We start from the raw sequence: 121,896 nt of genomic DNA, 5'->3' as shown, positions 1-121,896 counted from the left end.
GTGACTGAACAACAACTAAAACAGGTGGCAAAGTAAGAAATTAAGTTATTCCTCCTCCTTTTGGCAAACTGCTTTCTGTATGTAGATTGTTGCCTCAAAAATAAACAGTATTAAGAATGGTGGATAAGAGCAGCTGAGAAGTATTTTACCGGTAAGTATAAATATGGTTCAACCTTTCTGCAGGCCGAAGCCTTTTTTTTTTTAAGCTTCTTGGCAGAACCACAAGAAAGACATAAAGCCAGACCCTGGATTGATAAAAAGTTGTTTATTTTTATAAAATTTAGTATAAATCTTATTGAAATATAAATTCTTCTTGAGCAGTGTTAATAATTATTACATAGTAATCTGAATGCAAATGAGTACTTCATGTGTCTGACCATACCACATGTTAATTAGCCCTTCAGTACCTGTCATGGACAAACTCAGCATCTCAACTGCTGAGTCACCTTCATTTCACAGTTTTGTCTCAGCAAGTTGCCTTTGGAGTTATCAGCTACAACATCAAGAAAAAGCTGAAATGAGGGATTCTCCTTCCATTATCATTAGTTAGGTTTCTTGAAATTCAAGAAATCTAAATACATTCCCCTAAAAAGAGCAAGCTCTGCAATCCCTTCACTTCTGAGGCATATGGAGAAAAGAATTGATACCAGATTAAGTCTATTCATTCGTCTGGTATGGGACAGGTTGAACTATGCCAAAATTCAAGAGATGGCTTTTTTCTTCCTTTTTTTTTTTTTTTTTTAGGTGCCAAGCCACGCTTTTTTAACTGGGCTTTTGCTAAAATCAGCATTCCTTAACATCCTACTTTGACCACAATCTTATTGGAAAGAAGCTAACCAGCATTTCAGGGATGTGGGTCATAGAGAAAAAGGAGTTGGGGATGCTACTGTCAGATTATTCTCATGTCCAGCAAATCTCCTTAACCAAATGACAGTCATTTTAAAAGACCCATAGTTAACATGCCTTTAAAGCTGTTTTTTCCCAGAGCAATGATGACCTCATTCGGTTCCAACCACTCATGCCTGGACAATGATGTCCATTTTCAAGAACCACTTATTAGGCTAGGATTACCAGTGACCATCGAATGGGCTGACACTTCCTACTGACCTCCAGCCCTGACTTCAACAGCCCCAGACCCTTGCTCATCAGCTAAGCTACGTGGTCGCCACTACATGGTCTCAACAACACAACTGACTGAATAAATAAAAAACAAACAAATAAAACTTTCATTTTTTCTCATAAAAGCCCTGCATTAAAGACCTTCATTAATGAAAAGCCACCTAATGTCTCTATGAAATATGCAATGGGGTATTTCGTTTACTGACAGTAGGGTTCAAACAGAGGCAAAGAGTAAACAAGTGATTTGCCCCAAAGGATCTGGCAGGTAAGCAGACAAATCACTTCAAAGAACCTAAGAATTCTCACTTCCTAAGCCCTTTTACTACACTTGTGTTCTTGCTTTTCCTAGGTAAGATGAGAGACTATTGACTAAGAAATATTTTTTTCCTTCTAACATTGGCTTTTTCATAATATACTGTCCAGAGAGAGTGGCACCTTTTCCAGAGAAAAAGTAGTAACAAGATGAACAGGAAATGTATCTGAAATGGGAGGGAAAAAAAACCAGCCTCTTCACCCTGAGGCCAGGACATTTGGTCTTTGGTTCTGGTTTGCAGTATGTATAGCAGAGCTGAAACCTGAACTGGCATCTCAAGCCCAGTGGAATCTACATGGTAAATCCCTACGGAATTCAGTCACAGCCTCTCATGCCTAGGAGATTAATGCACAAAAGCCCTGAGAACTGGCATAGTTTTCCTGGTGGGGCAGAACCCGTACAACAGGACTCGGTAAATCTGCCCTCACCTCATTCATCTCTCATCCGAAGCTCTAGCTCTATGGCTTTTGTGCAGAAAAGAGTTAATAGAGCAGGTCTGGAAAGGGCTGTCTGCAAGGTTGGCCCTTGGTCAGCATCCGGGGACTTAGATTTCATCAGGAAGGTTCCCACATGAACTGATGAGACTGGCTCACTGACTCTGAACTGCACAAACAATGTGGTTCATGGCAAAAACCTCCTTTCCTTCTGGGAGTCAGGAAAAGGCTGACTTTTGCACACCATGGAAAGACTGCCTATGGCACCAGCCCCCAGTTGAAACCTCAGATACTGAGTCTCCAACAAGCTTTCTTCTAGACATTTCATACACACTTTAAACAGACCATTGGAACTAGCACATCCTGCATGATCCCACTGGGAGAGGGCTCTGGAAGCTTGGGGCTGGCTTCCCCTGTCCTCTGCTCCAGGTGCCTTTTCCTTTGGCTGATTTTTCATTGTATCCTTTTGCTGTAATAAATCAAAGCTCTAAGGACAACAAAGTGCTGTGTTCTGTGAGTCTTCCTAGTGAAGCGCCATGCCTAAAGGTACATACTTGGGGACCCCCAAGTACGGGGAGTCCTATATGGTATATACCAAGTATATGGCAGAGGGAGGCTCAGGAAGTAGCCCCCCATCACTGTCATGGCTTCACCCCCCATCCTGCTCTCAATTTCCTGATCCAAGTTACTTCCTGAAAGTCCCTCACTCTATAGTAAATGGGGTGCATTTCTTTAAGCTGCTACACAGAAACCAGGAATAACATTTGTTTATTCAAAGGAATCAGGAAGAAATTGCACTAATGTTTTTTGAGTTCCTTTCTAAGCTGTCTGGTCATCAAGCCTCCCAGGGACAGAAGAGCCAGGGTCACCACAACCTACAAGGAATGCAGCACACTCATCTCACAGCTCTGACTTACTCCAAACTACTGCTGGTAGTCTCACTTTCCACAGCTCTGCTGCTGCAGAAGTTAGCGTTTTAATACTGGAATATGTTCTGCTCCAAGACTGACTTTCAAACCAATCAATAAATTTAGCCCTTTTTTTGTGATCTAAGTTTGTAACAAGCATGATTCTGTAACAGCCATATATCCAACCTGGTTCGCGTGGCAGACTAAACCTAATCCATTGTCCAGAGCAAGCCTTGGCTAGTGTGTCTTGAGATGTCCATTAAGTCTGAGCTGCCACTCCTCACTCCACCTGCTTCTCCAGGTGTGGTACTTCTTGATGCTTTTCCTCCATGCAAAGCGCCAGATGCTAAACATGAAACACCAAGACACCACATACATCGCTACTCCCCCGACCTTCACAAACCACTTGGGCGTGGGTGAGACCATTTCACAGAAGAGGAGGCAAGCTCCTACGCCAATCCTCACTCCAGTGAACAGGGCCACAAAGAGGAAATCCACCACGTCTCCAGTGAAACTATGGTAATGGCCTGTTTCACGAAGAAACCAGCGCATCTGTAGCAGGGGGTTGGTAATCTCGCTTCCGAAGAGGACCGCATTGACCTCTGTGCCTGACTCTCCAAGCACCAGGGCCCCGACGATGCCCAAGATACTCAGTGTGTGGTGAGCCAGCATCAGAGGCCCCTCAGACCGGAAGTAGATGCACCAGCCCAAGTCGAAGATGAAGTAGCCCAAGGTGAGACACAGAACGTGCACTTGGAGAGGTGTATTGGGTGAGCCTGAAATAAACCAAGACAGAAGCAAATTGAGTGGCTAGGAATTGTGCTGGCTTACACAGGGATCCTGTGTTGCTCTTTCTCAAACCTTTTGGAATCACTGAAAACAAAAGCAATGGCAGGCACATGCTTTTTAGAGACAACCGAAAAAAAAAAAAGACTAAAATCTAAAACTTTGGTCTCTATCAAACCAATGTTACAGGCCCCAGGACATGCTGTTCTGATGCATCAGATCTCAGTGAGTGACTCGAACACCAGCAATGATCCAGCATCCTCTCTGTGTAGCAGCATAAAATCGAGTCATTTTGTTCTTTCAATTAAAATCCTACACAGTCTCTTTCTTTTTTTTTTAACCAGCTAAAAGTCTGCTTCCAGACTCAGTTATTCTATCCCACTAGCAAATGCAAACTATCATATATGGAATGGACAAAAAACAAGATCCTACTATATAGCAAAGGGACAATATTCAATATCCTATAATAAACCATAATGGAAATGTTACTCTGTCCCAAATGTCAGATTAATTTCTTAGCTTAATGGGTTAGATTATTGGACACTGGTGGCCCTAACTTGTTTTGAAAGTGGATTCTGGAGAGAACCCCCAAAGTTAGTATGTTCCCATATGCAAGAACATAGGGTGCAAGGACATAACATGTTTGAATCTATTAAGAACCTTCATGTAAAACATAAAGCTTAAGCATTGCTTCCTATCAGTTTGATAGTTTGGGGAGGAAATTCAGAAACTCAATATGGGAATATAAAGAAATTAGAAAAAGAATCTAAGGAATTTTTTTAAAAATCATATTCCAGGGAACTTACAGATTGAACTATGTCCCCACAAAATTCATATGTTGAAGGGCTGGACCCCAGAACCTCAAAATATGACTATATTTGGAGATAGGACCTTTGAAGAGGTAATTAAATTAAAATAGAGTCATTAGGGTGGTGTTCTTATAAAATGAGGACACTAGACACAAAAGACCATGTGAAGACAGCAAGAAGGCAGCTATCTACATGCAAAGGAGGGGGAAGCCTTAGAAGAAATCAAACGTACCAACTTGATCTTGGACTTCTAGCCTCCAGAATTGTGAGAAAATCAATCTTTGTCATTTAAGCTACCCAGTCTGTAATAAACCCCAGCAAACTAATTCAAGGGGATACAGGTTTTGTATTCTAAGGAACACTTAGGAACACATCTGGCAGCTTAAAAATTAATACAGCTACCCCTAATAATGAGGTGTTGGTTAAATAAAGGATAGCAAATGCATACAATACAATATTATATAACAACTGAAAGGGATAAGGAAGATCTATACACATAGACATGGAAAGATGATGTGCTTTGAATATACAATCAAGTAAAAGTTGCAGGTTACCAAAAAGTATGTATTATACAGTCCATTATTGTCTGTCTGGGGGTGGTGGTAGAAAATGTTAATATTGCTTTTATAATTTAGACATTTTGATCAATTAAATTGTAAAAAGCAATTAAAATTTTAAAAATAGAGTTATGAAAAGCAGAAAGAAAAGGTGATGCATACAATATCAGAATTAACAATGAAGATGAATGAAGACTCCCACACCACATTATAATAGTAATTATTCTTCAATATTCTTCAGTATTATCCAAATTCTGTGGAAAACTCCCATCCTTCTAAGACTACCTCCAAATCATAAATTCCTAAGGGAAAATTCTCTAACGTCTCCCACATACCTGGGTGGGTAAAAGGCCAAGGGCCATCAATGAAGCCAATATAAGCTGAAAGACCTATCGAGAGGATTCCGTGGGTGAACGTAACCAGCCGGCAGTTCCACTCATAGCTTCGGTGCTTATTCAGGCGACAGAAAGAACCGTAGAGCGAGAGCCAGCCCCCCAGGCTGCACAGTGCCCGCAGACACAGAGCTAAGGCCATCCTACGATGAAGAGACCAAAACCGGAAAAACAAAGAACGCACCCTAAGAAAACAGCATTGGGTCATAGTAAGTATATGTCTTCATTTCTACTGTAAGACAGTACAAAAATATTGCCTTCACAGAAATACTTTTTCCTTATCTATATTGCCAAGAATCTTCCACCGAAGTGTGGCTGTAATTCTGATTGCGTGTTTCTTAGACATAACTGGTCAAAACTGTAAACTGAAAAGCAGGAACTGCATTCTGAGTTAGCACACAGTCTAATATAACGTGTTGTAATGATGAATAAATGTCAATAACCTCCCAGTGACAACTGACCTTGGACTATGAGACACAAGTAATATAATACATGTATTAGATGTGTTCATATTTCAAAAATCCCACTAAGAAGCTCTCATGAAAAAACACCTCCACCACTTGTGGTCTCTGCTAGAAGTCATATGACACATGAGAGTTTAATGTGGTTTTAAACTGATACTAAACTCAACTGAAGTTTGGGTTTGAATTATGGGTTTACCAATCAAAATCAAAATGAGGTAAACCTGAAGATAGAACTAAACAAAGACCGAGATATTTTGGAAGGGGAAAAAAAAGAAGCTAGTTCTATTCTCAACTCAACTCAAAAACTGACCAAGAGGGAAGCAGGATTTTGAGGTACAAGTGGGGAGTTTTTGTTAATATATAAAAATATCTTTAAGGAAATTATTTAGTTAAAAATGAAACAAAGTTAGAAAGCTACACTTTGACATTTTTACTGGTGATAAATATACCAGGACAGAAATGAGAATAATGGAGTCAACAGAGTCAGACAGGACGAAAATCTGAAAATAACCAAGATGCCCTTATTAATATTCACTAGTCCCTCTACTGAAAGTACAAATAAAAAAGTTAAAAAAAAAAAAACATTTCAGATATCGGTCTCATCTCAGCAGGAATTTTCTGCATGGCTACACTCACTGCTTAACCCTATTCTGACAAGTGAAATAGTATCTGTGGACCAACACACATCAGTACACAAGCCACTCCCAAGAATGCTATCCCAAGAGGGCTTTATGAAGGTCAAGTGCAGTACAGCTTTCATCTGAAACCAGATTTTCACTCAAGAAAACAGCAGGTGTCAACCACTGACCTGAGTTCCAATTCTATTTCTGCCCCTAAATAGCTATCAGTGTGTGGACCAATTACTTTCACCTCTCGAGCTTCAGTTAAAGAGAAAGTAGAGGGGAAAATGACTGATAAAACTCTATAATCCAGCCCAGTTCTGACAAGGAGTTTTGAGAATTTCGTAAAACTTCCAGGCCAATTTTCTGAGCAAGAGCCAGAAGTACAAAGGACCCAGAGTGAAAAGAACCGTCCTCCCTCACTTCCTTTTAAAGGCCAGGTCACCAGCCAGAGTAATACGGATCAGCTCTTTTGGTTTTGCCGATTAGTATTTTTAGAGTCTTCTTCCCTGAATCCTAATTCCCTGGCAGAACAGAGGGAACAGTAGCCCATTTACAAACAAATAAAAGAATAGACATCCGGAAACGGCAGATTCAACGCTGTGACCTTGGGAATGTCACTCCATCTCCGCGTTTGGGCTTTTCACTCTTGGGGTAAAGGATGGCAGGGTATTTAGATGGCCGATGGCCGCTTCAGCTCAGGATCCCAAGGCTCCAGTCCTCGCTCCTCCCTGTCCAGGGCCAGATTCGGGAGGAGGAGCGCTGGGCGGGCCCACCTGGCTCTGGGCCTCGGAGCAGGCGTGGCTGGGGCCAGCGGCAACCTCGGCGCCTGGCCGGCACTGCGAGCGCATCTCCCCGGGATGTGCCTACCTACGCGGCGGCCACGCCCGGCTGCGGCGCACCTGAGCCAGCCGGACCGTTATGCAGGTATCCCATCGGCGCCCAAGGGCAGAAGGAGGCCCTCTCCCCTCACAGGCCAGGCCAGGCCATCTGCCGGCTTCCTTCTCCCACCCTCGCCCCGCTTCAGCGGGCCGGACAAGCCAGGCCACCCACGTCCGGAGCCCAAGCCGGCCGCCGGAGCCGGGCGGTTCGCGCCGCGCAGTTACCTGGTCCAGCGCCCCGGAAAGCCTCGGGCGCCTCGGCCCCAGAGCTCAGGACCGGGATCCCCGGGAGCAGGAAGCAGCGGAAAGAGGGAAGGGAGGACGAGGCTCTGATAGCGGCAGAGGAGGAGCCGGGGGTCTGGGGGCACCTGCTGGCTGGGAGGACGGAGCGCACAGCCAGAGCTGGACCCGGGACTGTGCAGAAAGCGGCCGGGAGGATCCCCTCTTCGTCACGCAGGCCTGGGGAGGCGAGGGGCGGGGGTGTGAGGGGTGATAATGACCTAATAGTGACGTGAGACCTGCAGACTGTTGTCCTTGCTTACTTGTTGGTTTGTTGTGTTTGTTAGAACACTCACCCATCCCCTGCCCCCACGATGTGACGGTTCATCCCATAACCAGTTGGAAAGCGCCTTCTAAGTGCTTACACCCCTACTAGGATCTGTGGGAGATTTCACTTTTGCGTTTAAGTTAAACAGGCACACAAATAACTGATTTCCAGAAAAGTGCTCAGGCCTGAAACTCAGAAGTTATCTATTCCTTCTCGGGTCAGCCTTCTCACCTTGGCAGTAGAGAATAAGGCTTTAAGAGTAAATCCGGCTTGGTTACTGACTGTGTATCTTTGAACAAGTTACTTAACTTTTCTGTGCCTCTGTTTTCTCATCCACAGAATGGGGGTAGTAATAATAATAGCTGTCTCCTTGGGTTATTGCAAGAATTTTACACACTTGACATGTGTCAAATGCTTACAGAATGCCTGGCACATGGAAGTTGTTATATAAATGTTAATTATTGTTGTTGTTACCTCACTTTGGGTTAATCCTCTCTCCTCTCTGAATCTGTTTTGATCCTAAGGAAAGTGAATTTGAAGAGATAGCTAAATGAAAGTGTGGCTATGCAAATGGGATAAACAGGACATCTAAGGGGCTTCCCTATTGGTCCAGTGGTTAAGACTACATGCTCTCAATGCAGGGGGCCTTGGTTCAATCCTTGGTCAGGGAACTAGATCCCACATGCCACAATTAAGGATCCCGACTGTTGCAACTAAGACCCAGTGCAGGCCAAATTCATTAATTTTTAAAAAGAGGGCATCTGGTTTGGTTGATCAAGACAGGCAGGCAATATTAGGATGCTGAGGGGCCCAGATATTCTTAAGAAGGGAAGACCTTGAGCAGAAATGTGAGCCTTTAGGCCATGTTTGGGGAATAGTAAATAGTTTGGGTCATTTGTTTTGCCAGCCCCTTAAGAATCAGGATCACAGTCTTTTCATCTTTGTTTCCCTGATACCCCTACCTGGTACAAAGGCAGGTGCAATAAATGCTTGCTGCTTGAATGAATGCGAAGTGAGCCTGCAAATGTATATTGGAAGCATACTGACGCTCCTAAATCTGAATGCCCCTCTAGATCACTTGGGAAGTGTTTTCAAAATACCCTTTGTTCAGGCTGCTTGAAGGTTGTGCTTTAATAGGCTTAGCATGAGGTTTAGGAATCTATATTTATTAAAACCTGCTCATAGATCATTCAGATGATTAGTCATATTTGGGAGGCACTGATGTTAGAGGACCTTTCATTACTGCTAGCGGTCAGAAGTTGTTTTGTGAAGTTTGCTCAGCGTTCAAATGTTCTTTTGATGAATTTGTAGGGGAGAAAGTGGTCTCCCCATCCTATTCCTCTGCTGTCTTGGCTCCTCCCCCCGAGGACCTTTCATTACTGATGCTAGCCTAGGATGCCAGGCTGAGGCATTATATTATGCAGATAACAGGAAACCTATGATGATTTTGGACAAGGGAATAATTTCATCATGTTCTCAAGTCCTTGCTACTCCAATCTGTATTACCTGAGAGTTTGTAAAAACACAAATTCTCAGACCCTAACCCTGGATCTACTGAATCAAATCTGTATCTTTAACAAAGTCCCCAGCAATCTGTATGCACATTGAGGCAGCAGATCTCAACCATGACAGTACAACAGACTCACTTGAGGAGTTTTTGAAAGTCCCATTTCCCTGGGCCACATCCCAGGCAAAGTAAATCAGAATCTGTGTGTGTTAATTTTTTTTTAAGTTTCCCGGATAATTCAATTGTGTAAGCAAAGTTGAGAATCACTGCTTTATAGATACTCAATGAAAATCAATATAAGATGAATTGGAGAAGACAACCTGTCACAAGTGGATTGGAATAGACCAGATAAGTAATAATAATAGGTTGAAGAAAGAAAACAAGGAGAGATCCATTTCACTAAATGAATAGATTGTATGCATATCTCAACTTTTCCCCACTTGTTTTTGTTACGGTTCTTCTAGTATCTGAATCTGGAATTATCTTTTTGCTGCCACCATTTCCCAGGAAAGAACAGAATATGAATTAAAGGCTTCAGGAGTCTAATGGCTGAGGGCCTAAGGGAAAGTGCTAGTTCTTCCAGTTGAGCCTATATTGGACCTTTATCCTGCGGTGGCTGGGATTCCAGGTTCAAACTCCATTACCTGGGATTAAATTTTATTAATTCATGTATCTTGGCCACAATCCTTGTTCCACCAAATCACAGGTTTGTCAACCGTGGCATTCCCCAGGAAAGTTCTAGCCTGTTCAGGGAATAGGAAGCTCTCCATCAATTTATTTTACTAACAATAACAATCATAATCATAATAATCACTATAATAACAGATAACACTTATTAATGTATCAAGCATTGTTCCAGGCACTTTACATATATGTACATATTAAGTCATTAATTCTCACAACAACTCTTGGAGATGGATATTGTTGTTATCCCCATTTTACAGGTGATAAACTGAGTCACAGAGCACTAAAGGAAATTGCCCAAAGTGACATGATTAGTAGGAGGCAGATTTGGGTAATGAACCCAGGAATATGGCATTGGAGGTCATACTCTTAACCACAAAGGTAGGCTGCCTCCACTCCCCTAGAGTCTCCTACAAGATGGTACAATGTATTCTTCATTCACAGCTCCTATTAGAAGTTGTTTAGAGGTTAAAAGAAAGAATTCAAGTTTTGAAAACCTGAATTGCCTATTGTGTCCTTGTCACAGTACTAGTCATGAGGATACAGAGAAAAAGACAGACAGCTACAAGGAGCTCCCCACAGTCTATCAGGAAAACAGAAGAGTCAGCAAACACAGACCATGAACGTAGCCAGGGGAAGCAGAGTGCACAGGGGGAGGGGCACTGAGCCGGCAATCTGGGGGCTCAGAACAGGACTCTTTTTTTTTTAGCTTATATATTATTATTATTTTTTAATTATAAAAGATTATAATTGTACAGTATTGAGAGGTATAGGACAAAATACAACTGTTGGAGGACAATTGCTCTTCAATATTGTGTTAGCCTCTGCCACACATCAACAGGACTCAGCTACATATATCCCCTCCCTCCTGAACCGTCTCCCATCTCTCTCCCCTCCCCACCACTCTAGGTTGTCACAGAACACTGGGTTGATTGAACTCCAGGACAGGATTCTTAGTTTGAGTTTGCAGCTAAACTCATCCTCACCAAAAGCTCTTAGTATTAGGAGCCCACAGCTGAGCCCATCAGTCTTGAGCTGACTAAAAGATCAAAGTTTGATAGTTCAAAAAGCAGCAGCAACAATTCTTTTTCCCTTTCTTTCCTCCTAGACAATGACTGGTTGTTGCCCTTTGATTCTCTTGTGCCTAATTAGATGCTGACGAAGCTAACCAGGCTTCAGTTAAACTTGACTGGAATGATGAGTTTTACAGGATCTTGCAGACATGAAAAGTGAACTGGTACCCCCTTTTAGGCTTGAGTCTGTTCAGCAACATTCCAAGGCAACAGTTAATGGAAGCTACTGGAGGCTGAGCAGGTAGACTACAATTCTGTTTATTTCTTTTATAAAAACCATGGTCAAATAGCCCAGAAATAGACCCCCATAAATATAGTCCACTGATTTTTGACAAAGATGCAAAGGCAATACAATAGGATAAAGATAGTGTCTTCAACAGATGGAGCTGGGACAACTGGACACCCACATGTGAAAAAATGAATCTCGACTCAGACCTTACACCATCACAAAACTTAACTCAAAATGATCACAGGCCTAAATGTAAAACACAAAGCTATAAAACTCCTGGAACAGAGGTCCCCAACCTCCAGGATCTAATGCCTGATGATCTGAGGTGGAGCTGATGTGATAATAATAATAGAAGTAAACTGCGAAATAAATATAATATGCTTAAATCATCCTGATAAACCATGATGGTAATCATACCATTCGCTCCCCCTTGGTCCGTGGAAAAATTGTCTTCCATGAAACTGGTTCCTGGTTCTAAAAAGGTTGGGAACCGCTTTTAGAAGATAGCATAGGAGGAACCCTAAATGATGCTGGGTATGCTGTTGCCTTTTTAGACACACGACCAGAGACAGACCATGAGAGAAATAATTCACAAGCTGGACTTCACTAAAATGAAAGATTTCTGTTCTGCAAAAGACAATATCAAGAGAATGAGAAGAGAAATCACAGACTTGGGGAAAATATTTGCAAAAGACACATCTGATAAAGGACTGTTATCCAAAATATACAAAGAACTGTTAAAACTCAACAGTAAAAAAACAGACAACTTGATTTAAAAATGGGCCAAAGATCTTAATAGACATCTCCCCAGAGAAGATACACAGATGAAAAGTTGTTCCACATCATATCATCAGGGATATGCAAATTAAAACAACAATCAGATACCACTGTATTCCTATTAAAATGACCAAAATCCCAAACACTGACAACAAAGGCTAGAAGGATGCAGAGCAACAAGAACTCTAATAACATTGCTGGTGAGGATGCAAAGTGGTATAGCCACTTGGGAAGACAGTTTGGTGGTTTCTTACAAAACTAAATGTACTCACAATCTGGCAGTCACACTCCTTGGTATTTGCCTAAATGAACTGAAAATTTATGACTACACAAAAACCCGTTCACAGATATTTATAGCAGCTTTATTCATAATTGCCAAAATTTGGAAGCAACCAAGATGTCCTTCGGTAGGTAAACAAATAAATAAACTGTGGTACATCCAGACATTAGGATATTATTCAGCATTAAAAAGAAATGAGCTAGCAAGCTCATGAAAAGACATCAAAGAAACTTAAACGCATATTACTAATTGAAATAAGCCTATCTGGAAAGGCTATATACTATGATTCCAACCATGTGACATTCTGGAAAAGGCAAAATTATTGCGACAGTAAAAAGACTGTAAGGGTGTGTCAGGGAGAGATGAATAGGTAGAGCACAGAGGGTTGTTAGGGTAGTGAAAAATACTCTGTATGATATTATAATGATGGATACGGATCATTATACTTTTTTCCAAACCTAGAGAAGGTACGACATCTAGAGAGAACTCCAAGGTAAGCTAACAAATGTTTAATGCTGGACTTTGGGTGATTGTGATGTGTCAGTGTAGATTCATTCTTGGTAAAAAAAAAAAAAAAAATACTTTCTCGTGAATGACATTGATAATGGGGAAAGCTATGAATATATGGGGGCAAGAGGTGTACAAGAAATCTCTGTAGCTTCCTCTTAATTTTGCTGTAAACCTAAAACTGCTCTGAAAAAATAAAATATTTGTTAAAGGGTCAAATGAGTGAACACCAGATTCATGGACAGTGCAGGTCATCAACTTTCAGCACTCACCTGAACAAGGTATCAAAGTAGCCAATACTGCTGTAGGAAAGTCTACTCTGGCACCCACAAGTATACAAAGAACAGTGCACACACACGTGTGTATGCACAGATGGGCCTATGAGGGCAGAGTAGTTTATACAATTAAATTATTGCTGCAGGCTCCTCTTGTCTCCTTGGTGCATACCTAGCTCCTTTCAACTAGATCTTTTCTTGACAAAGTAACCACTACCAATAGGCTTTCTCCCACTTCACTGCACGAAATATTACTTTTAATATAAGCCCCATCAAAAAAAGCCCCAGTTAATTTGTGGTTATTTGCATATAGATTTCCCCTTTGGATATTACTATTTGCAACAAATGTTTAATGCTAATTTTCATTTCTTCCCTTCAGTCATTACATTTTTGAAGGGTCTCCTTTTCTTACAGGTCAATGTTTGCCTCAAAAATGGTAACTATTTAAGTTTTTATTAACCCAAGAAAGACCACAAGCATAGCTTCCTTGCCTCTCAACTGCTTCATCGAAAGTCACAGTGCACTCAAAAGCCAAATACACTTGACTTTTGAATCATCCCTTGTCTCAAATATCTATCACTTTCATGACCTTTTGGATTTCTGAGATATGAGCTATAAACCCCAGACTTCACCTCATAAGTCTCCAAACAACTTGACCTTACACGTTTACCATTCTCCCACTTACAAAATGAGGAAGCCAATCTCTTAGCTACACTTTCCTCAAGGTTGTTCAGTCAAAAAGAGTAGAATCTCTGAACTATCCAGAGCCCTGTATTAATGTATGTCATCTTCAGCATCAGCTGGGGAAGTAATAAACTTAATCCACCAATTTGAAACACTTTATCCATCCTGTTTCATTATTTGCATTCACATTCCCCCACAACAAAAGACACAGAATAATCTAAACTTCTTACCAATTGGAGAAGGAAATGGCAACATCCTCCAGTATTCTTGCCTAGAGAATCCCGTGGACAGAGGAGCCTGGTGGGCTGCTGTCCATAGGGTCGCACAGAGTTGAACATGACTGAAGCGACTTAGCATGCATCGAGGAAGGAAATGGTAACCCACTCCAGTGTTCTTGCCTGGAGAATCCCAGGGACAGAGGACCCCGGTGGGCTGCCATCTACGGGGTCGCGGAGTCTGAAGCGACTTAGTAGTAGTAGCTTCTTACTAATAGTGGAATACTGTATATATCACTAAACAAATTTATTTAGGAACAGAGAGATTCCTTTGAATCTCAACATTTTCTTGGATACGCAGTCTTAAAAAAAAAAAAAAGCAACCATTTCTACAGTGGCTTCATGTTACAGGTCTACACACTGGCCCACAAAGAAAGAGACTGGAGAAAGAATGTTCCTGCAAAAATCAACAATGATTCCCAGCCCGCATGAGAACTCCTGTGGAAGCTAGCACAGTAGTTCACACTTTGGTATTTTTTTTTCTTTCTTTTTTGTTAAAGAAGATAATATATTACAGAGACATCTTCAAAATTCACACCTGAGTTAAACATTTTGCTGGAAAATTCCACATTAAGGAGAGATTAACATAATTCAAAAAAAGGAAAGGGCTATATACAGGTATGTTGCCAGCATAATTGTTGTGTGTTTGCTTTCGTGTTCCTCCTTCTGCAACAGGAGACAGGGGAGAGAAGGAGAGAAGAAGAAACACAGGGAAGGAGAGAAGAGACAAGTGTTCCTGAACTCTGGGGCAGACAAAGCAGACAGAAGAGCACCTGTGGGCAGAGAAATGTGCCCAGGGGACTGAGGAAAGAGGAGGGAATTTGGAGAACACGATTATGAATGGATTTGGTTCTAGAAAAGGGGGCGGGGCTAAAGAGAAAGTGGGGTGAAATGAAAACTTTGCTGAACAGAAAAAAAATCAATGCTTTGGTGGAGACATCAGATTCAAATCTTTTCACAGATTCTAGAATCAGTTCTCGGACTGTGGCTAAGTTCAGAGTCAAAACCCGTTCTCTCCCCTCTGGTAGTTTGGCACCAGGTGAATGGCTGTGCCCAGAATGAACTGGAGACGAGCTGGAGAATAATAAAAAGTCCTTTTTCAAAGGCCACTGCAGCAAGGAAACTGTCTGAAATATTTAGAGAAGGGTGCAGGCGAGGAAGGTAAAAATGACCAACTCCTAGGAGGGATGTGCGTTTCAAGAGCGCTAGGAATCAGCACACAGTTTAATCACAGTTTGGATCTCTGGAGGCCCTTGCTCCGAAGACAAGAGTTTGGGTTCATCCTCTTCCGCTCTCTCTCCTGAAAGTAATCTGTCCACACAGAGAAGGCATGACTCCCTTCCTTCTGGTGGGGAATACAGGGCCAGGTGTCAGAGGAGAAACTTTTTGGTCTCAGTGGAGGTAGGTGGGATGACTCCATCGATACCAAGATCTAGAAGGAAGGAAGGAAAGAGTCAGTCAGACAGCTTCTAACCATGAGGAAAGACGGGAATGAGCAGTGAGCACTAGCAGGAGCATATGGGGTTTTTTTTCTAGGGGTGCTGAAAATGTTCTAGAATCAGATATGGCAACAATTGCACCATCCTGTGAATATACTAAAAAGCACTGACTTGTACACTTTAAATTGGTAATTTTTATGGAATGTGAATTATATCTCAGGATAATTTTTTTTTAATGTCCATTAATATGTTTTCCTCTCTTCTTTTCGGTGGGGGTGGTTGAGGAGCTCCAAGCTTTGGGGGTATGCAACAGTTGGCCCTTAAGAGCTGGCTGCCTTGCCAAACAGTTTGGGTTTGGACAAATGGGTTCATTTCTTCAAATAAGCTCAGGTCTTTAATTGCCTGACTTGCAAATCTCTTGTTTTGTTCTGAACTGGGGAAGAAACCTCTTGAGGCATCCACTCTGGGAACACTTTTTAGAGGAGAATCTTTGAATCAAAGCTCTGGAGGCTGCTTTTGTCATTGCATCCCGAGTGGGAGCACAAGGTTAGGATGGAGCACCGCTCCCCTCTCCCAGGGCGTCAGCTACACAGGGAAGCTCAGGCTCGGGGCTGAACGCCCCCATTGCAGCTGGAACTGGCGTGAAGGGGAGTTCTCCAAAGCCCAGTGAAGGACCTGGCCCTTTCTGACAGGAGTGTTTGGAAATTTCCACCCTCCCAGTGAGGATGGAAATTTTAGCTTTGTTGACATCAGCTCTTTGCCAGGACCGGCTGAGGCTTCTCTTTTAAATCCCACTCCCAAGGGATAGAGTCCAGTCTGGCTCACCACCCCGCCCTCTCCCCGCCTCCCCCATGACAAGCCTTCTTCCCCAAGGTGTTGACCCCCAGACGCAGCTTCTCACGTGTCCCCTGGCCCTGGCAGAGGTGTCTTGGTGCGCTCTTTCCTCTGCCTTACCCTGAAGAGTTAAAACTGGAGGAGGAGTTCACGGCCACTTTGGAGTTATTTTGAGATGCAGTGGGGCTGCTGGCTTGGAGTCCTGAGCCGGGAGAAGATGGCCTGCTGTTGTTCCCAGGGGAACAGGATGACGTTACTGAGCACGTGGAGAGGCAGAAACAAGGGGGAATTAATGAGGCGGGGTCCAGGGACCTCGTGACCTTCAGGCACATATCCCCCAAGGGGTCTCACCCTCTCCCTAACTCCACCCCCCCACCCATCTGCCCACCTCCTATCGGTAGCATCAACGCCCTGCCCCAGAGGGGCCCTCATCGTACACACTTCTCCTTGGCCCAGGAGAGTGGCATGGCTGGTTCCACAAGTACAAGACTTGCCAAACACAGGAAGGATGGATGCCAAAACCATCCTATTCCAAGGGCACACCCCGAGCTGGGTATATCCAGCCTGGGACCCAGGGGCAGAATGAGAAAGAGAACCAGAAGCTTCAGGAAGGAAGAGAGGAGGAGAGAAGGAAGAATGCTCGGAGAGGAAAAGAAAAGCTGAGAGCACAGTTCAAGATGGCCAGCCTTTCTGGGGTTCCCATCTCCACATGGTACGTGGTCTTCCAGAAGGAGCATGGGAGGAGTCCCGGCCATCCACTAAAGAGCTCTGTGGCCTGTGGCAACTTGCTTCACTTCCCTGCAATCCCTTTGTGACCTCGGTAACACGGCAAATCTGGATAAAACTGAACTCCTGTATTTGGGTTTCCCAAACAGCATTCCGTGGATAAGGTGACATAGATTTCATCCTCCAAGCTAAGATGCTTTGAACGGTCGAAGGCAATAGTATTGATAATGACATCAACACAGGGGACCATCAGTTACTGGGACTGTCCTGGGAAAATCCAGACATATGGTCACCCTATCTAATTCTTTGAAATGCTTTGAAATACTTTTTGAAAAATAGAGTTCTATAGAAAATTGGTTTAGAAAACCTTGCCTTCTGTTCAGCTCATTTTTATGTTTAAGGCATTTGTATATAAAGTGGGCTGAGAAGTGCGGCAATTAAAACAAAAACACTTGTTCAAACTTTACCTACTCAGCATTCCCCAAACTTACTTGATCATGGAGGACTTTTCCTCCTAGAAAAAATGTTAACATCTTCTGAAACACATTTTGGGAATGCTGAGGATAAGATGATTGGATGGCATCACCGGCTCGATGGACATGAGTTTGAGCAAGCTTTGGGAGTTGGTGATGGACAGGGGAGCCTGGTGTGCTGCAGTCCATGGGGTCTCAAAGAGTCAGACATGACTGAGCGACTGAACTGAACTGACTTAGGTCAGTATCTTGCAGTTCTGTTATCCCATTATCTAAAAGAATGCTGCTGCTGCTGCTGCTACTAAGTTGCTTCAGTCTGTCCGACTCTGTGAGACCCCATAGACAGCAGCCCACCAAGGCTCCCCCGTCCCTGGGATTCTCCAGGCAAGAACACTGGAGTGGGTTGCCATTTCCTTCTCCAATGCATGAAAGTGAAAAGTGAAAGTGAAGTTGCTTAGTCGTGTCCGACTCTTACTGACCCCGTGGACTGCAGCCTACCAGGCTCCTCCATCCATGGGATTTTCCAGGCAAGAGTACTGGAGTGGGGTGCCATTGCCTTCTCCGTAAAAGAATGCTAGTAGACCTTATTTTTAGAGCTCACCTGTTCCAGGCATGGTGCTGTGGACTGGAGGGACAGAGAGGGGGCCCAGAGATCCAGAGGGAGACACCTGAAAGGTGAGAGAAGCTTGTAAATGTTCTCTTCCGCTTCCGTCTCAATCTTCTGGAGCTTTCCCCAGGGTGCTAGGCCCTAGACTCCACAGAGACTAGGGCTCTACTTCCTGGATGGTTTCCTAATCCCAAACCTATGCCCCATGCTCTGTGTCACAGGAAAGGCTCTGGACCACATACACCACCCAGGTCCAGTTCTGCCCTGCTCCTGCCACTCGCTTCGGACCCCAGGCCTGGCCCTCCCCACAATGCGACCCCTGGCAAGGCTACCTGGGCACTGCCAAACCAAAGAGGCCTTGCTCAGATGCTCTGGCGAGGAGAGGAGCTGCCTCCAGGATGCTGCTGTGGCGGACACTGCTGGATGGCTGCTTTATTTCCAGTCCCTTCTTCCTTTTTAAAAGACCCCTGTGGGGACATCCCTGGGGGTCCAGTGGTTAAGAATCCACCTTCCAATGCAGGGGATGCAGGTTTGATCCCTGGTTGGGGAACTGAGATCCCATATGCCACGGGGCAGCTAAGCTCACACGCTGCACCTATTGAGCCCTCACACTGCCTCAAAGATCCCACATGATCAGTGAAGATCCTGCATGCTGTAACTAAGACCTAATGCAACCCAATAAATAAACATTAAAAAACGAATAATGGAAATGCTTATTTTTTATTTTTAAGACCCCTACACTTGCTTGCGCAGGAGAGCTCAGCCCTAACCATCCTGTCACAGGCTTTGCATCTTGATTCATGAGTGGACCATCTACTCTCTGGATGTCCCTGGAAGAGATGAACTGTGTGAGGTCTCTGAAGCTTTGCATCTCGCCCTGGAGACCTCACAGCATCATCAACTCTGGGCTGGGAAGGGACCTAAGATACTGTAGCTTAACCTTCCCAAACAGTTCGAGAATCCCTACCCTCAGTATTACTATCCTAAATAGACATGGGGGCCCGACAGATCTGGGAGTGAGGCCTGGCTCCACCACTATCTGTGTAGCTGGGGCATGTTACTTAACCCCGCTGAAATTTGGTTTTCTCATGCGTAAAACAGCAGTAACACCTCCCTCATATTTTCTTTTAATTAAGGTTTAATGAGATAATGTCCATTAAGCTTCTAACTCAATGCCTGGCAAAGAGTACCCGGCTTGTTAAATGTTAGTTCCCTGCCTTCCTGCAGAAGTTGTCAACTCTTGTGTGTCCTGAGCTGCTGTTTACCTCTTCACTGGAGCTGAACTCAGCATACTTTTCCTCCCCCTTCATCTTCTCAAGCTGTCCTGGGACACTCGGATCAGCCTCCACCCAGGACCTTGCAGGGAGGTTCTGCTCAGGGAGCTGTGACTGGCCACCCCTGCCCTCCCCTCGTTTGGAACATCCCGTGCCGACAGGATGCAGCATGTACTCATTTCCTAATCAGTCAGCAATGGTTCTGCTGCTTTCATTGACCTGCCCTTTCACAAGGAGCCTCTTTAGTAGGCTGGGGGCCCACGAAGGGTGGAGACAGGTGTGGGGCAGCATGGTGAGAGATGCTATCAATAATCTCCCTCCCTTTTTTCCTCCGCCCCCCACTTGTTGACACACCCCAAGACATTTGTTGTTGTTTTTAAATAAATAAATATTTCGTCACTGCAACCAGCTTCTTCTCTTCTATCTGGAGACAGGCTGTACATGTGCAAGCAGAGATAAGGCTCTTCCTTTAAGTTTTTTACATAAATAGTAGAATTCTGCCCACACTGCTCTGAGTAATTTTGCCTTTTTTGCTTTCTTCTTCTTTTTTTTCTGCTTAACAGTATATCTTGGATATACTGTATTTCACAGTATTTCACACAAGAAGTAGAAGAAACTATGTCCCAGTCCCAAGGACAGTGTTCCAGTGAGACCTGAGGAGAAGACCGGATTAGAGCATTTTCTCTACCCTCTTCCTTCAGGACACCACAAGTACTGTTGTTGATCAGTTGCTCAGTCGAGTCCGACTCTTTGCGACCCCATGGACTGTAGCACACCAGGCTCCTCTGTCCTTCACTATCTCCCAGAGTTTGCTCAAATTCATGTCCATTGAGTCAGTAATGCCATCCAACCATCTCATCTTCAGCTACCTGCTTCTCCTCCTGCCTTCAACCTTTCCCAGCATCAGGGTCTTTTCCAATGAGTCTGCTCTTTGCATCAGGTGGTCAAATTATTGGAGCGTCAGCATCAGTCCTTCCAATGAATATTCAGGGTTGTTTTCCTTATTGGCCACAAGTATTAGTGTGACTATTTACTTAACATCTTTCTCCCTGACTAGGCCGGAGACTTCATAAGGGTAGTGTGATGCTTGTGTGGTCCCCTGCTGGATCTTCAGCGTCTGCTGCAGCATCCAGAACTTGGCGGGTGCTCAGTATCCAATGGACGATGAGAGCACATCATGCTCCTGTATGGCTCTTCCACGCTTCCCACTTCTTTTCTCCACATTGGTGTCCCCAGCTTGGATTGAACTGAGGTGATACCTACCTCCCACATATTCTAGACAAAGCCCCATCTTTAAAGATTCCGAATCTCTCATGGCATGGTTCGGTTTCCTTCACATGGCCTACAACACCCTGCAGGATCTAACCTGCCCGCCGCTCCAGCCTCCTCATTCACACACTGTCTCCCTCCCCACTGTGTTCCATTCCAACCTTCCGTGCTTCCTCTCTCTGCTCACCCCAGCCTCAGGGCCTTTGCACACACTGTTTCCTCTGCAGAGAATGTTCTTCCCAACACCCCCTCTGCCCTGCCATCCTGCTCCCCTTCCCCACCTCCAACTCAGACCTTTACCCAATTCGAGTCTACTCTTTCTTCTGCCATCAACTTGAACATCATTCCAAAGAGAAGCCCCCGATACCTGGACTAGGTTTGGTCCCTCAAATACCCACACGCCTTCTCTGGAGGCTTCATCACAAACTGCATTTTGTATAATGTCTGTTGTCCTTGCTAGACTCTAAGCAGAGATCACCAATAACGGTCCTGTGCACTGCCACATCTTAGTGCCAAATAGATGGTGTGTGCTCGATAAATATTTAAGAAATGAAGTGAACATCATATTGTCTCCAACTTCAAACTGTCAATGGCTCCTCATAGCTTCAAGGGTAATTTAGCATCCATGGCCCACCATGATCCAGCTCTCATCAACCTCTCTGTCTTAGGCCTAAACCCTTAGCTCCAGCCAGAACAAAAAGCTTGTGGTTCCCCAGATGCATCATGTTGTTTTAGAATTCGATGCCTCTCACAGACTACCCCTTCTACTGGCTATGCTGTTCTTTTTATGAACTCCCATCCTGTTCTCCAAGCAAATTAGGGAGTCAGCCCTCCTGCATCCCATCCTGATTTGGGGGTCTTTCATTGGTGTTCCCATGGCAATCCTTCAGGGCTCCTTACAGCTGCTTCACCCACTTCATTGCAATTTCTTGCCTTTTCTGGCTCCACCTTCTCATTTTCTCCCCTTGGTCCTCTTCCTTTGCCCAGCCCTCAAATGCTGGTGTTTCCCAGGGTTGGGATTTCGACTTTCTTTTTTGCTTCTTCTGTACAAATTACACAGGTAAGACCCTCCTGACCCAGAATTCCAACTACCACCTATGTGCTTATGACTCCCCAGCTCACTTCTCTATCCTGGCTTTTCCTTCTGAACTCCAGACCCATTATTCCAAGTGCCCAGGGACTTTCCTACCTGGGTGACCCATAGGCCTTACTGTATATCATAATGATGTAAAGAACTAAAATTGGGACTTCCCTGGAGATCCAGTGGCTAAGACTCTGTGCTCCCGATGCAAGGGGCCCAGGGCTTGATCTCTGGTTAGGGAACTAGATTCCACATGCTGCAACTAAGACTCAGCACAGCCAGATGAAAAAAACAAAAGGAACTGAAATCATTTTTTCCTACTCCTAAGCCAGCTTCCCCCCTATGTATAATTGTTCCATCATCAACACCAACTTCTACCCAGTCAGTCCAGCCTGAATGCAGAGAGGCATCCCAGAGTACTCTCTTCCCTTTATGGTTCTCCCTGTTCCCACCCAGTTTTCAAGTTATTAACCAAGACTTAATAAGTCTACCTTCTAATTATCTCCTGAAGCTCTCCCATCCCCCTCATTCTTAACCAGATGGCTTTGCTTCAGCCCTCATCATATCTTTACTGGATAACTGCAGTCGCATCTAAATCATCTCTGAAACCAAACCTGGTGCCTCTCAAGCACCCTCTATGACTGCAGTCAGAGTGATGGTTCTAAAAAGCGAATTTGATAATGCCAGTGCCCTGCTTCAAATCTGTCAACAATTCTCCAAGCCTTCACGTTCCTTAGCCCTGTCCACAATCCCTTCCATCTGGCCCCTGCTGATCTATGCAGTCTTATCTGTCAACAGTCCTCCACACGGAACCACCTGCTGCTCTGTGCACTCGCCCTCTTCACCCTGCTTCACACCACTGCACCTTGGTTCTCCTACTTTCTCCTCTGCGAACTCTACACCCTACACAATTACTTGCCTCTTCACTCCTTCATGTCTTTTTAGACTCAGCTCAGGTATTAATTATCTCCTTGGGGAAGCCGTCCCTAAACACCACCTCCCAAGGCTTGGTTAGCTGCTACTCCTAAATTCTCTGAGAGAAACCATCGTGTTGCTTGTCATTTGTTTATTTGTCTGCCTCCTCTGCTAGGCAGTGAGGTCCTCTGGGACAGGGGACAAATATTATTTATTTGTGTATTCCCAGCACTCGGTACAAAGAACAATACATAGTAGATGGTTGATCAATATTTGGTGAAAGAATAAACAATAGTATACCTTTATGAAATATGCCAGGACGAGGATGGATTTCAGCCACCCTTGAGTGCTAAAATCATGGGGACAACACCATTATCCCCACCTCCCTTCATCTTCAATCGTCATCAATCCCAGGGATGGAGAAGATATTTTCTACCCTCCAGGCCTTCCAGTCTACCTGAACTTCAAATTATTCCCAGCCCTGACTTCTCCCCTTGCATTCTAGAGTCCTAGATATAACCATCTACTTGACACTTTCTCTTGGATGCCTAGGATATTAAGTCTACCTTAATAAAACCAGCTTTAAATTCTCTGCCCCGCCACTTCAAACCTGTTTCTCTAGTCTTTATGATCTCAAAAAATGGCAACACCTTCCAATCTGTTGCTCAGGTCAGAAACATTGAGGTCATCTTGGCCTCATTTTTCATACTCCCTGCCTGAGCTAACAGCACATATTGTTGGCCTCATGGTGGAAATCCATTTAGATCCAACCGCATCTCCCCCCACCATGCCCTCCACCTGAGCCCAAGCTTCCCCCCCTCGAAGCCTGATTGCTGTAACTCTCCCAGGTGGTATCCTGCTTTCACACAGATTAACCTCCAAACGGCAGCCTGGGGCAGCTCTCTAGTGGTATCTTATTTCACTTAAGATGAAGGTCAGGGTCCTTTTGATGGCCTCTGAGACCTTTCCTTGGTGAATGGCTTCCTGTTACTTCCCTGTTACTCCTTTGACTTCATCTCCCACTCCTCACCTCCTTCCTTGCTCTGCCCTGGTGACATTGGCTTCCTTGTTGTTCCTCAAACATGCCAGGTCTTCTCATTTTCTGGTCCCGCTACCTGGAACAACTCTTTCCTCCAGATATTTATATTTCATTCCCTTTCAATACTTAGATCCCCGATAAAATCTCACTTTATCAGAGAGGCCTTCTCTCACCCCTCTACTGAAACATCAGCTCTTTACAATCACATTCTATCTCCTTATTCTTCTTTATTTTATATTATATATATTTGATATATAGTATCTCTTTGCTTATTTATTTACTCCATACTCCCCTACCCCCATCTTCCGTAGGATGGGGAAGATTCTTGGCCCTCCAGGCTTCATCCCCCCAAGTGCTTGGCAGGCAGTTTGGCTCCTGGCCACTCACCAGCCGGGAACTGTACATGGATGATTTGATGGGTGTGGCCACAGGGCAGTTGATTCGCTTCTCCTTTTGTCGTCGGTTGCAGAACCAGACCCTCACCACCTCCTTCTCCATGGACAACTGCTCTGCAATCATGGAGATCTCCTCAGAGCTGGGTTTGGGGTTCTACAGAAACCAAAGGGACAGGTCATCAGGAGGAGAAGGGAACAGGACCAAGAATCGAAGGTGGGGGAGAGATGTTCCAGGAAGCAGGATAGAACAATAGATGGAGCAAAAGCTTTAGAATCAGACCTGAGATGGAACAGTGGTTTTTAGCCCTCACTCTGTGGCCTCAGGAAACTTTCCGAACCTCTCTGAGCCTCAGTCTTACCATCTGTGAAAGGAGAGTAATAATGACTACCGTATAGGACTATTGTGGAGACTGAAGGAGAAAATGTGTGTCAACCGCAGGGCCTGACACAGGGTGGGGGCTCTTCTCTCATTTCTTCTCCAGGATAAGTTCTGAATGAAGAAGCTGATGAGCTTGGTGGGGCAGGCTGAGTCCCCAGAACCCATGTTCTGCTCTTTCCTCATAATCTGAGGAAAACTTCTCTCAGCTGGTTTCTTCCTGCCTACCTCAGAATAGGAAACAATAGAGTTAAAACACGTGGACCCATCAAGACTATAGAGGAGATAAACATGTCTGTGTGTGTGTGTGTGTGTGTGTGTGTGTGTGTGTTAGTCAATAAGTCGTGTCTGACTCTTTGCGGCTCCATGGACTGTAGCCTGCCAGGCTCTTCTAGCCATGGAATTTTCCAGGCAGGAGTACTGCAGAGGGTCACGATTTCCTTCTCCATGGGATCTTCCCAACCCAGGGACTGAACCTGCATCTCTAGGTCTCCTGCATTGGCAGGTGGCTTCTTTCCCACTGAGCCATCAGGAAAGCCCATACATTTGTATACACACTCAAATATATATATATCTCCATCACTCCTTTGTTTTGACCGCTTCCACCCCCAACTCAATCTTTGATCTTAGCCCCCTTTCTCTTCTTTCTACAGCCTCCCTTACTCTTGCTACTCTGAGAAACTTCAGCAAAAGGAAAAGCCAACTTTCATGATCCTGCCAGCAGGATGCAGCCATCAAGTCCTCAGTCACATGCATGGGGGAATCTGCTGGGGAGGCAGCAGACCTGGAGGCCTGTGGCCTGTAAGGCAGAACTAGGCCACGGAAACATCCTTGAGGGACCTGAGTGGTGTGGATGGAAACTCTGGAGGCCGGTCCCTAAGGGACCCTGATTAAAGGCTCTCTAGGCCCCACATGTTTATCCCTCTTCTCTTCCCCAGCTCACATGGGACACATAACTGGTATTATTAGCTTCCACATATTGACTCCAGAATACACTTTTGCTGCAAGTTCAAAACAATGTGTGTATGTAATATGATCACAAATATTTAAGTGTATGTGAAGTGAAAGTGTTAGTCGCTCAGTCATGTCCAATTCTTTACAACTCCCTGGACTATAGCCTGTCAGGCTCCTCTGTCCATGGAATTCTCCAGGCAACAATTCTGGAGTGGGTTGTCATCTCCTTTTCCAGGGGATCTTCCCGACCCAGGGATCGAACCCAGGTCTCCTGCATTGCAGGCAGATTCTTTACCATCTGAGCCACCAGGGAAGCAAGTGTGTGCAGAAGAAAGAAATAGAAGGACATACATAGACGACATTTGGTGGTGAATTTTTTTCCGACTTCCCTGCATTTTCCAAATTCTTTACAATGAGTATTTATTTTATGTATATTATTTGAAAAATACAAAGTAATACGAGGAAGGTAAAGAATATGTACACAAGGCTCTGCTTCCTTTATCTCAACTGGATACAGATACAATCCTCTCCACTAGGATTCTGGATCCCAGTCTAAATCTCTCCGCTGGAGGGATCATGGGTACCAAATAGAGGTCAGAGCCAGCAGGGTCAGTGGGGGAGGAAGTTTCTGGAACCCAGCCTGTCACTCAAACGCCTGGAGAAGGAGCAGGTCTCTGTTTTCTGACCCTTTCCCAGGGCAGGTGTTGGGGGGCTCAGGGGTGGTGCTGAAGGACCTGTGCGTGTGTGCTCACCCTCCTGTGCAAGTCAGCCCACTCGCCCCCACCACAAGGATCTGCTCACATCTTGAAATCTCTTCTCCAGAGTCAGACGGATGTTGGTCTCGATGCTGGTCCGCTTCTTCCTCTTCCTCCCGAACACCTCGCTGAGGGCAGGGTAAGAGTTGGGGGTGCTCATGGAGGGGTCCGATGGGGAGGACTCTGTGCAGAGCGGGAGAGGAGAGGAGGCTCAGAGAGGGGAAGGCAGCCGGTGCAGGCTCTGTCTCCCTGGACTTGAGGTCCCATGACCCTTCCCCAGCAGGTCTGCAGCGGACCCCCGCCCACCACCGCTGCAGGGGAGCAGGAACAGCCCGAGAATCCTGCTTCTCCTCACTGCTCCGGGCAAAGGTCCTCCACGCCTCCCACCGCGGTGCCTCCAGTGTTTGCGGTCATGGTTCAGGGACACCCAGACATCAGCGGCATGTGTGGGTGTGAGTGGGTGAGGGCAGGGCTCCAAGTGGCACTCACGGGTCTGTCTTTTACAAGGAGGCCTGGATGTGAATCCTGAGGGAAATGGGAACTGGGGTTTTGAGCTAAAAGCAATGGCCCTTGGCGGCCAGATGCTGGTGTGAGGCCACTTCCTTTGCAGCGTGAGTGCTGCAACTGAGGTGGCGTGAGGGGCCAACTGGGAGGGCCCTCAGAAGCATTCAGGTGCAGACAGGGAGTCACACCAGAAGAGATCTGCAAGGTCCTTTCCCAAAGATCCTAAGATTCTCTGGTCGTCTCTCTCAGTTCAGTGCTCCAGTAAAACCTGCCCGAGGGTCTGCCTGGTGGGGACGCTTCCTTACCCCCTCCCTTGTTTCCATGTGGAGGGACTTCCAAGAAGGTCACACCCTTGGCTGCCCATCTCCCACTCTCCTCTTTCTCCATAGTGACCACTGGGAAGTGAAGTGTTAGTCACTTATTCATGTCTGACTCCTTGTGACCCCATGGACTATATAGCCCACCAGCCTCCTCTGTCCATGGGATTCTCCAGGCAAGAATACTGGAGTGGGTTGCCATTCCCTTCTCCAGGGGATCTTCATGACCCAGGGATCAAACCCGGGTCTTCTGCACTGCAGGCAGAATCTTTACCATCTGAGCCCCCAGGGAAGCCCCATAGGAACCATTAAGCCACACTATCTACAGACTAGAGCCAGCCCCCCACTGGCTCTGCTCCTCCCTCTTCACTGAGATCAATGTTCTCACCCTGGGACAATTTTGTGCTACCCCCACCCTGCCCCGGGGACATTTGGCACTATCTCGTGACATTTTGGATGTTACAACAGGGGGTGGGCATCTAGTGTGTAGAGACCAAGGATGCTGCTAAATAGCCTATAATTCATGGGACAGCCTCCATGAAGAAGTATTATCTGTCCCAAGTTACTGCTAACGCATGGTTAAGAACCCTGTCCCACGCTGTTCCCTGACACCAAACTCTTCCATTCATTATTCTAAATGTTTTTCCCTTGGCTTATACCCTGGGCCTCCTGAAATTGCCTCCATGGCCACCACACCTGACTGAATCCTCCTGCAAACCCCACTCCTGCTGAAACGCTTTCCCAACCAGTCTAGCTCTCAGTAACTTGCTGCCCTCTGAAAACCTACTCAAGAATTAGCCAGATAAAGATCTTTGGTTGTGCCTGTAGCCTCCTCCTCCCAGCCATGAGACCCTGGAGAACCCCATTCCCTATCCCCCTGCTCTAGACCCAGTCCAGACAGTAGTCTGGGTGTGTTGGCTCTGCAGACCCCACCTTTGCCTCTGGTGAGCAGTCCTATGGTAAGCAGGTCTGGAGTAGGGAATAAAATAGGGCAAGTCTTTGTGGCCACAGACCTAAAGCCATGTCCTCCATGGCTTTTTCCATAATGAAGCTGACATCGTCATCTCTATTAGCCTGCCTCCAGTGTCTTATTTTTCTGTTGGTTCCAGACTCAGGAGGAGAGGAAAGGGCCCTGTGCGTAGACCACTGAAAGCCCCAGCATAGACCAGTCACCAGCCCCTTCCTGCAGACCTTCGAAGGCAGGGGTCCCCCACCTCTGGGATCTAATGCCTGATGATCTGAGGTGGAGCTGATATAATAATAATAGACATAAAGTGCACAATAAATGTAATGCACTTGAATCATCCCCAAACCACTCCCCAACCCTGGGGTGTGGAAAAATTGTCTTCCATGAAAACCAGTCCCAGGAGCCTAAAAGGCTAGGGACCACTGCTCTAAGGCACCATCCATCATCATGTCCCCAAGGCTTACCTGCATCGTTCAGCCACTTCTCCAGCAGCGGCTTGAGCTTGCACATGTTCTTGAAGCTCAGATTGAGGGCCTCAAATCGTGAGATAGTTGTCTGGCTGAAGTCGTTACCATACAGCTTTCCCATGGCCAGACCCACATCTCCCTGCATGTGGGGGTGGAGAGGGAGGAACTTGATTGACAGGTCCCTTTTCCCCTTTGTCAACATCCCCCACCATCCTAGCTCCCGGCCACACCTTTTGAGCTCCCACCCATCACCCTGGCTCCCTTCCAGGTTTCTTCCTCTAAGATGGAGACTTGGTTACTTCTCTCCTTACACTCTGAGGGGTCTGTGTCTTGCCCCTGGCCTGGCCGTCATTCCTCACCCCCTCCACCAGCAGGGTCCCCGGCTTCCCTACCAATGGCAACTGTGCCCCCATTGTTAGGGGACATAGGGGCACAATGGGTTTGCCCCAAACACCATGAGCTTGAGTTGCTCTTAAGACTACATTTAGGAAGTCCAGTCTCTACTCAGCCCAAGTTCTTCCACCTCCTCAGTCCCAAACCAAACCTGTGTGAAGCCCAGCTTAATGCGCCTCTGCTTGAAGGTCTTGGCAAACTTCTCCAGCTCCTCCAGGTCACTGGGCTCGTCAGCTCCTCCAGCGCTGGGGAGATGCTTGGGCACCGGGAGATGCTGAGATGCTTCCAGATGGGGTTCTAAAGAAGATCCTGGTAGCCCAGGGCGCCCAACTGCCTAAGAGGAGACACACACCAAGCTCACCCACAAATAGTCAACAGATGAAATGGCATTCTCTGAGCTTTTTGCACAAAAGGCCCACTTAGAGGCTAACGGGTTGGATTCCTATTATTTCAGTGTTGTGGAAGTGAAAATTGGAGTTTCTGTGAAGGGACTGGGCTTCCTGGGTGGCTCAGTGGTAAAGAATCCCAATGCAGGGGATGCAGGTTTGATCCCTGGGTCGGGAAGATCCCCTAGAGAAGGAAATGGCAACCCACGCCAGTATACTTGCCTGGGAAATCCCACGGACAGAGGAGCCTGGCGGACTATAGTCCATGAGGTCGCTCAGACATGACTTAGCGACTAAACAACAACAACATGAAGGGACCAGCAGGAGTAGCTGGGGCAGAAACAGCAGGAGTGTGGGACAGGGCGGTGGCCTTTCTGGGTTTTAGTCTATGACTCATGGTTTGACTCTGAGCAGGTAACTTCCTCCTTTCAGTTTTCCACCATAAAGGGAGCTAGCAGGGTTATCTACAAAGATCCCCAAACAAATCACAAAATGGGAAAAGGAAAAGGTTGTTTGCCTTGTCTCTTCTTTTCCACAAAGCAAAGTGACTGAGGTGTTCAACAGGCATTAACTGAAGATAACAAAGGGCATCTGAGACTCATTATGTTAATGGAATTTCCATAAAATTCCAAACTCTCGTGACTGCCATTTTATTTTCTAAACCATCATTTTCTTTCATGAGAATATTTTGCTTTCTGCTTTTTTTTTTTTAATCAAAGGTATTCCATTGCTATCCAAGTGCCCCTTGATCGCATTCATGGTTGTCAGGAGATATCCTTTCTTTAGTTTATTTTCATAGAACAGACTGTTATACCTGGAATCCAATTTATGCCTATTGGGGTCAGGAGTAAATCCAACTTGTCCATGAAAAGGGAATGGAACCCAGGCTTGGGGTCCTAAGGGGCTTGTGTCCAGGGCAGTGGCTGCTCCCCATGTGGATGACGTGGTCTAAGTCCACTCTTTTATTTCCTCCCCAGTTTACTCTTTTCCAAGACTGGGGTTAACTTTAGTCTTTTCTTCAGGCTTCCCATTCAGACAGGCAGCCTTGTGATGACCAGAGAAAAGTTAAGGACTCTTTTCCCCGAGGGAGGTTCTTTTAGAGCAGAATGATTTGAAACCACTAGGCTTTGAACCTCTTCAGTGGGGGACTGGGTGGCACAGACCAGACCCTCAGGACAAAGCCTATCTCCTGCATATCCAATCAGCTGCAGAATTGCTTTGAGTCAGCTTCCCCCATTACCCTGTCAGCCCCTCCTTTCTGCCCTTACTTGTTGCTGTTGTTCAGTTACTAAGTCATGTCTGACTCTTTGACCCCATGGACTGCAGCACATCAGGCTTCCCTGTCCTTCACTGTCTCTTGGAGTTTACTCAAACTCATATCCATTGAGTCAGTGATGCTGTCTAACCATCGCATCCTCTACCCTTCCTGCTGCCACTGTAAGCAGGTCTCTTTACTGATGCCCCAGAATGATCTTAACAATCTTCCAAACAGTCTTTCTGTTTCTGGTCTCACCCAGCTCTTGTGTTATAAGTCACGTGAGTTGATCTTCAGAACCCGGTAAGATTTATTCCAGATCTAAGTCTGTGGTGATGAGATTCCACTAGCAGTAAGGAAGAGGTCTGAGAGCTTAGGACACTGGTGTCCTTGTTTCTATTAGCCACTAGATGGCACCCTCGGCTCTTCCAGAAGTTCAGTAGACTCTAGCACTGTAAAGCCAGGGGCAATCCATGGGGATCTTAGCACAGAGTAAGGATTGGGATCTCTGCAGTCATTCCTAGCTCTTCTACACGTCAGATTCTGCAGAGCCATCTCATGCAGTGGTGCAGGGGTTAACTGCATGGGGCAGCTGAATGAGGGGAGGGGTGGCAGCTCTGATGTAACTCCAGCTGCTCTGGCCAAGCCACATTCCCTGGTGTGAGGCTGCCTCTGGCCAGAGCAAGCAGTGCCTTTTTTTCTCTCTGGCAAACAGGTGCTGTGTGGCGCCAGGGCAGCTCTGCAAAGGGCCCTCTTGCAGACCTCAGTCCTCCCAACCCAGGCACCTGTCCACTACAGAAGCCAATCTACAAAAGCAGTTATATATACATACGTACATACATACATATATATATATATATATATATATATATATATATATATATCCCTGCCACGTGGCACATGAAATCTCAGTTTCCTGACCAGGGATCGAACCTGTGCTCCCTGCAGTGGAAGCGCAGAGTTCCCTGGTGGTGGTTCCCTGGACCACCAGGGAAGTCCCTCAAAGAGTGGTTCTTAAGAGAGGCCCAGAGATGAGACACCCTGTCTTGCTGTTCTCCTGACATCAAGCCTGTGAATCTCTGGTCTCCTCCTTGGGACTTGAGAGCATCAGGAAGGTTGGCAGTCACCTTGGTGTCCCTGGAAAGTTAGCTGAGCCCTGCAGAGGACTGATGCAGGGGCCTGATCGGAGAGGGATGGAATGCCTGTGTTCAGAGCAGGCTAGCACAGGAGGTGGAATCTCTGGCTTCTAATTCTGGCTCCACGAGTGACACTGGGTCACTCATTTCCTCTGATTGTGACTTGAATTTCCCCCTCTGTGTCAATGGAGACAATCCCTTGCTATTTCCCCTCCCCAGCGGGAGAAACCAGGGAACTTAATTCCATCAAGAGCTGAGAGGTTCCTAGAGGGGACAGGAGGAGCATGCCTGTTTACCTGGGATGCCAGGCCAGGCCCCGGCTGCGGGAGGAGGAGGGAGCTCTGTTGCTGCGGAAAGGGGAGAAGATTCGGCTGCAGACCTGGGTGAAAGGGGAAGAACAAAGCAACAAATGCATAAAATTCAGGCCAGCTGAAAGACATGCTCTACCTGATAACCATCCCCACCCCCCGCTACTTAATCCCCCCAACTCCCCCGGAGCCCCGAGGAAAGGCCCCCACGGGCACTGTCAGGATTGCCACACACAGGTGGAGGCAAATCAGACATGGGGATAAACAGATGTAAACAGCAGTCCCCAAACCAGTCCTTCTGCTTGCCTGCCTGCCTGCCTGCCTGCCTGCCTAGAGTGGTACAAAGGCTGAGGAGGGTCAAAGAAACCAGCTCTGGGAAACCCAAAGTGGGAAGGAAATGAAGGGGGTGACCACTCAGAATTCAAGCTGGGGCTGAGGGCTTTCGTTTTGCCTGCAGAAGTAGCTGGGATGGCTAGAGAGGCCTAGCCACATCTGCAAAGATGCCAGGTCAAAGGAACGGAGCCATACAGCTCTAAAGGGCAGCAGGCAAGTGCCAGAGGCTCTTGGCAGGACCCAGACATTGTACACTTGGGAGGAAGAGCTAAGAGAGAGAAGGGAAGAGCCCAGGCCAAGCTTCTGGCAACTTCTCGCTGGTGGTGTGGACTCTACCTGCTTGTTCACACTGCCTGAGGTCTGCTTCCTCCTTCTTGCTCCAGGAAAACTGTCCATGGAGCGCTCTGCCTGGTTGGTGCTTGTGACAATGGCCTCCCTCTGAGAAGAGCCACAGCCAGGAACTGTCACTCCCATTATGGGAATGGAGCCATCCAATACCAAAGCACATGACGGGGCAGGTCACCCTACGCACTCAGCACAGAGCAGAACCTTGGGGTCTCTGATGTCCCTAAGCTGTTCTGGGTCACTGATGTGTAGCATCTACTGAGGCTGACCACTGTACTCTTCAGAATGAAGAAATGCTACATCAGCTTAGCGACAACAGAGGCCCCGAAGGCTTAAGTTTTCCTTATTACAATACATAGGCAAGAAAAATAAAATATCATAGGCAAATCTGCAGCCACATGGATGGACCTAGAGATGGCCATACTGAGTGAAGTAAGTCAGATAGAGAAGAAATATCCTGTGACATCCTTTATATATGGAATCTGAAGAGAAATGATTTACCCCAGACAAATGAACTTATTTACAAAGCAGAAAGAGACTCACTGGCTTAGAGAACAAACTTATGGTTGCCGGAGAAATAATGGGGGGACAGCTAGGGAGTTTGGGATAGACATGTACACACCACTGTATTTAAAATGGATAGCTAACAAGGACCTACTGTGTAGCACAGAGTACCCTGCTCAGGGTTTTGTGGCAGCCTGGATGGGAGGGGAGTTCAGGGGAGAATGGAAACATGTATATGTATGGCTGAGTCCCTTCACTGTTCACTGGAAACTATCATAACATTGTTAATTGGCTGTATCCCAACACAATATAAAACATTAAAAAATAATAATAAAGTTAAAAATACATAAGCAAGAAAGCTCCTATAAGTAACCCTGTACCGAGAGTCAGAGGTATGAGTACTAATAGTGATCTGACATTTACATTGCATTTTGAAACGTACAAAGCCCTCTCACACGCATTATTTCAAATAACTCTCAGTAACCTTTTGAGGCAGAGTTTTACTATGATTCCATTTTTAGGGAGAAGAAAAAGGAACCTCAGCTCAGGTAAGGTTCTCAAGGAGACCCAGCTAGTAAGTGACTTTTTTTAACCAATGAGTTTTTCTGATTCTAAATACTAAACTGTATTGCCCCTCTGTGTTACACACTAGCCTCATTGGTTTTATGCCTGAGCCAGTTTCACAATACCATTTTTCAAAAAGAAATAGAATTAACTGTTAACTTCCCTTTCCTATGCCAAGAGTAGGATGTATACTGGTTAGTGAATGCAGATACTCAAAGATTCACATATGTCCTCATTCATCATCATCATAACACTCTGAGATGACTTGGAAACTAAGGATACCTATCACTGGAGCAGGTGCTAAGGACAGAAGGCAAGATTGCATTTTTGTTGCATTCTGGATCTCCAAAGCCTCTCTTTGGGATTTGAACAACGGAGGGAAGCTTAGACTTCATCACTTTCAGCTCTAGTTGGTGGAGGTGGGAGAGGGCGGGGCAGTACCATGCAATGCCAAAAAAAATGGGCTTCTGACAGACTGTTACGGAACTTTCTAGTAGGTCATTGGTGACCTCATAAGACCGCCTACCATTCGAGGTTATTTTTAAAGATGTCAGAAAAATCCCTCCACAGAACTCTTGGCATATCAAGCTCAAGAAATGTTAGTTATTACTGTGAATATTCTAATCTGCTTGTTCTTGGTCAAAGGAGAAGTTCTCTGTGAGGAGCTTCCCTGTTGGAGGAAACCCGAGAATGCTCTGCATAGCCCGTGGGTGGCGCTGCCGCCCCACACATACGGAATTGCAGCTCCCCAAGGGCGGGCGTCTGTTTCCACATCCTGAGTCCTGGGGAGGTTTCCAAGGAACTGGGACTGCGTTTCCCAAAGAGTTCCTCATTCCTCGCTCTGCCCCAGCTCTGCCACCCTTCACCTTTGGTTTCAACTGGTCATGAAATTAAGGAAGATGGGAGAGGCAAAAGGAGAAATATTCTCAACCCGAAGGGCAATACTGGGTTCCTTCCTCAGGCCCTGAGCTGGATAAGCCGCTCTTGATACCAGAGGGTGAGCCGGTCACCCACCAACCCTAACGTGGCACTAGCGGTAAAGGACCCGCTTGCCAGTGCAGGAAACAGAAGAGACTCGGGTTCGACCCCTGGGTGGGGAAGATTCCCCTGGAGAAGGAAACTGCATCCCACTCCAGTATTCTTGCCTGGAGAATCCCATGGATTGTCCATAGGGTTGCCAAGAGTTGGACACGACTGAAGTGACTTAGCACACACACACGCACATGAGTTGGTCACCCACACCCCAAACTTGGTCCCCAGCAGGCAGGAGCAGCCCTTTACCACCCTTGTCTATATAGAAAACCCCCAGGGTTCTCACCTTGCTGCCCAGGCTGGGTCTGAGATAGCAGGAACTGGGAAACAGACTGTAGGTGTCCGGGAACCAGCACGAGCTGCTGGAGTGAGTGGAGGGAGGCCATGTCCTATGCGGGGAGACACAGACATCATAGAATTTACAAGCTGGGAGCACGGGCTCCATCCATCCGCTGCCTGTCTGTCCCAAGGGTATCCACCGGGAGCTTGCCCTATGCCTCCGTGTGTCCCTGTGTTTGGCACATAGCAGCTACCCTGTTAACGCTGCTGTTGATACACTGCCTGCCCTCAGTCAAGCCATGCCTTGCAGCCTGTTGTTACTTAACCTTGCCTTGTTATTTAACTTTCGTGTGTGTCAGAACTGTCTCCCAGCTGGACTGATAATGCCCCGAGGACACAGACTGTGGGTATTACCCATCTCTCAGAGGTTTACCCTAGAAATGACAAGCAATCCACTTTTTTTTTTTCTTAATCTCATGCCATTTGATTATACTAAAAGCCATTTTTATTTTGGCCGTTTCCAGGGTCTAAACCATTCCTGGAGGAAGAGGCCCGTTACGTGCTCTTAATAAAAATGCTTTGATGAAACAGAAAGTCCATTTCCCCTGGGGGTTCCTCCCATTAGACCCCGCAAAGAGAAACACCAGTCCCAATATACAGGGACCTGGGAGTCCTCTGTGATCTAGACCCACGGGAGTCTGTGATTCCCACAGGACTGAGCTTAGGTCTGTGCACAAAGAAAAGACTTGGTAAATTCTTGCTGAAAAGAAGTGAAAGAATAAATGCACATTCTATGCTTAAATATTTCCAGGGAAGAGGCAGCTCTTTCTTCCCTGGGGGAATCCATATCAAATCAGGGACTCACCCTGTGGACACCCAGCCTTCTCAGACATTTGTCATTACTGTTTCAGGAGCCTCTTTATTCCTTCTAGCTTGACAAACTCTTGAGGAAGGAGAATGGGCTTAGTTGGGACAGAGGTGCTCTGTAACCATAGCTGTCATCGTGGGGCTCCACTGAATATGGCTGGCAAACCCCAGCCTCACAGCTCCGAGCTCCATCAATTGGCAAGACAGGCTGCTTTTTCTCCCAGGGGGTGGAGACCTCCCTCTTTGTATAAGGAGCCAGGCTTCATCTTTCTGAGGAGTGTCTGGTAACCCTAACCTCACCTCAGACACCCAAGTTTCCCTGCAGGGGATTCTTTGGCCCGATCTGGACCCACTGAAAACCAGATCCAGGGGTGAAGCGTTTTGCAGGAGGCTCGCCTGAGACTCACTGGCCCACTGAGACTGTTAGGGCTCCCCGACTCAAGCTGGCATTTACCCCAGACATTTGATTTCCGGGCATCATGGCAGGTCCTTGACTCAAGTGACATGGTCGATGAGAGAGAGTCTGCTGCAGGGAATCGCTGAGGTCCTCAGTTTTAATCTGTAAGTGGAGGCAGGGAGAAGAAGCATCAGTTCAGGACCCCTCAGGCAGACGGAAGGGGAAACTTGGAGAAGACGGAGGCAGGAGATGTTCAACAAGCCCCGAGAGTCAAAGAACTTGCTCAGCGCCTATTGGGCTGCTTGATTTGCCTGCCTATGTGAGTCCTTTAGGTCAGGGCAGCTGGTAAGGCACAGAGGTTGAGAGGCTCTCGGGGGAAATGTCCTTGAGACGGGGGATCCACTTGGATTGATTGCTCCTGAACACCATGGCCTGTGCTGGTATGTACAGCAATATACGCTCTTCCTCACTAAAACTCAAAAAATGAAGAATTTTTGTAGTGACTTCAAACATTTCTTTTGGATTGTTAGATGATATTCTTTTTTCTTGGGGGTGGCATGTTAGAATTTCTTTTTGTAAATGATAGTGCTCCTCAATGGAATTTTTATTCCATTTTATTTATTTATTTATTTATTTACGGCTGAGCTGGGTCCCCACTGCTGTGCAGGTTTTGCTCTAGCTGTGGTGAGCAGGGGCTGCTCTCCAGATGCAGTGCATGAGCCTCTCTTGCTGTGGAGCATGGGCTTTAGAGTGCACAGGCTTCAGCAGTTGCAGTCTGAGGGCTCAGTAGTTGTGGCGGGCTTAGTTGCTTCGCAGCATGTGGGATCTTCCCAGATCAGGGATCAAACCCGTGTCTCCTGCATTGGCAGGTGGATTCTTTGCCACTGAGACACCAGGGAAGCCCCCTAAATGGTATTTTTAAAACTCCCCACTTAATAAAGTTTTTTTAAAAAAGTGAAAAAGGTAATTCTTTACCAATCTCTCTTATATTCTGTTTTTTATTTTCCTGGTCCACAAAATCACAAAGTCTGGAAACCAGCTTCCCTCCATCCCCCTGTGTTTTCTACACTAACCTGCCCTCTGTGAGCTGAGCTGCTTTGGCAGTTAGCTTCTTTAACCATGCGGCCTGGGTGACAGACTTTGCCTGTCTCCCTGCAGGTGGGGACATGCTCCCTCACAGTCACTGCTGAAGTTGCAGCCTGAGGGGCCTGTGGTGGTTTCCACACTCTCTCCAGCTTCTACCACCCTTTAGTGGCAGCACCAGCCACCCACCTGTGGGTTTTCCAGGTGTCCAAGGGCAGGGCAGGAAGTTCTACCTGTGCCCACCGCTCCTCCCACCCTGAGAACAACTACCCTCTTGCAGCCTTTCAAAAAGCCCATTGTGGGGGTGGAGGGTGGGCAGGGAGCATGCAAGGGACTTTGAATTCATATAATACAGCAGGGAGCTTGGGATACAGACAGAACCTTATAAAAGACATGGTGGGGCGGGGGTGGGTATGGCTCTGCTGGAACCTCTTGTCCCTAGGAATGTTGGCTTAAACCATTTTCTTGGGCTATGCTGGGAATATCACTGGCATCCTGGAATCTTTCATGTCTGCATTAGTTTAACACAAGTCAAAGGTACAGACTAACAGCTCTACCTGTGCTCAACTGCTGTGGGAAAATGGTGCTTTGGATCACTAAAGAAAGAACTCCCTTTGGCTGAAGAGTTAGGAAGATCTTGTTGAGTGACACAGACCGAGGAGGGAGCCCATGTCCTAAATATGGTACTTCGTACCTAGTGGGAACCCAGTGTGTGTTAACTGAATCAAAGACACAAACAGAGTCTCTCTCCCCATCCTCCACTGGGATACAGTGAGGAAAACATCGAACAGGGAGCTAGAACCTACTTCTAATCCCAACTCTGACCCTACTTTACAACATAACCTTGAGCAATCATTTCATCTCTGTGAGACTTGGTTTCCCCATTCTACATGATTTTTCTTTTGCTCCTCCAGGTTGCTGCAGTGCTCTTAGATAAAGCAGATCTAAGCAGCACCAGGAAGCCCTGCTTGTACCAAAAGTGATAAGAAGATGCTCCTTTTAGGGATGGTCTTTACACATCTTTCCTCTCTTTCCTCACCTAAGGAGACTATTCTGGAAACTTGGAAGCAAAGAGGAGGAAGTCAGAGTGTCAGAGAACAGCCTACTGGGGGCAGAGAGTTAGACATCCAGAAAACTCCATGGGCACTGCCCCCCCCAGGAGTGATCTCCAGAACATTCTCCATCCCCACCCCTAATGCCCTTCAGCTCTCCCCACCCACCATACTTGGCATCTCCATCTAAAAAGTTCTGGTGTCCTAGTTCTTCCCCCAGAAGTTAGAATTTTCACATCCTAGATTCCAGGGAAACATTCGTTAGCAGATTTTTGAAAGCTCAAAATAGATGATAAACTACTTATTTCAGATCACCACCAAGCTCAAGCTTTGCTCAGAAGGGAGATTTTACTTAAGCAAAGCCTCCCTTCCCCCACACAACTCTTTTGCACTCCCCTCGTTCTCCCAGGCATCCCTCATCCCCAGTGGGGATAGGTGAGACAGGATGGAGGAAGGGAGACTGAGGGAGAACATGGAAAATCGGAGCTCACAGCACGCTGGTGGAACCGCCGCAGGTAGCTTGGCAGGGCTCCAGCTCGGAGGCAAGTGGCAGGGTTCCTTTATAGACTCATTATGCGCAATGGGGAGATAAGAAGGTGCAGCTATGACAGAGCTTGAAAACATGCGCTTTGCCTCCAACCTGAGTGCTATCTGTTAGAATCAGTGCCAGGTCTTCCTGCAACACTTAATTTCAGAAACCAGTGCCATCATAAAAGAAAATGCACCCTTTCATCTGCTTTCTGGATCAATTGCCCTCCACACTCTTTCAGGGGTGCTGCCGACCTCCCACTCCTGAAAATGAGGTTCCTGATAGCAAAACATCCCCTGGGTGTTAGCCTGGGGGTGTTCTGACAACTTCGTGTGTTACTCATCTGAGTTTTTGCTTTATCGACACCTTATTCTTTCATTTTTCATCATTTACTACCCCTTGGGTATGAGTTGCTGATGGTGAACCCCAAAGAAGGCAATCCTGAAGAAACCAATTTGAAAGACAGCAAAGCAGAAGACTTTTCCTGTGACAAGTTCTAAAATCTCCACTTTGGTCAGTGAGTCTCAGAAAGAGCTGAACTGGACTAGGAGGAGGAGAAGACACGGCAGCAACTCTGTCTGCTTCCCACGCCTCTGCCGCCCCCCTGCACACTTCTCCGATTACTCTCGGAGAGTTCAGAGGCTAAGAAACTAAGAAATCAAGTCCCTTCCAAATCCAAAAATCCCTCTCATGGCTGTCAAATGGAAAACACTGGAGTCTTTCCAGGCAACTGGGTGTTGGCTGTGGATCGGGACGATGAGATAGAGAGACTTCTGTTGGATCCCATTGACTTATAATGTGAGAACCAGAGGCGAATTGGATGAAAACTCAATTTCCTGCATACTTGTGAAAACCCCACCAAACCCACAGCCTCCCTGAAACTGTGCAGATCATCTGCAGGGTCCCTTTGGAGCGTCTTTTCATGCCAGTAGATTAATTCTCCAGGCCCTGTTGTGATGGACTGATCCCTGGGGACATGAGCCACCACAGAGGGCTCTGCCCAGTCAAGGCCCGCTCATGGCCATCAATCACTCTGCCCATCTATTAGACACAGTTAGTTAGTTTAGGATCTTCTCCACCCATTGTGCTGAGTTACACTGAGTCTTGGGTAGTGACCAGAGAGGTAAAGAGGTATCATGGGTGATTATCTTTCCTAATCCGAGCGAACTCCCTGACATCACCTGCTTATAGAAAGCAATAAATAGTCTCGTTCTGGGAAGAGAGAGCCCTTTATGATGAACTGGAAACCCTTCAAACATTCCTTACTTAGCTTCACCTCCCAGTCAGGAAGTTTGAAGACAAGTGCTTATCTTCCTATCTCACGGAGACCAGGAGTGCTTCAGAGATGGGTGTACAGTTACACAACAGGACACTGGCTAAACCCTGACAAAGGAATGGTCCTCTGACCCTCCCCTGACACTCTTTCTACAAAACAGTACCACACACTTCCCAGGGATGGGAGAGAGAACAGACTATAGGTGATGGAAAAGGTGATGCTGTGGACACACATACACTTGAACCTCCTTATTAACCATCTGATGGGGCACGGGGGACTGGAGTACTTAGCCTTAGCCCCCTCCCCGTGACATGTCACATGGCCCTCTCCTGGGGGAAAAACAACCCGACACTAATGAATTTATCACTGGCAATGAAAACGATCAAAGCTGTAGTGCCAGTTGCATAACTCGTTTGTGGAAAGTGTTTCATAAACATTTCACAAGAAGGAGAATTTCAAAGCGTGAACATCTCCCAACCTGCCTTCAATTACAGGCAAGATTTTTTTTTTGGTTGTTATTTCTCCCTCCCCCCACCCACCCGCCCCTTCTATACTTCTCCAGAGCAGTGAGGAAGAGTTTCTGTTTTGTAACTGATCTATAAAACTTTTTGCTGATGAACAATCCTAAAAATACATTCCAAGTGGTGGAATGGGGCAGGCAGGTAACTCAGATGAACAAGGCTGAGAGTCCCCTAAGAGATGCTGGCTGTATTTTTGCCCAAGGGACTCCCCTTTCTCCATGGCTCATGACTGCTTCCCCTGAGTCCAAGGCTCCTGCCCCCTTGGGTCTCCGTGGGAAGTGCCTGGGGAGAAGAGGTGGACTGGATGAGGTCTAGTCAGGTCTATGACAGGACAGCCTACATGCACCTTCTTTAAAAAACAGTTTTGTGACTGTTTTCTTTTCAATTAGGTGTGCTGGGTCTTCATTGCAGTGTGAGGGTTTTCTCTGCTGTGGTGAGTGAGGGCTACTCTTTATTGCAGTGCATGGACTTCCCATTGTGGTAGCTTCTCTTGTAGAGTGGGCTTCCCAAGTACCTTAGTGGTAAAGAATCTGCCTCCAGTGCAGGAGATGTGGGTTCGATCCCTGGGTTGTGAAGATCCCTGGGAGAAGGAAATAGCAACCCACTCCAGTATTCTTGCTTAGGAAATCCCACGGACAGATGAGCCTGGTGGGCTACAGGCCATGGTGTTGCAAAAGAGTTGGATATGACTTAGCAACTAAAGAGGAGAAGGCAGTGGCACCCCACTCCAGTACTCTTGCCTGGAAAATCCCATGGTCAGAGGAGCCTGGTGGGCTGCAGTCCCTGGGGTCGCTAAGAGTCGGACAAGACTGAGCGACTTCACTTTCACTTTTCAGTTTTATGCATTGGAGAAGGAAATGGCAACCCACTCCAGTGTTCTTGCCTGGAGAATGCCAGGGATGGCAGAGCCTGGTGGGCTGCCGTCTATGGGGTCGCACAGAGTCGGACACGACTGAAGCGACTTAGCAGCAGCAGCAGCAGCAGCAACTAAACAGTAAGAAATCTTGTAGAGCACAGGCTCTAGATGTTCAGGCTTCAAGAGCTGCAGCACATTGGCTCGGTAGTTGTGACCCACTAGCTTAGTTGCTCCAAGGCATGTGGAATCTTCCCAGATCAGGGATGGAACCCCTGTCCCCTGCATTGGCAGGTGGATTCTTATCCACAGTACCACCAGAGAAGTTCCTAGATGCACCTTTGCCTATACGCTTTGGAATCTTCTCTGGGACAGCACTGAACTTCTAGACGAAAGAGTGATGAAGTGAGGAGACATGGAGTCCTTTAATAAACATACAATTTCTTAGGAGGGTGGGGCCACTTGGAGTTGTTCCTTCTTGAAAAGAAGCTTTCCATAGAGGCCTCCTTGTTTTTCCTGCTTGTACCTCTGGAAATGCAACATGCTTATCAGTCCTGTTATTTAATGCTTTGGCTTCAGTTCTTAGCACATAGCACTGCTAGTGCTGACACATGTCTGAAAAAACCCCATCATTTTAAGCCCATAAAAGTTTTCTTCTCCCTCTGGCATATAGGTCCGTGCATTCAAGTTTAAAACTCTAGGAAGGGGCTCTGCTCTCTGGGAGGTCACATTCTCATGGATTATTTTCAGTTCCTAGGACTTGAACCACTTTAACCACTGTACTGCTTTCTAGCCCTCTGGAGACACCAGCAGCATCTGCTTCCAGTGAAGAGCTGGATTAATGCTAGCTCTCTTTTTAGACCCTGATTTTTTTTTTTTTTTTTTTTTGCCTCTCCACTTGACTTGCAGGATCTTAGTTCCCTAACCAGGGACTACACCTGGGCGGCGGCAGTTAAAGTGCTGAGTCCTAATCACTGGACAGCCAGGGAATTCCTAACCCTGATCTCTTCTGAATCAGTCTTCTAGTTATTCTGGCCGCCTACCTGATTGGCAAGAGGCGTGGAGTGCCTCTCTGATTCTTTGACTGAGAAGGAGTGTCACAGAGAACTGTTGATTCACCCCCATAGATGGCTGTTTTGCCCCCCAAATGAGTAAAATGGCCGGAAGTAGGGGTGGGGAGGGCTGGGGCTAGAAAGGCTGAGCATGGAATCAAACTCTGAAAATCTTTTGCCAGTGGCTATTCTTGGGAACTATCTGATGTGTGAATGCTGGTTGTCATCACACTGGGTTCTTCTGCATACACTGGGCTGCCTATCATGGAAGGATCTTGTGATTCTTTTCAGAGCAGGAGTTGGGGGAAAAAAAGAACACATCCAGGAAACAAGCACAAGGCTCAGAATTAACCAGGAGACCTGACTTTGGGCTCCACGTCTGCCTCTAAAGACGTGCATGATCTTATATTTAGTTATTTCACTCATCTCTCTAGGCCTAGATTATGCATCCATGAAAGGAAGAAAATACACCAGATGGAATCTACTTAAGAAATTTGTCATGTATAAAAGAGAGAGTTGGAGTTGATTTGTGAGCACACAGGTATGTTTATTGAGTCACTAGACCCACTTTACAGATGAAAAGACTGAGGCTTAGAAAAGTTAAGAAACTTGCTAAAAGTTACTTACTGCTGGTAAATCTGGGATTTGAATCCACATATATCTGATTGCATAGTTTTACATAAACCTGACTACCATATGTGATAAAACTATAGACTCTTCAAGGTAGCTTTGTGCAGATTATTGTCAAGTGTATGGCAGATATTCAATAAGTATTGATTCCTCCCCTTTCCCATCAGAACTCAAAGGAAGTGCAGATACAACCTGGTTCAAATGGTTCAGTTTATAGCTCTGACTCTGAGAAATCACCTATCAGGGCAACCCAGCTAGAGATGCAGTCCAGCGAAGTCTGGAGACCAAGTCAGGGCCCCTAAGAACAGGTCTTCTAACTTTCCACCCAGTATTCAGTCCACTCTCCTACACAGTGGCATGACTCTGTCTTCTGTTTCTATCACTCTGGGGCTGTTGCCCATTCTGGCTCCTGAAGTAACACAGTAGTAACCCTGATCCCATTGCGCTAATAAGATTTAATCTCAATCCTGATTCAGAGTTCTCCATTACTACACAGGGTAAGGTTTAGATGCAGATAAAGCACACCATCTACCTGATGTATAATCTGATACACTTGGTTTGGGAACCAGCATTTTTGTATTTCCTTGACTTTCACACGGACAAATTAACTCCAGAGGGGTTGACATTTGCTCTTATCCTCCCTCATCATGAGGAAGAGAGATGGGGCAGGGAAAGAGAAGGCTCAGCCACACCACGATATTCTCACATTAGTGTACATTGTACTCTGGGGTCCAAAGGAGACTAACAAAAGGACGGACAGATGCCCAGCTCATCCTGGACACACAGGCACATATGCACACACACAGCACCAACTTGCAGTCACCAAGTGCTACGTAGACTAGTTCCAAGAGCATCAGTTCAGGAAACAGAAAAAGTAATATTTTAAAAATACTTTAGGGCTTCCCTGGTGGCTCAGTGGTAAAGAACCGCTTGCCAGTGCATGAGACACAGGAAGATCCCACAAGTCATGGACCAACTAAGTCTGTGTGCCACGATTACTGAGCCTGTGTTCTAGAGCCTGGGAACCACAGCTACGTGCCACAGCCAATGAGGCACATGTGCCTAGAGCAAGTGCTCCACAGCAAGAGAAGCCACTGCAATAAAAAACCCACACACTGCAACTAGAGGCTAGCTCCTGCTCACCACAATTAGAGAAAAGTCCATGTGGCAACAAAGACCCAGCACAGCCAAAAATAAATAAATAAAATTATAATAAAAATAAAAGTACTTTCAAATGTATCATTATTTATTCTTCATGGTAAGTCAATGAGGAAAATAATCTCATCAAACCATTTTTACAGATGTAGGAACCAAGGCTAAAGAAATGAATAGGCCCATCACAGAGCCAGGAAGAGCAGAGCCTGGCTCTCTATTTGGATCTTTGGCCCCCAGACCCTCCCTTCTTTTGCCCATACCACTCTGTAAGGCATCCCATTCTGTTTCCACCCAGAATTTCCCACCTAAAAATGAACTTGTTGACCTCTGCCTCCTCAGTGGGCCACGCTGTTTTCACATGTGGTACACAGTTGGTGTACAGGTTTCCACGAGTGGAGTCTGGGATTTTTACATGGATGTGGGGCTGGCATAGTGATCAAAAGTAAACTTTCAACAAGTCTGAATGGGATTCTCTTTGGCATCCCTTGGGGAACTGCCTGTGACCTGGAAGCCTGTCTCTGAAAGCCTGAGCGTTGGCTATAAATGCGAGTAAAAGGTTTTCCCTGGTAACGTTCATCTTTGAGAATAGTCTTCTAAGTAAGGCTGAGGTCCTTGTCTCTTGTATTCTTCTGGTGCCCTGGATAAAGTGATGTGCCTCTGTGGCCCTCTGATCCTGAGTTCGCTCCAGTAGCAGTGGAGCGTATGGTCTTCCAAGTGGCTTTAAACATAGCTTTTTCTGCTCCATAAAGCTCCCCTTTCCAGTTTAGTTCAATAAACATTTAGTATGCGCCTATTGTATACCAAGAGTAACTGTGACACAAAGGTGAACAGGGACCTCCCAGGTCAATTAGGAGATGGCAAGTAAAAGTGCAGTCACCTCCACAGCCTGGCTAGGAGGGGAGTTTGGGGGAGAAGGGACACATGTACGTGAATGGCTGAGACCTTTGCTGTCCACCTGAAGTATCACTGCATTGTTGATCAGTGCCACTCCAATATAAAATAAAAAGCTTAAAAAATAGATAAGTAATGAATTGAAATTAAAAAAAAAAAAAATCACCAAAAAAAACCCCAAAACATCACCTACAATGCAATACTGAAGGCAATGGGAAGGCGGTGCTGCGGTGGTCGCGTGGGAAGGTTGTGAGTTGCTTTGTCAGGGCAGAGGACAGATAACCAGAAAAAGAGGGGCGAGATAGGAAGGCTCCAGAGAAGAGAAGTGGGAGCCTCTGAGGAGCCTTGAAGAATGAACAGAGGTTCAGCAGAAGGGAAAGCAGGGCATGCCAGGAAGTGGGAGCAGCTTGTCCACAGTCACAGATGATGAAACGACTTCATGTTCAAGAGCAACGAGCAATTCAGTGCTGCCGCAGCGTGGAGTAGGAGAGGCCGGGGCAAGCAGCCAGGGCCTGATGACAGAGGACCTGTGGATCACGCGAAGAAGCTGAGGCTGGGCTCGGGGGCAGAGTGTAACTCGAGCAAAGGGCAGGGACATGCGAGATTTTCATGTAGTTCGGTTATGCTAACAGCTGTACAGGATTTGGATTTGAAGAGACAATACCTGTGAGCAGGGGAATTAATTAAAGAGCTGTTTATCACGACAGTCTAGGTAGAGAGCTGCTGAGGACATGCCTGAGGCCAAAACAGTAAGAACGGAGAGGCAGATATGGAATGGCAAGTTTTTAGGATCGAAAATATATTTCCGCCCCTAAAGGTTTATCCTCTGTAACAAAGGACTATTTCAGGAATTCTCTGTTGAATGCCTGCAGGACACAAAGAACTAACAGAAAAAATTTTGAAAGAACGGAGTCAATCCAATTGCTAAGAACAGATGCATGGAGGGTATTTGGGGTTCCAGAAGGTATTCACTAAGTCAAATATTTCTGCAATGTCCAAAGTTTCAAAGGTAACTATTCACTTTAAATTAGAAGAAAAAGATTTAAAAGATTAAAAAGAGAAAGAACTCCAAATTTCAGTGCTTGAATTTGGAAGATTTCAGTTCCTAAGGTATTCAAGTTAGTGATAGTTTCCTCTTTTACCTGGTGAAAGAAATGTCATGAGACATTTAGGGGCACGCTTTCTAAATAAACACACATATATGCAGATAGATACGTTTGTTGTGTGTGTGTGTGTTTTAAATCAATAACTGGGAATCTATCTCCTTCTCCTGCTACAACTTGAGTCATCGTCTACCAAGAGGCCACACCTGGATGTGGCCTACAGCCCTCACTTATACCTTTCCAAGAAGTTCTACAGTTTACAAAGCACTTTCAAACATATTAGTCTGGTTGATTTTCAGAATATTCCCATGAGATTGAAAAGGCAAGTGATGCTATTCCTATTTGACTGTTGAGGAAAACAGGTTCATGAAAGGTAAATGATGTATCCAAGGTATATGGCTGGCTAGCAGGAAGGCTCTGATTTGAACTCAGGTTATATGATTTAAAAGTCACACATCTTTCAAATTTCTAGGATTTTCTGAGGAATCTTCCCAAATAAGTGGATTTTCAGTCCCTGAAATCTATCTCTTACAAATCCAAAGACTTTATTTCAGTTTTGGATAGCTATTTGTTGGTTTCATTTTTTTTCACCTTCCAGTATTTTAATGGGGATTGCATTAACTATAGATTAATTTGAGGGAAATAGGCAACTTTAATATAGTAGACCTTCTAAATTATAAATTTAGCCTGTTATTTGAATATTCTAATTTCTCTCAGCAATGTTTTATAGTTTTCAATAGAAGTATTGCACCTCTAGGATTTGATTTTTCTGATACTGCTGTAAATGTGTTTACAGTTTCATTTTTAACTTGTTTGCTGTGGAATACAGACATACCCTTGCTTTTTACGTACTGATCAAATAATCATTAACTTTATTACTTGCACTTATTAATTCTAATAACTTCCTTGTAAGATCTTTTGAATTTTCTATTTACACAATTTGGTCAATAGTTTTCTGTGAATAAAGATAGTTTTACTTTTTTTCCAAACTTTACACTTTTTATTTTTATTTTCTACCTTTACCTTATTGCTCTGGCTTAGACTTCCAAGATAATTGGATAAAAGTAATGGTAGTGGATATTTTTGTCTTCTTCTTAATGTCACACTTCATCATTAAATATGTTAGAGGTTGGTATTTTTTTTTTAAAGATATCCTTTATCAGATTAAAAACATTTTTCTTTCAATTTCTAGTTACTGAGCTTTTAAAATTTTAAAACCATGAATGGGTGTTTAATTTTATCAAATGTCTTTTTCCTTCATTTTTTTGAGATGACCACATAATTTTTGGCTTCTGTTTGTGATTAATTATACAACTAACATTTTATTATAAAATCAACTTTGCCTTCCTGGAATAAATCCTACTATATGACTTTCTTCTCTTCCTCTTTCCTATCGGTTTCATTTTTGAACAGAGATCTTGTATCACATACATCTCTGCTTTCCCCTAGAGTACCTGACAAAGAGCTCACAAAAAAGAAAATTCTAAGCCAGTATCACTGATGAACATAGATGCAAAAACCTTCAATAAAATATTAACAAACTGAATCCAACAATACATTAAAAGAATCATACACTGTGACCAAGTGGGATTTATTCCAGGGCTGCAAGGATGGTTCAATATTCACAAATCAAAAAAAGTGATATATCACATTTAATTTATTAAAGAATAAAAAATCATATGATGATCTCAATACAAGCAGAAAAAGCTTTTGATGAAAGTCAGCATCTATGACAAAAACTCTCCACAAAGTGGGTAGAGAGGGAACATACCTCAACATAGTAAAAGCCATATATAACATATCCATAGCTAACATCATACTTAGTGGTGAAACACTGAAGGCATTTCCTCTAAGATTAGGAAAAAGATGAGGATGCCCACTTTTATTCAACACAGTCTTGGAAGTCCTAGCAACTAGAAAATGAAGAAATAAAAGATACCCAAACCAGAAAGGAAGAAGTACAACTGTCACTGTTTGCAGATGACATGATACTATACATAGAAAATCCTAAACACATCATCAAAAAACTTCTAGAGTTTATCAATGAATCTGGTGAAGTTGCAGGATACAAAATTAATATACAGAAATCTCTTGCATTTCTAAACACTAACAATGAACTATCAGCAAGAGATATTAAAACAATCCCATTTAAAATCACATCAAAAAGAATAAAATACCCAGGAGTAAATCCAATTAAGGAGGTAAAAGACACTACTCAAAACTGATGAAAGAAATTGAACATGACATAAACAGATGGAAGGGTACAACATGTTATGGATTAAAATAATTAATATTGTTAAAATGATCAAGGCAGTCTATAGATTCAATGCAATCCCTATCAAAATACCAATGGCATTATTCACAGAACTAGAAGAGGTAATTTTAAAATTTGTACAGAAGCACAAAAGGCCTTGAAGAGACAAAGTAATGTTGATAAAATAACGAGCTAAAGGTAGCATGATCCCCCTGACTTCAGACTATACTACAAAAATACAGTAATAAAAAAAAAACACAAAAAACAAAAAACAAAACATGGTAATGGCACAGAAACAGACACATAGATCAGTGGAATAGAATAGAGAACTCAGAAATAAACTCATGGATTTACTGTCAATCTACAACACTGGAGGCAAGAATATACAATGATGAAAAGGTGGTCTCTTCGATAAGAACTTCCCTGGTGGCTCAGATGGTAAAGAATCTGCCTGCAATGTGGGAGACCCAGGTTTGATCCCTGGGTTTGGCAGATCCCCTGGAGAAGGAAATGGCTACCCACTCCAGTATTCTTGCCTGGAGAATTCCATGGACAGAGGAGCCTGGCAGGCTACAATCCATGGGATCACAAAGAGTCAGACACAGTTGAATGACTTATACTTCCAATAAGTGGCACTGGAAAAGCTGGGCAGCTACATGTAAAAGAATGAAATTATAATATTTTTTTCACACCATATACAAAAATAAACTTAAAATGGGTCAAAGACCTAGATGTAAGACCAAAACCCATTAAACTCCTAGAAAAATACATAGGACAAACACTCTTTAACATACATTGTAGCAATATTTTTTTGGATCTGTCTCCTAAGTAAGGCAAAATAAAATTTTAAAAATTAAATAAACAAATGAGACCTATTTAAGCTTAAAGGAAACCATTAACAAACATAAAGACAACCTACTGAATGGGAGAAAATATTTGCAAATGATATTTGCAAATGACCAATAAGGGGTCAATATCCAAAATATATAAACAACTCATACAACTTAATGTAAAAAAATCATACAACTCGATTAAAATCTGGGAAGAAGAACTGAATAGACATTTTTCCAAAGAAAACACACAGATGGCCAACAGACACATGAAAAGTATGCTCGACATTGCTAATCATTAGAGAAATGCAAATCAAAACCGCAGTGAGATACCACTTCATGCCTGTCAGAATGGCTATCATCAAAAAAATCATAAATAACAAATGTCGGTGAAGATGTAGAGAAAAGAGAACCCTTGTGCACTGTTGCTGTAAATGTAAATTGGTGCAGCCATTGTGGAAAACAGTATGGAGATTCTTAAGAAAACTGAAAATAGTACTACTGTATGATTCTGCAATTCCAGCACTAGGTATATATCCGAAGAAGATGAAAATGCTAATTCAAAAAGATACATGCTCTCCAATGTTCATAGCAGCAATTATTTACAACTGGCAGTATATGGAAGCAACCTAACTGTCCATCAACAGATGAATGGATAAAGAAGAAGTGGAATATGTATACGAGTGGACTATTACTCAGCCATAAAAATAATGAAATTTTGCCATTTGCAACAACATGGATGGATCTGGAGGGTGTTATACTTATTGAAATAAGTCAGAAAGAGAAAGAAAAATACTGCATGTTACCACTTTATATTTAGAATCTAAAAAATATTGAGTTGGCAAAAAAGTTCGTTCCAGTTTTACCATAACGTTTTTTGGAAAAACCCAAACGAGGTTCTTGGCCAACCCAATTAAACAAATGAATGAATATAACAAAACAGAAACAGACTCACAGATAAAGAGAACAAACCAGTGGAGAGAGAGAAGGAGGGGAGGAACAAGACAGGGGTAGAGGACTAAGAAGTAAACTACTATGTATAAAATAAACAAGCTACAAGGATATATTGTACAGCGCCCAGACTATAGCCAGCATTATATAATAAATAATAAATGAAGTATAATATATAAACATTTTGAATCACTATGTTGTCTACCTGAAACTGATATAATATTATAAATAAACTATGCCTCAATTAAAAAAGAAAACCAACACATCTTTCAAAATTCCTAAGATTTCCTGAGAAAGCCTCCTCAAATAAGTGCATTTTCAATCACTAAAATCTATTCTTTGTAGCTCCAAGTCTTTCTTTTAGTTTTGAGTAGATATTGATTGATTTCATTTTTGAATAGAGATCTTGCTAAAAAGTATTATGCACATCCCTTCTTTGCCTTAAAGGGTACCTGAAAGGTAATTTAGTCAATGACGCAACCACAATTGTGAACACATTTTAAAAGCAATCATGCCCTCAGGGACACTGAAGTGTTTGGCCTCTGTTGGCTGTAGCACTAAAAGGCTCTGAATTGCCTTTTTTTTTGCCACTCTGTTTTTTTCCACTTTTTTTGCCTCCTTTCTCACAACAAGGTTTTTATCCTACTGTTGGTATCCTTGCTTCTAGCAGCAGCCCCCCCCCCCCCCATGCCAGTTTAACTTCGCAACTTTTATTTGCTAAGGGCTAGAAAAACCAGATCGTTAAGTTTGTTACAACTGCTTCTAAAATAAGAGTTTAAGGCTCTTCAGAAACCATCTGGCTCCAAGTCTCATTGGCTTCCTTCTTACTCTCAGTTGGATTCTAAATAGGTGAGGCTGCGGGCTCTCTGGATAACTGAGGCACTGCAATGGCTCTGAGTAGCTGTTTGACATGGGGTTTGCCTTTTGGTTTAAATTTTACTGAGTATATATCTATCCTGTTACCCTTATTAGCCTGGGACAGAACTCCAGGCAAAATGGTTGGCTGAACCCACACAATTGACAGTGTAAGCTAAATTCTCTCAGGCTGAGGAGCAGTTACCAAATTTATTGCCAAAAGGCAGTGAGCTTAAGCCAAGGGACTTTCTGACAGTATATCTGTTTCCCTACTTATAAAATGAAAATCATCTTTGAGTCCTGCCCAGGTCTCAAGGATTTAGGGATAAATGTCTATAAAACCTGGGCTTCCCAGATGGCGCAGTGGTGGAGAATCTGCCTGCCAATGCAGGAGATGCAGGAGACTCAGGTTCAATCCCTGGGTCATGAAGATCCCCTAGAGAAGGAAATGGCAACCCACTCCAGTATTCTTGCTTGGAGAATCTTGTGGACAGAGGAACCTGGTGGCCTACAGTCCATAGGGTTGCAAAGAGTCGGACACCACTACATGCCTGAGCATGCACACACATCTATAAAACCTATTCTAGGAAGGACTTCCCCTGCTTTCGTCACCAAATCAATATGAAAATGATGATTTTGCACATGTATTACCTGGGATACTTATCTTGCTTGCCTGTCACTAACTGCTTATTGAATAGATAGGGGCTGCTGCTCCTAAGTCGCTTCAGTCGTGTCCATCTCTGTGTGACCACATAGACGGCAGCCCACCAGGCTCCCCCGACCCTGGGATTCTCCAGGCAAGAATACCAGAGTGGGTTGCCATTTCCTCCTCCAATGCATGAAAGTGAAAAGTGAAAGTGAAGTCACTCAGTCGTGTCCGACTCGTAGCGACCCCATGGACTGCAACCCACCAGGCTCTTCTGTCCATGGGATTTTCCAGGCAAGAGTACTGGAGTGGGGTGCCATTGCCTTCTCTGAATAGATAGGTGACTGATGCATAAATACTTTCAATAATCCTAGAATTTAGGAAACTAGGTCTCAGAGAAGTCAAAGGATTTCTCAAAAGCCATACAGCTAGAAAGTGGCAGAGCTGGAATTTGAATCTAAGTCTAAGCAGATTTGGGCTTCTCAGGTGACTCAGTGGTAAAGAATCCACCTGCCAATGCAGGCAGTGCAGGAGATTCGAGTTCAATCCCTGGGTGGGGAAGATCCCCTGGAGGAAGAAATGGTAACCCACTTCAGTATTCTTGCCTGGATAACCCCATGAGGAGAGGAGCCTGGCGGGCTACAGTCCATGGAGTCCCAACGAGTCGGACATGACTAAGAGACCGACCACGCATGCACACGCTGACCAGACACAGAATCAGCTCCCTTCCAGGGTATCATGCTGGCTTAAAAAGTCACGCCAAACTAGGTGCATTTTCTTTCATACAGGGTTTTAGAAATGAGGATCAGATGAATGCTATAATTATTATATGTATACATATATACATGTCCCTGGAGATCAAGATGGGGTTCATAAGGGCTCAGAGAGTGTTAATTAACAAATCAATGTCATCCAAGGGGGATGTCTCCAATGGCATGCCATGGGACTCTGCTCATGATCCAGTCTTGCTAAGAATGTCATCAGTATACATTAGACTATGAAGAGATATGTACCCTGCATACTTAATACATCTCTGTATGAGGAACAGGGTTGGCTACTAGTACTGTGCACAACACATCATGCTTAAAAAAATAATCTTGAAATGATGCAAGGAAGGGAACAAAGTAATAAGATAAAACATAAGAGGAAATGTAAAAATCCTTTACTTAGAATATGAAAATTAACTGCACAAGTTGAGGCAGTAGTTTATAATTTTTTCAAGAAGACTTGAGAGGTGTTAACTGACACTTAAGACCATGTAAATTGAAAGTGTGATATAATTATCTTTTAAACAATCTGTAGACTACTGTATTGCACAGGGAACTCTACTCGATATGACATGACAACCTATATGAGAAAAGAATCTGAAAAAGATTGAGTATATGTATATGTATAACTGAATCACTTTGCTGTACATCTGAAACTAACACAACATTGCAAATCAACTACAGTCCAGTAAAATTTAAAGAAAAAAATAAAAAAAAATTTGTAGGATAGGCTGTACTATTCTAATGCAGTAGAGTGTGGAGTGAGGATCCTCTACTTAACCATGCAAGTTCCACCTGGACAGGCCTGCTACTGCCTTATCTGGGCTTGTAACGGCTGGAATCAAAGCACAACAAAGATACAGCACCTGCTTAATCAAATTTTGTTGAATGAGTAAGTGGATAAATGAATAAATCATCCAAGGTGCTCTGGCCTAGCCAGATGTCATCTGAGTATTAAGTGTTGTACACTTGTGGATACTATACCTAAGGACGGTGACTGGCAGACCAAAACCTATGCATCTAAACAAATTCACAAAGGAATACACACTGTATAATTTATACCTACCTACATATTTACATATACATGCATTTTTGAAACTCCACAAATATTTATAATTTCCATTTGTTCCCATATCCACATATGTGCAGCGGGAAGGTTCTTCTAGACACATACACACCATATTGATAAGAGAAATTCTCTCTGGAAAGAGGGCCGAAGCTGAACAAGGAACAAAAGTCTTTGTGTTTATCTGTATCATTAAATATTTTTACAAGAAAGCATTCATGTACTTTATGTGTGACTGCTTTAAGTAAGGCAACTAGAAACCTACATATGACTTTGCTGGAGGAATTCTGGATGTTTAAATGGAAAGGGGAAGATTGAGGGGTGAGTCGTTGTGTTGTGTCAGTCACGTCTCACTCTTTGCAACTCCTTGGACTATAGCCCACCAGGCTCCTCCATCCATGGGATTCTCCAGGCAAGAATACTGGAGTGGGTTGCCATTCCCTTCTCCAGGCTTTCTTCCTGACCTGGATCAAACCCAGGTCTCCCACACTGCGGGCAGATTCTTTACCATCTGAGCCATGAGGGAGGCCCTGGTGCAGGTGGCAGGATGAGGGGTGAGAGCTCTTCTCAAATACTGAAGGGCTGTCAACTGAAGTGGACGGATTCAGGGCCTGGAGCATGTGGAGTGACGACCACGGGTGACCATCGCAGAGAGTGGATGGGGTCTCAGGGGAAAGAACGTCCTAACATCACAACCTGCTGAACCCTGCAGGGAACTGCATTCTGGAAAGTGAGTCCCGAATTCCTGGGAGAGCTTTGGGCAGAGGGGTGGGGCCAGGGGCCTTCTGTCAGGGATGTTGGCAGAAGAACGTTGCTCCAGGAGGCAGCTTAAGCTGGTTTTGAGGCTTACACTGGTTTTGAGGCTCCTGACAAGTAAATCTTTATTTATTTATTTATTTTTTGGCAGAGTTCAGAGAGTGTTCTTTTATTTTGTCAAATAAGAACATTAAAGTAACCAGTATCACCTACTCAGGTCATCACTTCATTCCATGCAATTGATATTTTAATATCCCAAAATACAAAATCTCAGACTGTTAAAATTGAATATATTTAACTGTATAAAAATTTGCTGTTTTCTTCTTTTAAAATGTCATTGCAGGAACTTCCCTGGTGGTCCAGTGGCTAAGACTCTGCACTCCTAATGTGGAGGGCCTGGTTTCAACCCCTGGTCAGAGAACTAAATCCCACATGCTGCAACTAAGACCTGGAACAGCCAAATAAATAAGTAAATATTTTAAAAAAATGCTACTGCAGATGGTGAAAACTTAGTCGTAAAATGTTGTATTATGAATAAATAAGTGTATCCACAGTCAGGATAGGAGAAAGGAAGAAGAAAGCCTTGGTGGCAGACAGCAGAGATCTGTGGAACCCTTCTGGGAACAGGGGACAAGTGACCTAAGGGACCCTTTTGCCCTAAGGGTCTATGTGTCTCTGACTCACTCTGGAGTTAGAAACCCAACCCAAATTTGTCTCTACATCTGATGAAAAATACAGTCACAGTGCTGTCAGGGGTCACTGTCGTTGAGGTTACCCTCAACCACACTTTCTATTGAAATGGCCAGGAGAGGGCAGTCCTCAGTCCTGTCCTCCATTAAGGGGCATTTGTAAGGGGCCTCCTCTGTCTTGGGATATGTAGCTTGGGACTGAACTTTCAACCTCAAAGGGTTTAGAAAGCCAAGTTGGTCAGAGTCCTATATGCAGACCCCGGATGCCTAGAGGGTAGGCCCTGGCACCCAGCACCCACTGAGCAAACAGCTGAGATACCTCAGCCAACAGCTCCTGGGGCCCAGCCAGTAAAGCAGTGGAGTTGGGAAATATTTACCAGAGTGGACTGGATGGAGCCCACTGTATATGCTATGTGCAGACACCCAGCAAGCTCACCTCCCTGGGAAGAGGGGTGTGTTTCTGAGAATCGCTGGCTGAGAGAAAGACGACAGGGAGCACATCAGCATGAGGAGCAGAAGGTACTGAAAAGCAGAGATGGGAGTCCTTGGCACCAGGACAGAGGGACGGGTGGATAGGTTCATCACAGCTATCCATCAGTCCATCAGTTTATTTAAGAAACACATACTGAATGTCTGCTCTGTGCTAGGCACTGCTTTACTGTAATCAATACAATACAGACTCTTTCCTCAAATATTTCCCATCTTCTGGAGGGCTACCTGGAGAAGAAGACATCTGAGCTGAGTTTGAAAAGATAAATGGTAGGGTGATGGGAAAGTGAGGATGAGGGGGTGAGGGGGTTGGAGGAGTGCAGGTAGGGCTCATTCAAAACAGTTGAGGACCTCCCTGGTGGTCCAGTGGTTACGAATCCGCCTGCCAGTGCAGGGGGACACGGGTCTGATCCCTGCTGGGAAGATCCCACAAGCTGAGGAGTGAAGCCGGTGCGCTATAACTATTGAGTCTTGTCTGTGATCTAGAGCATGGGAGCCATGACTACGGAGCTCACGTGCCACAGATGCTGAAGCCCGGGCACCCTAGAGCCTGTGCTCCGCAGCAAGAGAAGCCACCACCGCCACGAGAAGCCCGAGCGCCACAGCGAAGAGTAGCCCCCGCTCGACGCAACTAGAGAAGGCCGGTATGCAGAAACAAAGACTCAGTGTAGCCAAAAATAAAATAAATTTAAAAAAAAGCAACAGAGTCTAGATGCTGCCACTTCCTCTGTTCCTCCCTATCTTGAGGACACTTCCTTATTTTAAAGAGGATCATTTCTGGGTGGGACTTAGAAGCCCTTAGGACCTGGGAAGAAGACGGCTTGGAGGTCTCCTGTGAGGTCAGACTCTCCCAGTTCTGCTTCCTCAGAGCATCCCACCCTAAGAGAGCTGGACCCTGGCTGAATGGTCAGATTCTGGGCCAAGTCCCAAACCCCAGAACCTGCTACTCCCCACCCTGCTTTATACGAGAAGAATGTCTGTCTCTCGGAGGCCGCGGCTTGGCCAGGCTGGGGAGTGCCCCAAAGCCAGGAGGCTGTCCTCCTCTGCACTGCCCGGCCAGCATAAGGGGAAGCATCAAATTCTCAGAAAGGAAGTTGGTTCTGGTTCACTTCAGAGAGAAAGCGACTCCATGCCTTTGGGCAGCTGCATGGATTCCCACTGGCCAGAGTGGCATTAACTCTTTCTTTCTGGCCTGGGATCTCATACCCTAGCAGCCACACGCCCAAGAGTCCCAGCCCCAGACAGGGGGCACAAAAGCCTTCCACCACTGGCCCCAGCGGGAATCAGCATTTACGCCCAGGGACTGGGTGTTCTAATCTTTCTGGGCCTCAGTTTACCAGCTCCCCAACTGGCCTGCAAAACCCACTTCCAAGCTCTCAGATGAGTCCCATCCACTCTGATGGGGTCAAGTTTAAACATTTCCTGGTTAGGATCACACACTTCCTTTGACAAGATGTCATCAGGGAAAGCCAAATTAATACAGAACTTACTTTAAGCAAATCCTATGGATGATGTTTGCTCTAACTCATCGTAAAAGGGCATTCTTTATATTCTCTGAAAACATTCAGTGTAATATTGCTTTAAATAGCAGGGTCTTGGTGGAAAAAAAGTAAATTTAATTGATAAAACTTTAACTTACGTACAGCATTTTGGGAACCACCCTCTCAGGTATGGTGAGCCATGTCTGTGTTTACCTGGCACCAACTGAGCCTGGCAAATTTTTCTTATTATTCCTCTAGGAACGGGCTGAGTCAGGCACAAGGGCACAGGTTAGGGCACCCAGAAGAAGGCCTGCAGTTGGGGGAATCTGAATGAACCTATCACCTGGAAAATGGTGAACCTCGGGCCTGAGCAGGGAGCAGAGGAGCAGGCTGATGTGAAACATCAAGAGCAGAGCAGGGAGCAGGCTGATGTGAAACAGGGCAGCTAGAATCAACTGTGGCGACAGCAACAACAGCCAGTTTATTGAGTGCTTACTATATCCCAGACAGCTTACACTCAAGATCTCATTTAATCCTCCTCCTAACAATACTATGAGGTTGATGCTATTATTTCCCCCCATTTTACAGAGGGGGAAACTGAGGCTTGGGAAGGGTAAGTGACCCCAGCTCCTGGTGGTAGAGCCAAGATTCAAATCCAGGTCTGTGTGATCCCAGGGCTGGATCTCTGACCACTACACTGTCACTTGCAAGCCTAGAACCAGACACCCTGCAGGAGTCCACCTCAGAAGCCTGGGGAGAAAATGTTACAAGATGCCAGCCCAGGGGAGGGGCTGCCAAGACAGAGAAACAAAACAGGATGTGAATCCTTGGGAGTTGGGAGCCAAGGGGATTTTAGTGGCCTCGCAGGGAGGAGGGAAGGGAGTCTTGACATTGCATCTGGAAACAAGCAGCAGAGGCCGGGGGGTGACGGGGGCGATGGGGCAGCCCATTAGTAGAATGAGCTGGACTTGGAGACGGGGCCAGCAATGGACACAGCGCATATGATCAAGTACACACTGAATGGAATAAGTCCGGTCTCTGCCACTTAATTAAAGTCACTTTACCATTTTGAGCCTAAGTTCCCTCGTTCATTGAGGATAATGATGCTTGTTTAATAGCTGTTGAGAGAGTCAAACTGTTGTCTTAATGGGGTAGGGAACTGAACGAGGCCACAGCGCCTGAGCCCTGAGCACGGCCTCCGAAGCCGCTCTTGGGCTAGACTAGGAGAGGGAAGTTTGAGGTGGAAGAGTTTATTTTCTGCCACAGCTGTGATTCTGGGAGAAGGAGAATCCTCTGGATACTAGAGCTGCCCCGACAGCCCTCCGACTGGGGGCACAGAGAAGCCAGGTCCCGCCCCCAGCCCTGTGGGCACACTCACGGGCAAACAGTCCTCTCCTCCCTGCTCCCTTCTCACGCACAGGAGGGGTGCCTCCTCCTCTCGGGGCAGGGGAACCCTCTGGGTGGGAACCTTGCTTCACCCCACCCCTCCCCTGGCAGCCTTCCCCGAGCCTGCAGATAGCATCTCTGCCGTGCAGGCTGGCAAGCCCTGGCCGCGAGAGGTCTGCGGTGTGAGCACCAGGGTTGGGCACCTGAGGAAAAGTACCGAGCAGACTGCAGGTGGGGGGATCTGGGCTCGTTGAGTCGCAGGATCTCTCTATCTCAAAAACAGCCTGCCACAGGGTAGGGTCAGACAGGCCTGCTGCACATCTGAGCTCCACCTTGGGTAAATTACTTAACTGCTCTGAGTTAAACTTACCCCAGCTGTATAATGGGAATAATCACGCTTACCTCACCTGGCTGTTGTAAGGATTAAGTAATATCAAAGAAGATAGAACTTTAGGTAAAGTGCCTGGCACATTCCATCATCTACGGTTTGAATCCTGATCCAGGAAAGTCTCTTGACCTTTCTGAGACTCTGTTTTCTCATCTGTAAATTGGGAATTCTAAAAGCTATTGCTTTGGGTTGCTGTGAGGTTCCAATGAGATACTGCTTAGGGAAGGCATGGCCTACTGCCTCTCAACTCAGGATGGTATTAATTTCTTATGCCATTTGAGCCAAATTCAGTTTCTTTTTCAAGACTCCTGCTCCAAAAGACTCCTACATGAGAGGGTGATGAACTGGCCCTTCCTTACAAGAATCTAGACCCATCAAAGGCAACTCATTCAAATCTCCAAAGAAAGCCCTCTTTTGGATCCCTGCAGAATTGGGGAGAAGTTCTGACACTTTCCTTCTCCTCTTGGGTCCTCTCTGCTCTCCACCCCACACATGAGCGGAGAGGAACGTTCGGTCTCCCACTCCCCAGCTAGAGGCACCCATGGGCTTTTGCCATTGCTGCAGCCGGAATGAGCTGGCCCCACACCCAGTGCCCCAGAGGGGCTTCGTGGTGGTGTTGGTGGCTCTAAGGTCAACCAGGGTGTCCCAGGGCCAGGCCTCCTGAGAACTCTGGCCCTCATGTTCCTACATGCTCCCCACCGTCCTGCTCTAAGGCTCAATCCATCTAAATACCGACGCTGCTGCCGAGGCCATGAACAGGAGACCATTGACATCTGAGCCTCAGGCCAAACAGCAGAGCATGATTGGCAAAGGAGGACAAGTCCCCACCTCTCCAAAAGCAAAGACAATCATCAGTTGCTTCCCATCCAAGCTTAAGGTGGGTAAGGGGAAGCTTAGATGGAGAGATCGTGAATCTCAGAAAAAAATTTCCTTCTAGTAGCACCGGCAGCCCATCTAAACTGGTGAAAGCTTGGCAGAGCAGCCACCCAGGGAGAGAAGAGGAAGAGAAAATTATGGGTTCTCATTCATCAGAAATAATAGCAGCTAATGTTTATTGGTCAATGACTGTATGTCAGAGCCTATTCTGTGTCTTAACTGTAATTAACCCTTACAACATGCCTGGAAAGGAGGCCTGATGACAGTTCTCACCTTCAGGTTGAGGAGGTTGACCAACGCGGACAATTGGCTCAGCCACTGCGTGGGACCACCTCCTCCCAGACAGGAGGGGTCGCAGAGCAGAAGAAACATGGAGTCTGGAGGTTGACTGGTCTAGCCTTAAATTCCCTACTTCCGGATGAAGTGATGGTGGGGAAATTCCTTAACCTTCCAGTGCATCGGTTTTCTAATCTATGGCATTGGAATGATCCCAAAGACCTCACAGGAGTGCTCTAAGTAATAAAAGGAACAATAAAAATGAAGCACATTGCAATCAGCACCTGTGCACAGGCGGGATTTATTATCATTTAATAATAATAAATATTTACTACTAATAAATATTTCTATTGTTATATTATCTTGACTGTGATGGGGGAATCACTTTGGAAAAAGGAGTCATTTTGTCTCACCAATGATCTCCTGCCTCAGAATTCTGTCCTCCATCTACCCCGTGACTCAACAGGCCCAGCTTAGTCCCTGTTGAGGCTGCACTGGTTTACATACCCCTTGTTCTGACATTTTAAGGAACTTTTCAGACCTATCTCCCTGTGGAATAGCAAGCGAGTTCTCTGAGGGCAGGTCTGTGTGTGTTATTTGGGGGTGACTTTTCCCAGTGCTGGGGAGCCTCCATATTTCACTGCCTTGTCTTTCGGTGTGGAAGAATCATAGCCACAGAGACATCTTACCCTCCACCTGCTGTAGAAGTGCCCTGTGTCCCTGGTGAGTCTAGGTCAGCTGTCCTCACAGGGGGTGACAGGGAACCTGAAAGTCATTCTCTGAAATCTGTGTGGTGGTTTTTCCGTCTTAATAACTAGGAGGTTCTATTTGCATTTACCAAGCAGAGGACAGACATTCTAGACATCCTGTGATACAGAAGACAGTAAGAGCCAAGAAACACTTGCATCTGGATTTCAAATACCCACCAGACACTTGTGTCAGTAAATAGCCTGCCTATAATCACACGAGCCTAGAACCCAATTCCAGATTTTTTTTTTTTTTTTTCCTTTTGACCACTCCATGCGGCAGGTGGCATCTTAGTTTCCCAATCAGGGATCGAACCCAACCAGGGATGGAACACAGGTCCCCTGCATTGGAAGACTGGAAGTGTGATTCTTAACCACTGGACTGCTAGGGAAGCCCCACTTCCAGTTTTTAGGCGGGTACACCATACTTTTTGCACACTTTTAATATGCATTGCCTTTTTCTGGGATGCCATTTTCTGCATAAATTGAAGAAAGATTATATTTTATTTTGTTTGGAAGTTTATCAAGAGTTTGTTTAACATTTTGGAAAATCATGGCTTTTGAGCTGCCAGCATAGCATACCAATATCAGTCTGTACTTGTGCCTGTCCCATTCATATAAACATCATATTATCTCATCAAACCTTCTGGGGGAGTCTTCACGAGGGTTTACTTGCTGAAATATATATTATTTAATTTTTTTTCATTCTCCTTTGAATCATTATTCAAATTAGAGCATCCTACTGATTTTTACGTATGTTTTCTATAAGTTTCATTCTAGGATATTAAGGGGGTTTTATAGCACCCTTGTTACAAAGGATATTGGATCTGATAAGGCTGAGAAACACAGGTTTAGAACGAAATGGATATGTGTGACTTGGTCCCTTCTGGGACCTGCCTGTTGGCTAGGAGGGTACTTTAAAGTCTGTTCTCCACCAACTCTATGTGTGCAGGGTGGATGTATTTAATTCTGGAGCAAGGTCTTTGAAAGTCCATTACGGCAACACATCAAAACCACACCCTCCAACCAGTTAATTGAAAATAAGTTCTGGCTTATTGTTCAAGTGCAATCTTTTTAAATAAATTGTACCTTTTTAAAGGATATCACCTAAAAGTAATACTGTATTGTTGTCCTTCTTCTCTTGTTTGACAAAGAAATAAGAGATATGTTTTGATGTTCACTATATATATTTTGTCCATCTAAGCTCTCTGATAGAATTAACCACTCTCTTTGTCATTACTCTGTCTTTATAATTTTGTTATTAAATGATTTTTATAGCAATGTTTCCTAGTGTAAAAGTTTCACTTTCTTTTTGGCAATAAAAGCACACTGAGTTAAAAACAAACAATCGTGTCTCCCTTGTGGATCTATCTGTCTGACTCCTGCATCTGTGTTTTTCAATTGCTTTGGTACCTGGGCAGGGGGAAAAGAGGGATGTCATAGGTCAACATGCTAAAATCCAACCTTACTGCTTCTGGTTGAGCAAAATGTAGTTGGCTGGCTCCTCAATCTCTTCCCTTAGTCTGCCCATCCACCATCAACGATCCTGCCTCCACCTGGAAGTACAGGACCGGAAGCTGGATTCTGCTGCAGATGAAACAAGCCTCAGAGGATCAAGACTTTCACAATCCTTAATTCTCATCCTCCGAGGTCTTTCACAAGGAGGTCTCAGAGTCTCCCTCCAGCTTATTGGGCCCGCTATCCCTAGCTCTGTGCACCCTTTCTGAGACTCCCTGAATCAGCCCCACTGGCATTAGTATAACGCAGGGGCCCCCCTTTCTCCCTTCCCTCCCCCTGCCTCCCCCCCAACCCCCACCCCCCGCATCCTCCACTATGTTTTCTTCCCAACAGCTGGGAGCTCTGTGGGCAGGGACCTCGTTCTACCCCTCTCTGACTCCTCCTTACTACTCAGCTAGGGACAGGTTTGTGGGACTAAATGGTCAAACGTAGTCAATTAATTCCCTCCCTCACCCTCTGGTGCTCAGCTACAGTGGGGCTGGCCCTCCTTGGGGCTGCTCCCTGGGTGCCTGGGAGAAGACTCACTATGTCTTCACTGCAGACCTTCACTCCCCAGCTTGAGAGTCTGGTCCTGCCTCTATCATGGACCTCCCCAGAGAAGCCTCTCCACCACTCAGAATCTTCAGAGACATTTCCTCAGGCTGAATTTTGTTGATGTTAGAGAAAGCGTCCCATGGAACTGGTTAAACACTACAATTGACGCATGCCGGGAGCAGTCAGAGCCCGTGGTAGCTCACAGTCAAGAAAACAGTGAAGGAAAACCCCATCTGATTCAAAACCAAACGCTCTATGGGAGCGCAGTGGGGCCCCCACTCTGGCATGGGGTTCCTGAGAGAGGCACCAGAGACTGAATGTTGCAGGAGCAGGTGAGTTGAGAAAACTGCCAGGCCTGGGGCTGAGACAGAACCCCAGGTCGCTGACTCTCAGCTTTGGGGGCAGGATGCTCAGAGACAAAGACACCTGCCAACCTGCTTCAGACTCTCTTCTGGCTTCAGAGAGCTTTTGTGAAGTCTTCTAGCCAGACAGCATTCCACAGCACAGGTGGAGACGCCGTGCTGGTAGTTCTGATGGACACCCATGGCCCTGGAATGATGAGGGGCCCAGAAGCCATCAGCAGAGAGCAGCGCCAGGCTGCCCAGGCGTGCCTGTGTCACTGCGGGCTCTCTAAGCCCTGTGAGTCAATAATACTTCCTAATGTTCTTCTGAAGTTAGCTGCTGGTCCAAAGAGCAGGAAGTGGAAGTGGAGAAACTCCGTGACTGGAAGGCTGTCCCAAAGGCTCCTGAACTCACTGACGGGGCACTTAACCCTCCCTCCCTCCCTCCCTTCTTCCTCTTCTAGGCTAAATCCTCCATCCATGTTCTCGCTTTTCTGTCTCCTCTACTGCATCTCCTATCTCTCCCCAGGCCCGCAGCCCGCCAAAGCCTCCCGCATCCCCCCAGACCTTCTCTTCACACTATCTCCATCTTTGGCCAACATCTCCATCTCTTCATCATCCTACTCCTTGGAAGGGAATTCTGTAGTCCTCATCTCCATCATTCCCTAACCCCTCCTCCCGCCCCCCTCCCCCCGCACCCTATAGCAACCTGGCATGTGTTCTCATCACGATGCCATGATGAGACCAGCCCTGTTCACCTCACTGCCAGACCACGGCCACTTCTCCGTTGGGGCTCTGCAACATCTCTGTGCACTCTGACACTATCTGTTGTCCCTGCTTTCGTGAAAAATCTCTCCTTGTGGGTGTGGTTCTCCATCCGTCCCTTTCACCACTCCTTAGTCTCATCTATGGGTACCTGTTCATCAGCCTGTCCCTGACATGTTCCTCCTCTCCAGATCTTCTCTGCATTCTTATCCCAGTCTTCACCCCCTCCCAAGGTGACCTCACTCCTACCCATCACTAGGATTAACACGGTTCAATGGTGACTCCTCAGTATGCATCCTGACCTGTCTGCTGGCTCTAGATCTGAGTTTCTCATCATGTGTTGAGCACCTATAGACCATTATCTGCCCTTCTTCCTCTTCCTATCATCTGGACAAACTGGCTGGACCTCCCGCCCTCTTAATCTCTGATCGCAGCCCCATTAATGTTCAGCATCAAGCCAGAAACAGAAGAATTGTGCCAGACCTTTCCCCTTCCTTTGCTGCCCAATTCCAATTTGTTGCCAAAATCCTCCTGATTGTATATCAGAAACATCTCCCAAATTGGAATCTCTTCATGCTTACTGACACAGGAATAACAATTGCAAATACCTATATAGTATATATATATATTTTAGACATTGTCAAAGAGGTACACTCACATACACACACTCACAACAGTCCTGTGAGATAGGTACCAGTATTCTCCCCAGAGAAATACAGAAGTTGAAGAACTTGTACAAGGTCACAATGCCAGGCAGTGCAAAGCCCAGGACTCAAACGCAGGCCATCTGGCTCTATGTCTGTGTGCTTAATCCCTCTCCTTGGCATTGCCTACTTCCTCCTACCTCAACAGCATCCCATTGGCCTCTCTCACATCAGTCCATTCATCTTCCCTCCCTCCTTACCCATCAGTCAGTTCAGTTCAGTTCAGTCGCTCAGTTGTGTCCGACTCTTTGCGACCCCATGAATCGCAGCACGCCAGGCCTCCCTGTCCATCACCAACTCCTGGAGCTTACTCAAACTCATGTCCATCAAGTCGGTGATGCCATCCAACCATCTAATCCTCTGTCGTCCCCTTCTCCTCCTGCCCCCAATCCCTCCCAGCATCAGGGTCTTTTCCAATGAGTCAATTCTTTGCATGAGGTGGCCAGAGTACTGGAGTTTCAGCTTCAGCATCAGTCCTTCCAATGAACACCCAGGACCAATCTCCTTTAGGATGGACTGGTTGGATCTCCTTGCAGTTCAAGGGACTCTCAAGAGTCTTCTCCAACACCACAATTCAAGAGCATCAGTTCTTTGGCACTCAGCTTTCTTCACAGTCCAACTCTCACATCCATACATGACTACTGGAAAAACCATAGCCTTGACTAGACAGACCTTTGTTGGCAAAGTAATGTCTCTGCTTTTTAATATGCTATCTAGGTTGGTCATAACTTTCCTTCCAAGGAGTAAGCGTCTTTTGATTTCATGGCTGCAATCACCATCTGCAGTGATTTTTGGAGACCCCCACAATAAAGTCTGACACTGTTTCCACTGTTTCCCCGTCTATTTCCCATGAAGTGATGGGACCAGATGCCATGATCTTAGTTTTCTGAATGTTGAGCTTTAGGCCAACTTTTTCACTCTCCTCTTTCACTTTCATCAAGAGGCTTTTTAGTTCCTCTTCACTTTCTGCCATAAGGGTGGTGTCATCTACATATCTGAGGTTATTGATATTTCTCCCACACCCTTCTAATACTCTTCCATTAAGTGAAACTAGTTTTGTTTGAAAAAGCCTAGTGGCTCCCTACTGTCCACAGGATAGATCCAGACTTCTTTGCTGGGCATTCAAAGTTCTACACAATCTGTTCAGCCTCATCTTCCACCATCACATCCCATGTTGACCTTCACATAGTTTCCTTTTATGTTGTGAGACGTTACTTTCACAGCAACAAGAATAGTCTTGTTGCTCCTCTCTGCCAGTCAAATCCCTTACTTTTCCCTTGTCACCAGCTTTGGACACCATCTCTATGGTGACATCCTTGTGCAATGTCTCAGAGCTCAGAGCTCTTCTGTCTTAACAGAATTCACTACAGAGTCCATTGGCAATTTATCATCTTACAAATGACACCCTCTATCTAGCCCTTAGGAATGATTAAGTATTCAAAGAATGAATGGTTAGCCCCAGATCCAGCCTGCTGGGTCCTTCTGTCTCTGCCCCTTAAATTTCAAAAAGATTCTTTTCTCTGGATCACACGAGATCATAAAGACTGGAAAGATTTCATGTGACATTTTCTCCCCATTCTCTACAGCTCGGGGTAAAGAAATGGACACTCTCTTCCCTGTTTCTCTTCAAAGAAAAACATGAAAGGAATGTGGAAGCATAACCAAACAGAAGATGGCATGAGAAAATTGATGGGACCGTAACATACAGACTGCAGGGGCTTTGGTGACCATGTCATGCAAACGTCTTTCTTTTACTCATGAGGACACTGAGGCCCAGAAAGGAGAAGAGGATTGTGTACGGTAACAACAGCACTGGCCCTCAGGACCTCGGACTCCCTGTCCAGGGATCTGGCCTTGTCCTGTTGCCTCCCGGCTCTGAGTGAATCTTTCCAAGGGACTGAGGGGTGACCCTGCTTCTGGGTCAGCTCGCTATTATCTCCCAAACAGGCTCCGGCTGCTTTCCTGGGATCAGGAAGTTAACAGGCTCAGCACGAAACTTCCTGATGAGCAAACATCCCTTGTTCATGCAACCTCAAGATGGCAGGCAGTGTACCCAGAGCCTGTCTGCAATTCCCCATGGCACCAACTGGCTTGGGGGTCTTCCAACCGGAGCTTCACCAAAGGCGGCGGCTTAGCCTTTGCTTTCCTGCGTCTGCCAACCCTTCTTGGTATCAGACACAAAGATGACTCCTACACAACACTCTTTCTTCCCCTCCCTGCTCCCTCCACCTCCCACTTCCTCCAGATTAGTCACGGTGAGGTCACACTCAGCTGCTGGCTCCCAGGCCTCTCCCTAAGGATGGTGTGCATTTTCAGGGAGAGGGGACTCCAAGGACTGTGGAGGAGGGTGCTGCAAGGCATCATGGGAAAAATGAGTTTGGGAGTCAAAGAGATGTGGGTTCGAGCTCTGGCTCTGCCAGTTAACCAATGTGCCTGACCTTTGGCAAATTACTTAATCTCTCAAACCTTTCCCCAAATCAGGTGGGGCTGCCTGGGAAGCGATTTTCTTACCTGTGTAAGGTGAGAATAGTGAGGATTAAATGAGATAAAGTGCCAGAAGCACCTTGCCCACTGCCTAAGGATCTGCAAATGTTGGCTTCCCTTGTCATGAAGCTCGAGGGTATCACTGTCAATTTAGGGACCTGAGAAATTCTAGTGCCCCCCTGCAGCTCCACAGGTGAGCTGGTGTGAATGTGAGGGTGTGGGTGCTGGCATCTGATGGCATCTGAAAGGCAGAATGAGAGGGAGCCAGGTGGATTCTTAGGGAGGGCGTGGATGTGTGTGTTTGTGCACAGAGGCGAGCGCCAGTCTAAGTGTGTAAAGGAGTGTGACCAGCAGAGCCTCTCTTACTCCAAAATTCCCACCCCTTTAAAGAAAAGGTCTCTTGTGGGACTTCTCTGGTGGTCCAGTGATTAAGAATCCATGTTGCAATGCAGGGGATGTGGGTTCGATCCCTGGTTGGGGAACTAAGATCCCACATGGAGCAACTAACCCTCATGCTACAACTACTGAGCCCACACGTTCTGGAGCCTGCGTAACACAAATAGAGAAGCCTGTGCACTGAAAGGAAAAAAAAAAGGAAAACATCTCTTGTGTCTGTGCTTCTCAGTAATGAGAAATGCAAAAACCCTTCCCAGGAAAGGGTGGGATTGCCCTCCTCTCCGCCCTGATGAGGCTCATCCAAAAGAAGCAAACTCCAGTGAGGTCTGCCCCTGACAGAAACCAGGAAACTTTCTCCCAACTGGTGAGGAAACCTTATTCCTAAAGAAGTTCAAAGGATCAGGGGCCTCTCGGTAGGCTGCTGGGCCCAGAGGGGCTGCCCCCAGCCTTGTCCTAAACGCAAGGTTTTCCCCAGCTTCAAAAAGATCACACAGGCAGCCAAACCCACTGGGCCTGTGGAGCGGGCCACCTCCAGGCTGGGCTGGTGCCACCATGTCTTGGTATGGATGGGCTACTCCCTGCGCATCTCATCCAAGGGACCGTGAGAGGTGTACCCTGGGCCAGAATGCTCAGAAAGAACAGGAAACAGGCCACACCCCAACCCACAGAGGGCTCCTTCAGGGTCAGAGAATCCTCAGGCATATCCTCCATCCTCCTGCCCTGGAAGCACACCTGGGCAAAGTATCCCTTAGATGAGAAACTGTCTCATCTTTTTTAAATTTTAATAAATACTTATTTATTTGACTGAGCCGGGGCTTAGCCAGGGCACACGGGATCTTAGTTGAAGGTCTTTAGCTGCAGCATGTGAGATCTTGTTCCCTGACCAGGGATGGAACCTGGGACTCCTGCATTGGGTACTCAGGGTCCTAGGCACTGGATCTTAGGCACCAGGGGAGTCCTTGTCTTATTTTTAAAGATGTTGAGAGAGATGGTTATTCTACAGCCTCCTTCCCTTGGTAGCTCTTCCAGTGTTTGATAAAGCTCATTGGTTGCAAGTCCTTCCTCGTAGTTTACCTAGATGTGTCTTTAACTGAAGCCTACCCTTCTGTCTGCTTCCCAGGTGGCTTAGTGGTAAAGAATTGGCCTGCCAATTCAGGAGATGGGGGTTGCAAAAGCTCTTGAAATACCCCTACCAATCCTGAGAGCGATGAGTCTATGAATAAACACCCTTGAACTTCCCTTAATCTTCTTTGTGTCCCCACACTTGACATAGTATGAATGACCCCTAAAATTTATAGAATAAATTTTTCTTCTGAATGTCCTTACCTGCCTGTTGAAATCTAAGCCATTTCGATCATTTCCTGAAAAAGATAAAAAAAAAAAAAAAAAAGAAAATATTAATAGCTAGCAGGATTGGAAGAGATTGAAAGTTAAAGGGAAATAGGATATCAGGATGAGCTTCTCTTTATTTTGAAAATGTACACTTGGCCTGCCCTGTGGCCAGACTCTTTCTGTTTATTCTGTTTCCTGGGACAGTCTTTGAAAAATTTTCTTCAAGAAGGTGAGTTACTCCCAAAGGGAGACTGACTTGTCCAAGGTCATCTAGAATCTAACTGGGATTAGAATTTGCCATATCAGAGTGCTTCTGCCAGATGTCCTCAGACAGAAGTTCTGACACAGGCTTTCTGAAAAAACAAGGGATGACCAGCCGTGGATCCTAAAGGAACTGCCCGAAGATAAGAAGTCCCTCCACTATCTCAGCCCTCCAGGGTTGATGGCATCTAAATCATGTCAGGTAGATGACTGTCACCCCTGTTTCTACCACCTGCTCCCCCAACTTTCATTCTTTGTTTTATTCACCTTTTTCCCTTTATAGTAAATGTTGGGTTGAAAAATTAAATGTGTGCTTAATAGAAAAAGCTTGTTGATATAGAAAAAGCAGAAAAAATCAATTTGCAAAGAGCTACAATGAATATTTTTGTATGTTTCATGATCTTTTTTATGCTTGCTTTTCCTAATTGATATGTAACACCCTGTACAGATTTTTACTCTGCTTTTTCTGGTGAGTATCATAAATCTTTCTCCTACACCATTAAGGAACATCTTTCTCCTATGCTCGCAAAGATCATTTTTAATGGCTACATAATATTCCATTTATGGACATAACAAAATTTGCTTAAACATATACCTATTGGGAGGGGGGATTGGGATGGGGAATACATGTAAATCCATGGCTGATTCATGTCAATGTATGACAAAAACCACTACAATATTGTAAAGTAATTAGCCTCCAACTAATAAAAATAAATGGAAAAAAAAACATATACCTATTATTAGAGAAATGCTTCCATTCTTTGCTAAAATTAAGTGCCCTGTTTATATACCTCCTCTGGGCAGGAGCTGCCAAACAATCTTCCTTTGTGCCCCATGGATAACTGGCTCTATAATGTCAAGAAAATGATATTAAATGCCACACACCCAGAGCCTAGCGCTGGGCTTAGTACATAACAGAAGTTCAAATTATATTGGTTGGGATTTCCCTGGTCATCCAGTGGTTAAGAATCTGCCTTACCAAGCAGGCAATGTGGGTTCAATCCCTGGTCGGGGATCCCACATGCATGGGATAACTAAGCCTGAGGCACAATAAAGATCCTACATACAGCCAATAATAAATAAATAAAATTAAAAAAATTTTTTAAAATATTATATTGGTTGAATGAATGAATAAATGAACATGTGAATGAATTCAGACCTTTCAATCAGAAAATTCTGCTTTCTCTCTACATAAAGTGAATTGAGTACAATTGTGAACTCTTTCCTCAACAACAGATTTGCCACAAATGCAAAGGGTTCACATCTGGCTTTGGCTTGGTCAGCCCTTAATAAAATGGCAGAATGCAACTTAAATAAGAAAAGAAATTCTCCAGAAAGTAAGAATGATAATCATTTGGCATTGGGATGACAAAACTTAGTAGAGGAAAAAAGAAAACCTAAACACAATGACATTATGTAATAATGTATATTCAGGTTTATCACATTCTGGTAATCCTCCACATATTTGAAACTTTGTCATTATTATTATATTTGTCATGGTGATCTGTGATCAACAATCCAACAATCTTTGATGTTACTATTATACTATGACTCGCTGAAGGCTCAGATGATGGTTATCACTTTGTACCAACAAAGTTATTTTTAATTAAAAAAAAAATTCTGCATTCCATTGGTTCCTCAATAGCTTTGGAATGAAGTCCAAATTTCTTAGTATAACAAATAATTCCCCATATGATCTGGTTTCTGCCTACCTTCTCTGCTCTGTCTTCCGCCTCTCATGATCTTACCTTCCTCCCTCCCAGGTACCCTGTGCTCCAGTCACATGGAAAGATCCACACGTCCAAACACGCCACACCTCTCCCATTTCCATGCCTCTATGCACTGTTCCCTTTTACAAGGTTGGTCCCCCTCCCCTCTCTACCAGCCCTATGGCACATGTCATGGAACTCCTTTTCTTGTCTGCATGCTTGTCTCCCTCTGGTCTGTGAATTCCTTGAAAACCAGAATGATGACACCACTTTTGTCCTCAAAGACCACTGTAGTTCCTAACATTGGTCAGAGGCTCAGGAAGCACCAGATAGATGAATGAATGGGGTCCAGGAGAATCCTCTGGAGCTTTAAATGAAGCCTCCTACCCTCTGCTCTGCTCTAAATGATGGATAAGCTTGGCCCTTGCCTGTATGATTCGTTGTGAAGCGTCTTCAAGAGCAGCTGGGCTGGCAAGATGACAGCAGACGTTAAGGGCTATGGGATTCCGAGAAAGAGGAGATAGGTGAGACAGGAAGACATCTCTGAATAGAAGTCTGATTTTGAGATTAAATAAGCTAATCTGAGAGGGGGGCTAAAATGGGAAGGGCCCAAGGACTGAAAATAGTGTGTGTGCAGAGGCTAGACTTAAAGATAAAATTGCTTTTGTATTTAAAAAAAAAATTCTTTCATGACATTGTAAATGTAGCCTTGTAAGGGGGTAATTTTAAAATATGACCAAAGAACGAATCCATTCATTCCACGAAATACACTCTATATACCAAGCACTGTTCTAGGCACTTGAAATATCATGCTGGAAAACCAGATGAAGTCCCTGGCCACACAGAGCTTCTTCTCTAGTTGAAGAGACATAAAAGGAATAAGAAAACAAACACACAATTTAATTTAGAGAGAATTACTATGGAAAGCAATAGTAATGGTCAGGAGAAGAGTGTGCCAGAGGCTGTTCATAACCAGGGTGGTCTGAGAAGATCATTCCAGACAGAGGGATTGAGGCCTGTGTGAGGCAAGAACAGGCTTGCCTGTTGAGGAACAATGATGAGACCAGTAGGGCTGGAGGGAAGGGGATGGGTGTGGCCCAGGGCTAGATGACGTGGCTCTGGAAGGCAGGTCACGCCGAAGACTTTGGCTTTCATGCCAAGGACGCTGGGAAGTGATCAGAGGGTTTTGAGCAGAGGAGTGACATGAATTGACTTTAGTGCTTAAACCCGCAATGATCAGGGACTTCCCTGGTGGTCCAGTGGTTAAGACTCCGTGCTCCAAATGCGGTGGGCACAGGTTCGATCCCTGGTTGAGTAAGATCCTGTATGTCATGTGGCATGACCAAAAATAAATAAACCTGTGGTAATTAGCTGTAGGGATAAGCAAGGGGGAAGGGAGACCATGCAGTGGGTCAGGTGAGAGAGGGCCGTGCAGAGGACAGGAAGGCAGCCGGGCAGGTGGTTAGAAGGACTTGGATTTTGAATTGATACCTGACACGACTAGATATTTGAAAAATGTATTTACTTTTGGCTGCGCTGGGTTGCTGCTGTGCACAGGCTCTCTCTAGCTGCGGCGAGCGGGGGCTATTCTAGTGGCGATGTGTGGGCTTTTCACTGCGGGGGCTTCTCTCGTGGTGCACAGGCTCTCGTTGTGGCACGTGGGCTCAGGAGTTGTGGCCCATGGGCTTGGTTGCTCTGGGGCAGATTCTAAACCATTGGGTCACCAGGAAAGTCCTGCCACATATTTTAGAGTATTTTGTGTTTCTGTTTTCCTCATGAAATTGTGAGCTCCTAGAGGCCAGGGTTATTTCTTCTTATTCATTTTTGTACTCTGAGAGCCTTTAACAGCATTTAACACATAGTAGGAGCTGAATGCAGAGAAGGCAATGGCAACCCACTCCAGTGTTCTTGCCTGGAAAATCCCATGGGCAGAGGAGCCTGGTGGGCTGCCGTCTATGGGGTCGCACAGAGTCAGATATGACTGAAGGGACTTAGCAGCAGCAGCAGCAGCAGGAGCTGAATGAATGCATGTTTAACTGATCCAAATAACTAAGAAACTGCTACTGAAATGGATCTTCTATCCAAATCCAAGAAATCACAGGTCCCTCGATCTGCAGAAATCTGAACACATTCTATTATACAAGCTCTGGCTTTGGGAGATGGCAGTCACTTGTAGGGAAAAACAAAGCAGGACAGACACCCAGAAGGACCAGAGCATTATTTTTAGGGTTGGAAGGATACTGAAGTCCAGCCTCAGAGGGAAGCACCTGTGGTGGTCACACAACCTCAGAGACTTTGATTTTCGGACTAAAGCTTGGATCTCTCAACTCCTACACTCACACAGTTTTCCCAATAAACTCACTGTGCCCAGAGTCCAACACAGAGGAAACCAAGTATTAGGCTATAATCAATAGTTTAGGCAAATAAGCAGGACAGATGCTGATGAAATTTGGAGGTGATTTAAAGCAGGAAGCAAAATCAATTCAGAAAGCTGGATGATGTAATCAGGATTAGAAAATATTTTGGTTGATTCTAATAGGAGGCAAAAACCAAACCAGATAATATGTAACGGGAATAAATCTAAGCCTTATATTTAGATTTAAAAAAAGTCAACTGTATACATAAAAGATAGAGGAGGCTGAATTAAGAAATGATTAAGGTAGTGAGTGTTATGTTTAAATTTAATATTATATGTTTTTCTGCCTTTAAGCCTATCTACATATGATCCAGTAATCTAACTCTGGGTATATATCCACAGGAAATGAAAACAGGATATCAAAGAGATAGCTTCACTCCCCTGTTCACTGCAGGATTATTCACTGTAGTCAAGTTAAGGAAACAATTTCAGTTATAGCCCATCAGTGGATGAATGGGTAAAGAAAGTGTCATACATACATACATATATATATATATATATACACATATATATATATATGTGTGTGTGTGTGTGTGTGTGGTATGGTGGAATATTATTCAGCCCCAAGAAAGAAGTAAATGCTGCCATTTGAAGCTACATGAACTGACCTTGAGAACATTATGCTAAGTGAAATCAGTCAGATGGAGAAAGTCAAGTACATACTGCAAGGTATCACTTATATTGGGAATAAAACAAAAAGTCAAATTCAAACTCAAAAAAAAAGAGAGTGGAAAGTGGGTTACCAGACACTGGAGGGGTGGGGGAAATTGGGAAAAGTTGCTAGAAGGGTAAAAACTTTCAGCTATTGGAAGAATCAAGTCTGAGGATCTATTGTGTAACATTAGTTGTTGTTATTTAGTCGCTCAGTTGTGTCTGACTCTTTGTGACCCCATGGACTGTAGCCCACCAGGACCCTCTGACCATGGGATCTCCCATGCAAGAAAACTGGAGAGGGTTGCCATTTCCTCCTCCAGGGGATCTTCCTGACCCAGGGGTCGAATCCGTGTCTCTTGCATTTGCAGGCAGGTTCTTTACTGCTGAGCCACCAGGAAGTCTATAACATGGTAGCTATAGTTGATAACACTGTACTGAACAATTAAAATTTGCTAAGAGAGGAGAATGTAAATGTTCTGTCTCATACATAAAAGGGTAAATATAGAGGTGATGGATGTGTTAATTAACTAGACTGTGGGAATTCTTTCACTATGTATACATGTACTAAATCACATGATATACACTGTAAACATCTTACAATTTTATTTAACAGTAACACTTCAATAAAGCTTAGACAAAAGACTCTGGGTTACGATGTGAAACCTCAAAGAGTTTTTTCAACAAAACCAATAATCAGTCTCAAACTAAAACTATAGAAATAATCATAGCAGATAACTATAGTGATTAAAAACTCAAGCGTGCATAATTAAAGATAATTGACCATCAAAATATCTATACTTTATATTTCACATTTTCAAAGAGGCTCAGTCTCCTAAAGAAATATAACACTGGATTGGCCAAAAAGTTCATTACAGGGAAAAACCCAAATGAACTTTTTTGGCCAACCCAAAAGGAGTCAGACACGACTGAGAGACTTTCACTTCACTTCACTTCAATATATCTCTCCCATCCCACCAAAAACAAAGAAAATGATTCCCATTTCTGTTTATTGGCAGACATGATTGGAAATAAACAAACTGCAGTTCCTTGTGGGGAGGGGAAGAGAGAGGAAGCTGGTGTTTTTCCTGTGAAAAAGAAACTGGAAAAAAGGAGCATTTCAGTTGACTAAAGCCAATGCTAGAGATGTGGGTTGAATCCCTGGGTGGGGAAGATCCCTTGGAGGAGGAAAAGGCAACCCGCTCCAGTATTCTCGCCTGGAAAGTTCCATGGACAGAGAAGCCTGATGGGCTACAGTGCATGGGCCACAGAGTCAGACATGACTGAGCACACGTGCAGCCCATGAAACCCATATTGGCCGGAGTGTGCTACATGTGTGTGGTAACCTGTGTATTAGCAGACACACAGATTTGCAGATCTCTGCTGAGAGCATCAAGCCCAGTTCAGGGTACCATTTTCTAAAAGGGACCCTGATGAACTGGCTGTAGAGCATGAGGACCAAGAGTGGGGCCTAGAAATCACATCGAATGAGGAAAGGCTATCTAGCCTAGAGAAAAGAACACTTGCCCTTAGATCAAACCTTCTTCCTAGGATGGCCACAAGAATTATATGAGAGGTTCATTTTGTTAAGTGTGGTAACAGTACTGTGGTCAAGAAGGAAAATGTCTTTTATGGCTTACAGACACATACTGCCATATTTAGGATTGAAATGTTTATAATGTCTATAGTTTGCAAGAAAATACTTCATTGACAAGAATGGCAGAAACTTGATGGTTGTTGACAGTAGGCAATGGGTATATGGGGACTCATCATTTTAGTGTCTACCTTCATGTGTGTTTGAAATAAAAAGTTAAAAATAAAATATTCCACCACCCCCACCCCCCTGCCAAATGGATGAGACAAATATGGCAAGATGCTGAGTTATTAAATCCAGGTGGTAGGTATATGGTTGTTCGTTAACCTGTTTCTTCTCTTTTCTATATATTCGAAGTTTTTCAAAACAAAACTTTCTAAGGTAATTCGATGAGGGAACATTTGAAAGCTCTACTTGGCACAGTGCTGGTACATAGTATGTGCTTAGGTAAATGTCAGAGTACTTTTCTTTCTTCCCCAAATATTGGTTTGGATGTGGAGTAGGCTTACCCTGCAGGTCCTAAAACCCAGCTCCACAAAGGTCAGTGGTGGAGGCTGCCAGGAAGCAGGCTCACCTCAGGATAAGGAAGAATTGCGTCAAATGTGGAATTGTCCAGCAGTGAAACCCATGGTTTCATGTCAACAGAGCTCAAGCAGAGGCTGAGATGTTATTATTTCAGAGATGTTGTAGAAGTGGATTTTGAATTGAGGGGCTCAGATGGTAAAGAACCTGCCTGTAGTGTGGGAGAACCAGATTCGATCCCTGGGCCGGGAAGATCTCTTGGAGAAGGGCATGGCAACCCACTCCAGTATTCTTGCCTGGAGAATTCCATGGACAGAGGAGCCTGGTGGACTACAACCCATGGGGTCACAAAGAGTTGGACACGACTGAGTACATACGCATAGTCAGTGACTAAAAGAGGGTAAAAGGCATCTCGAATTGGTGGGGAACACCAGGGTTCTGGATAGAATCTCCTTAGACCAGGATGGAGTAATACTCAATAGAGTCCCAGTGAGAAAGGTCAAGGATCTGTCTGTAGGAGGAACACAGGGATCAAGGCAACTTCCATCTCTGTCTCTCCTCCCTGGCATCTGGTGAGCACTAGGTCAGCAGTCCCAGCCACCTGCAAAGACCCCTGTCGGAACCGGAACCGAAGATAGGAGGAGCTGGCTAGCCCTCCACTTTCCCACCTCTGAGCCACAGTCTTGCAGGCCCACTGATTTGCATGCCTTGGCAGCACTGGGGTGTGAGTTTGCCTGGGGAGCAATTCTCTGAGTGAGGGAGGTGGAAGCACAGGAATGGAGAACTGTTCCAGCAGGATTTTTCACTCTTGCCTGGTAAACACACAGGGAGAGTTCTGCAGTGAAGCTGAAACTCTCCCATTTCTGGGCTGTTTGTCTTCTCACCAGCTCTGCTCCCAGGTTAACCCAGTAAGACTTCCACTGTCACTTTATGACTACTTGGCAACGTGTTGGCACTTCCTGGGATAGCAATGATTAAAATAACCAGCACCTTTGGAGGCCCTCCTAGGGAGGCAGCCACCAGAGCAAACCAAGAGACTTCCCAGTGAGGTCATTCCAACCAGTCAAAACAGTTTTTCCCAGGACCCCACAGACACCATGCCTACCTTTTTTGTTACTTGAGATTCCTCCAAGGAACTGGGCACTGTGGCCTAATGGCCAGAGTTCTGTACAGAAAACACATGGTAGACTGAGCTCAAGGGTTACTTCAAAGGCTATTTTCTGCTGGACTCTGGGCAAGTTGCTTGATCTCCATAGCCTTCACTCTCCCTTTCATACTAAAACCAAAAATTCTGTCTGTATTCATGCCACCTTCTTCGTGGGAGCAAAGAAACTCCCTGGCATTTCTCAGTTTCAAAGGAAACCGAGGCTGGCCCCTGAAGCCACCTGAAGAAAGGACACAGGAGGACCTTGATGGGCTGGGGGAAGAATGCTGGCTTATGGGATGGGAGATTGGAGCTGCAGTTCTCCACCGGCTGAATGTTCTCAGCTGTGGATAGCAGGTGCAAAGATGCAGTGAGGGAGACGTGCCCTGGGCAGACATCACTGATGAACCGCTGTACTCAACTTCCTTCTCCTAAACCCAGTGCATAGCGACCACCACCGATGATCAGAAGCGGCTCTCCTGAAGAAACCCACTTGCTACCCCAGGATAGGAAGATCTTTCAGGGTCCCTCCAGCTCTGACCATCTGTGGATTTTCATGATTTAAAGCTTCTTCTCTAGAATGGCAGAGTAAAAACATAGGGACGGCCTATGAGTGTCCCCGTGACTTTCTCCACCTGTGCCATTGTACAAAGCCTTGCTCTCCAGGACATTCTCACAGATGCCAGGGGCGTGGGGCCGGGTGACCATGGACAGAGGGTGCCCACTCATCCACCTTTGCTAAAAGGGAGGCCCAGCCTCCTCCGGCTTCCCTTTATAATTTGTTGTCATTCTTTGATACATGAAAGGCTCCTCCCCAAGGTCTTCTAATTTTTTAGGAAACAGAATCCTCATTTCCTCTCAGTCTGAGCTATGGGGGGACTCCTGGGGCCCCCCACACTGCACCTGCACTTTCTGCTGGCCGCACACTGAGGCCCAAAGTGGGCAGCGTGATCAGAGGCTACTCTGAAGGAGCATGTGGGCAGATGTGTCAGGTTCCAGTAAAAAGAGACTAGGGACACGGGTCCCGGCCTGGAATGGGGTCAAAGGGCCCGGTTCCCCAGCCCAGTCTCCACTCATCGTCCCTTGACCCTGGAAGACAATAAAAATCCAACTTGAAAGGAAAAACTCTGTTAAGGAAACCCAGGGTTCTGAGCACAGATCAAAGAGGTACCTTGGCTGCTATTTTTCTATTAGCACTTTCTTGTGCTGAATGGGATCACGGAGACCCCCGGTACTGCACTCACCACTGACAGGTGAGGAAACTGAGTCCCAGACGGGATGAGTGATGAGCTAAAGGCCACACAGGTAATGCCTGGCAAAGCAGGAACAAAGCCCCAGCTCTGATGCCCAAACTTGCCTTCTGACCACACCTGAAGTGTTCCCTAAAGGTCTCCTCCAGACCAGCCCCCAGCCCATTCCTCCCCCAGTCCTGAGAGGGGAAGAGGTTTAAGGTTGGTAAGAGACACTGCGTAGACGCAGTGGGGCTCTGGGCTTCACACAGGTACACAGATGTCCTTTGTGTGGCTCAGAAGGGCACGTGTGTGGTAGGAAAGATGCTTAGACGGAAGATGCTATCTCACATTTGTAGAACAACTCACACTTCCTTCAGCAGCCACAGATACACTCCCGCCTCACAACTCATTTTACAGATAAGGAAACTGAGGCTGGGTCACGGAGCCCAATCTGGAGGGATGGAAATCCGATCTCTCAGCTCTGGAGGCAGGGCCCGTGGGCTGGCCAATGAGCATGGGTCTTGGGGACTTGCGCTGAGTTTGTTCCTTTCTGGGCAGTACACTTTCATTTCCCATCCTTAAGAGAGCCTCGCCTGCCTATGAGGTCCACGGGGCCAGGGATTCCAGAACTCCTACTTCACCAGTGAGGAAACTTGAGGCTCAGAGACAGCAAGACCTGTTAATGTCCTCTGCAACCAGACACCGTGCCCTTGCTCTCACCGTGTCATGCTTCATCCTCTCCTTCTGGGGCCCCCGTTCCAAGTGTTGGAGTGGCCACTTCTGAGAGATGGGTGGTGGGGAGAGATGAGGCTTTGTCCAAAGAAAGAACAGAAAACAAAGGACAGAGGACTACCTCTAGGGTAGGGAAAGGCTTCTAAAGAAACAGGGATCTCAATCCCCTGCTGTGACCTTGGGAAAGTCATTCCCCTTTTTCTGACCCCTATCTTTTTCCCCATAAAATAGGAGAATAGGACTAGACCAGAGAATTTTCAAACATTTTGGCAAGAGAACACTGTTTTCAAATAACAGGGATTAATTAATAGCTGGCATTTATTGAGCATTTACTACACACCAAGCTTTGTATTAAACATTTTATACACAGGACAGCATTTAATCCTCATCATCACCCTATGAGTAGGTGCTCTTATTACCCCATTTCACAGATGAGGAAAACTGAGGCTCAGAGAGGCTAATCAACCTGGCCCAAGGTTACTGGTTAGTAATTTGTCAAGTAGAAACTCAAGCCCACATCTGTCCACCAGCCAAGACTGACTACACCACAGTTTATATACTATCTATCTCCAAATGAAAACACATAATGGAGTTGCTGCAGAAACCCGAGAAGGAAGAAAGACCTTTAGATTTTCAGAACTATAAACATGTTCCAGTCTCCTTGAACCTGTAGCATCTCTAAGCACTGGGTGTGGGGAGGAGGGGTCTTGGCACTAGCTCTTTCCCTTCCTTCCAGCCATTTCTGGATTGCCTTATGTCAGTTTATTTTAGGGCCCTTCATTGACGCATGCTTCACATTCCCAAGCACAGGTGGCTGTGACAGTGTGTGGGCCCCGAGTGAATGAATTCACAGGTAGGTCCATTCAGGAGACAGCCCATATTTCCAGCAGAGGGTCCCTCAATTGGCCACTGGGTCACTGCTCCATCATGTGGACAATTTGTCTTTCTGATACTGACACTGGCAAATAGCATTCCTGTATTGCATTACTGTATGGCAGGCCCTGCTCTAGGGGCTTCCCTGTTAGCTCAGTTGGTGAAGAATTCATCTTCAATGCAGGAGACCCCGGTTCAATTCCTGGGTCAGGAAGATCTGCTGGAGAAGGGATAGGCTACCCATTCCAGCATTCCTGGGCTTCCCTTGTGGCTCAGCTGGTAAAGAACTGCTTGCAATGTGGAAGACCTGGGTTTGATCCCTGGGTTGCGAAGATCCCCTGGAGAAGGGAAAGGCTACCCACTCCAGTATTCTGGCCTAGAGAATTCCATGGATTGTATAGTCCATAGGGTTGCAAAGAGTCAGACACGACAGAGCAACTTTCACTCACTCAGGCTCTACTCTAAGTGCTTTACAGATGTTGGCTTATTCAATCCTCACTGTGACCCTATGAGACCCACCTCTACTATTACCCCTGTTTTACAGTCTAGGAAACTCAGCTGAGACATTAAGTAACCAGCCCAAGGTCCTATAACTAGTAAGTAGAGAAGCTGGGATTCAAATACAGACTCTGACTCCAAAGTCACTGCATTAAAGTCCTGCACCTTGGTAAGCTGGGGGACAGGGCTGCCCTTCCTAACACATTAGAGGAACTAGGGGTGCAGCAACCCACATCTTACAAATAACAACCGGTGAGCACCTAGGGTCAGCATGTGCTCACAGACTTCAGCATCTTAGAGCCAGAAGTGATCTCAGAGACCCTCAAGTTCAGATCCTTCGTCCAATGCACAAACTCAGGGCCTGGAGACGGAGGTGATTTTTTGGCACAGGTTCATGGCAGAGATGACTCCAGAATGCCTGTCTCCTCACAGCTCCTCAGTCAGACAAGGAGGTGCAGACTGCTTCTCCAGCTTCACTGATACAAAAACTGAGATGACCAGTCTGTTGTCAGCAGAGGGTGGTAGGCCTGAGCCCAGAACTAGAACTCATGAACTCACTCAATGGTCTTTAAGAATCCAAGCATCTTTTAGGACCCTGGGGGGTAAACTGAGTCTGGAGACAGGAGGGGGATAAAGACCTAGCCGTTTCCCCTGGGAGGCTGAGGCCACTAATACTCCGCCCAGCCAACCACCCTCAGCCTCCAGTGGCCTGTGGTGAGGGGGCGAGGGGATGGAGACAGGGGTGGGAGAGGCCAGCCCAGAGCAGCCGCCTCCCTTTGATATCTTGGAGCCCTGAGCAGAGGTTTCCCAGCCGGCTTAATCCCTTTTGTTCACGCTTCCCTCCTCAAGAAAACCTTAATCACCCTCATTTGAATTTCAAATAACCTCTCCCCTCTCCCCCTCCTGGCCCCAACAGGCTTTGAGGCAGGGATATGGAAATCCACCTTGCAGTATGGAAATTATTGCTCTATGCAAATCAGGCACTAGGCCCCATCGTCATGGCAACCACTGGGTTTCCTCTCCTTTGGGTGACACCTCTCTGGGCTCCCCGGCTTAGATTTTTTGTTCCTCTCCCCAGTCTAAGTAGGTAGGGTGGGCAAGCCCCCTGCCCACCAGGTAGGTGGGGTGGGCCTCACTGCAGCCACAGCAGGCAAGGGGGGCACCCCACACCAAGGTGCCCAAAGGGTCCCAGACCTGCCAGGCCACCTGCCTTCTTCTCTAGTGCAAATCTGGACCCTGCACACCCAAGCAAGGCCCACTGCTGTTTTTTCCCCAGGTTGGCCTAATTTAAGGACGGGCTGGGTGGTGAAAGTTCTGGAGTCTGGAGGACACAGCGATGCTCCTAGAGGGGGTGACAGGAGAAGACAATCCTGGGGGACTTTGGCCATGCATCTCCAGTGGTAGGAGATGGAAAGCAGGGCATATGTAAAATGCCATGCAAATTAACACCTATTATTTTTTGAGTCAACAGCACTACTGCTTTTTTGGGAGATGCCGGCAGCTCTGTTTCCCACGTTCCCGGCTTGGCACAAAGGCCTGCCCTCCCTGAGTCTCCCAGGGCCCTGCTGTTGCCCTAGTCGTGCATGCTAAGTCGCTTCAGTTGTGTCCTACTCTGTGTGACCCCATGGACTGTAGTCCGCCAGGCTCCTCTGCCCATGGGATTCTCCAGGCAAGAATACTGAAGTGGGTTGCCATTTCCTTCTCCAGGGGATCTTCCTGAAGCAGGGCTGGAACCTGGGTCTCCTGCATTGGCAGGCAGACTCTTTACTGTGTGAGCCGCTAGGGAAACCCTCAAGCCCTAAGACTTAACTCTAACTTGGTTGCTCATTTCTCTGCAGATTCCTTTTCCACTTGCTGAGCACTTTTGCACACCAGGTGTTCACTGTCCTAATTGTTTCTTGAGGAGCAAAGTAGCCCCAAGAGACCAAAAGAATCTACTCACAGCTTGAGAAGTGGGGCTGCAGTTTAGGTGCCTTAATGCAGGGATCCAACCCAGAAGCTACAGTGTTGAGTTGAGCCTCTGGACTCGTGTGTGTGTGTGTGTGTGTGTGTGTGTGTGTTGTGGGGGTGTCATTCCACCCCCGACAGCAAGGGACTGCCTGGACCTACCTCTCCTGCTGGATCTCCTGATCACTGCCCCCACGACACCCACAGTGGGAGCAGGAGAGATGCTCAGAAGCTCATAAGATATATCCATTGCCCATGGGAGGACAAAGGAAATGGACTTTCTTGGACACATCCTTATCCTCGAAGGCAGGGCATCTCCAAATGTGGTCCCTCAACCAGGCTGGTCTGACTTGTTCATTGAGGTCTGGGACCAGATGCATCCAAACACAGAGAGTCAGAATTTAGAAATGCTCACAGCACCCCGAGCACATGATTAGTGAGCACTCTCTGTGGATGTGGTGTAGACCAGCTTGGGTGCTGTTGAATGTGTACAGTGGGTATAAGCTGCATTACCAGTCCTGGATGGTGGGACTGTGGGCTGGTCTGTGACTGAAATAAAATGACTGGTCCTGCAACCCACATCATTTAAGAAGCAGTGCCCTAAGGAATGACCACTGATGAAACCAGGATGATAAAAAGACAATACACCGACGCCCCTCCATGTGGCCGCCTCACTTTACTCCCTCTTAGATTGAAGACAAAGGAGGTCCAAGCGCTTTAGGGCTGCTTGGGCAGGAAGGGCAATTTGGCAGGGAGCAGGATACATCCTTCAAGGGACCCCAGAAAGGAAGAGGGACAGGTGCCAGGCAGGACTGGCCCAGCCACCTGTCATCTGAGCAGCGTGGTCCTGCTCTGTGGGGCTTGGTTTGGGACTAGACGGTGAGAAAGTGTCTGTGAGCTGGGCAGCACAGGTGTGAGCTGCGGGAGCAACTGTTTTATTTGCTGAGGTTCTCTGCGTGCTGGTGGCAGATACCTCCCGACACCACAGGCTGCTCTCCTGAGGTCTCCAGCACACACGGCCACAGTAGGAAGACTGGACGGTGAATGAGTACCTCCTAATCTCCTGGCCACAGAAACTGGAAACACAGTGAGACGGAAACCACTTGTGGGAGGCCAGCACAAGAGGCAAGGGGCTTTTACTACAGCAAGAAGGTTGTAGGCAAGAGATAAGGGCTTCTAGACACTGAGAATTGCATCCTATAAAGATAGGTGGCCAAGAGAAATGGTGGGGTTAGCTTTTCTTAAGGATGGATGATACATGGGAAAACAGCTCAAAGAACAACAGATTCTTTCATTTTCCAGGGACGGTTTTGAAATGTGACCAAAGTCCCTAGGCTTGAGTCCTAGAGCCCATCTGGCCCATTCTCTTCACATTATTCCTGCAGCCAGCCCTCTCCTCCCCATATTGTGACAAGGAAACTCAGGTCTAGGGCACCAGCAGACTGGTCCCACATTGCTAAGTGACAGAGCTTTATCTCGTCTCCTGAATGTTTCTGATAATTATCAACCTAATGATGGATTATATTTGTACGGTGACAGACACTTTGCAAAGTGTTTTCACACCTACTCTGTCATTTAATCATAAAAGGTGTGTAAGTGAGTGTGTGTGTATTTACCCCCATGCCTCATTAGGAAGAGCTATCAAGAGGAGACTCTTCCACACCTTCCCCCAAGTCTCACCTCACCCCAGGTGCTTCCTAGACCTCGGCTGTCCTCTGTGTCATTGAAAGAATAGTTTTATTGCATAAACATTTGGGTCAAAAACAATACACACCTCCAGAGTCTTCTGCCTGTTTCTGCCTGGAAGTGCATCTCTTGGTTGCAATGAGCTGTAGTTCTTTATCCTCAGATTTTTTCTTGGGGACGCAGTAGGGTGGAGATGGTGAGGTACCAGGAATAAACAAATCAAGATGGGGTTTCTCGTCCTGAATCAGTTCCTCATTCTTTCTTTGGGCCTTTATGAGAATCACTAACATCTCCAGGTTCCCCCATATAATTGTGTCCATTGCTTCTAAAAACCATGCAGAAAACTGTCAGATTTAACATAACTAATGAGAACCAGCAGTGGCCACGGGACTGGAAAAAGTCAGTTTTCATTCCAATCCCAAAGAAAGGCAATGCCAAAGAATGTTCAAACCATGGCACAATTGCACTCATCTCACACGCTAGTAAAGTGATGCTCAAAATTCTCCAAGCCAGGCTTCAACAGTACGTGAACTGGGAAATTCCAGATGTTCAAGCTGGATTTAGAAAAGTCAGAGGAACCAGAAATCAAATTGCCAACATCTGTTGGATCATCGAAAAAGTAAGAGAGTTCCAGAAAAACATCTACTTCTGCTTTATTGACTATGCCAAAGCCTTTGACTGTGTGGATCACAACAAACTGTGGAAAATTCTGAAAGAAATGGGAATACCAGACCACCTGACCTGCCTCCTGAGAAATCTGTATGCAGGTCAAGAAGCAACAGTTAGAATAGGACATGGAACAAAAGACTGGTTCCAGATTAGGAAAGGAGTACATCAAAGCTACATATTATCACCCTGCTTATTTAACTTATATGCAGAGTACATCATGCAAAATCCCAGGCTGAATGAAGCATAAGCTGGAATCAAGATTTCCAGGAGAAATATCAATAACCTCAGATATGCAGATGACATCACCCTTATGCCAGAAAGCAAAGAAGAACTAAAGAGCCTCTTGATGAAAGTGAAAGAGGAGAGTGAAAAAGTTGGCTTAAAACTCAATATTCAGAAAACTAAGATCATGGCATCTGGTCCCATCACTTCATGGCAAATAGATGGGGAAACAATGGAAACAGTGAAAGACTTTAATTTTGGGGGCTCCAAAATCACTGCAGATGGTGAGTGCAGCCATGAAATTAAAAGACGCTTATTCCTTGGCAGGAAAGCTATGATCAACCTAGACAGCATATTAAAAAGCAGAGACATTACTTTGCCAACAAAGGTCTGTCTAGTCAAAGCTACAGTTTTTCCAGTAGTTACATATGGATGTGAGAGCTGGGCTATAAAGACAGCTGAGCACAAAAGAATTGATGTTTTTGAACTGTGGTGTTCAAGAAGACTCCTGAGAGTCTCCTGGACAGCAAGGAGATTCAACCAGTCTATCCGAAAGGAAATCAATCCTGAATATTCATTGGAAGGACTGATGCTGAAGCTGAAACACCAATAATTTGGCCACCTGATGCGAAGAACTGACTCACTACAAAGACCCTATGCTGGGAAAGATTTGAAGGCGGGAGGAGAAGGGGTCAACAGAGGATGAGATGCTTGGATGGCATCACTGACTTGATGGACATGAGTTTGAGTAAGCTCCGGGAGTTGGTGATGGACAGGGAGGCCTGGCGTGCTGCAGTCCATGGGGTCGCAAGGAGTCGGACAAGACTGAGCGAGTGAATGGAACTGAACCGAATGGGAATTCTACTCAGTGCTCTGTGGTGACCTAAACGGGAAGGAAATCCAAAGAGAGGGGAGATATGCATGTGCATAACTGACTCACTTTGCCGAGCAGCAGAAATTAACACAACATTGTAAAGCACCTATGCTCCAATACAAATTAATTATTAAAAAAAAAAGTTCCCAGATGTAAGTGAGGAGACACTTTCTGCAAAGGGACCCCACACAGCTAACTTGCCTGGCTGGTCCTTCTGGAGAATGTGACACAGTGAGCCGTTTCATCTCACAGATAAGTGACTGCAGCCAAGAAGGGCAACAGGAAGGCATGACCCATGAAGTCCAGCCCCTGCCCCCTTTACTTTGTCTGCCTTCTCCTCCCCATGGGCTCCCCTCGTGGAGTCCTTCCTCTCCAGATCTCTGAGCAGGACAGACTGCCGAGGCATTTGCTCCGCTGTCCTCGGGGTCTGCAGTCCCCTCACCCTACTGATGACAGCTGAGCCTGCAGACTGTGAGGAGCCGGGGCCGGTACGTTGGTAAGGCTGGATGAGAGAAGAGAGGAGACACTTCTCTCTGCGGCCAGATCCCCACCCTCCACACTTCACCAAAGGGAGTGAGTGGACCCCCAGCTCTTTCTTTCCCAGCAAGCGCCTTTTGGCTGCAGACAGGGCTTCCGTCTCTTGGAAGAGACTGTTCCCCCACCCCCGGCAGGGGCTTGGCTCCCCTCTGGGCCCTTTGGCTGGAGCCACCCGCCATTGTTTGAGCATCTCTCTGATGGATGCTGCCACTTTCTTGTGTCATCTGTCCCCTGTTCCCTATGAAGGTCTCTAGTCCTCCCACCACCTTCTTTAGGTGAAGAGGCACTAGAAAGAGAGCCGCAACTACTGAGCCCACTAGCTGTTACTACAGAAGTCTGCATGCCCTAGAGCCTGTGCTCTGCAATAAGAGAAGCCACCAAGATCAGAAGCCCACTCAACACAACTAGAGAGTAGTTCCCGCTCTCTACAACTAGGGAAAAGCCTGTGCAGCAACGAAGACCCAGCACAGCCAAAGATAAATAAGTAAATAAAATTATTAAAAAAAAAAGTCACTAGGAAGACCCAGGTTTAATTACATCACTTGCTAGATTCAGAACCTTGGGGAAGTTGGCTAACCAGCCTCAATTTCCCCATCGGCAAAGTGGGATGGTGCCATCTAGCTGCATAGAACTGTTGTAAAGGCCAAATGCTTTGTTCAAGTTGCTCTTGGCAGACACAAGTTGCCTCTGTTATCCACTCCACCATGAAGTCCTGGAGAAAAGCTCCTTGAAGACAGGGACGGTTTCTTCATCTTTCTGAACCCAGGGTCTGATACAAGGGGACCTGCCAGCGAAGTCAGAGGAGAGATCGGAGCCTGAACTCAGCAAGGCAGCTGGAGGAGTCAGAGGAGAGTGGGCCGAGAGGGATGAAGGAAGGAGGGGATGTAGGGGCCGAGGGAGGCAATGGGGTGGACAGGCAGCTCGGGCCTGAGGAGGCCCACACACAAACGCACCATGTGGGTGTGTGAACCGATGAATGAAATTTTTGAAAAGCAGAGTTGCGTACACATCTTTAAAAATCCAGCCCTTAAAGATTATCCAGCCCCAAACCCTCCTTTGTTGTTGTTATTTAATTGCTCAGTGGTGTCTGACTCTTTGCAACCCCATGGACTGTACCCTGCCAGGCTCCACTGTCCACCAGATTTCCTAGGCAAGAATACTGCAGTGGGTTGTCTTTGCCTACTTCAGGGGATCTTCCCAGCCCAGGAATCAACAACCCTCCCCACCTGTCTCCTGATTCTTTACACTGAGAAGCCCCCAAATCCTCCTTAATGGGGAGGAAAATCAACATCCAGGTAGGGAACACTTGCCCAGTAATCTGCAGGGAGTTAACAGCCTGAATCAAGCAGGTCCGAGTTGATTCCTGGTTAGAAACTGTGTGATCCTGGGCTAGTTAGTTTTTCATTCTGAGTCACAATTTCCTCATTGATAAAAACGTGGATTGTAAGAATGAAATGAGGTGATGTAGTTACAGCTGGCTCCATGGGCCTGGGTACGGGAAGGAGGCTCCGTAGATGTGACTGGTCTTAATCTTCTTTTTCCCAAGACCACCCCATCTGTCCTCCCTTGTGTTGGAGGCTACATCATGACCGGTGTGGTCAAAAGTCATAGGGTCAGCTGCGTGGGTGCTTGGGGCTGGTCAGTTACAGAGCCAGGGGCTTTTGAAGTGTGGGTAAGCTTATTTTCTTATCAACCACTCAAGGGAGAACAGAAAAAAAAAAATGATGTCAGCTCAAGACTGAAGGAAAAGTAAAAACAGGGATTCAAAGGAGGGATTCAGAAAAGTTTAGAAGCCTAGAAACAGCTTTGGAGAAGGGAACAGCAACCCACTCCAGTATTTCTTGCCTGGGAAAATCCCATGGACAGAGGAGACTAGTGGGCTATAGTCCATAGGGTCACAAAGAGTCAGACACGACTGAGCGATAAAACAGCAACAAGAGAAACAGCTTGGTCTTCTGCAGGTTGTGGAAACAGCACTGGACAAGGGATCGGGAGCTTTCTCTGATCCTTCATGCGGTCACAAGGATACTCTGAATTTACCTCTGTCTGCCCAGACGCAGGAAAGGGAAGGATGAGCGGCCTTGCCAGGTCTCTAACAGCCAGGGAGGTCTGTGTCTGGACCGGAGAATGCTCTCCTTTGCCGGTCTGGCCAGCATGAATGGGAAATTCACTTCCCTTTCTCAGCTCCCACCGTGTGCCCCTTGGGGATTTCACACAACACCGAGGGTGTTCTCTGGGAGCTGGGGCTTTCTAGGTCACCCTTGTTTATAGTTCCTTTAAAACCCAGAGACAAACTACCCCTTAATTCATGCACTGCCTGGAAGGGGAATCCGCCTTTCAAAAATCCAAAGGAAGCCATTAAACCAGGTTGGTAACCACTGTGACTCACCATGAGTTTTCCTTCATAAAAAATGAGTCAGAATGACTTTCCAGGAAGTTTGGTTACTTTAATTAGCTACCTCTTTTTTTTTTTGCCCTTAAAAACATGCAGTAATTTGACAATCACCCAAGTATGGATGCTACCAGCTACCAAGCTGAGCCCCTAAAAGTGAAGGATCTGGGGGTAGAGGTGTTTCAGACAACATGGACTAAAGGGTCTCCTTGGAGTGGAGGACTCATACAGATTCTTCCCTGAGTGGTGGAAGAAAGGAGCAGAATCAATACCTAGGGTTGACCCTCGAGGCCTGAGTGAAGGGGTGAAGGGCACTCTAGCTACCTGCAGCCCCAAAACTCTTAGCAGCAAGGTTCATTATGTACATTGCATCTTTTTTTTTTTTTGGCCAGGCTCATGACATGTGGGATCTTAGTTCCCCCACCAAAGATTGAACCCACGCCTCTTGCAGTGGAAATTCAGAGTCCCAACTGCTGGACCACCAGGGAAGACCCCAGAATCACAAAACCTTAATGATGTCATTTGAGGAAATGATGGCCACAGCTGTCATGACTGTGCTAATGGCTTTAAACACACCAGCTCTCAACCTACTTTCTAAGGATGGACATTAATTGTCCCCTTTAAAAGACATGAACTGGGACTTCCCTGGTGGTCCAGTGGCTAAAACTCCATGTTCCCAATGCAGGGGGCCTGGGTTCAATCCCTGATTAGGGAACTAGATCCCACATGCTGCAACTAATCAGTAATCAACTCATCAACTAAGTGTAGCCAAATCAATAGACAAAAATAAATTTTAGAAAAAAGATGAAACTAAATTAACTTATCAGATCACACAACTAGTAAGCAGCAGAGCTGTTTTCTTTACCCTACATCTGTTTGATTCTAAATCCATACTCTTCAAAGGTTATCTTTTCCTGCCTCCTGGGGAAGCAAAGTGGTCTAAGGTCACATTTTGAACTGACAAGTCACCGGGATGACAGTTGTATTTGAAAGATCCAGTTTATGTTCAGATTCTTTTTTTTTTTTTTTTTTTTTATGTTCAGATTCTTGAATCTACAACCTAGTCTGTGCAAGCTCCTACACTCCCAGACAGGAGGCCGGAACTGTGGAGATGGCCGGTAACAAATAAACCTTCCTAATCCCACTCAGTCGTGTCTGACTCTTCGGGACACTATGGGCTGTAGCCCGCCAGGCTCTTCTGTCCACAGAATTATCCTGGCAAGAATACTGGAGTGAGTTTCCATTCCCTTCTCCAAGGGATCTTCCTGACCTGGAATCGAACCTGTGTCTTCCGTAGCTCCTGCATTGGCAGGTGAATTCTTTACTTCCCTGGAGGCTCAGCAGTAAAGAATCTGCCTTCCATGCAGGAGACTTGGGTTCTATCTCTGGATTGGGAAGATCCCCTGGAAAAGGAAATGGCAACCCACTCCAGTAGTCTTGCCTGGGAAATCCTGTGGACAGAGAAGCCTGGCGGGATACAGTCCATGGGGTCGTAAAAGGGTTGGACATGACTGAGCAACTAAACAACCAATCCCTACTCAGGATCTGAACTCCCTCCATCTCTTGGCTCACTTTTCAGGGTTTTATTATAGGTCCTTCTTGCTCCCGACACAGGCACCTTGACTTGGTCCCATAACTAATAACAGAGCTCCAGACCTAGCCTGCTAAGTGCACTCTTCCACCCATATGGACACTTTCTTAACTGTGTCCTCATATACCTGGGACAATATACCTGGCCCAGATGAACAGAGTTGGCTCCAGCCAGCCTGCTACAGGGGGAGGGTGACCCAGGTTCTCCTGAAACAAGGCTTCTGGACTCTCCTTTTTCTAGGGAACAGTTCAGAACAGAGACAGGCCTGATACTCTTCAGGAGAACTGCTTTGAAAGCCTTGCTTGAGTTCTGGAGATTAAAGGCAATTTTCTTCACAACTGGGAAGAACAGATGCCCCACTCCATAGACCCTATAGTAACACATACTCAGCTAATAAAAAAATTGACCAATGGTTGTAATTGGCCCACTCTCTCCTAACTTAACTGTCCCCAGACACAAAGCAAAATATAAAACCTGTGCCACCACCTGTGCAGACAGACAGTATCAATACTAAACTGGGAGGGGGGCGGGCAGGAAAGTTTATGGTAAATATATCCTACAGATGCCTCCACAAGACCCCCAGTTTTCTTGTCTCTGATCCAGAGCCTTTTAGCTTCAAGAATGGAACTAGACTGGGACTTCCCTGGTGGTCTAGTAGTTAGGAATCTGCCTTCCAATGCAGGGGACGTGGGTTCCATTTCTGGTCTGGGAACTAAGATCCCACATGCCACAAGGCAACTAAGCCAGCCCGCCTACCCTACAGAACCCATGGGATCCCATGTACCACAACTAAGATCCGGTGCAGCCAAACAAATAAATACCAAAGGAAAAAAAAAAAAGAATGGAATGAGACTGCACCTGAAGACTTGGGAAAAGATTTTAGCTCTGGGGGACATCGATTCTCTTCCACTTCTAATTTTTACGCCTCTAATGATCTAGATGAAAGACTAATTGAGGTCTTGTTGGGATGCTATTAAAGTTATTTGGTGGTGTTACAATTTATACTCATCTTTCTTTAAGTTCTTTTTAATTATATGGAGCTTTCAAAGTAAGGACGTCAGAGTTAAAAGCAGGGAGCTATGAAACTTTCTTCTCAATTCTTTTCTGTTCTTTTTCTTTTATTCACAAAGCAAAATCATCTCCAGGCACTAAGCCTTCCTTTCTGGGTCTATTTACCACCCACATGCATGTAATTTAGAAGACGAACACTGGTACATGGGCCTCTTTGGTTAGATCCTTGAGTAGGATTATTGAGAAATCTGGGGTTAAAAGGCCTTAGTTCCCATTTACCAAAGACAGGTTTTGCCTTCCATCAGCCAGTAGCAGCTGGGAACACAGCCTGCTGTTTCTAGGGGTCTTGGAATGGCAAATGAAGAAGTGAATCTCAGAACGTTCCTGGGGGTCCAGTGGTTAAGATGCCAAGCTTCCACAGCAGAGAGTGTGGGTTCGATCCCTGGTACGGGGACTAATAATCCCATATGCTGCATGGTGCAGTCACAAAAAGAAAAAATGGTGGAGGGGAGAAGGAGAAGTGAATCTCCTCCCTCACTTGTTTGTTTCTAAGGATCTAAGGCCCTATCCTAGCCTAGTTCCAGAGACTTTGTTCTACTGTAGACCAATGTCTACTGTTCAAAGGCTCCAGGGTCATACCCCCATCTCTAGGGAACCTCTTCATTTCCTGACTCAGCCTTTGGGTCTGATTGGCTGAAAGACCAAGCCAGAAAGGATACATGAAATGAATAAGAGATTCATGATTTGATGAATTCCAGTAACCCTCTCCCGCCCTTGCTTTTCTGTTTCCATCCCCAGAAGAGAAGACCCTTACCTGTGTCCACCTGGCTTAGAGCACTTCGAGCATCTGTAGAATCTGCTACGTCCCCACTCATCTTGACATCTGCAGGGAAAACACAACTGATTTTAATAACAGGTCACAATTTTTCTTGCTCTGACATATGTGGCTGTAACTAAACAGTGAAGATGAATGTGTAATTACAACAACCATCAGACTTTCAAATTCCTGATTCCTGAACATACAACTATTAGAATATTCATAAGCTTGGGGGCACATGTACTCTGCTCTCAGGCTAGCCTCCTTTCCCCCTTTCCTGGGCTACTGTAGGGTCTCTCCCACTTTGTAGCATTCGTTGCCACTACCTTCCATCACCAGGCTCAGCTGGTTAAAAATTTAAACAAGGGGAAGGGTACAACAGAGGGTGGGTGGAGCATGGGGGAGAATGCCTCCCATTCTTCATCCTCATTTCATTTGGGATCTGGAGAATGTAAGTAATTTTTAAAGGAGCGTAAGAAATCCATCTCCCACCCTGCCCCCCACCCCCACCATAATAACTCTAACCTGGGAGGTAAGAGCACCCTTGAACCAAGGCCTGCCCTTCTCACCTTTCTTTCCCAGTCCTGCCTCTGTTCTCTGTCTGATTCTCAGAAGTCAGCCCACTGTCTAGGGAGCAAACCCTAGTATCTGTGTGGCCCTCTTTGGGAATCCTTACCTTCTCTCCTACTCCTTCAACATTTGCAGTTCTTAGTAAGAGAGGGGCGGTGAGCGGGTCAGTGCCTCACAGCGAGAGAAGGCCTACACAAGGCCCCCGTCTCAGTCCCCAGGTGCTGCTGGTCTGGCCTGTCTGCCCTGCTTCATTTCAATAAATTAAACATTTACCCACAACAGACAGCTGCCACTACCTAAGAGGCCCCTAAGTCTCCTCCAGGAGAGGAGAAAAGAGAGAAGAAGAGAGAAGAAAAGATGTAACTTTGAACTAACTCTCTTTCTCTAGACTCCTCTCATTAAACCACTCAAATACTGAAGCCGTTAAAGACAGAAGAATATTTTATTCAAATTGGGTTGACCCCCCCCCCCCACCTTACCCCCACCCTCTTCTCTGGGGCAGCATTTTAACTCTTTCAAATCTGATAAAGTCTGGGTGAGCCAGTTTGCATACCCAGCTCCCCAGCCAATGTCAGGTAAGCAGGCCATCTTCATTTGCATCAGGTAATCAGGCAGTTGGCAGTCTGGATGCCTGAGGTCTGGAGAGGATCAGGATGAGGGAGAAGGGTTGACCTCCCCCCGGGGGAAAAGTGGGAAGAAACTCATTTATTTATTTAGTTTAGGGCAATGACGTGTGTGGCTCTGGCAGAGATTTAAATTGTGGTCCCAGGGGTAGCAGTGACCGCAATGCAGAAGGGGTGACTGTCACGCCAAGCAAGACAGAGATGGGGAGTCCCAAGGCTCTCCAGACCTTGGAACACCCCAGCAGCAGGGGAGGGTGTAAGCAACTTTAGGAGCCACTGGAGTTTGAGGAGTATTTTTGAGATCAGCCTAAGTGACCACTCCCAGATAAATACGTGGAGCCCGGTATAGCCCGCCTCAGACATCCATGCTGTCCTGTGTGGTTACAGACCTCGAGGGGAAACCCTGCAACCACACCCGCCACCCCTCTCAGTGCATGACACTTGAGAAAGCATTTCGCGAGCCTAACCAAAGTCCTTCCTGCTGCAGTTTGAAACTTTCTGTACAATCTGTCATGCATAAATCTGCAGCGTAACTAGTGTGGGCCACCTGGACACGCCTGCAAAGGATTTCTGCTAGCCCTCACTTTCTGCTCCAGTGGGGAAACGGGCTTTGCTTTGTCCCACCAATGAAGTCCCACCCTTGAGCTGGGCACCTTGAGCTGGGCATTGCCTGCCACAGACAGGCTCAGTCACACTCCCCCATAGGGATTCTCAACAGTGCTGAGAAAAAGCCAGAGACTGATGAGGAAGCTGGTGGAGGGGGTGAGTTCTCACCCTCATTGGGCTTTTAAATCTGCTTCAGCAGTCCTGGGAATGCAGAGTACAGATTTTGACAGCAGACAGACAGACCTGGATTTAATCCCAGTGCCATCCTAACTAGCAGGGGGAATCCTGGCCACACATGTGAACCTGTTTTCTCAGCTGAAAAAAAAAAAAGAAAAGGAAAGAATGATACTTCCCAGAGTTATTGTGATGAGCAAGTAAGATATTGAATGAAAACAGCCTGGCACAGCATTTGGCACAAAGAAAGCACGTAATAAATGAATGAACTAACCAGATACTTAGGGTTCGATGGGGGTCCCCTTCTCCCATTACAATAAACAGCTTTGGTTTTCTGTCTCAGCACTATCATAATTTGTCCTTTACGTGGAAAGGCATCTGCATTCTCCAAATTCTGACTTCATTAGAAAAATGCTCATGGGAACAGGAAGAGTTTAAGCAGTAGTAAGCCTGGGATGATAACCAAGTATTCTGAATCAACTTATTTCAAACTTCTGACGTTTAAGAAGGGTAACTTTTTAGCTCAACTGTAATTTTATGCCTGTAACCCAGACTCTCCTCTAAAACCCATTCCCTGCACCATCTTTAAATCTATCGCAAAGCCATCTCTCTGACCTTTTAAATTAGCATTAAAAGGTAGTCCTATCAAAAAATAACTTTTTAGTTATTACTACTATTTAGTAGTCCTATCATATCAAAAAATAACTTTTGAAAGAGTCAAAGGCTCCACACTCTACCAGGACATCTACTCGTTCGATGTACCCATCATGGGAGCAACATCGTGATACTCTGCGATTGGACAGAGATGTGGGTCTGCATGGAGGGGCAGGCTGAGATGATCTGTAAAAGCCCTTAAGTGCCATAGGATGCTAAGATATTGAGAACCTGTTCCTGTTGGGTAGGAGGCTGAGGCTGATGGGCAGAATGAGCTCTTGGGTCTCAGCCTAAAAATGGGCCAACACCGAAACTCCCCGAGATGCCGTAACCCTTTGCCTGTCGGACAACACTTGCCGGAGGTGAGTGGGGGAGGCGTGGGGTGGGGCCAGGCTTCTCTGCTGTTCTTATCTCAGTTGGCACTGAGGAGGCTCCTTGCCATCACTCCCTTCCCTGGGGAGGCTCAGCTGCTCTGTGTAAGAACCCAGATACCAGACAGCCCCTCATCTGCCTCACTGGCGCCGTCATTCTCTGAAGCTGGGGCGAGGTGTTGGCTGCTGGCCTTGCCCTCCTGATGCCTTGGCATGACCCAGCAGCAGCCCCTCCTGACACATCGGTGAACCAGGATGTGTGTGTGTGAACCTGTAGGAGCAGAGTCCAAGGGGCAGCACTTCCCCAGGCTGCGGGCTGAGCGCCCACAGTGTCCTGGACCTCCTGGGCCCAGGCGGCGCTGGGAAAGCAAAAGGTCCACTCCCCTCTCTCCTACGGTCCATCTTCAACTCTTGGGAAGGGACTGGAGCTCCTCCTGACTTCTCCCTCCCACACCTACTGCTGGGGGCACGTCTCCCAGAAGCAATTCAAGGGGCCTATCAGTCCTACTTCTAAGCTAGCCATGTCTCCAACTCTTGTGTGGAGGAGACAACTCTCGCCTCCACTTCAAGAGAAAGGCACACCCTCTCATGAGACCTTCCAACCCTGGGGTCGTGAGCCATAAGTGGTATCAGTCTGTGAGACCTGAATCTTCTTTCCCAACCCTGATGAGGAACAGCTCACAGTGAGGAAAGAGGCAAAACAAGAGGTGCCCTGGGACTAACCAAGTGTCCCCCTTAGGCTGAATTCCACTGTCTCCTCTGTCTCTTCTGCCCGAGGTTTTTGACTCCTTTTTTTTTTTTTTTTTAGCTACACTGGGTCTTTGTTGCTGCACATCAAATTTCTCTAGTTTCGGAAAGTGGGTACTGCTCTCTAGTTGCTGGGTGTGCAGGCTTCTCATTGTGGAGGATTCTCTTACTGAGGAGCACAGGCTCTAAGGTGAGTGGGCTTCAGTGGTTGGGGTGCACGAGCTTAGTTGCCCTCAGGCACGTGGGATCTTCGCAAACCAGGTATCAAATCCCTGTCCCCTGCACTGGCAGGCAGGTTCTTAACTGCGCCCCCAGGGAAGCCCTCTGTCTGACTCTTGTCTACCCCTCCACCTGTTTGGGGCCTGGGAGGGAGCAGCCCCTCTGTGGCTGGGGTGTCCTGTGTCTGGTGGCCTCATGCATGCTCGGGTATTTGTGTCGAAGGAGAGGCACTCTACAAAATACAAAGTGCTGAGGCCCCAGGTAGACCTGGATCATGGCTGGCACCCAGGTTATCAGAGTGAAAAGACGGGCTGGCACAGGGGCTGACATGCTCACGGAGCTGCTGAGTGGGGGGCTTCTGGGTAGTCAACACCCTACTTTGTGTGCTCCCACGCCCCCTCCAGACCCCACCCCAAAATGTTTTAGTAAATCAGTGCAGGAGGAATCCCCAAGGGCTCAGATTGGGAATTCGCAGGGCAAGTGCTGTTTATAAAGTATCCACAGGATGCAGGATCACTGGGAGGGAAAAAATAGGGCTCAAAAGAGACCAGATTTCAGGATTTTCCTGGTGGTCCAGGAGTTAAGAATCCATCTTGCCAGCCTGAATGGGAGGGGAGGAATGGATACATGTGTATGTATGGCTGAACCCCTGCTGTCCACCTGAAACTATCACATTTTTATGGTCTATACTCCTATATATATAAAAGAGTCCAGCTTGCAATGCAGGGGGCAGGGGTTCGACCCCCAGTCAGGGAACTAAAATCCCACATGCCATGGAGCAACTAAATCTGCACATCACAACTAGAGAGTCCATGTTCTGCAATGAAAGACCCTAAGTGCCACAACTAAGACCCGACGCAGCCAAATAAATATATAAATAACTAAAAAAGAGAGAGAGAGACCAAATTTCCGCAAAGAGGATCCTGAACTGAGAGACCCTAGAGAGGGGCCCACGGGGAGACACTCCATAGATGGACCCTCCCTCAGAGACCCCACAGCAGGGCCCTCAATGAAAGACCCTAAAAAGACGACCTTGGAGTAAGAAGCCCACTGAGAAGACCCAGCAAAGGGAACCCTCAAATGGAGACCCAGTCAGAGAGGCTTCACAGAAAGTCCCAAACTGAGCGATCCCTTTGAGGTGCTGTTGAAGGGGAACCGGACACCACAAAGGGGCCAAGAAACCTCACAGGAAGGCTGGACAGCCCCAAGGGGAGACAGGCTGAAGAAGTGGGCTGGGGAGTGGCAGCAAGCAGATGTAGAGAGATGACTCAGGTTGCCCGGGTGGACGCAGACCCCACCTGAGGAGGCAGCGCCCCTCGGTGTCTGCCTGCAGGGGACAGGGCTGGGGGAGGTGCCAGGCTTCTGATAAGCATCAGCCTGGAGCTTCCTCCCAGGCCAGGCAAGGAGGGCTCGGCCTCCTCACCTCAGCCTCACCCTCTAGGACTCTCGGCAAGATCCTCTTCACCCTCAGGTGGCCTCCCTGCTGGGTTGCAGGGTCCCCCCTCCCCCTACTTCCCCCAGAGCAGGAGCTTCCAGAAGACAAGAGGTAGAAAACCCCCAAGAAGTCTCTGATCTTCCTGAGGTCTTGCTTCCCGCGTGTGCCGAGGCCTTCTTGGTGGGAAGTGAAGGAACGAGAGCCCAGGATGGGCTCCTGGCCATATACAGCTCCATATTGGTGCTTCAGGATCTGGAAATGGACTTTCCCCAAACATTGGATGATACCCAATTGGATGGTTCCTTCCGCCTCACCGAGCCCTTCCTGGCACGTCCTGGTGCCCAGGGATCCACTCAGAGTTAACACCTCACTGTCAGCTGGCTTTCTCTCAGCCGCACCAGGACTATGTCTGGGGAAACTGGGGTCCCTGGGTCTCCTCTGTGCATCCACTGCTGCTTGATTTCAGGACTGGCCACTCCAGGAAGGGCCAAACTCTCCAGCCTGCCCTGCTCCTTGGGTTGGGTCTTGAGAATTGCTCCCTCCATTCTTCCTCCAGAAAGCCAGGTAACAAAATTCCCACCAATAGCCCTGAAGTCCTTAATAAAGGCCATGCATTGGGTGCTGCCCCTTTTGAGAGGCAAGTCGCTGGTTTGAAACGGCCAAACCAGGATCAGCTTTCTTCACCTGGAGTCCTTCTCTGCTCAGGCCCTCAGACCCCCAGAAGGCCCACTCCAGCACCAAGTCCAGCCTCTGGTATTAGGAGCCCCTGTCCTCCCCTGGATGGGGAAGGAGGGATCAGCGTGGTGAATGGAGAGGGCCTTGGTTCATTCCATGCCCACAGACCTTTCATGCAGGGGAAACTGACTCCCAGAAGAGTATTTCTATGGCCTAGGTTCCCACCCCTGGGGAGAGGAGAGCTTGGAATCTAAATCTATGGGACATAGAACAATGAATACAGGAACTGGGTACCCCTGGGTCTCCCCCGCCATACACCCACTGCTGATGTATCTCTCACACCCCCTCTCAGAGAGATAGAAGGACTTCCCACAGAGCCCTGAGCAGGCTGCTCCTCCGGTAGGGTCCCACAGAGCTCCGGCCCAGCCCCTGCACATGGACTCCCCAACCCCGCCGTGCATCAGCCTATAAGGTCACCTAGATCCACACAGCTGGGGAGCAGGTACACCTTCATCCATGGGGTCTGCTCCACCTTCTCTCCCAACATACCTGAGGACAGGTAGACTCCCCTCTGATACTCGCCAGACGTACTTCCCTAAGCCCTAATCAATACACGTGCGCCGAAGCAGCTGCCCTGGTTGTGCCTCTGTAAATGCCCAGCTCTGTTCGCTTCTCCTAGGCACTCTTAGACGGCACAAATGTCCATTTGGCCTCCACTTCATATAAATGCCGGGGACACCAAACACCAACATGTGGATACAAGCACTTCCCTCACTTCTGCGCTCCCAGGTCCACACCCCTGGTTGAGCCAGTGAGCCACACTTCTGCAATAAGTGAGCAGGGCAACTTCCCCGAGCCTAGGACAGCCCAGCACGCCCAGGTCCCACAAGTTGTGGCTCTTGGGGTGCTGCGAGCCTTCAGAAGCCCTGCCACCCCCACGCTGTAGCCCCCACCTGCATTCTTCCCCCAAGCCCCCCAGACATTCCAGGCGCCCGCCCGCCCTGGGTGACCCGCTGGCCACACCGCCCTCTCCTGGCCTCAGGGGAGCAAGACCCCCGAGAGCGGCGCCCCTGTCCTTCGCCCCTTCCCGCACGCAGGGACACCTGTCAGAGCTCGTGCTCTCCGCCCCTCACCTGGGTGCATGGGTTCCAGATTCACCATCCTGCCCCAGGAGGGGCCAAAGCCAGCGCCCCCCCAGGCCCCTCGCGTCTGCCCCAGCCGGGCCCCGGGGGAAGCCAGGGTCTCCTGCCTCCTGCCCCCGGCCGCCACCGCCGCGGGAGCCGCCGCCGGAGCCGCCGCCACCGCCGTCGCGCGCTCGGCTGCTCGCTCTCGGCCGCCCGGGCAGCACTCGGCGCGGCGGGATTGCCACACTCCCCAGGTGAGCACGCCGCGCGGCGGGCGGCGGCCGCGGGCCACGCCCCCTGGCAGGGTCCCCGCGCCTGGCCCCGGGCCCAGGCAAAGCAGCGATTTGCATTCGGGGAGCCGGGGGCCGGCGGAGGGGGCAGTCCGTGCTGCCGGGGCGGTCCCAACCCTGCGGAACACCTGTCCCGGGCGACCCAGGCTCCCGGTCCGGCTCGCCGTATTGAGGAACCCCTGGAGGATTAACCAGCGGGGGGCCTGAGCTGTCGTCTGGACAGATGCCCCAGCCCTTCGAGGAGTTTTGGAGTGTCTGGAGAAGCCACAGAGTGTGCTGGAAAGAATCTAGAGTTGGAATTCTACCTCTCAGCCGCTTGCCGGCCGTGTAACAGAGAGTAGGCTCATCACCTCCCTGAACTCAGCTTACTCACCCATAAAATGGGACAGGTGCTAATCTTAACTGCGTCTAATGATAGGAACTTAGCAGGTGCCCAAGCTCACCTAAGTCCCCATGCATCCTCATCTCCTCCTGGGACCTGGATGGGGCCCAGGTAATTATCACGTCTTCTAGGTAAAGATTCTGTCTCTTGCCTGCTCTATCAGGTTCCAGGTCGCTGTGAGGCTCTTTGAGAGGATGATGTGAAAGTTATTTACTGAGTGACCGGGGCTGTGGGAGCAGCCACCTCCCTCACGTACAGAGCTGGGAAGTGACTTGTCCAAAGGCAACACAATACCCTAGTGATGGAACAGTCTGGCTGGGGGTAGGATCCTGGCCAGGGGTAGGTCTCTGGACTCCCACTCCATGCTCTCTCCAGCACCCATCATAGACTCATCCTCTGAGCTCCCCTGCTCTTCTGCTCCACTCTTCAGATCCCAGTAAGAGGTGCCAAGGTCAAGAGACGACCTGCCTATAGGCCCAGGAAGCTGGGTGCCCCCAGCAGAAGCATTCCTCACCTTACCTTCCAGGCAGGTCTCCCTATCAAGCTGCTTACAGAACAGATCTTGGACTTTTCTGCCTCTGTGCATTGTTTGCAGTATTTTTTCCAGTTGGTATATCCACCCGCCATCCACTCCCATAATCCCCATCATAACATCCAGCATTTATTGAGCTTTCAGTGTGTGTCAGGCAGTGTGCTAACCAGCACTTTAAAGGCACTTGATCTAGTTTAGTCCTCATAACAACTACACCCTAACACACCGAACTGTTATATTTCCATTTTACAGGTGGGGAAAATGAGGTTTAGAGGGTTTAGCTTGCCCAAAGTTACCCAGCCAGTAAGTAACAGGGCTCCTATTTGAAAGCTCTACACTCTATTCCCTCTGTACATAATTCAGATGCCACCTCCTTTCTGAAGTTAGAAGTACCTGATCTGTTATTAAATTACCACAACATTTCAATGTTCCTAATAGCTCTTGTGGCCAGTTCTGTGGGGCTTTTCTTATTCTTCCTCCTGGTTGTTAACTGATTGTCTTCTCCACAGCACCAAACACCATGTAGGGTACATGACAGGAGTCAGAAAGGGCTCAGTGGGTGCTACAGTGGCCCTGAAGAGATAGGAAGTGTTTAATAAGCACTTCTTTGGGTCCATACAACCACTCTCCCCCAGTCGCACCTTCCTCTCCTCTCCCCACCCTTGGCAAGAAGGCAGACTTTCTTACTGTTTCTTCTGGCAGAGGAAAGAGACCAGTAGCTTTTTGGAGGCCTAGTGAACCCAGGGATGTCCCCTCCCCCATCTGCCTCAGGATACTGCCAGCCTGTCCCTTCCTTCCCTTCTCTTTCCTCTCCTTTTCCTCCCCTCCTCCACTTCAGGTTTGGCCCCAAACCTGAGGCCATTGCTTATCTACAACTGCACTTCACCTACCATCATCCTAGAAAAATGCCTGCACATAGTTTATATACCTGTGTGTGCTTGCGATTTCCATGTCTCTATTTGCATACTATTTGCATAGCCATGTGCACCAGGGGTCTGATTCTCTGACCATCATTATCTGGAGCCTATGTCTCTTTTCTATGTGCAAAGTTACATTTCTTTCCAGGGCTTTACTTTTCCAGAAGCCAGAGGAACATGTACCTAATGACTTCTAAGGGACTTCCAGCTCTAGAAGCCTAGGATTCTGGGGTCCTGGGGTTGGGAGGGGTGGAACTCCTGGGGATGGGGCCACTGGGGAAGAGATGGGGCCTTATAGGTTCATAGTTGGAAGGACAACTGTGGGTTCCAGACCATGGGAAGGGAGATTGTGTGCGGGAAGGGAGATTGGATGGAGGATGAGAGGGTGGGGGAGAGGTGGCAGATAGGACCTCATCATTATTCATTTACTCATTCATTCAATAAATATTGACTGAGCACTTCCTATATGCCAAGGAAGTTCTCCATGCTGGGCATATGCCTTCTTACTTAGCATACCTTTAGGAGAAGCATGCAATTTTTAGGTTTCTTTTATAGATGAGGAAACTGAAGTTCAGGGGGATTAATATAGCTAGTAGAAGGGAGAGTAGAAATTTAGACTAGGTCTGCCCGACTCCAAAGCTGGTACTTTTAATCCTGCTGTCCAATGTCTGAGCCTGTCTCCTCTTTTCTTCTCTTCTATGATCATATCACTCAAGGTGGCAGGAACATAGAAATAATCATATGATGGACCTTGAGGAACCTCTCCGTTGTCCACAAGTTGGGAAGACTTGTCCAGGCTTTCCAGGTGGCTCAGTGGTAAAAAATCCACTTGCCAAAGCAGGAGACACAGGAGACACAGATTCAATCCTTGGGTTGGGAAGGTCGCTTGGAGAAGGAAATGGCTACCCACTCCAGTATTCTTGCCTGGGAAACCCCATGGACAGAGGAGCCTGGCAGGCTACAGTCCCTGGGGCCACAAAGAGGTGGACTTAGCTATGTGACTGGGCACACATACACACAGGACTTGCCCAAGGTCACACAGCAAGTATAGGAGGAACAGAGACCCTCTATTCTCTCTGTTCCTTCTTCACATGTTCTTCCTGGGCCTTTGAAAGTTGGGTGGGGCGAGGGGCAGTGTTGGACAAGTTTTGTTCCTTCCCTTTCTGACTTGCTTGATGATCATTTCCGCTAGATGAACTGGAACAGGAGCGCAAAAGACCCCTTTGTCCCTCCCTCCTTCGTGGAGACTGTGAGTGCTTCTATGGAACGCTCATGAGTCTCCATGAAATCAGTTCTCTGAGTTCTGGGAAGATGGCAGGTGGTAGGCCCCAACCCCTGGGGCCTAATACTCACTCCATTCCTCTGTTTAGTGTGGAAGAGAAAAAGCTGTGGGGAGAGGAGAGAGATAGGGAGTTGCCTGGAGGTTGGAAAGGAACAGAGGAAAGAAAAGGGAAAAGAAGCAAGGACAGGAAATTTCAGTGCCTTTGGACATCAAAAGCACCACATGCAAATCACATGTAAATTTTATGCAAATGACCCCTTCCTCCTTTACCCCCACCCTCTCAACAGCTGGAGGGCTTTTTCAGAAAGCAGCCAAATCTTTGCTCCAAGATCCTGTTGTCCCCAAACTGTGATCAACTTGGATCCCTCCTGGGGTCCTTCTGGTCCTCCTGGGGTGACGTTTGATCCCCTCGGCTGCACCTCCAGGAAGTCACTAGCCCCCCAGCCCCATTTCTACTTGAGCAAGCTGTCAACTTCTTTTGCTTCAAGGACAGAAGGCTCTGGGAGTTAAGTCTACCCTTCCAGACACATTTCTGGAAACAAGCTTTACCCCTGGAGAAGGTGCTTGGGGAGGGAGGTGGGACCACAGCCCTGTTCCCCACCTCAGTGGACTCCTTGGCTGCAGGCCTCCAGCTCACTCTCAGTTCCTGTCATGTCAGCTGGATTGAGTTGTCAGGACTGGGAGAAGGGTGGAGAAGCCAGGCAGCCTGGAAGGCCACCAAGTAACAAGTCTCATCTCGTTCTTTCTGTCTGCCAGATGGGCTGTAGGGCCCGGAGTATAAGGGTGTGGGGTGGGGGGTCAGCCCCCTGCCTTGGGGTGAACAGAGGGAACAAGATTCAGCTCAGGCTTCCCACAGGAGCAGATGGAAGGAAGATAGAGGCCAGGAAGAAATCCTGGGTGGGCCTCTTTTAAAATCAGGCCTAGAGTCCATCTGATGGCACCATTGCCAGGAGGCGTATTGGCAGAATGGGGATGGAGAGGGTTAGTGTCGGGGTGACAGAGGGAGAGGTGCTCTGGGAAGCAGCTTTCCTGGGAAGTGGACAGGAGAGGCCATGGTGGTCAGGACATAGCTATTCCCTGCCCCTGATAGCCCCAGTGCTGAGCCCCACCCCCTCACCCCCACCCCCACCCCCATCTAGGGGGAGTACACACAAACTTGTTGCCCGCTTTGCTCTTGAAGTTCTCAAATAATAGATCATAATATATGTGTTTAATTTTAAAAGAGCCTGACAACTCTGATCTCCAATGAACTCTTTTGACCTTGGGGCCAGCATCGGTCCAGGGTCTGGCTACTCTAATCACATCTTCTGCAGAGCCATGCCTCAGTGAACCCTTGCCTCCCTCAGACCAGGTAAGCCTCCCAGTCTCCCTGCAGGCTCAGGGCAAGTCTAAGCCCAGGGCGCCCTCTTGTGGTGATGGGAGTGTGATCCTGACTCGAGCCCCCACCCTACCTGCTCTGCCAAGATTCTGGAGTGGTCTCCCCACTGTCTCCTGTGGTGCCTGTCCATGTCTGGGGGACCCACAGGCAAGGGTCCCAGTTCCATCCCAGTTGGAGATATTGAGTGTTAGTTTCAGGCCGCTGTAGGGTCTTCTAGTCCATGCTTCCCATCAAAGGCCAGACTTTACCATGGAAAGCCCAGTTGGAATCATCCAGTCACTGCCTTGGGCTGTCAGTCCTTTTGCTGGACAGCTCTGCGGTTAAAATGGCCAACCTCCCACACTGCCCTCCGGAGCTGCTGAGCTCCATGCCTGTCCCACACCCACACACAGAGGAGGTCAGTTTGTCTGTGCATCCCTCTAGAGCTGAGAGTTGAGTACCCCCTGGAGCTATGCATTAGGCTAGGGGCTGGGAATGGAACAGAGACCAGGCACGTCTCTGACCTCAGGAAGTTCATGGCCTGGTGATGCTTGCGGACCATCTTGGGGCAAGTCCCTCATCCTGGGGCCTGTGTCTCAGGGAAATAGAGGGGACTATAGGGCCCACGGGGCTTCCCAGGTGGTGCTGGTGGTAAAGAACCACTCCCCACCCCCTCCGCCCCACCAGCCAAGACAGGAGACGTAAGGGACATGGGTTAGATCCCTGGGTCAGGAAGATCCCCTGAAGGCGGGCATGGCAACCCACTCCAGTGTTCTTGCCTGGAGAATCCCATAGACAGAGGAGCCTGGCGGGCTATGGTTCATAGGGTTGCAAAGAGTCGGACACGACTGAAGTGACTTAGCACACACATGGGGCCCACAGAGGGGCAAGCCTTACCTGAGTCTGCGGGTAGGCATCAGGAAGGTCTTCTCTGAGGCAGGGACATCTAAGCAGAAACCCCCAGCAAAGAGGAAGGAGGAGGAATGGAGTGGAAGTAGTACAAGCAAAAGGAATAGCATATGCCAGGAGGGTGCGTGGCACCCTGGGGGAGCCCACACAGTACAAGCCGGCTGGATCACAGAGTACAAGAGTGGAAAACCGCAAGGGAAGGTGATGATATTTGCACAGGGAGGACCTTGAATCGGGCCTAACTTAGGTGGAAATAACCCACTGGTTGCAGGAGTAGGTGACTTCTGCTGATTGCAACACAGCCTAGGCTTGAATGCCATGGCGCAGGGCGGGAGCAGAGGAGGAGTCTGGCAAGAAGGTTGACTGTGAAGACACAAGGGGAAATAGGGCAGAGGTGGAGCGGGCCTGGGGCCTGGGGTGGTTTTAATTTCTTTTTTAAATGGGAAAGAGTTAAAAACCTTCTCAGGGCAGATGGGCAGGAGGCAGGAACGAGGGAGATGGAAGGGGAAGAGAGGGGAGTTCTCTAGAGAGGAAGGGGGAGCCTGGGGTTCAGAGCCATGGAGTCGGGGGAGAAGGGACTTGTCCCCACCATCAGGAGAGGCGGGAATCCTGAAAGGCGGGTGTAGAGGCAGCGGGTAGAGAGGCTTCTGCTCTTGGAGTGCAGGAGAGGAGGGGGCTGTGAGTACAGGGTCCCTTCACCCCACCTGCTACCCCTGGGAGTCCATACATTCTCCCAACAGGAGACACAAGGCAGGAGCCAGGATCCAGATGGTGAGACCACCATCTCCAGGCATGCAGACGCCACCCCAGAAAAGCTCTGGGCCCTAAGGTAGCCGGTGATCTGCCTTCTCTCCCTAGCTTCACTGGAAGCCCCCCGAGGTCTAGACTTTCTCCCAATGATCAAATAGGCCTGTGCCATCCATGTTACTTTGGCCTTCTTCCCATCCACTGTCCATTTTTTCTGAGTCTCCATCTGGGACAGCTATTGTCGTCAGGATCTATGCAGGAAAACAGTCAGCCTGATTCAGAGGTCCTTTGATAAAGGAGTGCTTACTTACAGAGGTGCCAGTGGCCTATGGTCTTTCCAGTAGTCATTTACGGTTGTGAGAGTTGGACCTTAAAGAAGGCTGAGTGCCAAAGAATTGCTGCTTTCAAAATGTGGTGCTGGAGAAGACTCTTGAGAATCCCTTGGACAGCAAGGAGATCAAACCAGTCAGTCCTAAAGGAAATCAATCCTGAATATTCATTGGAAGGACTGATGCTGAAGCTCCAAAACTTTGGCCACCTGATGTGAACAGCCAATTCATTGGAAAAAACCCTAATGCTGGGAAAGATTGAAGGCAGATGGTGAGGAGGGTGACAGAGGATGAGATGGTTGGATGGCATCATCAATTCAATGGACATGAACTTGGGCAAACTCCATGAAATAGTGAGGGATAGGGAGGCCTGGCCTGCTGCAGTCTATGTGCTTGTTAAAGAGTTGGACACGATTTGGTGACTCAACAACAACAGTGGGGTTAAGGGACACTGAGAAGCTAGGGCTGGAGAGGACCAAGGAGGAATGGTGGTCCAGGAGCCCCAGGAGGTCTGGAGCCTTGGAGGGAGAAAGCCAGGGGCCACAGCTATGGTACCGAGGAAGCCAGGGGCAGGGAATCCAAGTCTCAAATCTCTCATCCTGCCCTATGACCTCTGGTGCTTCTCTTGGCTGAGCCACAGGTGAGGCAGCATAGGTTAGGCTGATCCAGACGTTGGAGTCCTGGGACACACAGCGGGGCAGAGGGAGGTGAAGAATGCAGGGGCCCAGGAACAAACAGGGAACCAGCATGGCCAGTCACCGCTCTATGGGCACTTGTTCACATAGGAGAATAAACATGTAGAATACTCTGATGCTTTTCATAGTCAAAATACAAACACTTGGTGACAATATAAAGTGATAGTAGGTGTGGTGGTGAATTTTCTGTGTCAGTTTGGCTAGGCTCTGTTGCTAGTTGTTTGGTCTAATATCATAGTTGTAGGTGTTGCTGTGAAGGTATTTTGTAGAAATGATTAATGTCTATTGTACAGTCAGTTGCCTTTCAGTAAAGGAGATGATCCTTGATAATGTGGGTGGGCCTCACCCAATCAGTTGAAAGCCTTAAGAGCAAAGGCTTTGCTCTTGGACAGCAAGAAGATCAAACCAGTCAATGCTAAAGGAAATCATTGAATATTCATTCAATATTCTGCCTCAAGACTCAACATGGAAATTGAGTCTGAGTTTCCATCTCCTGGCCTGCCCTACAGGTTTCAGACTCAAGGCTGCCACACCAACCTTTGCCTAATATGCCAGCTGCCAGGACTTGACTGGCCAGATCCCCAATCTCATGAGCTAAAACCAATTAGTGTGTGTGTTTGACCCTTGAACAAGATGGGTTTGAAGAGCCTGAGTACAGTTGTCTGGGGAATTTTTTCAATAGTAAATACTGTAGTACCACACAATCCACAGTTGAATGTGAGGATGCAGAGCTGCAGATACTAAGGAACCATGGGTATGGAGGGCCAACTATAAATCATACTCAGATTTTTAAAAAATATTTATTTATCCATTTATTTGACTGCATCGGGTATTAGGTTCAGCATGAGGGATCTTTGGTGGCGGCATGTGGGCTTAGATGCCCTGTGGCATGTGGGATCTTACTCCCCGACCAAGGATTGAACCTGTGTTCCCTACATTGCAAGGTGGATTACTAACTACTGGACCACCAGGGAAGTCCCCCATACGTAGATTTTTGATTCTGTAAAGGGTCGCTCTCCGAGCCCTTGCCTTGTTCAAGGCTTAATTGTATATTTGTTGTTGTTCAGGCGTTCAGTCATGTCCGACTCTTTGCAACCCCATGGACTGCAGCACACCAGGCTTCCCTGTCCATCACCATCTCCAGGAGTTTGCTCAAACTTGTGTCCATTGAGTGGGTGATGCCAACCAATCATCTTGTCCTCTGTTGTCCCCTTCTCCTCCCGCCTTCAAGCTTTCCCAGCAATAGGGTCTTTTCCAATGAGTCAGTTCTTCACATCAGGTGGCCAAAGTACTGGAGCTTCAGCTTCAGCATCAGTCCTTCCTATGAATATTCAGGACTGATTTCCTTTAGCATTGACTGGTTTGATCTTCTTGCTGTCCAAGGCACTCTCAAGAGTCCTCTCCAAAACCACAGTTCAAAGGCATGAATTCTTTGGTGCTCAGCCTTTTTTAATGTCCAACTGTCACATCCATACAAGACTACTGGAAAAACCATAGCTTTGACTATATGGACCTTTGTTGGCAAAGTGATGTCTCTGCTTTTTAATAGGCTGTCTAGGTGTGTCATAGCTTTTCTTCCAAGGAATACGTGTCTTTTACTTTCATGGCTGCAGTCACCATCTGCAGTGATTTTGGAGCCCAAGAAAATAAAGTCTGTCCCTGTTTCCCTTATTTCCCCATATATTTGCCATGAAATGATGGGACCAGATGCCATGATCTGAGTTTTTTTAATGTTGAATTTTAAGCCAAATTTTTCATTCTCCTCCTTCACCTTCCTCAAGAGGCTCTTTAGTTGCTCTTCACTCTTTGCCACTAGGATGGTGTCATCTGCATATCTGAGGTTATTGATATTTCTCCCAGCAATCTTGATTCCAGCTTGTGCTTCATCCAGCCCAGGATTTTGCATGATGTACTCTGAATATAAGTTAAATAAGCAGGGTGACAATATACAGCCTTGACATACTCCTTTCCCAATTTGGAACCAGTCCATTGTTCCCTATCCATAACTGTTGCTTCTTGACCTGCATACAGGTTTCTCAGGAGGCAGGTAAGGTGGTCTGGTATTCCCATCTCTTTAAGAATTTCCCACAGTTTGTTGTGATCCACACAGTCAAAGACTTTAGTGTAGTCAATGAAGCAGAAATAGATGTTTTTCTGGAATTCTCTTGCTTTTTCTATGATCCAATGGATGTTGGCAATTCGATCTCTGGTTCCTCTGCCTTTTGTCAATACAGCTTGTACATCTGAAGTTCTCGGTTCACATACTGTTGAAGCCTAGCTTGAAGGATTTTAAGCATCACCTTGCTAGCATGTGAAATGAATTCAGTTGTGTGTGTGTGTGTATATATATCAACTGTATATATATATATGTGTGTATATATCAACTGTATGTGTGTGTATATATATATACACAATATATATCAACTGTATCACATACATATATATATCAACTGTATATATATGTGTGTATATATATGTGTGTGTTTATGTATTTATCTATATATGTATATATGTCTGCATGTATACACACATATAATCTGTTCTGTTTCTCTGAAGAACCCTGACTGATACAGCAGCAATGTGGGGAAACGGGGCCTTTCACACACTGCTAGTAGTAATGTAGAATAAACTGGAACAGCGCCATCTGGAGGTGATTGCACAGTACCTACCGAATACTGGCCATAGGAACCAGTCACAGGAAGCAATTCAATTGCCCAGCTTCTCTGGTGGCTCCGAGGGAAAAAGAATCTCCTTGCAATGCAGGAGACCCGGGTTCGATCCCTGGGTCGAGAAAGCCCCCTGGAGAAGGGCATAGCAACCCACTCCAGGATCCTTGCCCGGAGAATTCTGTGGACAGGAGAGCCTTGTGGGCTACAGTCCGTGAGGTCCCAGAAGAGTCAGACACAATTTAGCAACTCAGTAACAAGTCAAACGGCCAACAATTTACAGTAGGATGCCTGGCAGCCGCTACATGGTGAATGCCAGTCTTTGGAAAGATGCCCTAGACAGGCCCTCTCTGTTAGTGAGCATTGGAACTGGGGTCTTGGAAGGCGGTGAAGTCATCCAGAGATGGGACGGGGCCGGTACCTACATTCCTCATGTGCATTGTTAGCTTCAAGCTTTGCTTCTGGGAAGCAGTCCCGGCCCCACTTTTGGCCAGATTTCTCTGTGGCTCCACCCACCCTGTGTAGGTGTCCTGAAGACCCTAGGCAGAGGAACAGCTTGGGGAAGAACACCTCCCCTGATTGTCCCCTGGCAGGACTGAAGCTGGTCCTTGAAAACAGGTACAGAAAGAGGCATGTCCACTTGAAAAGGGTGTCTCCCCACCCTTCAACCCCTAACTTGACCATGGCCAAGCAAACCTGGCTCCCTGCACAACCCTCTGACCAGCACAGTTCAAGAGGCAGCAGCAGCCTGTTCTGGGGGTGCTGGGGAGCAGAATAATGGGGCAGCCCGGCAAGCCCCTTTCCCTCTGCAAAGTCTGTGGGGAAGGCTCCTGCCTCTAAGCAGTTGTGACCCCTGGAACTTGCCCAACCCTGAAACACTCCAGTCTCTGCCCTATGCTCACACAGTCCCCTCTACCTTGCCAAATCCTGACCAGCCTGCGGTCTCAACCTCTTCCCGTCCCATCGCAGGAAACCTTCCCCAATCAACTCGGCCATGCACGTCCCTCCTTCTTGGAAGTCCTCAGTATCTGGCCCAGCACTTCATATTATACAGCCTCTTTATACTAGAAGATACTCTGGAAGTGAAGAGGCCTTCAAGATCCCTGGCTGGGACTTGCCTGGTGATCCAGTGGCTATGACTTCACCCTCCCAATGCAAGGGACCCCAGTCTGATCCCTCATCAGGGAACTAGATCCCACAAGCCGCAACTAAGAATTCACATGCTGCAACTAAAAAAAAAAAAAAAAAAATCCTGCAGACCACAACTAAGACCCAGCACAGCCAAAATATGTAATAAATATTTTGTTTTAAAGTAAATGACTTTTAAAAAGATGCCCGGCTTAGTTGTCTCGGGTTCATAAATGAGGAACTAGTTGCTGTTCTCATGAACAGTAACAATGTTAATGGCAGCTAGCACAGTGAGCATTCTCTCTGTGAAGGGCACTTAACACATATAAATTCACTGGAGTCTCAAAGTTAAGCTCATTTTGTAGCTGAGAGAGCTGAGGTACAGAGAGGTAAAGGAACAAATCAAGACTGCGCAGCAAAGAAGAATCACGGCCAGCAGTAGGCCCATGAAAAGATGTTCAGCCTCGCTAATTGTTAGAGAACTGCAAATCAAAACTACCATGAGGTTATCACCTCACTCCAGTCAGAATCAGTTCAGTTCAGTTCAGTCGCTCAGTTGTGTCCGACTCTTTGCGACCCCATGGACTGCAGCACGCCAGGCCTCACTGTCCATCGCCAGCTCCCGTTGTTTACTCAAACTCATGTCCATTGAGTCGGTGATGCCATCCAAACATCTCATCCTCTGTCGTCCCCTTCTCCTCCTGCCTTCAATCTTTCCCAGCATCAGGGTCTTTTCCAGTGAGTCAGTTCTTCGCATCAGGTGGCCCAAGTATGGAAGTTTCAGCTTCAGCATCAGTCCTTCCAATGAATATTCAGGACTGATTTCCTTTAGGATGGACTGGTTGGATCTCCTTGCTGTCCAGGGGACTCTCAAGAGTCTTCTCCAACACCACAGTTCAAGAGCATCAATTCTTTGGCTCTCAGCTTTATAGTCCAGCTGTCACATCCATACATGACTACTGGAAAAAAACATAGATTTGACTAGACAGACCTTTGTTGGCAAAATAACGTCTCTGATTTTTAATATGTTGTCTAGGTTGGTCATAACTTTCCTTCCAAGGAACAAGCATCTTTTAATTTCATGGCTGCAGTCACCATCTGCAGTGATTTTGGAGCTCAAGAAAATAAAGTCTGTCATTGTTTCCACTCTTTCCCCATCTATTTGCCATGAAGTGATGGGACCAGATGCCATGATCTTAGTTTTCTGAATGTTGAGCTTTAAGCCAACTTTTTCACTCTCCTTTCACTTTCATCAAGAGAATGGGAAAGTCTAGAGATCTCTTCAAGAAAATTAGAGATACCAGTCAGAATAGCCATCATTTAAAAGTCTACAGATAACACACTGGAGAGGGTGTGGAGAAAAGGGAATCCTCCTACACTGCTGGTGGGAATGTAAACTGGTATAGCCATTATGGAAAACAATATGGAGTTTCCTCAAAAATCTAAAAATATAATTGCCATATGATCCAGCAATCCCATTCCTGGCCATCTATCCAGACAAAACTCTAATTTAAAAAGATACATGTACCCCTATGTTCATAGAAGCACTGTTTACAGTAGCCAAGATATGGAAACAATCTAAATGTCCACCGACAGGTAAATGGATAAAAAAAAAAAAGTGGTACATATATCAGGGGAATACTAGTCAGTCATAAAAAAGAATTAAAATGCCATTTGAGCAACATGAATGAACCTAGAGATGATCATACTAAGTAAATCAGAAAGACAAATACCATATAATATCACTTACATGCCGAATCTAAAATATAACACAAATGAACTTATCTACAAAACAGAAACAGACTCACAGACATAGAGAACAGACTTGTAGTTGCCAAGAGAGCAGGGATGGTGGGGAAGCATAGATTGGGAGTTTGGGATTAACAAATGCAAACTATTATATGTGTGTGTGTGTGTGTGTGTGTGTGTGTGTGTGTGTGTGCGCGCGCGCGCAACTGAATCCCTTTGCTGTACAACAGAAACTAACTCAACATTGCAAATCAATTATAGTTCAATGAGTGTGTGCTTCATTCATGTCCGACTCTTTGTGACTGCATGGACTATAGCCTGTCAGGCTCCTCTGTCCATGGGATTCTCCAGACAAGAACACTGGAGTGGGTTGCCGTGCCCTCCTCCAGAGGATCTTCCCGACCCAGGGATTGAACCCAGGTCTCTTATGTCTCCTGCATTATTCTTTACCATTAACACCACCTGGGAAGCACTAAAATAGAAGCAAACAAACAAACAAACCTATTTCCAGGATTTGATCCCTGGAGAAGTCTGGATCAGAATTTTCATCTATCTCATGGTGTCTTTTACTGCTTACTCACCTGTGTCTGTCTCATCTTCTTAAGTGCAGAAGTTTTGTCATATCCTTTCCTAGTAATACCCATCCCCAGCTACATCCTCTCCCCCCCGCCCCCACCCAAGATTGAGCACACAGTAGGTGCTTCAGTTGTCGTCCCTAGACAGGTTGTCCCCGAGACGGGCTCCCCAGACAGGGACATGTCTCTTGACACCAGGTGGCAGCATTGGCCAAAAATTCTCTCAGAACTCTGCGTCTAGAACCGTCAGTCAAGTAAAAATTTAAACTTTTATTTCTGGTACAAATGATAAATATTTTGCATTAAAAATCTGGAATTCAAGTTTTCCTCATACTTCATGCTCCCTCCCTGTTCCAGAACCTTACAAAAATACTTCTGTTTAGAGGGAGCCAGCCGGCACCTGCTCCCTCGGCCAAGTCCAGGTTTGCAGAAAGGCACATACGGTCTGTGTCAGGGCTGGGGATGGTGGCCTCAGAGGCCAGTGGTGAGAGGAATGCGTTGAGATCCGTGGCTGGGGCTGCTCCCCCTCTGGTGCAATGATTCTCCTCCTCCTTGCTGGGCAGTGGGACGGTGCACAGGGGCCAGGTCCTTCCCAACGGTGGGGCAGGGGTTATATGTGGGGAGGTGGGTACGACAGGCACAGACACCTTTCAGGGTCTAAACCTTCGAAGAGTTAAATAGGAGAGTCATAGGCTGTCACATTTTGGGTGCTTGAAAGTGAACACTTCGGGGAGATGAAGGAGGGGAGGCAAGCTTGGAGAACCCCCTTCTCCCTGGGTCCCCGAGGAAGGCACAGGGCAGGAGTGGGGGCTGCCTTCATGAGTTAACCCTTGCCACACCACACCCCTTTCACAGTCACAGATGAGGGGGCCAGAGGCTCCAGGATTAGGTGATGCGAAGGAAGAACGATAAGGCCTTGGTTGTCAGGGCTGGGGGGGCACCCCCTCTGGCAGCTCGGGGAGGGGCAGTGGGTCCCGGGCAGCTGCCCCGGGGACCACCCCTCGTCCCAGCCCGGCTACGGGTCCTCATCCCAGAGGCACAGCTGCTTCTGGGGCACGTAGAAGTCGAAGCTGTAGTTCTTCTGGCAGCTGCGGATGCCGCACTTGTAGGGTGCTGGGCGGTCGCGGCCGTGGCAGTACTTGAGCATGCAGGGGTACCAGGCCAGGCTCAGACCATAGCGGCAGACGCAGGGCTTCCCGCGGTCCCCCACCTGCCTGCAGCGAGGCAGCAACACCTGCTCCGAGGCCTTGGGGAGAGCCTCGAACACAGAGCCATCCACACCTGGGAGAGAAGGCAGGGGTCAGGGCAGGGGCCTCCCCGCATGGCCCCTTCAGGCATCCCAGGGCCCCCAGGAGCTAAGTGTTATCATCCTTGTTTTACAGAGGAGAAAACTGGCCCAGAGAGGTTATTGGCCTGGCTGACGTCACACAGTAAGTAGGGATTCAGGACTGTCTGACTTCAAGGCATCCACTTACCCTTGCCAGTGCCACGCCACCCTACGCCTAAAGCCATTACTGTGATGGACATGATGGCACAGAGGCGTGGGGAGGAGGAGCAGGGAAGCAAGGGAAGCTTCTAAAGGAGGTGGTATCTGAGGAGGGCCAGGGAGGGAAGGGCCAGCACAAACATGCTGGGGAAGCCAGGGTAGCCAGGACACAGGGTACACTCGGGTGGGGTGCTGGGGGCACAGAGCAGTGACCGAGCCCAGGCTTGGCTCAGCGACCACGGGAGGGACCAGCCCCTGGTCCCTGGGGGACAGCATGTGGCTTGCACCTCGGTCTGGGGTGCAGCCCACAGGGGAGGAGCGGGTGTTGGGGGGGGCGGGGCACGGCCACAGCTCTGTCGGGTATTTCTAAATCCAGTGGTGCTCTGGGAGGAATAGGCATTTCTCTTATGCTCAGCCAGCCAGGCAGAGGACCAGGGACCTGGCGTTAGAATGGCGACATCTCTCTGCCCTCCCTACAGAGAGGAGCCGAGGACAGGGCTGGGAAAGATGATCGGGAGATGGGCCAGGAGTGAGGTCACACAGGCCCGGAAGGCAGGGGCCACACCAGGATGGGAGGCGTTCTCCAGGGCCTGGGGGAGAGACACTGGGCCCCCAGAAGGTGTGAAGGGAAGAAGTGGAGCTGAACTCTGAGAGGCAGCAGCAGAGGTAGCCAGGTGGGAACGGGTGTTTTTGGGCCCCATCCAGACCCTGCTTCCTGCGCATGTTCACCACAGGTTTCACCTGTGTTCTCACTCAGGGCACATATGGGGCAGGGGTGGGGGTGGGGAGGGTGGAGTTGTCTGGGAATTCCCTCCTCAGGGCCTAGCAGAGTCACCGTTCTGCACGTCCCTACCTGGAATCGATCCCTTTCATTGACTCCCCTCAATAAAGAGCCACGCAGGCATCACTTCCTCCAGGAAGCCCTCCCTGACTAGTCCCAGCTGGGTGGAGAATTCCCCTATCTCATTATTGCTCCCCATCATATTTGGGATGATACAGCAGTGGGCCACACCCAGCTGACCTTGCTCCAGCCAGAACCGGACGTCTTCCTGGCGGGTGTAGATGGCATCCACAGCCTCGGCGCACACGTTGCGGAGATGGGGGCTCAGCAGCGCCCCCTGGCTGAAGTTGACGGCGATGTCCATGTGCATTTGCTCTGGGCCCCGCACCTCCTCAGCCTGCCGCACTGCCCGTGGGTTTTTCTGTGTGGAAGAGAAGAGTTGCTCCCACCCGCCTCAGACAGCGCTCTGCCCACTCTTTCCCTGGTCGCTGATTGTCAGACAAGCCCAGGCTGGCTGCCTTCAGATCCTTGGGGCCACCTGCAGGGTGACAGTCAGGGGGAACCAGCCCCCCTTCAACTGGTGGAAAAACTGATACCCAGGGTACAGTCAAGCCTTTTTAGCCTGCCACTGGGCTGACCTCTGAGACCTAAGGGAGAATTCTGACATGTTGCTAGGAAGGTGGGGGTGGTGTTGGAGGTGGGCAGGGCAGGCCAGTTGTCCCAGGGTCAATGACCGCTGGGGTCCTGTACTTTCCAATATCCAGGTAACTGAGTTTCTCTGGGAAAAGCAGACAGAAGGGTGGGACTAAGGACAGGTCCTGCTGAAGAGTTTAGGGAGCTTACATGAGGCTGGGGAGAGGCCCAGGGTCGGGGAAGGGACTGGGAGCAGGCAACAGGCTGAGGGGTTCCAAAGCTGCATTGAACACTTTACATGCTCCATCCCACTTAATTCTCACCATAACCCATCTCTCAGTAAGAAAATAGGGGCTTTGAGGGACTTTTCTGGAAGGCCAGTGGTTAAGACCAAGCTTCAAATGTAGGGGGTGCAGGTTCCATCCAGGGTTGGGAAACTAAAATTCTACATGCCCTGTGGCATGGCCAAACAAAAAGAAAATAGGGACTTGGAAGGGAGGTGACGTGTTTCGAGTCACCCAGATGCTGAGTGGCAGTGCCAGAGCTGAAGGCAGATCTGACTTGCCTCCATCATAAACGGGGAGGGGCTGAGGTTGGCGGCAGGAAGAACTGAGAGATGGGGGTTCAGTGCAGACTAGGGATCTGGGGTTATGGGATCAGGTGTGGCCTGGGGCATAATCAGGGGGTTCAGGACTAGAGGCTGAGTGTGGGCCCAGGGATTAGGTGGATCAGGGTGGGGTGAGAGATTGAGGTTGGGGTGGATGGGGTCCAGGCCAGGGCTCAGCTGCAGGGCTGCGTGTGGGCTCTGGGGCAGGCCTGGGGTGGGCACTCACCTGCCGGAGCTTGGCCATGGCCTCGCTGGGAATGATCTCATTGTGGTGCAGCCGGGTAACGAAGCAGAGAGCCTGGAACTGACTCTGCCCCTTCTCCAGCTCCCCCAGAATCAAGGCCCGGAAGATCTTTACATCCTGATGGGGAAGGGCAGAAGGATGGGGGCTGGTTGGAGGGGATGGGGACTCCTCACCAGTCCCCCCACCCCGCGCAGTGCTCAGCTCAGACCCCCCCAGAAGACACAGGCCTGGACACTGTCCTGCAACAGGCACCTCCCTCCTGCTGTCCTGGGAATTTTTTTTTCCCCATTTAAACCCATGACTTAAAAGAAAGAACACACCCCAGATGTTCCAAAGCCGTCTGGAAAATTCACAAGAGTGAACCGCTAGAAAGCTTTCCAAAACAAGACTGTTTAAAAAGCACAGAACTTCACCTTAAAGGAAACCACCCCTTTTGGCACCTGGTTCATTCATAGCTGATGCTTCCCCTCTGTGGCACCCCTGTGTTCCCTGATCAGGGTGAGTCAGGGCCCCTACGACCACCTGACCACGGTGTCACAAGGGAGAGGCTGTACTTTTTACAAGCACAGATCTCAGAGTTCCTCTCGCTGACTTTCCCATTCAGTAGGTTTGGGGAGAGTGCCCCCGGTGCTTCTGGTCATCCAGGCTCCTAGCCACCCGCATCTCAGATGGAGGTGGCGGGGTCAAGATGGGGTTAAGAGCAGACACGGCAACAGCTGTTGCCAACGTGCTGCGATGGCTCACCTTTCCCCTTCCCTCCCCACTTCCCCTTTCCCCATGGGGTTATTAACGGCATGACCAGCAGGCCAAGGGCTCCTTCCTGTCGCTGACTCACTGTGTGAATCAGGGGGGCCAGAGAGGGGCAGAGGAAGAAGGGAGAGGGGCTGTGGGATGGGGTTCCCTTTCCAAACGGGCTGCTGAAACCCTGGGCACCCTAGGTGTCCCTTGCTCTCACCCAGCTCTGTGCCTTGGCTAATGGCCCCCGATGAGACATCAGCAGGACCCAGTCAGCAGCGGTCTAAGTGTGTGAAGATCCCCTCGGCCTGGGAGGGACCCTGGTCACACTGATAGTTCCTCCAGGAACCCTAGTGGTCCTGTACCAGCGCAGAGGATATAGAGCCTATATAGATGTGAATCCGTCAATGACCGTGCCCTGGGCTCACTCACCAAGCATCCCGGTTCACTGAGCACTTCCTGCCAACTTAAATGCTCTGAGAACAGGGTCTGAGGGGCCCCCTTGGACTCCGGTGTAGGCAGTGAGGGACCCAGGGTTCCCCTCCAAGTCTGCAGTGTATTAGTGGTGTCCAGGCTCATCTCCCAGTTTCTCTAAGCCTCGTTTGTAAAGTGGGGATGATGCCACTTTTACCTGAAGGGTTGTGAAGAGGACAAAGCAGGCTGCTGTGAAGGGAAAGCACAGAGAATGCCCGCCCGGAGTCAAGTGCTCAGCGGCGCTGGCTGGAGCCACTGTCCCACTGCAGGTGACCAGCCAGTGTTACAGGTGATCTCAAACGGGTCAGTGCTATCATCCGACAAATCCCCATGCCCTTTTTGTCCTTTTTATTTTTGTTTGTTTTAGAGTCTTGATGTGGACCATTTTTAAAGTCTTTATTGAACTTGTTACAATATTGCTTCAGTCTTAAGTTTTGGTTTTTGGGTCCCAAGGCATGTGGGATCTTATCTTAGCTCCCTGACCAGGAATCAAACTGGTACCCTCTGCGTTGGCAGGCAAAGTCTTAACCACTGGACCACCAGGGAAGTATCTCCCCACCACCATCCCCATGCCCTTTGGAATTCTTCTGACTCTACAAGGACTTTCCCTACTTCCCTTCACTGTAAATGGTCTCTGGAACATTGAGGGGTGGGAGTGTCCAGGGAGATTTTCCACCAAGATTGTAGAAAGGGAGACTGAGGCCCAGCTGGTGAGAAAGGTTATATTAGGTTCCTCCTGGTCCCAGACTTGGAGGGAAGGTGAATCACAGCTTGGGTAACCTCAGCTTCCTCTCAGCAGGAAATCCGCTCTCGGGCCATGAGGCTAGGTTCTCTTTGCCCTGCCAAACCTCGGTCATCCAATCTTCCACACCCTCGGGGCGGCTGAGGGGAGACTGGAGTTGGTACATGTGTGCATTTTTCACTTGGTTTTTGCCAGGTGAGACTTGATACCAGATTTCCCCTCCTGGGGCTGAGTTAGGCGGATGTCCCTGGCAGGACCCCCAGGCAGGATCCAAAGTCTGGGTATTTTCAGCCATGACCGTTGAAGAGAATGCCTTCTGGGATATTCACAGCATCTTCTCCGATACCACAGGCACGTGCCATAGCCTGTGGTCTGTGGGCTGCCCTGAGCTGGCCTCCTGGCTTGGACACCGCCCATCTACCATTAGCCAGAGAAAGTATTTGAACTTCTAGACCAGACCAGGGGGTGAACGAAATCTGTCAGAATATCTTCCCTGCTTCTAGATTAAATAACAGTGTCAATGACAATAGCAAAATGCTACCAAAATGGGAATTTGACTGCGGGTGAAGCAAGGGGATGAGAATTTTTTGTTGAGATAGATTTCCTCTATGTCTCTCATTTATTTTTACAAAGGACAAAGATTTATTGAAGTTTATAACTGGAAGGGACAAGTCACTGTTACCATGAGTCAAAAAGAATATACTGCCCCATTCAAATCTTCACAACAACAGGAGGTAGTAACTACGATTATTACTGTGTTTGGATTGGATAACTTGCTCAAGGTCATGAGACCAAGAGGAAATGCAGTCAAAATTTTTAACCCAGGCAGCCTGCCTCCAAAATCCAAATTCTCGCAACCACAATGCACAACTGCTTCTATATCAACTAATTCAATATCTTTGATGCCCAGTTACAGACCAGATGGTTAGGAGTCTGCCTGCAGTGCAGGAGACTCAGGTTCGATCCCTGGGTCAAGAAGATTCCCTGGAGAAGGAGATGGCAACCCACTTCCGTATTCTTGGCTGGAGAGTTTCATGGACAGAGGAGCCTGGTGGGCTACAGTCCCTGGGGCTGCAAACAGTCAGACACGACTGAGCAACTACCACTTTCACTTTCTAAAGAAACTAAAGCTCAGGCCCAGAGAGAGAGTGTGGTCTGCCCACAGCCACACAGCCAGTGAGTAACAGAAGAGAATGCAGGGCCCTCTTCCTGCCACGTGGTCTGCGGGTCCTCTGCAGACCTGCCCCAGGACTATGGTGGCTCCCATTCAAGGTTGTGTGTGACTAACAAACAGTCAATAGCATCTGATGCAAACATCAGGGTAAGATGACGCAGGATCACCTTTCTAATCCCTCTGCCTGTTCTGCCCATGGCCTCTGTAAACCCTGAATTTTCCAACCTTCTTAATCTGTATCTCCAGGAAACCAAGTTCCCTGTGCTGAGCCTGGGAGGGAGACAGCAGTCCAAGCAGCTGGATCTCTGTGGCTCCATCATCATGACCAGTGTCTCTCCTACCTTCTACTCCCCATACCTTAGACTCACTCCCAGGGCCCCCTTTCCCTCCAGCACAGAGGACAGGGCAAGGGGAGAGGGCCCCCTGCTTCAGGGAACATCTGACCAGATGCTAAGCTCCTGGCTTTCCTCCTTGCCCAAGAATCCCCTAAGATGATCCACCCAGATGTGGCCTAATGTCCAAGGCAGACGACACAGCTGGGGAAGAGCATATCGCAGGCTTTTCAGGCCCAGGTCTCAGGCTAGGACGTCCAAGATGGGCAGTTTCTAAAGGCTCCTTCTCCCATGGGCTCCTAGGAACCTCCAGCCCCCCAGGAGCAGGCCACCAGGAAGAAGAGGAGGGGACGGTTACCAGGGCTGAAACTGGGCCACACAGAGAGGATGGTCACAGAGATACGGCAAGTCCCCTGTACGCACTTTCAAGTTGCGAACGTTCTAAGATGCCAACGTGCATCTGGTTCCACCAAAGAACCAGAACCTGTGCCATCAGCGTCAGGCGAGTGAGCTTGCAGCTTGCCCTCCGTCTCCTATTGCTGACGATCCTTCAGCTCCACCATCTCCCACCTCCTCTCCCTCCTCCAGTCGGTAACTCTTCTTGCCTGTTCAGTCGATGCCAGCCCCTGTATGCCAGCTGCTGTGCTGTACTACTGTACTTTTCAAAGTACTATATTGTAAGATTAGAAATGTTTTATTTTCTGTGCTTTTTTAATGTTTTATTTGTGTGAAAAGTATAAACCCATGACAGCACGGTACTATATAGCCAACTGTGTTAGTTGGTACCCGGGCTAACCTTGATGGACTTAACGGACAAATTGGACTTACGAATGTACTCCCAGAGGGAACTCATTTGTATGTAGGGAACTTACTGTAGTGAGCACTTGCTGAAGTCCTTGGTGGGTGGTTTAAAGGTTCTCAGAGAGCAGGATAGTTAAGAGCAAAGGCTCTGGAGCCAGTGCTGCCTGCATTCAAACCCCGGCTTTGCTGATACACGCCATGTCATCCTGGGGGATGCACCTGACCTCTCTGTATCTTAGTTTCCACATGTGTAAAGTGAGTACAACCAACAATACCTACACCTCAAGGAATTCCTGTGAGGAAAAATGAGTGAAAGGTCTCACAACAGAATGGGCTGGACTCCTTCAGTTTTTCTCTAGAATTGTTGCAATCCCTGGCCTAGCTCCAACTGTGATAAACTCCAGACCTGCAGAGGCAAGAAAAAAGAGCTTTCTTCCAGAGACACACCAGAGCCCCAGAGAAGTCAGGTGACTCTGATGGAGCTTGCAGGTAATCAGCAAATTGGTGGGAGAGCGCTGACTAGCATCACAGGTGGCAGGGCCGGGCAGCGGGCAAGACCAAGGTCAAGGCCCCAGTCTCCAAGGGACTCATAGGGGAAGCTGACCTACAACTGAAGACAGTGCCCATGATGAGGCCTAGGCTTGAGGCTCATGCAAAGTGCTATAGGATAAAGGTGGAAGTGAAAGTTGCTCAGTCGTGTCCGACTCTTTGTGACCCCATGGACTGCACGGTCCCTGGAATTCTGCTATAGGGTAAAGGATGGTTG

The 121,896-nt window shown here is 47.2% G+C and overlaps 3 protein-coding genes across 6 annotated transcripts in view; all 3 read right to left on the bottom strand.

Annotated features, from left to right (window-relative positions):
- Positions 1 to 261: 261 nt before the first annotated feature.
- Positions 262 to 7,690, bottom strand: TLCD5 (TLC domain containing 5). Of its 2 annotated transcripts, none has more exons than XM_061146119.1 (2): positions 7,509 to 7,690; positions 262 to 3,550 (listed from the first exon to the last, which is right to left on the bottom strand). In XM_061146119.1, exon 2 carries the CDS (start codon positions 3,444 to 3,446, stop codon positions 3,012 to 3,014), a length of 435 nt encoding a protein of 144 aa, XP_061002102.1. In that variant the 5' UTR covers positions 3,447 to 3,550; positions 7,509 to 7,690; the 3' UTR covers positions 262 to 3,011. The 2 variants fall into 2 exon arrangements, with proteins under 2 accessions (XP_061002102.1, XP_061002094.1); XM_061146111.1 differs by lacking the exon at positions 7,509 to 7,690 and adding an exon at positions 5,262 to 6,254.
- Positions 7,691 to 11,334: 3,644 nt separating this feature from the next.
- POU2F3 (POU class 2 homeobox 3) lies at positions 11,335 to 99,688 on the bottom strand. Of its 3 annotated transcripts, none has more exons than XM_061146087.1 (13): positions 99,573 to 99,688; positions 92,363 to 92,431; positions 68,982 to 69,016; positions 36,370 to 36,474; positions 35,056 to 35,158; positions 31,980 to 32,062; positions 29,058 to 29,240; positions 28,511 to 28,652; positions 26,305 to 26,441; positions 24,166 to 24,327; positions 18,195 to 18,261; positions 16,515 to 16,650; positions 11,335 to 15,553 (listed from the first exon to the last, which is right to left on the bottom strand). In XM_061146087.1, the coding sequence occupies exons 1-13, from the start codon at positions 99,598 to 99,600 to the stop codon at positions 15,514 to 15,516; spliced, it is 1,290 nt and encodes a 429-aa protein (XP_061002070.1). In that variant the 5' UTR covers positions 99,601 to 99,688; the 3' UTR covers positions 11,335 to 15,513. The 3 variants fall into 3 exon arrangements, with proteins under 3 accessions (XP_061002070.1, XP_061002075.1, XP_061002082.1); XM_061146092.1 differs by lacking the exon at positions 99,573 to 99,688 and adding an exon at positions 93,042 to 93,342; XM_061146099.1 differs by lacking the exons at positions 68,982 to 69,016; positions 99,573 to 99,688 and adding an exon at positions 93,042 to 93,342.
- Positions 99,689 to 113,371: 13,683 nt separating this feature from the next.
- OAF (out at first homolog) overlaps positions 113,372 to 121,896 on the bottom strand; it is a 19,572-nt gene continuing 11,047 nt past the window's right edge. The window contains exons 2-4 of the mRNA XM_061146077.1: positions 116,855 to 116,989; positions 115,629 to 115,809; positions 113,372 to 114,402 (exon numbers count right to left, since the gene is read on the bottom strand). Of these exons, the coding sequence (XP_061002060.1) occupies positions 114,137 to 114,402; positions 115,629 to 115,809; positions 116,855 to 116,989 (582 nt within the window). The 3' untranslated portion in view covers positions 113,372 to 114,136. The remainder of the gene's footprint in view (positions 114,403 to 115,628; positions 115,810 to 116,854; positions 116,990 to 121,896) is intronic.

Source organism: Dama dama, chromosome 1 (assembly GCF_033118175.1).
Source record: "Dama dama isolate Ldn47 chromosome 1, ASM3311817v1, whole genome shotgun sequence".
Taxonomy (NCBI): domain Eukaryota; kingdom Metazoa; phylum Chordata; class Mammalia; order Artiodactyla; family Cervidae; genus Dama; species Dama dama.
This window is presented reverse-complemented; position numbering and strand designations above follow the sequence as displayed.

What these genes read in the sequence shown, in the direction of transcription:
- TLCD5 (XM_061146111.1), bottom strand. Translation starts at nt 5,526, where the DNA reads ATGACCCAATGCTGTTTTCTTAGGGTGCGTTCTTTGTTTTTCCGGTTT. An exon ending in TTGGCCTTTTACCCACCCAG is followed by an intron (nt 3,551 to 5,261) that starts GTATGTGGGAGA and finishes GGTTTATTTCAG; the next exon opens with GCTCACCCAATACACCTCTC.
- POU2F3 (XM_061146087.1), bottom strand. Translation starts at nt 99,600, where the DNA reads ATGGTGAATCTGGAACCCATGCACCCAG. An exon ending in TCTAAGCCAGGTGGACACAG is followed by an intron (nt 69,017 to 92,362) that starts GTAAGGGTCTTC and finishes TATCTTTTTCAG; the next exon opens with GAAATGATCGAAATGGCTTA. An exon ending in GACCCAGCCTGGGCAGCAAG is followed by an intron (nt 32,063 to 35,055) that starts GTGAGAACCCTG and finishes CCTTTCACCCAG; the next exon opens with GTCTGCAGCCGAATCTTCTC.